This window comes from Poecile atricapillus, chromosome 3 (assembly GCF_030490865.1).
Source record: "Poecile atricapillus isolate bPoeAtr1 chromosome 3, bPoeAtr1.hap1, whole genome shotgun sequence".
NCBI lineage: Eukaryota > Metazoa > Chordata > Aves > Passeriformes > Paridae > Poecile > Poecile atricapillus.
This window is the reverse complement of record NC_081251.1, coordinates 67,934,021-68,066,719: the sequence shown is the minus strand read 5'-3', so window position 1 is coordinate 68,066,719 and position 132,699 is coordinate 67,934,021. Positions and strand designations below refer to the sequence as shown.

Here is a 132,699-nt window from a genome sequence, read left to right as displayed (position 1 = left end):
TTCACAACTACCCTCTCACCTGAAGAAAGAAATTATCTGTGTCTGCTAACCAAGACTTTTGGGTATGTTTAGCTGTCAGGTTTCCTCTCTAGAAATCCTAACCAAAAAGCTATGCTGTCAGTAATAGACAGCACACCTCCCACATGAGAGTTGTATTGTTAAATCAGATAAAGAGATTACACAGATCTCTACTACTTACGGCTTAGTTGACTACAGACAGGGAAAGAGTTAGAAGCTTTTTACATAAAGAGAGGGTAGCAGATGCAGTAGGGCCAGCATAGAGCTGACTGCACACCTCATGGTATAAATACATCACTTAATTGATGTGCAGCTACCATATCACACCAGAATGCGTTGCCTGTAACAACATAAATACTGGAGCTCAGTGAAACAAAATTAAGTGGGGATTAGCGTCTAAAACAGACAACTACGTCACAAAAGCTTAGACTAAGACTTGTCAGGTAATCATTTATGTCGTTTTCCCTACACTAAAATATGAGATGCTAAGAATAGCTTTGTAGTGGAGGAAAAAAAAGCCCTTCTTGCGGCCTCTGCTATGAAGACATGTACCTAAACTGTACCTTGACTTCAGACTCTAATGAGTAAAAGAAAATAGGGAGTTATTTGTGTGACAAGGACAGATGTTCAGTAGTCAAAATGATCAGTTTTCCACTGTAGCAAGGAGGTCTCTGCACCTTCTAAAGGCTCAATGAAAATCTTTCAAGTCACAGAAAACATAGGCAGTAGCACAAACATCAGGTTCTGAGCTGTGCAGTGCAACTCAAGACTACATGGGCTTGTCTCACAATAAGTTATGATAATGCAGAAGTAGACTTTTCTGAGGAACACAAAAACCAGCCATTTATTCCTAGACAGACAATCTGTAGTTCTGCTGCCATCCTCTCAACTTAAAAGTTTCAGACTGTGAACATCTGCTGACAGTGTCTAAGTTCTTAACACGCCTCCAACTGGCTGGCAAAACGGGAACCACTCTTGCAAAGAAAATGCTCAATTCTTCAACACGAAATTATTAGAAGTGTAGAGAGTGCCCTCCTATCTGTGAGGGGGGAAAGAAGTTACCATTAATATGTAATGAAGGCTTCTGAAAATATAGATGCTGCCAGTTTATTTGAAGCATAAATGCCACCTATGTATTTAATCATACTGAAATCCTTAAGAGGAACATAGAAATACCTTGATCCTGGCTGTCAGAACTGTATGAGGAAAAACCTTGTAAGAAAACGTGAAAATTTAAAATAAATCTGCTGAATCATGATTTTCGACATGATTCCTGATTAACTACAGTAATTAGGAAGCATCTGATTTTTAAAATTTGTTGAGGATTAGCTCTAAATTTAAAGTGAAAATCCTGTTTAAAAAAAAACAAACAAAAAAAAAAACCAAAAACAAAAAGCAGATTTAATAATTTGTCCCAAACTTGTTCACTATCAGGAGAACCTCTCATTTATAAGTCAACACATGCAGGGAACAAATTACACCACGTATTGGGTTGTAGGGGCTGTTCTTCCAATTAAAAAATATGTATAAGGATGGAAAGTAAGACTGAACAGCCTTCAGACCTGAAAGGCTGGCACAGAAAGCTCAGGCAGCAATGTCCAAGATCAAACCCAAGAATGAAATCACAAAGCTGTAAAGAGGTTGTGGTCACCTCATCTAAAATGAGCCAGACTGGGTCCAGTCCTAGGACATATCCACACCTCTAAAGTAACTTCATGTGATCTGTAATAGTTTAATAGACTCCACATTCCTGGTATGAGAGCTACCACCACTTTATTCTAAAAACATCTTTATTATGTCATTGTGGCTTACTGAGCAATTGAACGCTGCAAAGCTGTAAGTACTCTCCTTAGTTAATGAGAATTTCACTTTTCAAAGCTGTCAATTTTGTATATCTTCTGATCAATGAAAGTACTTTGTATTCCCAGAAATTCCTGGGGAGAGTGTTATGCTTTCAGAAGCACTTTTAAGTAACACACATGTAAGACTTCCTTTACATTACTTTGCCTACCACCATCACCTCAAGCTAACAGGTGACTTGGGCTGTTATATACAAGAGAAGCATATTTATAAATATAATACCTGGTTGCTCTGAATTAAATCTTTAAGCAGTGTCTTCACCACTACCAGGTGAAAAAAAATAAACAAACAAAAAAACCCCACCCAATTAAAAACTAGGGGAAAAACACACCAAAAAAACCTCAAACAAAAGAGAAAAAAACCCAAAAAAAAACCCCAAAAAAAAAACCCCAGACAAAACCTAACCAAAATACCTAACCCCAAACAACAACAAAACATTACCAAACAGGAACAAACAAAAAACCTTCAAATTACTTTTTTTTTTCTCCATAAACACATTGCAAAAGGAAAATAGAAGGCATGGTAGCAATAATACAGATGACAAACAGAGTGTATGATGCTACCTGTGGGGCATCATTTATATTTTTCTTTTCCTCAGCATCGACATGCCCTTGCTTTCCTATGCAGGTGGAGAACCACTTATCTTCAAAAACAAGAAAGAACAATCCTTCTGTTTCTAGATGAGAATATGGAAACAATACTGTGGAGGTTATAATTAGACATCACTTTATCAGATTAGCATTCAATTATGATTGCCAAGTTAAATATTTTATATTGCTTTACATGGCAGCTGAGAAAAGTAAACTAAGGCATCACTCCTGAACATTAAATTGTGTATTTACTCTCCACTTCCATATGATCAACTACACATAAGCATTCACTTTTCTAGTAACAACAGTAAAAAAATTCTTCCCAATGAAGCACATTATGAAAGAAGAACATAGCATGACCAGCCACAGGAAGATGTAATTTTAATAACCACAGATGCTAACCTGACTACTCTCTAGACAAGGCCCATGAATTTGCTTACATTTCTTTGAAAAGAAAAATTCTTATATAGAGGGATGCAAGAAAGCCTCAACACTAAATATATTTATAGTAACAAATTATATAGCATACCTCAAAATAAACAGAAATTAAAAGTCATATGTGGTCAAGCAATTCCCTTGCCAATTTATATACCTCTTTGTTTCTATTTCTGCTATTTCAGAAGATGGTAAGAGATTATTATAGTCTGGTTTTTTACCCTTAATGTGTATCTTATTTTTTGAACTTATATGGAAGATGCCTCCATCAAAAATAATAAGTGTAATATATATGAGATAATGGTAGGGACAGTACTTTACATCCCCTGTGTAAGACTGACATTCAGTTTTCTGGCAGCATCTGTTTGGCATACAAGTACTTGAGTTCCTCAAGAATTTGAACTGGCTGAGTGATGGAGACAATCTTATGCCAGCGAGGTTCTCTAGTACTTTCCCTGAAACCAACAGCCATACAAACATCAAGAGCAGTGCACTGCAGAAATTGTCTGGTAACAAACACTGCACAAATGATAACTACATCCTGCACCCACCATAACTTTCAAGACATCAAATTTTTGCTGCACTACGCAGCATTAGTCAAATCAAGCATGAGCAACCATGCACCTTCGCACAGCAGCCCACAAAATGCAGACCACAGAGCCATGTGAAACAAAGGTTATGTATACAGGAAAGCTACAAAGCTTTTTGAAGACTTTAATGCGTCACCTTAGAGTCAATTTTCAGTGTATACATGTCCAGTGGGTGCACTATGATCCACCTCTAATTTACACATCTCTGCCAGAAGCAGTATCTAATATGAGCTTTAGATTTTGTTACTGTTAGCCATGTTAGCCAAATATTTACTTTCACAGTTAGAATCACGAATCTCTTCTTTTGCAGCATCCTTTAGTGGTGAAGAAAAAGCAATGTTCCTTTTAAGAGGCTGCATGTACTCAGCTGGACTGCAATCTATTCTTCTGCAGACTTCTGCAATGGCTATGTATTCATTTCAGGAAGGAAAGCAGTGAAGAGCTTACAGGTTTTGAAAATAGAAATGGCATAAGTACTCCTTCTGCAGTGCTAAAATTTCACAGGAATCAATGGTTTCCCAAAGCCCAACTGTGACACCGTTATGACTGAAAGATGATACCCAAATTTCATACATGGATAAGGAAATCCAAGGCACTTCCACACACTGCGTAGCTTTATAAACAGACAAGTCACAACCCTGAGAAGGCTGCTGGGGAGCAGCTTTCCACCTGTTCCACAGAGGAGGAATACTGCTGACCCTACACCCAGAGTCAGACGTGCTTCTTATCCACAGAATTCAGCACTTCCTCCTATAAAATACAGTCGGTTTTGCTCATGAATTCTGCACATCACTTGGTCAACTCAAGACCTCTTCTAACAGCGCTGCCACCCTTTGACCTAAATGTCCCATTACACCTTACACAGGCAAAGGCGGGAGGTCGAAAAACTGATTCTCGAATGATTTCTTTTTTTGATTCGGATCGTTTTCTCCAGCACTGTCGCTCTTTTTTTTTACCAAAGAGCACCGGCTCCATCCCCCCCGCCAGGGCGGCGAGTGAACACCCCGGGCCGGACTGCCCAGCGGGAACGGCAGGGGTGGTTGGGGCGGTCGGGAAGCGGGGAAGGGGCGGTCGGGAAGCGGGGACGGGGCGGTTGGGAAGTGGGGAAGGGGCGGTTGGGGCGGTTGGGAAGCGGGGAAGGGCCGGTTGGGGCGGTTGGGAAGCGGGGACGGGGCGGTCGGGAAGCGGGGACGGGGCGGTTGGGGCGGTTGGGAAGCGGGGAAGGGCCGGTTGGGAAGGGGGGAAGGGGCGGTCGGGAAGCGGGGACGGGGCGGTTGGGGCGGTTGGGAAGCGGGGACGCGGCGCGGGACCGCCGGTACAAGCGGGCGAGGAGAGACCCAGCAGGACAGGGAGTGACAGGCGGCGCCCGCGGCCCCAGCACCCACCGAAGAGGCTGCTGCTGAAGCCGTCCCAGACGCAGCCGGCGGCGTCCCACACCCAGCGGCTCCTCAGGCAGGACATGAAGGTAAGGCTCACACCGAAGACGGACACCAGCAGGTCGCTGAGGCTGATGTTGACGAGGAAGAGGTTGGTGGGCGTGCGGAGCCGCTTGAACTTGTAGTAGAGCACCAGCACCAGCAAGTTGTTGCACAAGCCCAGCATGCCGATGGTGGCGACCAGCAGCGCCAGCAGCTCGTAGGTGCCGGCGCTGAAGAGGGGCCGCTCGCCCGGCACCTCCTGCTCGGACGCCGCGGGCTCCGGGCGGCTGGAGGTGCCCGTGCTGTTCCCCGCGGGCATGGCTCCCGGCCCGAGCGGGGTTAAGCCTCCCGGCCCGCTCCCAGCCCCATGGCACACCGATGCTCTGGGCAGGAGGAGGAGTCCCCGCTGCCTTCCCGCCCACGGAGGGCGCTCCCTCGAGTGGTTTCGCCCTCTCCTGCCCCGGGGCGGGCCCGGGCCCGGGCCCGGGCACGGCTCCTTCAGGACAGGTATTCTCGTCCTCTTACCTCGGTGAGCAGCCCGGTTGTGGCCGGGATGTGGCTGTTGTCTGCTCTTCCTTAAAAATCCTCCGAGCGCTTTGGCTGGGCCGCGGCTGCCGTCAGCAGCGGTTCCCTCACGGGGGCCGTGTTGGGGCAGACCTGCTCTGCAGCCGGCTCCGGGAAGAGGTAGACACGGTATTTAGGCTTCTTCCCTAGATGTCCTGCCAATGAAACCTCCTGTTGTGGCAATAGCGTCTCCTCAGGAGGTTCCCCGCAGTGCTCACAGCTTGGCTCTGGGAGCTGGAACCCCACAAAGCGACCCGGCAACACCATGGCCCGTGCAAACCTGTGTTGTGAGCGAACACTTTCTTTGTCAGCCATGGGGCAAGTAACACACTGCAGTTTGCACCGTGAAGTCGCCTATTTTATAGCTTTGTTTCCAGTGTGTGTTGTGCAGGAATACCGTGGCTGCCTGTGTACAGCTTTAGCTGCTGCTAGTGGCGGTGTTGCCCTGAGCATCAGCTGTGTTAGGGTGGCTGTGCTATCTCCAAACCCAGCCCACCCCGGAGTGTTTCACAGGGAATTTTGCTCACCATGGTTCTACATCCAAAACACCTTACCAGACAAAACATTGGCTTTCCTCACCGGAAGACCTGTAGTTTGTTTAATACGTGTTGATACATGACAGCCTTCTTAAGGGCCCAAAGAAAACTCAGTTTTGGTCTATACTTACTATAGTTTTTTAAAAAATAATAATAATAATAAAAAAAACAGCTGTGAAAGCAACAGCATTTCAATGTTTTAATGGATACATGTTTAAAAATAGTTGTTTTGGTGGGTTTTTTTTCTCTTATACACTGTGATATTAAATGGTCTGTACTAAGAGTGAACTGAGACTGAAAACATGGATAGTTGAGGTAGGCTTGATGTCTTTCAAAACAAACCTATATATAAATTATGGGCTTCTCATGGCAGTAAATTTTATATGACAAATTACTGCTGTAATACAAGGCAGTAGGAATAGTCATAGGTCCAAAAAATTAAACACTGATTAAAGTACCTATTCTTATTGATGTTAACTTTATTTATGATCCATGTTGTTAAATCCCTCATATCTGATGTAATCAGTAATTGAAACTTACTTTAAAAATCTAGTTCAGTTTGTTTCTTCATCACTGGTCGATAGGGTTTTTCTCATTGCAAAGGAAGGAGAAGCTTCTTTTCTCAAAACCAATTATACGTTTTTTACCAAAAAAGTTGTATTTACAGAACACATGACCTTCCAAATTTTCTGGTAATAGACCACAGTACTTGAGCATCTGTTTTAGGGAAGACATAATTTTGACTTCCTCATCCACAAAAAAAAATTTGCCTTACATGACAGACCATGTGCAAAAATACTGTGTCAATGCACAGTTATGGGTTTGTTTAGGACAGTCATTGCATTCTAAAAGTCTAACAATGACATGACTGTACCAAATTAATACTACACCTCATTGAGAGCAAGACATCTCTATCTTCTGCCTGTAAAGGAAAATCTTAAATTGTGTATCCTTTTATCCCTGCTAAATGAGAGAAAAGGTGGTAAGAAGAACAGGAAAAAATTAATGTAGGGAGTAGTACATGCCAGACAACATAGTGTCAATTGGCAGATTCCATTATATACTTAGGGTTTCTAAGAGGTATTTCACTATGGCACCTGTCAGAAATACTCCCTCTAGATGTCTTTGAATTTATAGAAGATAAGAGAACCCATAACTTGCATTTTATAAAGATCATATCTCAGAATTCCTGTTTTGGGCTTTTTCATAGCAAAACTAAATAGATCCATAGATGTGCAATCTCTCCAATGCTTTATTTGCAAAGGTCATATTTTTAATACTGTCAGATTGGTAATGCTATTTAAGTGATCTTGGATACTTCGTGAGCAGAGTTCCATTTGTCTTCCCTGCAATGTCACTTCTCATATGCAGCACAACAAAAAGAAATTCTGTTTTATTGCATTGTATTATATTGTTTTATTATTTATTGTATTGTATTGTATTGTATCATCATGTCAAAGGCAAAGCTGGAAACAGAAGCCTGATCCCAGTTCTAGTCTAGATTCTGTTTTACCTAACCCACTCTAGAACCAGTGCTGCTATGGTTTTAATAATCTAATTAATTCTTTAGTCAATCCTTTTCTGTTGCAAAAAGGGTTTTACCTTTACTTTTACCATTGCATAAAAGGATAGGCCAGAACCCATTTCTAAAAGTGTATGTGTGTGACTTACTGGAAGTGTGTCAAAGTACTAAACATGTATGTAGCTCATGGAATTAAAAACATACAAGCAGGAATAGAAGGTCCCCTGTCCTGTACTACAAAAACACTCTGAAACTCCCAAGGACTTCCTAGATCTCTTCTGCATCAGTCCTTTTAGCATGATGTTTGTTATGCACAATTCACATGGGGTGGAAGAATACATTGCCTGTAAATTTTCAGGTGGCCAACATATGCACAAGACAAACCTTAAAACCCAGCCTTGGAACTAATAATTCACAAGTAGAAAGTTTGCAGATGTCTGGAACTGTCTTTAAAAGTTTATTACATTTAGTAATTTGGAATGCTTCAGCACACCAGAGCATTGAGTGTCATGTGTTAGAGCTGAAGAATCTGAAGCAGAGTAAATAAACTTTCAAAGTCACTTTCTAAGTTACTTTCTAAGCTTTGATAGAAATACAAACCACAAATATGACTCCCAGTTGTAGCTGCACCATTAAAATGCCTGGGCTTCTGCAGTGAGAACATTGTGGGGTGGAAAAAGTGTTTTAAGGCATTCAAGAGACCTATTTCATTTTGTGTTCACTGACTTATCTGTTGCTTTCACTTATTTCCTCTATTTTCTCTCTTCTGCTAGCATGCCTTTGAAGTCACAGGCTCTTTCCCATCTTTCCTAACAAGCAGAGAGTGAGCAGGAAAGTCAAGCTTTTGTCTGTATTAAATGCATTTGTTCTAGGAGTCAGATAATTCTGGGGTTTTGATGCTTGTTTTGAACTTCATAAGCTTATTATTTCAAAGGGCATGGTATAGCCAGAATGCAGGCTGCTCAAAACAAAATTTCCCAAAAACTCTGGCTACCAAGCTTTAGCTTCCTTGGTTTTTTACAGTGTTCCCCTAGCATATTTTTTTTTCTTATGTGTTATTTTTGCTATTCGTTAGCCTTAGAGGCAGATGAAAGCCAGGTGATTATTCACTGTATCTCTGTATATATAGCTGCAGGGTATATCTCCAGAGTGAGACACTTTGTGGACAGAAGAAACCTTTCATCTGTTGCCAACGTCTTGGCACTAAAACAAGGCTTTTAATATAGATCTACACTTGTTGACAGTGCAATTTTTAAGTAAAAAAAAGCCAAAATGCACAACCCTAATGGCAAAGCTTTAAAGCTAGGGCTTTGTCTTGCAGAACTTGTAATCCTACGTGTATAATCTAGTCCATATTGGGATGTGAACTTTAAATCATAAAGCAGGTAAAGTGCAAATGTTGTAAGAATGTGAGAATATCCTGTGCTGAGAGAAGTGTGTGTCTCAGACACGGCTCACTGAAGCAAGCACAGGTGTTTTCAGTGGGGGAGAGGGACCCAAGCAGGCAGTCCTGGGAGGTGATGGCGAGCAGTCAGAGCATCTCTGCTGCAGTTGGAAGCTGGCTGCAGCCTGTTCCGTGATGTGTGACCTCTGGTATACCTGACATGTGTACAAAGAGCTGTACTAGCTGCAGGTGTGATTCATCTCACCAAAATGATGCATTTGAGAGTTAAGCACCTTAGACCAGTAAGATGAATCACCCTCTGGAAGTGTTTATTGTCTGGCACGTAAGATGGCTTGAATAATAGATTTTTGGATGCCTAAGTTATATGAGATGAACTACATATTGGCTAGAGAAACCTGTGTGTGACTGTGCGATGTGCTCAGGCAGCAAATGCATATTGATGCCTCTGTGGCCCTTGTTTCTTGCAGAGTAGATTGAAAGAAGTGGTGATATATGCTTGTGCCTGCTGACATCATACTGTCCTTGGTGCTACAGACACAGCTCATAGGGCAGCCTGAACTCTAAACACTAGAATTGTATCATTGTATAACCATTATAAGACCAGCAACACCAGTTTTTGCAACAATAACACTATTAAATTAGTTTGTGATATGAACTGGTTTCTTTTAAGGAATAACCTCTCATAGTAGTTCATACTTCTGCAGCAGCTTCTGTTAGCATGACAAACAAAGCAAAAGTCTACAAACTCACTGCCTTGTGGTCATTTTCCAGAGTCCAACATACAAATCAATATATAGTCCATAGGAAATACAGTTTGTAAAACTATTATTTGGTCATTTCAGCTGCTATTAGTGACAGAGAGGAGCAGATGCACATTATAGTGAGGAGTGCAATACTACGCATGGGGTGTTAATATCAAAAGAAAAGTGAAAAATTGAGCCAGTAGAAAAAAAAGAGTGAGCTAATGTAAATGTTAACATGATAGTGCCCCTTAAACACTGTTTCATAGAAGAAAACTAACTTTTACAATGCTAAAATTTATTACTTGCCCAGCCCCATAGTGGTCAGAGTTCAGTCAGTCTGAACTCAAGCAGCTCTATCCTGATTCAACTTAAACACAACCAAGTTTAACAGGATGTTTATAAGGAAGAAATAGCAAAAAATGGGTAAGCTTATCAAAAGAAAACATCTTCAGGGACTGATTATTTTTTTAATTTTTAAATGGCTGGACTTTATCTGGACCAAAATCAGTCAGAAACAAAGTCTTTTATGTCCGAGAGCCTCTTTAGGGACAACTAAGGCCAGTTTAGATCCACTGTGTGATCCACTTTGAGCTGTTCTGAACCATCATTTTACTTGGGGAGAGTTTGCTTTTGCATGAGAGCACCAGAAAAAGTGACTGACAGCCTGGTACATGCAGGAAAGATCTATCACCTTTGCTATTTGTCTTCTTCTGTAGTTTTGGGTTATTTGTTATGAGCCAACAAATTACATGGTCTGAATTTTAAAATATGCATGGCATTTTATAGACTTATGGTAGTTAATGAGATAAAGATTAAAAATTATTTATTTCTCAAATGAGGTGCCAATCCTACAATGAACTTGCTGCAGTTATTCTTTGCACCTGTACAGACATATCATTATCTTTGTATCTGAGAATTTCCAATAATTCAGACTAATAAGGTTATGTGGTAAGAAGAGAAGAGTTGAGAAAGTTAACTTCTGAATAAACATCAGTTATATTGTATTCCATATCCAGTGCTTTCCAACTATCAGTAAGGGAGAGAGTGAAGGAAATGCTTTTCATTCAGTTAATGCTACTGCAGGGCTACTAATGCAAGGACTTCCTGACTCATCAATTAAATATTGAATTTGCCTTTTAGACTTTGCTTATCTTCTAATGCAATTCCTATCTTCTCTCCTTCGTTTTCAGTCCACTCAGTCATCACATCTTATTTTTAAATTATATTTAATTTTTTTATTATTTTAAATTTTGAAGACAACAGAATCAGCTGGTACTAAAAGCAATGATTCCTTATTTGGGTTTCTTTGTGTTTTCATTGTGTTATATAACATGAAGTTTCTGCATCGACTTTTGCAGGAGAACAAAACATAGCTTTTTATTCTTAACCTCTCTATTCTGAGGATGGATGTTAATACCCTTTATGAACCTTAAACCACTGATATTAACTGGGAAATGGGAATATAACCTGATGTCATAGAAGCTTAGATAAGAGAGACTGGGAAAATTAATCAACAGGAAGGACTGCATAACAAGAATTCAGCTGGAGGCAGTATGTCAGATTCACCACAGCTCTGACCAAGTTTGTAGGTTTTCAAGCAAGGCAAGCACCCTGAATAGAAGCCAGCTCGGTGGCCCTCCTTGCCACACGGACCATATCCCACAGCATCAATGTGATGGATGGCGAAAATGGTGTTTATTGCAGGGGAATTTAACATTTTATAACCTAGGATCATTGTGTTACTCCCATCTTCTTTCGTCACACCTAGGTGCTATTGGCTAATTGCAGGAGGCTTTATTTACTATCCTAACAGAGAGGGGTGGGTTACTGGCTTTCCGTTACATCCCGAATTCTTCGGCACCGCCAGACCTTAACTACAACACAAGTTACAGTATCTGACCAGCCACTGAGTACCTTGACACACAAAGGAAATATTTTCCTGGAGAATTACTGTTGGAAACAGCAAAAATGTATCCTCCAGCTATCCCTCTCTTTTCCAGGCATCATTGCTGCATTTCTCTGCCAAGCTATTTTCCTTATTCTTATTAAAAGAAATGCTTGTTGCAGTAGAGCAGAAGTACCCAGAAACTTTTGGGGTCTTTCCCTTGAAACAGTAGGATTCCAAGCTGTTGGATTGCTTGTGTTAGGTAGCATATCACGTGACACCATTTTCCCTGATGAACTAGCTATTTCACACAGAGATATTTCCATGTATTATTTTTAGTAACTTTATAATACCAATTACTTTCCTTCTCTGTATGTTTCAAAAATGTCATTTAACTGATATGCTGAGTGTGTGTGAATACCATTGCCTTTATTTCATTTGTTTTCTTTGAAAAAGTGACTGGAACGTTCTTGGAACATGCCTGTTTGATATCAATCCTCTAGATTGCCATGAAAAAATATAATTTCTCCTTTTCAGCTACAGAATCTCCACAGAACTAAGACTCCGTGCTCAGGAATTTGAGAAAGCCTTATCCAGTAAACCTGGCATCAGCCTTGGTGAAGTAATAGCAAAGTGGATCTGGAGATCAATAGCTAAAGAACAATACAAAGAAATTGATCAGTGTGGTCTACAGATAAGTGAGTTTAACAAATAGCCTGAAATTCATCATTTGCCTAGTATGGTATTACTCAATAACATGGCATCAATATCCTTTAAATATATTGAAAAGATGAAAAATGTGGATAAGAATCACAATTATATTGAAACCTAAAGGAAATGAGAAGTAGTCCAGGTGCAAAGGCCCCCAGTACAAGAATGTACTAACTAAATCAGCGAAGATACTACAACTACTGAAAGGAAGCATAAGCCACACAAAGGGGCTTAAATTTCATCAGTTTGTGCAATTACCCTTTGAAACAAACATGTTGGATTCCCCATCTTTTTGTGTCTGAAGATCAACATTTGACACCTTAGCACAACTTATACTTTAGAACAAAGTTTTGGGCTCAATGCAGTGATGAATGGCTGGTATTTATGGGTTTGTAAGATAAAGGAGGTGAAAGTAGAGCTAAAGGTCAAATTTATTAATGCAATTAATACATAACTGCTCTCCATCCCTTCAGTTCTCTTCCCAAAGAAACATTTAGAAAAGAGTTACTAAAAGGCTGGGGGAAAATACTTCTCTGGAGACACTCAAAAACTACCTGGATGCATTTCTGTGTCACCTGCTCTAAGTGACCTCGCATCGGCAGTGAGGTTGGACTGTATGATCTCCAGAAGTCCCTTCCAACCCTAACTATTCCATGAAAAAAAACATGAAGTCTTTCTGTCACCAATTACATGAGATAAAATTAAATAATCTCACATGCTAGATTACTTAGTGATCCTAGTTCATGACCTGGAGGCACTCAGTGAGTAGGATTCTGTGATGTGATGGGATGTTGTGACATCCACAGTTCACTATACTGTTTTCCAGCTCGAGATGCTAAGCCAGGGTCTCCTTTTTCATTATGTAATGTTTGGTATACCTGTCATGCAGCTGCATCTCACGTGAACTCATGTGGGGGTTAAAGGAACAAAGCAAGGCTTGGACATGGCTGAAGGAAGAGCTCTCCCTCTTTTCTTCTCTTAATAAAGGATGTCTGGAAAGAAGGATCATGATGAGGAGAGTTGCTCTGCTCTTGAACTGATTGATTTCAAGAATGCTTTGGAGCAGTTCCAGGATCTAGTTGAAAAACTGGTCATCCAGAAGACCAAGGAGAGTTCAGGCTTGTATACTAAAGATGATGGTAAGAAATACTAATTCAGATGGAAAAGTGTAGTTTTCACATGGAGAGAACATATCATAGAGAGATAATATTAATGTTCTAACTGTAACTGTTTGATTTTTAAAGGAAATAGAGAGATTGCACTGTGAAAGTTCTTTTCTCCTCCTGTTAGGATTTCTGGCCGAATTAAAAGCCCATGGTGATCACTCAGAAAATATAATTGGTGGAGTTGCCACATATAGAAGTTACCATGATGCTAACTTGTTTCCATAAAAGCACAAACATAATGAATTATGTAAATACAGTTACTAATTGTAAATAATGAGAGTAAAATTTTACTTTTCTCAATGCAAGTGGCTATTGCTGCTTGAAAGGATAAATTTTATCCTACACACCATTCAGGTTCAAAAAAAAAAGAAATCATAATTATGGTAAGTAAGGGAAGAAAAGAAGTTAGAGAATTTTGTCTATTCTTTCATCTGTTTCCTGTTAGGCATCACAAATTAAGTAGTTTTAAAAAAAACAAATATTAGGACTGATTTTTTTTCTTTTCTTTTTCTTTGCAAGTGCTTTAGTGAATACAATGTGAACTTGCATGCTATTGGTATTGAAGGAGAAATAAAACCTGAGGTAGGGTGGATAAGAAAGGAATCTGTAGCTTGCCACTTTTAAACTGTGTGGACATTGTTCCTCCCATACAGATGAGATAGACTATAATAAGTTCTATACAACCACACGGACACTTTTTGGTCCAGCAGTCAAGCATCAGAATGTTCAGACCTTTTTCAGGAAGATTATGAGCAACCTTGAAAGGCCAGAATGGCTTGAGGTAAGGATTTCTAAAGTTTTTTTAAATATGAAAAACTAGTTAGAATTTTTAATGGTGATAGTATTTATCTGTTGATTGTGTGTTGTTCAGGAGTCTGTTGTTCATGAGCTCCATGACATAGTGAGGCATTCTCTTGTTGTTATTTATCCTAGCTGCCTGAAACCTGGGTGTGGTTCAGGTCCTCAGAACTACTTGAGTGATGTGCATTGTCCTCAGGCCTCTTGACAAAATGCGATATCTCTTATGGCTACACTATGCTATTTGTGCTCAGAGGCTAAGTCTATCTTTAGCTAAACCTTCAGAAATACTTCCTCTTTTTCTCCTTTACTCTCTTTTCTCTTACCTCTGCTTCCTTGCCTTTCTCTTACCCTGTTCAAAGCATAAATCTGGCCTTTACTTTGAATATGAGGTGTTAAAGGTAGAGCAGCACTTTAGTAGAGTTTTTTTACCAGATAATTCTGCAAATATGATTTAATCCTGTAGAGGAATTCTTGTAATCAATTTTTTCAGTCTCTAATGGTGGTAAATAGCAAATCTTTGTCAAAAGCATGTAAAAATGGGGTAACTGTGAAACAGTAGATCTGATTTACCCTCTTTGCATCTGTTTGCACATATCTTAAGGATTTCCTCTGCCAGAGTTGCAAATGCACTCTGTGTTTAATATCCCTTCCTGGATTTTAAATCTATCCATTTGTAAGTTATTTCTGAATCCACCTAAGAACATTATCTCTATAACACCCAGTTTTTCACATTTTGTGAAAAAGTACTTTGTCAAATTTTTTTAAACATGGTGCTCTTTTTTATTTGCACATGTTATGAGAAATGAACACTTGCTCTAGAAATGTGTCTTTTATTAAGGTATTTCCCATGGGTAGTGTTTTAGGCAATTGTTCTGTAAAAATTACTGATTCTTAGATTGTTAGAGCCAATCCTTATCAAGAGCACCCATCATCATATATTACTACAAGACTTTTTTTTGCTTGTTTCTTACCCAAAGACAGAACTGTGCAGAAGGGACATAACTCCCAGCACACAGTGAATTTCCTATGACAGCATAAGAGGCATTGTATACATGGCAAATCCTTGCTGGACTTATATAGCAGGGTATTAGCAAATGAACTATAACTTTGTCAGCATATTTACATTTTATGTTACTCTGGAACATCATGCTAATACTGGAAACTTGCAGATACCCAGCACCTGTTCCTTACATGTTATCAACAACTGATATCAAGTGATTTCCTAGTATCATGCTAAAAACTGTGTGTTCAGCCATTTCTATTCAGTAAGGCTCTGTATGGGAACATTTCTGGATACTATCTTTCTTAACCACTGTTTTTACTTACAGTGTCACATTATTCACGGATTTTGCTCGTCAGCCATTAAAGATTTCTTTCAAGGAGGACTTGGAGCAAATCTGGAAAATAGCTGACAGTCTGAAGGACTGATTGTCCTTTGTTTAGGTAGCAGAACAGCAGCAAGTTATGTTCAGGCTCGTTAGTTTATAAGAGAAGTAAGGGAATCTCTGTATGTTTGCTGGAGTGTAGATCATTTACTCCAAAACCTTATGAGTTTCTAATGCAGTCAGACTAGTTACCAAATTACATAATTACATAAAAATTCAGCTACATAATTGCACAAGCAAGCACAGGATGGGGTGTAGTAAAAGAGGTGAAGCTCCTTTAGTTTCCTTTCGAAATCTGTGCATGCTTTCCTTGGGATAAAATTCCCCAGAACCCTTCCTATGAGAATTTCTCAAATTTTACCAATGTTAGCAGACTGGTGACAGTCTTTTAATATGGCTTGCATATAAAATCCCTTGAAAAACATGGATGTGTGATAGTTAATAATTGTGTATATGGAAAGGAGGGAGCTGCGAAGCAAAAAATTAAGAGTAATGTTGTGTGAGAGTATATTTTGAAAGGTGTACATCTGAATCTCTCAAAGAATGAAAATGGGAACTTTATTGTATAACATGGAAAATACTGAACTAGAGTAAAATATACCATTTTGTCTCCCATCCAAAGGGGTATTGCTTTTAGAACTCATAAAAGGAAGTATATATAATGTCCATAATATGATAAAATAGTTTAAAAAATTTGTACAGTTAAGTGGGACTAATTTCCCAAAGAAATTACTAAACTGCTTTTGGGTACAGAGCTTGAGATTTGTAGTGCATTTCATCTGAAAATTTCACAACATGGAGCAGAAATAAGCTACTTACCTGACTCTGCAGGCATCTTCATCATATTCAGTACAAATGAAACATTGTCAGATTGGAGATGGACAAAAAAGGATTTTATAGAAATTGTCTTTTTATTACATTTTTTTAAAACAAATGGGAACCTACATATCTTTATGGAAAAGTTTTTCTGTGTAGGCTAAATCGCTGTGCTGCATTGAATGTCTCAGTTTATAAACATGGAGTTGTCTGTTTTGTCTGCCTTTTGCTAATGTTTTTTCCTAGTTGAGGTAGGTAAAACTAGAAAATGAAAATTGAATATGGTTATTTACAAAGCAAAACTGTTCTAACAACTTTAAAAAATAGATGGACTGTATTCCTAGAAGCCCTGTGTAAGCTGACTTCTTTACAAACATTGAAGAAAGATTGTGCCTGAGTATCAGATCTTAGAAGTCTAAAGTCATATTGACAGATAATGGTTAAAGGAAATAATACTAAGGTACTTACTCAAAGAATATTAAATTATTAAAATGCAAGATAACTATTTGATTTTATACATATATCTCCCAGAAGTAGTTTTGCAATAAATTACTTGTTTAGTTCTATTTTGTTTTGTTTAGATTTTTGGCTGTTTCGCAGAAGAAAGTGATGGCTTGTCTTCCCCATCAAAAGAAAGCATGGTTTTCCTTGTATCTGAAAAACAGCAGATTACTCATTCAGGTGACATACTTCATCTTACATCAAAAACTGGATTTTTTCTAATGCAGTGTGCTGCTCAATTTCTTGAAAGTAGAGTGATAAGATCACATGTCTGTCTTTGCTTATTCATGTTTCTTCTTCTGTGTTCCAAAATACATGGATTTTTAGTAAACATTGAACACTCCACTGCGGCATTTACCCATTCTCCATATTCCTTAATTATTTTGAAAATATTAATTTTTCTGAACCAGACTATTTATTTATGCAGTTACTCATTGTTTTTCTGTATTTTTTGAAAATATGGAGGAAGAACTGGCACATCCAGAATTATTATATTAATTATATTTAAAGTGCAACATGATGAATTAAACCAAGAATGGGATAATTTATGACATATTGCATCACTGCCTTGCATATAGTACCAAAATGCATTTCAGGAAGAGAAATTATTCTTACTATTATAGTCATATTTGTTTATGTTTTTCTTACTAATACAGTTCTATTTGTTTATGTTTTCCATGGCTGTAAGATGAAGAGTAATATTTTGTCATTGACAGTTGTCAAGAGAAAAGATGTGATCAAGGGAATAGTGAAGGTGCCCCTTCTGCATCTCACATTAACAGCCTCTCAGAAAGGAGTGCTAACTGTGTTTAGCAAACAGGTAATTCTAAATCAAACTCTTTTATTATTGCATTAGGGGAACTGAGTGGGCTGTGATCTAACATTCAAATTTTCCCATAAAAAACCTACATATCTTTCTTATCAAAGGTAACTTTTTCTATATTTTTAAGTACAGCAGGAAATATACATCTCTGTATTCAATTATAAACCTACTAGGCATTCCACACAAGTTGATAGAAGATAGAGATGGCTAGTGATAGACATTCTTCATAGAAATTAATTTAATAGAAAATAATCTGCATTTCTGTTTAGAAAAATTTCCCTAAATAAAAAAAATATACTATAGGAATTGACTTTTAGATATAGAGTAGAAATCAGAGAATTAACTGTTTTCTACAGCTATGAAAATATCTAGAATGGACAGAGTGGTTTGCAAATAAGATTTATTCAGTACAGCAAGATCTAGAAGTCTGAAAGTTGTGAGTTTTACAACACTCTGCATGACATTAGCTCACAGTTAGTTCCCTCATCAGTAAAATTTAAGAAGATCTGTACCATTATAAGTAGAAATTCAGGCTTAAGATGCTGTTAAACTAAAGTTTGTACATTAATGTACATCATTCCCAGATGATTTATATTACTATTTAGTGGTATGCACCTGTAGATGCTATGAGATAGAATGTGTCATACAGAAACCTAGGCTATCACACATCTGTGCTCATTGGTGCTTTACATTTTTACAATTGTAATGCAACCAGTTTCTTAAAAGTTATTTCAGGCAATGCAGTAAAACTTTAAAGCAGCACTAATGCTGTCTAGGGGTTTTAGCTAATTAGTGCATAATGCTTATGACAGGAGCATTTAAACCAAGAAAGTGCTTCTGCAGATGATTAAGTAACAAAGCAGTACTGCAGTTTTGGTAAATGCTGAAATAATTTATTTGAAAGCCTATCCTCCAGAACATTTACCCTCTTATGTACCTATGAAAAATAATTTCCCAAAGTATAAGATTAAAAATAGCTCGCCTCCCTACCCACTAACTGCCCCTGCTATTTTCACATTGAATTGCTGCCTCCTGATAGGCTGGTGTTATCTGACATCAGTAACTGCAGTGTAAATTATTTTACACCCAGCTGCTTAGCACAGTCAATTAGGGATGTCAACTCCCACTTAGAAAACAATGTTCTGAAAATTACTAAGGCATTATGACAGCACCAAGATGTGCCAGGAGAGGATTAGATTGGATATTAGGAATAATTTCTTTATCCAAAGGGTTGTCAACCATTGGAACTGCCTGGGGAAGTGGTTGAGTCACCAACTCTGGAGGTATTCAAAAGATATGTAGAAGTGACTACTGGGGACATGATCTAGCAGTAGACTTGGCACTCTAAGTTTTACAGTTGGACTTGATCATCTTAAAGATCTTTTCCAGCCTTAATCATTCTGTGATTCCGTGATACTATTTGAGGGCTAAGCATTGCTTTCTGCAACAAAATGTGGGCCTAATAGGACTCAACACTTGTATACAGCTCTACACTATCAACTACTTCCAGGTTACTCCAGAATACGAGACACATGTCTAGGTTACCTAACTTTCTTAGGTTCACATATGGATAGTGCCTTGACAAGCACGTAAGACCTGTGGGAGTAGGCAGCCTTAGGGACACATTATAGTTACTTTAGATAAAGCCAAGTCTGATACAGTGCATGGATATCCATCACTTGGTTAACAATACTCTTAAACTCTGCTCAAAGGCTGTCCATGATGACACCTAGTCACATCCTATCCTGTCCACAGCCTAGCATCTCACTTCTATGGGAAGAAGGACTTTGATCCTACCTTTCTTGTTTATGAGATGTGGAATTGCTGGGATGGGTACAAGATACCATTGGATAATTACTGATGAGGGGCAAGGGCGAGAAGAGGTGGAAAATCATGTGTGGGTGTTTCAGAAGGGAAAAGGTTGAAACTGCTTTTGAAAACTTAGTAATTTTGTTAAAGGACATAGAAGATAACCCTGTCTCTACTGGATGATGGTTACTCTTCAAACACTTCAGGTTTTGAACTACATTACACTGTCCACCAGTAGTTACCTTTGCTGAAAGATGCTGTACTAATGTGGGTGTTCCTGTTTGCAGCCTGAAGTGCTGCCTCTGCCAGGGATTTTGCTGGTACTAGTTGGCATGGCATTGGGACAGCATTAACTTAGGTTTCTGTATGACACATGCTATTTCTCACAGGAGCTGACGCTGTTCTAGCTGTCAATAACCATTAAAAGCACAGTTCCATCAGAAGGCCAGCTGATCTGTACTCTGTACATTGTAAAGCCGAGGGGTTTTTTACTTACTTTACTCACTTCAACATCTCAATGTAGAAACCCCAAACCAAACCAGAAACTATGAAACAATTGTGAGGGAAAGAGAAGTTTTAAGTTCCTCACAATATAAAGGGGAACAGACAGCAGGCAGGTTAAGGATCTTTCCCATATCTTAACTGCCTACTCTTTCAGTTAGCAATTATTGTTCTGATCTGCCTGTGAAGAGATGACTTCGTTTAGACTTTTAATTTAAGGATTACCTTGTTATTGTGACAATGGCTTTCTTGACTTTTCAGATGAAAGTTCTGGCAACCATCGAAGTTGAAGTAAGTTCTTTTGTGTCTCCCTCCTGTTAAAAAATTTTAAGTAAAAATCAGCATGTACTAGATTGAAATAATTAGAAACTTAGCATTATTCTAATGCCACTTCTACCTTTGAGACTTCTGCATTATTTTTCATAGAATGCTGTAGTTGAAATAGTTTTGATTTATTCCTTTAAGTAACTGAAACAATTGAGTAACTTGATTTCTTTTCTCTGATAAATGAAACCTCAGATAAATTATTCTTTTTCTGCCAAATTATCCTTTACCCATTACCTTGCCAAAATTTTTTCTTCTAAAATCCGAAACTTTAATTGTCACTGTGAAATTTTAGTAAGTAAAATTTTAAGTTTGCTAATGAAAAACAGTTCTACATTTTGCAAGGTAGATGATTGGCTACACAGTGCATACATTAAAACCTCATGTTTACCCTGGGAGTATCACTGCAGATTTTAGGTAATGAGCTTCTTTCAGATAACCTGTAGACAAGAGACATCAGTCTTAGCAAACTGACACAACCCCTTGTCCTAGAAGTTGAGTAAGTATCTTGTGCCAGGAGGCAGTACATTTTGTTGGCTCTCTCTTACATATTGTGGGAATTCTAAAATGCAATAGAAGTACTCCACACCAGAGGCCCTACTTCTCCAACTCAGAAAACAGCTCTGGGCCTGAGTTGCATTTAATTTATTGCAACAGCTAATCTGACCTGTGTGATCAGCGCAGAGAGGTAACTGTGAGAAATATTCTTGAGACCAATTGACTTTTGGAAACTTTGACTACAGGAGTGCTACAGGAGTCAATTGTAGCCATTCCTACTTTGCTTGTAGGAACCGCTTTCCCCAGTTCAAATATGCAAAGGTAGGATCTTCCCCAGAGACGCCAAGGGAAAAAAGCTGGAAGAAGCTGGAGTGCTAGCCTGATGCAGCAGTGGGCTACAGGGTCCCTTTCCTTTCTGAGCACTAAGCACTTGTCTTAAAATGATTCCTCAATGAATGTGAAGGAGTTTTTGCAGCAAAAGTAGGACAATATTTGGCAGCTGTAGCAATATTAGGCACCATTGAAGAACATCTTTGCCATAAAACATGTGAAAGAAGGGTATGTTTAACATCATGGTATCTCCCAGTATAATGGTGCAATAGCATAATTGTTAGGATTGTGATTCCAAACAAATTCAATACTAAAGCTGGTAGTTTTATTTTCTGTGAGCATCCACTTGTTTCAGCTCTGCATCAGATCTTTGTGGGCTTTCCTGATCTGCTGTCACTGTTATGACCGGTCACACTCCCATACTTTCCCAGCTGAGATGTTTCCATTTTTTCAGCCTTTCCTAGAGGCAGAAGGAAGTAGGTTAAAAATAGTTTGGATTCCTCTCCATCTTTGGGATGGAGGATCATTGCTCTTGAGGATCATTTGATCTGTTGAGATCATTACTGCTGAACATGACAGTCTCTTTTGTAGAGTGTAAGGTCTTTCGGGGGAAAATCTTTGGCTTCCCAGGGACATTTGATTGACTGGGGAGCTGACAGTTGGTGAAAAAAAAGGAGAAACCCATGCCCACAACCTTATGAAATCCCTTTATGAAAGGTTTTATGGTATTTTTTGATGTCATTTTACTTTTGTTGAAGTTACTATATTTACTTTTTTTGTATCAAAGTTATGAAATGTTCAGATGGCTTAGTTAAAAATTACTCTTTTCTGCTTTGTGCTCTGCCTTGTCTCATGGAATTGGAATTTTTATCTAATATTCTTATTTAAGTATTTGCATTGAATGGTCCTGCCCTTGCTCAATTTAATTTCTTCTCATCTTTTCTCTAACTACTGTGCTGAAAAAAGAATTTAAAGGGCTCTTATTGGACTTGAGGTTCCTGAATTTTTTGATGGTTTATGAAAGATTTTGATGCTTGTAGGACATAATATTTTAAGCTCTGTTGTTCTTTAAATCTAAATTCACAAATTGAAAGCCAATAAAATTCTGGATTTCTTTGAGATAGTGAATACAACTTTCCAGATTGTTGAAATGTATGATGTTATTAAATTTATTAACTTGGTGATTCTTTGAGAGATTTAACTCTAGAATTAGGCCAGTTTTTCTAATGTAAAGCATGCTTATAAAAATGGAAGCTTTGCATCTTAATACCTTTCATCTAAACATTTATTAAAAATCAAAGCACAATATCTTACACGGGTGTAAGTCATCACCCACCATGTACTTATTAAAGATATGGTGAACAATACTAATTGAAAACCTCAGTACCAAATGATCTTAATGTGCAACTATGAATAGTAGCATATGATAATATCTAAATAGATAAACTGAGAAAGATGACTTTAAATTCAGGGCTTACATTTCAGTTCTTCTGATCTGCAGAAATAACAGTACATTCTTTTCTCACTACAATTATTATGCCATTTTCCACTGTTTTAATATCATCATCAATACTGGCATCAATACCTAATTGATGAAGCTATATATTTGTGTGCATCTTCCTGCAAATTAAGTAAGGCACTGAATTCAGGACTTATTCAGAGATAAGTTGTACTCCAAACCTTCTGTCCATTGACAAACACTGATGTGTGTAGAGGGTGGCTTAGAGATTGCAACACCCCTTATACTCCTATGCTTTCTTCCATTCAGTGTTCTCATTCTTGAGGTGTTTCAGAATAGAGGTCCACTCAACCAGAGTGAGAGAGGTTTTGGCCCTGAGGATATTAAGCCAGAAAGACTGAAACACAGTAGTGCTAGAAATAAAATTCAGTGAAGGGCAGCTATCAGAACTTTCCTAGCATTGTGATGGTATAAACGGAACATGAACTATGCGTACATTTGTTAGGGGGATGTTATGGAGAGCAGGTCACATCAAGAAAAGCTGATTTCATCCCTTGATGAGATTATGTGACGAGTGAAGAGTAGAGGCATTAATATAATATACTTAAAATTCTATACAGTTTTTGGCTAAGCACCATACAACCTTCTGTTTCAAAATACGACCACTGGAAAAAAACCCAGTCGCCTGCATTGATTAACAATTGTCCAGCAGACAGGTCCCAAAATTAGTAGTCAGCATAGAATCATTGTTGAGTGATAATGGGAATATTGGTAGCGAACAAATTACTACTTTCAAAAATGGAAATGAAATGTCTTTTAAAATGGCTTAGAAAAGCATAAACAGAGCCAATGTGTAAGCAAGACAAAGTGAAACAGAAGCTGTATTGAAAACAAGGGTGGAAAGGTAAGAGCCCTTGAGTAACAGGATGGAATAAGAAAATGACAAAAAGGTTGATCTGGTGTACCTGTCTAGTTTGTCAAGTATGGCAACACTGAGAAATTCTTATAACCTTTCCTTTGAAGCTGAAACCTGTTACTTTGTCTGCATCATCACAAGCCAGCACTACAAATTAGTGACAACTTCAAATGTAAAACCATCTTTTGTGAGCCATTTAGTCATAGGTATCTGACACTATTATAAGGACCTCAAAAAGCCACAGTTATCAAACTCTTCCATAAGAATTACCAAACAATCCACAAGGCCTCTGCAGGACTGACATTTTCCACATGTTTATTGTAGTAAAGGGTACAAAAAATCCTTGTAAGTGTATTACCACTTGCCTACAAATCATTAGCAAGGAGAGAAGCTTTCTCCTGCAATAGAGTATTGATAGCCTCTGTCAGGATTTTGGACCCTTTACACTAAGAGCAAAATCAATATTGTGAACAACAAAGGCAATAAAAGTAGAAGCATAAGGAGTCTATACTTTGCAAGAGAAATTGTTTTGCATTAATACCTGTATAATAGGAGGTGTACTTGAACAATTGCTTAATATTGGGAGATGTATTTAGTTGTAAATAGTTGATCTACCTATTGGGAGAATTAATATTATTTAATAAAGTTACTTATTTTTATAAACATTTATTTCAGGTTTTTTTTTTATAGCTGAAATTTTGACTGCCCTTAAGTTTCTTTTGTTTTAAACCAAGCTGTATCCAGGTGAAAGCTTAATCTGCTTTACTATGGATGTTTTAGCTTAAGCTTTCTCTGCTCAGAGTGCTTTTCCAGAGTGTCATTACAGTTTGACTAACAGTATATGTGTATCGTGTCCTCTCCTGTGCAACATTTGTGCCTCTCAGGCGAGTCATTGATAACAGAGGTTGAGCCTTGTGCCTCTGTATCTTCATGTATGAGCTATTCCTGGAGTTAGAACTCTCAGTGGAACTAGACCTAGCAGGTGCTAGTGCAGAGTATATGTGATTTATCTGGAAATGTTTTAAAGTATCTACTTGCATGATAGAAAAGTTGATAAATTTACAGTGATAATCCTTCTTTAGCTACTCTTTTTATTTTCATCAGGATACTGCTTGGATCACTGGATGTGATTTCCTGCCTAATCTGAAATATGTTGTTGCTGTAACTGAAAGCACAGTCATTCTCTGGGACTATAAATCAAAAGAGATCAAGGTATTATTTTGGATCAGAAAAATGCCAACATTAAACCTGAAAACTGATCAGTCTTCATTTCCAGTATACATTTACATCCCTTTGGCCTAGCAGGATGAAGGCTTTTAACTTTTGTCTTTGTAGGAACTCAACACAGTTGTGAAGCTGTGGAATTCATACTAAAAGAGGAATACTCTCTACATGCCAAATGGGATCATTAAAATGTATTAAAAGTTTGGAAGAAGAAAGAAAAATTTTACACTATGGTGCAAACAAACCCCCAAAGAATTTATTTTCTCTGTATATCTAGTGTGTATGAGTGCACCTGTACCCTAAAATGTATGCATGGGCATACGTATATCCCAGAATCTATTAAGAATCAAGGAACATGTTTTACAAGGAATATAACACATATTCTTTTCGAGGTAACTTCCCAATTTTTAAAGAAAATATTTCTTCATATCCTGTGTTTTGTGCAGGACTTTCTAAGATAAAAAATATTTTGATGCTAATGATGTATGTCCAAATTGTTAAAGTTTTATTTAATGTCTTATGCATTTTTGCTGACAAATGTCTTAGCTTTTTCTTCCTGTTTCTGGGACTTCTCTTAGAAATTCCAAGTTATCTGAGATGATGAGGAGAATTAATTATTTTTAGGATAAAATTTTCTTAGGACTTGATTTTTTTCCCCCCATTATTAAAAGGTTGCTTCCCAAGCTCAGGCAGGTCAATTTAAGTCTTGTTGTCAATCCAATTGGACTTCTTGGAGGAGGGCTCAAATATTTATTCTCCACCTATTATTCTCCAAGTTCCCTCCACTCATTACATCAGTGAGAGCTGCAGTTGATGAATAGGTGCAGCTCTCTTCAAGATCACAAAAATAATATATGGATATGTCTATCTCTATTATGTCTCTAATGTTTCAACACAGACAGCACTGATGTAGCTAATTCCTATGGCATGTGAACAGCTCCCAGTTTTGGTTGGCAAGGATGCTTTAATCAAATAACAGATGGAGTCAGGCAGTAGAACCAATAAGCAGTCTAATGACCCAAAATCCCATTCCTGGGCCTTCTAGCAAAATTCCTCAGAGTCTTGAACCGTGTTCATTCCCATTATCTCTGTGCTTCAAAAATTGACACACCTGCCCATATTGGTGCACTGGACACTCCTAGGCTGTGTTATTAATTAGGTCTCTGACATAGATTCTGCTGGTGTATTACTGCTATATTTTGTGGTTTGAACTATTCTTTAATTTAGTTATTTCCAATTTTCTTGTAGAAAGCATCTTATTTTTGAGCTAGAAACCAAATACAGTCTTATGCACCATCCCACATAGCATGCAGAGATCCTTCTTAGAATTTATAAATTCTTCCTCATTGAAATGCAAAAAGCTACCTATGAAACAAAGTCTTGCTGAAACTTCTAGGATGTGCTTTTAACTCCACTTCATGACTGTCTTCTGTAAGTTTCTGATACCAGGAAATAGCTAGCACAGGGGCAGCTTGAAAAAGCGAAGTCGAGATTTGAATGCTGATGTAACTGGATAAGTATGATGGATTCAATTTAAGGGCCCTTGTGCATTATCTAATAAACTCTCTACCATATTTCACAGAGTAATGGCTTTGTCATCAAACCAATGAAAAACTGTCTGCTCTGTGTTTGTACGGTGACAATGGCAGATAACCTGGCTAAGGATACCTTCTTAATGGGAGATGATAAGGGTTATGTTTATCTCCTTACTATCACCAGTGATGACTTCATAATGAAACAATCTAAAACCGAAAAAGAATCACAATTTAAACTCATGGACTCTGAATCTTTTGACATGTAAGTTGCTTTTGATAAAATATTTTCAGTCTTACATTATGTTATGTTTTGTTTTTAATTTGGGTTTTGTTTGCCCTAAGTGGAAGATTAGCTTTGTTTATAAATTAACCCCATCTAACTAATGAAAATAATTTTTCAAACTGCAGTAAGTATGATTTGCTTGTTGTTGCATGAAGAAAATGCCATCATTTTCAGAAGATTTTACAAGAGATCTAACAACTGAGAGGATGCAGAATACAATTCAAGGGGAGAATTCACAATTGCTGTTATCCAGTTTGACAAAGGATCAGCTTTATTGTGCCCAATGAGATGAAAGCACGATTGTGACTAGAAAAGTGCATGGTTCAACCCCAAATTTCTCTCTGCTTGCATATGAGCTGGAAGAGTGGTTCTGTATCTGCCATGGATATTAAATGTTAGCATTGGTTGTGTATATAATCTCACTGACAAAATCCCTGTCCACCTACGGACACATCACAGTAGTTGCTACTCTAGCCAAATAACTTCTCCATTTATATTCCTAGTCCTAAACGCAAACTACATGATGACTGGGTTGGGAAGATCAAGTACTTTCCTGCCCTAAAACGTTTTGGATCCTGCTCCACAGACAGAATTAATTCATTTGTTTTGGATGACGTAAAGCGACTAGAGGACCATTTGTAAGTATCTGACACCTTCTGGAAAACAAGAGATCTTCTGCTTTATAGCTCTGCTGGAGATCAGTGCCTCCTAAGATGTCATCTTGTTATATTGAATCTGACTTTTCTATTAGCATTGCTAATAAAAACAAAAATACAGTTGTTTAAATGCTTGAATAATTTGTGTGCTAGCTTTTGATGTAGGAGAGGACTGTCCATATATGCTCAGTACTCACAACCCTTAAAATTCCTCATGTTGACAGTGTTGTCTCCTCCAATTTCTCCTCAGCAAGTAAATTTCAGTTAGAAAATTTACTGGTTTGTTGCACATACATCATGTATCCATTCATTTAAAATTTATACCCAGTCAAAAATAAACTCAACTAAATTTCATTTACAGTTTTATTTTCACAAGTTTTAGTTATACAAGATTAATTCAAGAGCACAATTTATTCTGAGGGCTGTGAAGTGGTTCTACTTTGCGGCAGAAAAGAGGTTATGGCCTCCTTATTTGTCCGTATTCATATGGCTCATCAGTGCTATTAGCTGATTTAACTGATTCGAAGCCTAATTATTCTGTGAATTTAGAAAAGTCTATAGCACAATTAAATAATACAAATTCAATTTGATGTAAGAAGGGCCTATAAATAACATATAAATAGAACTTTTCATTCAAATGTTTCAAAAGATTGTAAATATTACAGCTTCTCAATTCCTCTTTGAGGTACATTCAGAGAGACTAATAGATTTTTAAGGCTAGTAGCTACAATTATTATAATCTGTTTTATTTCTTGTATAACACAGGCCATAAATATTCTTGTAGTTATTCTTGAATCAATACAGTGACTTTGGGTTTTATGAGTATTGTGTGTCTGTTGAGGATGGGGAAAGTGAGCTATGAAACATTTCTAGATTGTCCAAGGTCACATACTATGTCAGCTGAAAAGCTGAGAAATCCTGATTGTTTTTTGGGGGAGCTTTGGAAAAATAGAATTAGTTAGAAGAGAAAGAAGGCTAAGTCTGCAGCACCAAAAGTCTAGTCAAAAGAGTAGATGCTACCATCATGTAATTCAATACAGAACATTAACTGCAACTATCTTGGTAGTTCTTTTTCATTTCACACTGGCTATAGTTGCATCTCCAAATGCAATAAATACATATCTCTAAGCAGTTTACCAGAGTAGATAGATGAAATTATATTTAGACAACTGAAAAATTACACAGCTGTTAAAATGAAATTAATAGTCTTAAAAAAATCTATAGCTCAAATCACTTTGAAATGCCCATTTAATAAGTAATTAGTTTAAAAATATGATTTATGGGTTCTAACAAAATAAATTTCCCCAATGAACTTTGTATCAAGGAATTGTTATTGTGCTCAAAGAGGGATGCAATGGTGCTTCTCTCTTACGGGACTTAAGTTTGTTTGTCAATTATGGCTGGTAAACAGCTACAATAATTTCTTGTAAAATATCTAAAAAAAGAGAGGTATGGATATGATCACAAGGTGCATCTGTTGCAAGGCCATGGCTTGGGCAGAACTTCACAGTGCCAGAATCCCTTATTCCCACTGATCTTGGAATACTATCAAGACTGTTCATTAAAGAGCTAATAGACAGTTATATAGTACAAAAGGTGAAAAAAAAAATAGGAAATCTGTTAATCATATGTTTAAATAAATTATTGTTATTTTATATTGTCAAGAGAATTAAGACTTCTCTGTTAGAGCTCTGGAAAGAAATCTTTTCTGCTTCTAAATAATAGGAAGCAAACAGCATTTTATTTGCACCTGCCTAGAAGTAACAAGCTCTTTCATTAATCCTCAAAGTTTCCAGAGTCTTTTGTCAGATTTAATGCCACCTCCATCTATGGTTTTCAATATTAATGGCTACTCCAGCCCAGAGTAGATGATTAATACTTGTCTGTATTTAAAAGGAAAAAATTAAAGGTATTCTCATTTAGTTCTGTACAGCTTATTTACACTGGCAGTCATTTTTTCCTGGGAATGACAGGAGAAAACTCTGCTTTTGCTACATCCAAAAATCAATAAAATATTCAGTCATTAGTAGCAATGGATGAAACTTGGAGAGACAAGCAGAAGTTGCTCAAAGGATGGGTTTAGAAGGGACACTGAGTCAATTTCAGTCTGTGTTGGCTGTTTGAATTCCCATGCTTTAGCAGTGAATGCAATAGAGTAACTTGAGTTTCAGATACTTATGGTTTCTTCATGTTGTCATACAACACAAAAGAGATCATATAAAGACTATTCATTATACAGCACATTATACAGAAGTGACAGAAAAGTAACTGCACTTAGTTAATGTAACACTGAGATCACAGTAGACCTCCATGTCTGAAACAGGCAAACAGTTTCTTTGGTACTTTTTCTCAGTGATGATCTGCTTTAAGCACACTGTTTGTGTGCTGCTTACTTTGGCAACAGCTACCATTTTAGGAGTCTGGAGTTTGCCTGTTAAAAGATTCAGGTGTGCAGATTGGATTTTTATTTCTTTAATGGTAAGTGCACTCTGTGGGTTGTTCCTGTTTTGTTGATGCCAGTATCACTCTAAGTTTCTGGTATAAATCAATTTGCTTTTAACATGAGATTGCATACATAATGCAAACAGCTGTTCTGTATACTGAATAAAAATAAGGCAGGATGACTGTAGACTGTATTTTCCAAATATTTCTTACATATTGCTTTTTTAATGATTGCAGACCTGTAAAGGAATTTTCTGTCCCTAAAGGAGTAAATGCCTTCACCTACTGTAGAAAGGCAAAAGTCATTGTCACTGGAGGTAAGTATTGGATGTTTTCCAAGAGATTGTTCTTGGAAAAAAATTGTGATTTTTTTTTTTTTTTTTATTCGAGTTAAATAAGATTAAACAATGCTGAGCTAGCATCTTAAGAATTTCAACAATGGCTCCTGCCTACAATTAGAGGAAATAGAGGCCTTGCTTTTAACTGGTCTCAGCCCTTGTCTGAAGAGATATACTTCATGACAGGAATATATCAAGGGTCCCATCATTCAAGTGTCATTTATATAATTAAAAAAAAAAAAGAAACAGTAAGTTCAACTATAAGGTATCTGTCTGAGTCATAGTGGCCTTGACCAGGTTATACACATTATTCCTTGCAGAGCTTCCACCCTATTACTCTTTCACTATCCTCTCATATCTTAAGCAGTCATGTTGGCCCATCTTAATACTTTCCATTGATCTCTTTGATCGTGCTTCCCCAAAATGTACCTGTATGTTCTTTCTCCCAAAGCAGACTGCAGAAATGGCACTCTTACATCCACTTCTTCCCTGTTATCCAATAGTTTTATGGGCCTGTCTACTGCAGTGGTCATGTTTGATGCTGCAGAAATGTTGCTGGAGTATGGCAGCAATCTTGGTTATATATTCTCTCTGATAGGATGATGCCCTCGAGTGACATTGATGCTGCTTTTCCTCAAGTCTTTATTGCTTAAAACCTTGTTAAAAATTGCAATAGCAAACATAAGAATTCTTACATCTACATACAGCAAGAACTAAAGAATGGCCAAGACTCTGCTGTCCAGCCTTGATAATATACATGGCAGTATAATATACATAGCAGTATATGGGAAGTAATGCAATTCATGTTGAATTGTAACAGTTTACCAAGTGGAAAACTGTGAAAGATACCAAAATAAATATCAGGCAGTTCTATTGATTTTCTAGACACAAGATTTAAAGGAAAAGCAATACAGCTGTAGAAGAGTTATTAGTGAAAATTCTGAAGTTTAGCCTTGGAGGAGATCCTATTTACACTGCTTACCTTGTCACAAAAAAGTAGTCTGAAGAAATTTACTGATGACATAAAGTAGGGAGGTTCTATTGAACAAAATGTGGTCAGTATTTCCTACAGGTACAACAAGAAGATTTTGCTGTAGTAAGAAAACCAGGGTGAAGGATAGGAAAGGTCAATTGCACAGGAACTAGAAAAAGTTTCTTTTACACACTGAAAAGTCTTCTTCTGGAAATACCAGAAGAGAAAAATCTGGATAAACTTTCTAAGAAAATTATAATAGCTGTGGTAGGCCAGACCAAAGGTCTGCCTAATGTGCTCACTCCACTTTGTCAGTGACCAGCAGTAAACACTTGTGGCACAGAAAAGGAATAGGACAATCATGCAGCAACACTTGCCCTAGGTACTTGTGCTGGTTCTGTCTTGCTGATATGAACCATCAGCTGAATATAGAAAAAGGGTGGGGGAAGGGACCCATAGCTATCATCAAGTACCCATAACTATCATCACTGTCCAACTCTTAAGTGAATGGTCCATAAAGTGATTGAACTCAAAATCTTGGTGTTAATAGCAGCAGGCTCTAAACCAACTGACCTAAGCTCTAACTCCACCATTGTGCAGAGATTAAAAAGATTTATTTTTTATAACCTAGGAAAGTGACAATTAACAAGGAATGAAATTGATATCTATTAGACCAAAAAATAGAACAGTGATGTTCAGGAAGACAAGTATTCTCAGTTTAAAATGGAGCTTGGATTTTTGACAAGGTTAGATTGCATTCTTGTTTGTGATGGTTGGAGCATAGACTTAGAATGCAGGAGCTCCTATCCCATCTAAACAGACCCCCAGTCAGAATATTTTAGAAGCAAATGAGTTTTCTCAACCTGAATTCTAATTTGTTTTGACTTTCACTGCACGAAAGTACTGAAATTGTAGGCAACATGAGAAACGTTTAATAATATTGTGTTTAAGGACTCTGTAATGATGATTGTGATGATTTTTGAAGAAATGTAAGAAATTGTACTAACTTCTAACAATCTTCCTGTCCATTCATAACATTTACATACCCTTGCGTTGGAATCCTGTCTTGCTTGTTCACCCACCATTCTTCATCTTGTTATGGAAGGGCCTCTCCTGCCTCTTACGATCATTCCCAAAGCTTAGCCCTGCTACTCCCCTTGAATATGAAAGGAAATTATTCCTGAGCCGTATTACTAAGAGTCCCAGAACACAGTGGGAATGCACGTCCAAAGTCAAAGTCAGGGTTGGGTCATCTCTTTCAGTTTCACTGTGAAGTTAGATCAGTCAGGGCCTACTATGAAGCTGCACCCAGAATTTAGAATAATGCTACAGCTCTTGAGAGACCCCTCTACTAAAGCCTTCAAAGCTGAGCTTTAGAATTCTGTGCTCTGTTAATAGAATACACTGCTCACAATGGCACTGCACACCGCCAGACTAGAGCACACAATGTTTTCCTCTTTATCTCAAAAGTCATCTCACTCTTGGCTAATTGAGAGCACACATTGATGATCCAGTTAATGACAGATTTAAACTATTTTAAATGAACATAAGCTAGTTGTGTTAATTAGTGAGCCTGCAGTTTCACCTGTAACATACCCTAAAAATGAGAGGCCATAACAGGTAAATAATTCAGGAATAATAATATATAGATTTCTTGGTGACATGTTCAAGCATTTGTAAAAGCTAGGTTTATTTGTCCCATTCAGCAATTAGCGTAAAAGAAAACTTCAGCCTTTTGCAGGATTGCAGGATAGCTTTTAAAATATTCAGCAAGTGTAAATCTGCCACAGTTTTGTAAGCCCCAACTTAATGTTATTTAGCCAGGTGTTTATAGCACAAATGGAATGTTACATATTATGATGAGTTATTACTGTGACTATTAAAGAAGTCATATTTTAACACACTTGCTCTTCCATAATTTATTTGTATTTGATTATGCTCCTGAGTTTGTCAGTGCTGTGACACAACCTAATTTTGTCTTCTAGATATTTGACATTTATATAAATGAATAAGATGAAAACAGACCTGGTACTGAGTTTGCTTTGCATGCTTAAGGCTACATTTCAACCAGTAAAATGATAAAAGTCTGGTAGTGGCCTAAAATATGGAGTGCAGAGAAGTTTAACTTCTCTATGTAGCATTTTGCATTAATATTACATTGAATGGTAAAGTTATATGCTTTTCTTCCTATTCTTTATTAATTTCAATTCCAGCTATGTCTTAATCATCACTTCAGGGAATGACTGCAATTAAAACCAAATGAAGTATGCATATAAAAGCAGAAGATGATCTTAAATGATACATCAACTTCTAACCCTATCATTCTTCAAATTTGGCTGTTGTTTTCTAAAATGAAGCAATGAAGCAGAAGAAAAACTATTAGTGATTTCTAAATCTAACAGTAACAGATCAAGACCAATAAAATAAACTACTCTGTGCTTGTTCAGTTTTCTTTGTGATTCCTGGAAAAATGAAGCACATTTTCAGCAATTCCCAGGATAGAAATCACCAGAACTCCTATAATATTACCTCTCAGAAGCATAGCACACTCTTTTCTATGATACAGTCTAAATTAAAGAAGAGCATACAAAGACAGACAAGGAAGCACAAAGAAAAAAAAACAGAGACATTTGTCAGTATGATAAACTAGTTCACCAGATGTCTGACTGTTCTGAAGAGGTTTTGCAGACATTATAAGGCAAGATTATTTAAAAGGCAGATTTGAAGGAAAGACAAGTTCTTTTAAAGGATAAGGAGTTTTCTGTATGAGAGTAGCAGCACTGAAAGAAACCAGGAGGTATATTTTTCATTTACAATCTATTGAGGATGCCAGGCTAAGCCTAGTATTTCTCCATTCAGATACGTTATTGTTCTCAAGTGGGTTTCAACATCACTGAAATGCAGACATCTCAGCAGGCGTGTAATACCACACAAATTGCAAAACTGTGTCAGTAAGAGACAGTTTGACAAAGCTTCACGTGTTCAAAGAAGGTATTTGAGTCCATAACATCTAGCTAGAATAGAGCTGTGGTTGTAGAATCTGACTTCTAAAAATCCTAAACATCTGTTTTTATACTTATTTATCATGGAAAGGAATAAACACAACTGAATCTGTTTTGATTCAAGCCACTGATTCCACAGAATCTTAAAAAATTGCTGTTGGACAGATCATCTTCTTCAAGCTTTTCTTGAATGTGCTTGGTACCCACACTTTCTGTGTCAGGATTCTGAATCCTGGCGGCACATTTGGAGCATGGAGAGAACAAATGTTCCAGGAAATGTTCCAGTGTAGCAGTGAATGTTAGGGCCAATCTGACATTAGTCCAGAAAGAGAGAAGAGAACACATCTACTGTAATAAAATCTGCCATTATCTCTACATCAGTAAAAGGAACTAAAATTAATCCACTATTTCACATGAAAAGTAAACAGTATTTTTTAATGCAAGGAAAGGTTTTCTTCCCAAATGTCACTTGTTCTTCCTGTTAAAATCTGAAGTAAATGACACGTGTCAGTGGTTCTACTCATAAAAGAAACTCTGTACCAGAATTAAAGGACAGTATCCTCCCCTTCAATCATCTGCCATCACTTCAGGAATATAAAGAACAGAGCAGTTAGGAAGACCAAGAAATATTCTGTTCCTCAAAAGCGCAGCCAGCAGGCAGTCAAGTTGATCAGACATTGTCAAGAGTTTCTGCCCATTTCTCCATTATCTTAAGACATGACAGTTTCCATCTGGGGCTGGTAAGGGGTATGCTGTTGAAGCAATGTCTGTTCCCTCTGATATTATAACCAATCTCACCAGTCTCACTGGAGGCTTCTGTTAACTCTATTACATGTCCTTTCATGGGATGTCTGCAAGCTGAGTTTTACTCCCTTGGACTTGTTTCACCCTAAACCCTGACCTGGTCTCAAGGGTTCTGCTAACTTGCAGGACATTTCTGGGACAGCCTAACACAAACTCTGAAGAAGTGAGCAGGGACATCCACCACATTCTGGAGTTTCCCCATCCTAAAGGGCTTCATAAACCATTTGTGCAGTTATAACCCATTTAAACTACTTCCTGCCATGCTTACAGCACATACAGATTGTCTAGAGTAGTTTTGCCTAAAAAATAATCTCTTCACCTTGAAGTTTCAAGCCAGCCAGCTACTTACACATGGCCTTCCTTTCCTGTACAGAAGTTCTCCCTCCATTGTGCTGGTACAGCTGTTTCCATAGCTGAATTCATAGTTACACTTGTGAAATGAGCTGACATAAATCAATATGGCTATTTTAAGAGTAAATCATTCCTTCAGTGAGCCTCTCTCATTTAGAGAGAAGCCACATAAACAGTGGAATCAATTTAACTGAGAGAACAATATTGCTTAATAGAGGAAAAGGGAGATGGGCTGCTCCTAAACAAATCACATCTTGCTGCATTAAGAAGGAAAGGAATAGATTTCTGGAGAGAGAGATGGAGGGACTGACTAATGACAGTAGGTTGAACAAGCTTAAGGAAGATTATTAACATAATTGAGCTGAGCACTTAACATAATTGGGCTGGTTCTCTTGGGGCTTATACTTCCTAGTCTATGGGTTTTTTGCTTTTTGCTCTTCAGTTTAAGCTGAAAGAAAAGCAAAACTCAAACAGAAGTCTAGACAAAATGTGGCTGTTTCATTTATTGTGTGTCAAAACAGACTGTTCAGCTAGATGCATAGAATTCATACAACTGCAATATTTGCCAGGAGTTTAAAGTTAGAATACATTTTTAACATCCTTGTGTTATGAAATATTTATGGAAAGTATTAGCAAAATAGTACCAGTCAGCTATAACACAATCAAAGGTTATTCCTTAAATTGTAGGCAAATTCAAAGTTTGAACATACAAATAAGTATGAAATACCTAATTCTAATTTACTTTACTACAAACTTAATCATCAGCGGTTACTGTTTTCTGTCTGCCCTCAACTTTCATGTTTACTCCTTTCTGCATGTTTACCTTCTTCCATAAAAGAGGTTATCCCTTTGTGTCCTGGCTAACTGGACACAAAATTTTTTGGACATTTTTCTAAATTACATCTTTGAAGGAAGCAACATAAGAGCCCCAATTGTGTATCTGTTAAAGTACTCTGCTCCTCTGGTCCTCTACTAGTCCATGTAGTCCCATTCAGTGTCCCTGCCATTCCTTTAGCAAAATGAAAATGCTTTGAAAATGCATAACTAATCAGTTATGCATTTTTAATATGTGTTTGTGGATAAGCTGCAAACCAGCCCTTAGAATTAAAAATTCACATCCTTATGTGGCAGTAGTCTACCCAAATGAAAGGACAGACTTATGAACACTGAGCTCTCAATTACAAAGTTTATTTGTAATACAAGTGACTATTCAGTCTTTCTCACTAAATATGTTAACTTTTTTTCTTTCAGGTAATGACAGAATCCTTCGTTTATGGAATCCTGTTGTTAATTTTAGTCCTACAGGGAAGTTATTAGGACACAAACATAGTGTTGTAGAAATTGTGACAAATGAGAAAGATCAACAAGTCATCAGCCTTTCCTGTGCAAAGGTAAAACACTTTTCTGAACCTCAAGGAAACGGGGCTGGAAGAAGGATTCAGAGAAGTCCAGGCCTGTCAGCCTAACGTCAGTGCCTCGCAAAGTTATGGAACAGAGGATCTGGAGTGCAGTTACACAGCATATACATGACAACCAAGGGATCAGGCTCAGCCAGCACAGGTTTAGGAAAGTCATGTCTCATTTTATGGACAGGTGACCCACCTGGTGGGTGAGGGTAAGGCTGTGGAGGTTGTCTACCTGTCAGCAAAGCCTTTGACACTGTCTCCGATGGCATTCTGGAAAAGCTGTCAGCCCACAGCTTGCACAGGTGCACTTTTGCTGCCTTAAGACCTGGTTGGATGGCCAGGCCCAGAGAGAGGGGGTGAATAGTGCCACATCCAGTTGATGACCAGTCTCTAGAGGTGACCCCCAGGGATTAGTGTTGGATGTAGACTTGTTCAATACCCCTATTGATGATGAGGATGAGAGGACCAAGTGCACCTTCAGTAAATTCACAGACAACAGCAAGTTGGGGGAGCGTCGATCCGCTGGAGGGGAGGAGGGCTCTGCAGAGCCATCTGGAGAGACTGGGTTGATGGACCAAGCCCAACAGTATGAGGTTCAATAAGACCAAGTGTCAGGTCCTGCACTTTGGCCACAACAACCCCAGGCAGCATTACATGCTTGGGAAAGAGTGGCTGAAATCTGCCCAGCAGAAAAGGACCTGGGGTTACTGGTAAACAGCAGCTGAACTTGAGCTGGGAATGTGCCTACATGGCAAAGAAAGCCCACAGCATCCTGGTCTGGATCAGCAATAGTGTAACCAGCAGGATCAGGGCAGCAATTGTCCCCTTGTACTCACCACTGTTGAGGCCACACCTCAAATCCTGTGTTCAGTGTTGGGCTCCTCATTTTAGGAAGGGCATTGAGACGTTGCAGCATGTCCAGAGAAGGGCAGTGAAGCTGGTGAATGGTCTGGAACACAAGTCCTATGAGGAGCGGCTGAGGGAGCTGGGAGTATTTAGCCTGGAAAAAAAAGGAGGCTGACGGGAAACCTTATCACTCTCTACAACTGCCTGAAAGGAGGCTGGCAGCCTCTTCTCCCAGGCAACTAGAAAGAGGAAATGACCTTACACTGTGCCAGGGAAGGTTTAGGTTTAATATCAGGAAGAATTATTCAGAGAAAGGGCTGGTAAACATTGGAATGGGCTGCCCAGGGAGGTGATGGAATCATCATCACTGGAAGTGTTAAGAAACAACTGGACATGGAACTTAGTGCCATGATCTAGTTGACAAGACAGCGCTTGGTCAGAGATTGGACTTTGTAATCTTGGAGGTCATTGCAACCTAAAGGAGTCTGTGATTCTGTGAAATCAATACTGTAAGTTCAAGTAGGAATCTCTTTTTTGAGTAAGTATTTCTGACAGTAATTGGTTACCTGTTAATTTATTTTAATAAAAAGGCAGGGTTTAGCTTAAAATATTGTCTTCATGAATATGATAGAAGAATGCTTATAATAGTACATATTAACATTCTGATAACTTTTGTATTACTTTAACAACTTAAAGCAGAACTTGTACTCAAAAGTTTCATTAAGTAGTGATCACCTGCAAGAATTTCCTACAGTTCTTTTGCACTTCTCTCTCCCTACCAGCCTACTAAATCCATTGGTGAGGTTTTTCTGGTGTCTCTATATACCGTGTTCAACTATTGATCTCTTTCTAACCAGTGTCTTTTACAAAGCTTACTGATCCAAAGCATTGCCCATAAACAGCAATGCTAATAGAATCAGTAATAACACTTATTCCACCAAATATTGCAAGATTCTGCTGGAAAGGGCTTGGTATATGAGAAGCAATTGGTGGAATCATGATGTTGGTTATTTATATGATTTTTTAGAATGAGACTTCTCAGGAAAGTATAAAAACTTCTATAAATATGTGCAAAAAATAAAAGAGAAGCCCCTGAAGGAATAGTTGTGAATGGCTGTAGAACTTTTTAAAGGTGGTCCAATGCAAAATTTTTGATATTTAACACTATTCAGTATCCTTTTTAGCATCTACAAGGATGGAGTAGAGAGGATAGATACTAAATTAACCAGTTACGCCAAACTGGTTAAAGCTGCAGATCTTGTGCAGAAGTATCAAGAGTTCAGAATGGTCATTAAAATTGAAGATATGATTATGAAAAATAGCTCCTATAAATCAATAGGATCTAATGTAATTAGTCTGCTGAGATATCATTCTGTCTCAAAGGTTTTCAGATTTTTATTTGGTTATGTAGGAAATATTACTGAACTATTTGTCCTGCCCATGCCACTCCTCTGCTATAATTGCTTGCCACTGCTCATTGTGGTGGCAGTAAACACCACATTTTCACTTCTTTAATCTTATTCTTAAAAACCTCCACACATTTCTTAAATTCATACTAGCTGAAAATAAATTATCTAAATTTCCCACCTTCACATCATCCTGGAGCAATAACCCTTCCCCCTTCCTCACTCCTATAAATCTATACCTGTCTGTTCTGTAGATAACTCTGAGACTTTGCTACAGGCATACATTACTGTGAATTAAGGAGGGTTTTGACAGATAGCCTTAAGCTATACATATAGGAAAAATGGAGTAAGATGTAAGACATGACTTAAGGGGAATGAATGAACATGAAGATATTTATTAAAAAGTAATGAGAATGAAGCCCCTGGGGTAGTAAATGTAGATCTTTTGAGGGCCCTTCTAGGCTTTTCTATGATTCAATATGATGATTTATAAGAAAGCAAAATCTATTTTAAAAGTCTCTAAGTATGTGGACATGAGATCTTAACTAAATATAGCTGAGTAGTGCCAATGACATCAGTAAGACTACTTGTACCTACAAATGAATATAAGAAAGTATGTTTTTATTAAAAGCCATGTGTGTTTAAATAGTGCAGTGAGTTATAAGGCTGAAATTACGCCTCAAAAAAAATATTCTGCATTTTAATTTTTTTAATTAAAATTTTTTTAAATATTATAATTAAAATTTAAGATTACATAATTGTTACATTTGAAGATTACCACAACAATTAAGAAACTATTTTAGAATTTGAATTCAAACAATCACTCTATTCAAGAAAATTAAGATTTCTTTAAGTATTCCAGCACATAAACATATTGTTTGCTCCAATATTATAAGGATTTCATGATAGAACTAATTATTAGTAAAAAGTTGTCAGGCAGCTATTAAAAATTTTCAAACTCTCCGATCAAAAAAATTAAACTCAGATTTTTTGTTTTAAGACATAAGAATACCTACAAATTAGGCAGAGACATTGATTTGTATACAATTTCTGTATGACCTTTGGTCATATGAATTAGTATTTCCATAGTAGGGACTTTGAGGTAGAAGGGAGGGCCAAGGCAGGAATTTTCATAATTCTGTGTTGCTGAACTTGCTCCAGAGTATAATATTCATGGAAATAAGTTCCTGATCTTCCAGACTGTGAAGACCTTGGAGATAATAGTTTGCTTAGATGCAGTTAGTAGTCCACAGCCACCTCTTTTTCTTCAGCAGTTCAGTTAAGTGAATTTACAAGAAGATCTGAAATATGGGTGTGATCTATGTGTTCCTAATCATAGGAACATGCTCTGAAACTTGTGTTGAGATTTCCCACAAACAAAATAGTATGTTAAATTAAATACCACAGGCCAACATGAGCTACATTCATCACAATTACACTTAGAGTGTGTCTGTCTTGACTTACATTTTGGTTGAAAATATTTCCAAAAAACTAATTACTGTTAAATTTTTCTGAAAATATTAACTCATCCCTTGTGTCACTGTATCAAAATACGGACTCAGGTTTCCATATAATACATGAACTCTTTGCTTAAGTGTCAGCATGTTATAGTCATAGATTAGATTATTGACATAAAAGTGAAAGCATATGTATGCAAATGTATATAACCCTTTGATTGGAATTATTCCACAGAAGTCACTAAACCAGTTTTTCATCATTTTTTCCAAGATGACTCCCAAAGCCTATCTTTAGATTTATGATTGTAGTACCATTGATATTTATAATTTTGGAGCTCTAAAAAGATGAATGAGTGACTGTTTCCTACCATTAGAACTATTTGACACCTTTTCTCTACAAAGTAAAATAGTATGGCTTATTCAAGCACTGAAGCAACATCTTTTTTATTGACAAAAAATGCTGGTAGAATATTTTAAGTTCTTTTAAAAAAGCCAGCTTTGGACTTGGAATTGGACAGCTAAGCAGCATCCTCAGATGCTTCAAGATACATTAGATAGACAATGAATTATGACAGAGGTTTGATGTTTCCAGCCAGGCAAGGCAAGATTGTCCTGTGTAAAGGTACTTGATCTGTCTGGTTATTACATTACTACTAATGCATTTTCCTACAAATGCCAGTACTCTAAGTTAATAGAAATTGCTAAAGTTGTTTGGTTCTTTTTTTCCTGTTGGGCCCAATAAACAGAAGAATTACTTTTAGAGAGTGGTAATATGAGAACAGTCTGTGGGGTAAAGAAATAATGGAAAACTGACTTGATGCTTCAGTACAGATAGAAGAATATTGCATAGGAAATCTCTGCTGTTTATTTTTTTATTTTTGCTGTTTATTTTTTTCCTCTCCTTCATGTCACTCAGTCCTTCATTGCCTCTGTCTCTCTATAGTTTTCCCATTCTTATTTTCATCCTGCATCATGAAGCATTTATTACTTAATTTTTTTCATATTACAGAACTGATTGAATGCATTCAGGAAGCACCAAGGGAAAAAAACCCAATTGTAGGTACAGGGGCTATTAAGCCTAGAGATGTAGCAGGAAGCAAGCCATTATCTGAAAGATGATCTTACACTCTGTGGAAACAAGGAGGTTAAGGCTAATGGCAGAGACCAGACCTGACTGAATAGCTCTTGCACTGAAAGGCTGTGAAGCAGTGACAACCACGCTCACTTAGTGCAGAGTGGATATTCACAACTTGAACGGTGGAAGCTACAACTTCATGTCTCGAGTTGTCAATGAAAGTCAGAAAGCCAAAATTTACTTCACCAGTTGTCTCATAGATGTTACTAGAACATCTCCAGTGATGGGTTTGGTTGAATTAAACCATCTGAGTGAGTCAGGAGAACAAGATTTGAGCCTACAGGCTTCAATTCATAAAGAGGAACAGTTTTGTTTGATGAACAGTACGGCTAATATAAAGAGTATATTCCCAGTCTTTAAACCACTTTACAGTATAATTTGTAAACACAAGCCCCTTGTTTTAAACAAGTGAAGGCAGTGTTCTTTGGGCTTTTTCTTTTTAAAAGTAATTTCATTTTTAGTAACTAAAGAGCAATGCACACATTTACACATGGCAGGAGAGTAGTGCAATAAGTGGGGATTTCTCATGTCTCCATTCTGGGAGAGTTCATGGGAGAGTTTCATTCCATTCATAATTTCTTCAAAATCGAATGCAGCCAATGTGATGTAACCACATAAACATTTCCCTGATAAAATGTGCCTATCCTAAAGTAACTCTGTTGTACATATGTTAGCTTTACTCCTACATGGCCTAAGGGTAGATTTTTACCATTTCAGAGAAGAAAAGAGGGAGGTAAGATATGTTATTAGTTTTTTCATTTTCTGACTTTTGCAAATTTACTCAAACCTTGATGTTATCAGTCTCCTGTCCTCTCTCTCCTTATCTGCTTAATATCAGCTGGGTGACATCCCTGTGGGGATAAGTGTCTTTGTCACTCTGGAACTGAGCAGGTGATTGTATCAATGCCTGTTAGTGTGGATGTCTGTCTAACCAGTCTTGAAAGCACATGAGACTGTTATAAGGATATATTTATAGTACAGTCATTTGTCTTCCTGAAAAATGAGAGCAGCTCAGCTGGAAACACACAGCTTAATTTATGTCAAACCATTGCTAATCACAGCTGTTACTGGAATGTACTGCACAACAATATTAAATTTAATCTAGATAATTTGAAAAAGAGGCATTTGGGAAATCTGCTCCAGTCATCTTTCACAAAAATTATGTGGCCACATCTATATCAGACACATTTTTTGTTTACAGCTTTGAAACCAAAGTTCTCTTACTGCTGTGCCATTATTCTCTTTGGTTTGTTTGTTTCTCCCAGATATTAAGAATTTTATTCTCCTCTTATATTGTGTGATCATTCAATAGCATTGAATATTCTTCAGACTTTTCATGTAAGGTACTCAATTTTCTGTAATGTATCCCATTTTCTAATACTCAAATCACTCTGCACCTTAGGTAGTCTGCAAAAAACTCAAAAACCAACAATAGCAACAAACCAACAAAAAAAAAAAGAAACAACAACAAACCACCACAAAAGCCTGCAGAGGTCTCACGGGAGATCTCATCCATGTAGATAAATACTGGGAGGGAAAGTGTAAAGAAGATGGTACCAGGATCTTTTCAGTGGCTCCCAGTGACCAGAACAAAGACAATGAAAACTGAAACACAGGAGATTGTATGAACATCAGGAAACATTTCTTTACTGGGAGGGAGACAAAGCACAGATGCAGGGTGCCCAGAGAAGTTGTGGAATCTCCATCCTTGGAGATACTTCAAATCCATCTGGACATGGCCCTGCTCTATGTGGCCTAACTTGAATCATGGTATTAGACAAAGTGATTGCCAAAGGTCCCTTCTGTTACCCAACCATAAATGTTGTTATTCCATGAAAAAGTAAAGTTACTTCAAAAACTTTGTCTAAGGTGAGAGAATCTTTCTAAGATTGGTTGAAGATTAGCAGGCGGAACCGGTCTGGTTTTTAACTCTTCTGATTCAGGTATCCGTGGGCAGCCACCTCTGTCCTACACCTTCCTGTCTCTGACCTCCACAGCATCTACACTGAAGGTGTTCTCCAGAAGTGTTGAGTGTTATTTTGTCTTTGCAGCAGGGATCAGGTATGTCTATTGTCAGCACATCCTCCACACAGTAGACAGACAAGACATGCGGAGCATTTACACCCTCTCAATAGCAGCAGTAAATATCCTTCATGCTCATTTCTATGCAATTAGACTCACTATTGCATACAACAGTTTGATTTCTTTCCAGCATCCCTTCATGCTTGAGAAAAGTAAGTAATTTAACTACTACCAGGTTAATGGTATTATCTGAGGAAGTGATTTGAAATGCTCATAATTTTGAACTTTTTCAAGTTGCTATCTCAATAAGGCAGTAGTGATAGTACTGGCTGCTACATCACATTACATTAATATGATTAGAACTAAATCCTCCTTGCCTTAACCTCACAAGTAATCCTATTGATACCAATTTGTTTCAAAGTCTTCTTACTGTGACAGGGAGTTGTAGCGCTTTTCAGAATCACCTTCAGGGATCACAAGACACATACAGGCACTCTCTGCAAATAATTTAAATAACACAGCAAGCACAACTGCAGTTTGACATTCATGCCTGGTGATTTTTGTCTTTGAGGCCTCAGACATTCTGTATGAATTTGTGAATTTTTTCAATTAGCCCATGGAGCCTTAAATGACCCTCTCAAACAGGTGAACAGGGTAGCAAATAGGAGCAGATTAACTAAATGCTTCAACAAAAAAATCAACTTCACTTGTTCCTTACTCTTCCTGTCTATGCCTGCAGTGAATACTGTGGCTAGCACAACTTCTTTCTGTCCCACAAGTGGTTGGATTTTGGATTTTCCTGCATGAGTGTTTTTTTCATTAGTCCTCTTAAAGGCTTGCAGCATCACCATTCTGTAAAACTGAGGAAAGTTGTCTTTTTCAAAAAACAGATATTCTTTAACTTTCAGAAAGTATTGGCAGAATGCAACAGTTTGGAAGAACTAAAAGAAAGTTACTACTCTCTCTAGAGAGTTATTGAGATATTTCCCATAGAACAGTGTTTTAAAGTCACTCTTAACTAGAAGAAATTTGAAGGGATTATATTTTGGTGGGGAAAGGGGGAGGGGCAAAACCTAAACTTCTTTTGCCCTTATTTATCTCAGTTAATTACAGGCAGAAAGGGGAACAAGATTTGCTTCTTCCAAAGTCAAAACATGTTTCCACAGTAGCATCTTCACAGAAACCTGGCAAGAGATGTGTTCCCAAGCCTGAACTTTATTGTACTGAGAGCATGTAAAAAATTTATTTACCAATTTTTCTGGCCCTGTTTCCCATCTTTTTTCTATTTCCCCTCTGCTCTTCACATTTTAGTTGTTAAGATGAATCTTTTGCCTTCTGTCTGTCTTTGAGTGTATTGAGAAAAATAGAAGACAGGTGTGTTGCTAGTTTTACATGCTCACAAACCAAAGGCTTCAGAGCCAATGGAAAAGATTGTTCAGAAAAAAAGATGTTTTTTCTGAGTTTTAGGGCTTGAAGGAAGGTGGCACTCAAGAGGAAAATGTTTATGAATGCAAATATAGATATTTAATTTTTTCAGGGGATGTCAGAAGGTTCAGACAGTCTCGCTGGCAAGAGCTCCCTCTGAATTCTGGGGGGATTTGGTTCCCAATTTTTATCAGTGTCTGTGGAAATTCCATCTGTAACTATGTGATTTTGCCATTGGGTTGAAAAATGAATGACACAAGAAGAGCACCCCAGAACAGAGGGAACTGCTCCAGATTACAGTCCTGGAGGAATAACAGAGTAATTTGCTGGGGCTGTTGCAGCCAAGATAGAGGAAAGAGATGCAGTACATATTCCTTGAATGCCCCAGTGTGCCAGATACCAACTGTGTGAAGCAGACTGGTCACAATGTGGGAACACAGGTGAGTATCCCTAGTCTGCTAACCCTTAAAAAAGTCTGTCTGTGAGTCAAAGCCAATTCTGCCAACAAAGAAACCAAATTAAGTTTCTCATTAATGTAAGCTACTATTGAAGATATAATGTTGCTGGAAGTACAGCTCAACTTTCCCTATAAAGTTGAAACAGTGGATTGTTTCCCATAGCACGTGAAGCACCTTCTTTCCAAATTCCTTCTCCTCCCTAGTACTTTTTGTTTGCTTGTATATAGTCTGTATTTTGCATTTCGGAAGACACAGTCCAAAAGCACTTTGCCTTAAAGAATATGCTCTCAGAGGTTTTCGGGGATTCCCGGTATTTTTCAGGCTGCTGTGGGAAATTCTTCAATAAATAAGTAGGACAGTAAAGTTAGTATTAAGAAAACACTCCTAAGGCAACTCCCCCTAGCCACTTCTTAATTTCTAAATAAGCATGCCTTTTTATGCCTCTCTTCATGCATTGATTCATGCATGGTCTGTGCTGATGCAGATGAGCAGCACTGACATTGTGTCTTGCGGCCACACTGGTGATGCCATGTGTGGGAGTTACTCATGTGGAACTGTGGCTTATGCAATCTCCACATCCCTGCCCACAGGCTGGGAAAAGAAGGCAGCCATAAGGCAGGGAAGAGATTTATGAATGCTGCAATGTATCTAGGGTTTGCTGTCACTTTGCATTTTCTTAATGTGCTGCTGGCCTTAACAGCTGAACAAGTAAAAAGAAATAGTGCAGAAAGCTCTTACTTATATTCTCTTGTGCCATAAAAACATCTCTTTTTATTGCTTTGATATTATGTCAAATCTATGTCTCACTTTTTGACCACTTGAATAGTCCATTAGACTATCAGAATTGTCTTCATTTTTGTTTTGTGTAATTTCACTAACACTGTAACAGATCTGGGTGATGTTTATGGGAAGATTTTATCTCTGTTCAGTGATTTATTATTTTCATCTGACTGTAGTATCTCCATAGATACCTACTTTTACTTATTTTTCAGCCCTGTTTTTACATGCTCTAATTGTGAGTGTACAAGAACTGAGCTTGGAGATCCACCTGCAATATTGCTCTAACTTTCTCAATTCTCATCATCAATTCTTCTTTCAGTTTTTGCTGGTCTATTGTTTATGTGGATGAAGGCCTTCATGATTTTTTTTCCTATTCAAATGGATTTCCTGTTCCAGTGCTTCTGAGTGACTGTTTTGCTCTTTTTCCGGCTTTGGAAATTGCATGTCTGAGTGAACTCTGAAATGTAATCAGAAGTCAGTGAGAGGAATGTGATGGGCACGGTTCTTTTGACTCAGTACTGTCTCAGGAAAATTTATTCTCAGTAAAAAGTTCTTTAGAGTCTTTTGAGTTTTCCTGAAAACAAACAAAATACTAAGGAGAAATTTTTTTTCCTCCTTAACATTCTGAAACACTCACGTATGAATTTCTCTCCGGCACCAAAGGTGATTTGTTTAAACACTGACTGATGTATCTGTTCCTTTCCTTCCCTTCCTTTTCAGAATTCTGATGTATCCGCTGCCACATCCTTTAAAATCAGGTTGTGACTTTTGTCAAGGCCCACAAGAGTATTGATGAGAGTGTTGATGTTGTACCGACATGTGTCTTTGTGTTAAAATCTCACTTCAAGGTGAAGCCATAATAATAGCACACACAGTTGAATGAATAAAAATAACTTGCACAAATGCCTATATACAACTCATCAGTTATGGCAGCTGAATAAGAATTGCAGGCAGATGCGATGACAGAATAACTCCTGAGAGAATAGGGAAATTATCTTACAGAGAAATACACTACACTAAAGGCCATGAGATCTGAGAAGTTAAATCATGATTTCTTGAAGTTTCAAAAATAGTTTGCATGGGATAGCCATAAGTTCAACACGATTTTTAATCAGGCAGGGTGAAAAGTGCTGCTAACATACAATTATTCTAGAGTTCAAAGCAGATGCTGTGTTTTCCATTGAACCTGAAGGTGAGAGCAAATACATCTAAATACATCTAATGCTCCTTACAGGATGGCACCCTAACTGTGGTTGATAGCATTTCCTTATGGGGAGCACAAGAACTTTATATGCATAAAAATAATACTTCTGTAATGTGTTCTGATCCTGATTTGGTCCAACATCTGCTGTCAGTCAAAGGTTTTAGACATTTCTTTATCCAGTACCCCCTGAAATTTATCTTTGTACTGTTGCACACCATTTCATACTCCAGTTGAAAAGTTTTTAAACAAGTGGTATTTATCTGTATGTGACAGAAAAGTATGTCACACAATGGAGACATCTTGTCATTAAGGGGTGGAACCAGTTTTCATGAGATCTGGTTCTGCTTTGGACCTCTCAGGTCAAGACTACAAAAGTCAGCCTTTCTGTGCATTTTATCCGTAGTAAAATGGGGATAAAGATACCTTTTGATATTTTTCTTGCTTATTTTGGGATGTACCATTTTTAACAATGTGATTTTCATTGGAGGCTATAATATTAATGTCATAGAAACAATATAGTTGAAAATTGAGTCAGGATACAGTACTAGATTTTCTCCTCTCTCTCCCCATCTAGGTTTTTAGAGTGTGGGATATACAGACTCTTTCACCGCTGCAGGTCTTCTATGAAAATCATGGGACTCCAGAAGAGATTAATGCCTTTCCCATGGTATTTGACAATGATCATGGCATGCTTTTCACAGGTATGTTATTGCAGGTGTGTGAGAGCATGCACCTTCTCCTAGAATCCAATTTTCTTTATGATTAAATACAACTGAAGTTGAGCACAGGAGTAAGGTATATGAGAATATACAGAATACTGAGAGATGAGGGTATTGCACATTAGAACTGTTTTAAAGTGGGTTATATATGGTGCTAATTTCAATACTGAAAATGGCATGAAAATATGCAGCATAGGAATTAACAGCAGGAACCAAAGGAAATGAGAAAGGCTTCTCTGAAGGCAAGGTGAGCCTCCCACAGCAAAATTAAACTACAGATATTGTTATATAGACTTATCATTTCTTGAAAGCTATTAAGTTATTGATTTCCCCATAACTATTCCTCTAGGACCCACCTCTTGTCTGGAGATGAAAACAGCAGCATACAATCTCTGTGGAGCCCTCACAAGTATATTCCAGCTCCTTATTTAACTCAGTAGCTAAAGACAGCCCTACAACCTGAGGTGTCAACAGACACACTGCCCAGCTGATCAGGAGTAAAATATTGTGGGAATTCAACTTGGGGTTTCTGGGTTCGGGTTCCTGACTTTGTAGTAGAACGCCTGGCACTTCTGAGGGACCAGAGCTTTGCAGTTATCACTAAGGAGGTTACCCTTTTATATCTAAAGCAGAGACTCTTGAATTCGGCAAGGTTTGTCTGCCCCAGAGATGTAGTGACAAAAAAGACAGCTTTGAGCTTGTTCTAGTGTACAGAGGCCTGACATGTACCAGGCACATAAAATAATTTGTCCTTGGAGACAGCATTTTCTGTCCTTGCATTAGGAACAAGGCACAAAGTTTGCAAAGCTTGTCAGATGTGAGAAGATGAATGTGAAACATTTTGTTTTCAGTGACCTGATGGTTTCTACTAAATTTTTTAATCACTAAAGGATACAGATACTGTCTTCATTTCAAATTTATGCTTGTGAGATTTTCAAGGCTTAGCAATGTCAGGGATTTATACAGGTCACTCCTTGACAAAAGGAGGTAATTTGCCCTTATAAACAATGGTTCTCTAAGTGCCTAAATATTTATAAAAGTCTGGTCCTAGACTCTGTTAATGAGTCCATTAAAAGCCTAAGTGAATTTCTCCTTGGCCCTGAAGAGGGCAAGAGACTGCGGTTATATGTGAGTGGATTCAATTTCATTGCTATGTACCTGGCTTCACAGAGGAGATTTTCACTTAGGAATTTGCTAACAATCATAAATCACAGCTCACCTTCATGCTTCATTTGAATATTGCCATAGCTTTCCTTCTGTCCCCGTTTCCAAGCTGCTGGCCTCTGCACCTGGATTTATGCCAAGGATTAGGCAGTTTCTTCCTTTGCTCTGTACTCACTGCTGCTCCTCTGCTGGTAGATCAGCAGGGATACCAGGGCAGGGACACTGGAGCTGCAATGGGAGACTGCATATGCACTCTGGCTTGAGAGCACTGTACAGACCTTGTCTTTTCTTTTGTCATTGTCTCTGTCTGCCTCTGTGTTTGCAATCCCTGATCTGAGAGCACTGGGAGGTGTTTGGAAAACACCATTCAGAACTACAGTGCTGTAAAAAGGAAGGTACTGGAAAGACATTATCATTGCCTGCAGATAGAATTGCTTTATCTCTAAGAAGGCAGAAACCAGAATTTATATGAGTGATATATCTCCCAGTTAGAGTTTTATGTATTTGGGTTCATTCCATTTCATGCCAACCAACTCTGTGACTGGGGGATTTATGGCTTCTACTAATTTGCAGTCAGGATGTCAGTCTCATCAAAGGTGGGAAGAAGACTGTGTAAGACAGGTAAATACTTAGCCATTGTTTGACTGTGCTTTTTGGGAACTGTGTGTGAATGTTTTATGCTTCAGAGGACAGGTATTCTCAAAAAACAGACAATAGTCTATATCCTCTTCAGAAGAACTCATATGAACCCAATGGTTTACATGAAATCTTTTAATTTCCAGGAAAAGTAATTATGCACAAAATGTACATATTCTCACTTCTCTCACCTTGTGCAGGTTCAGAGGTCATTGATATTTATCCCCTAGCTAATGTGATACAAGATTCAAAAGAGTTGCCTCAGACACATGAGAAGAGCCTCAATGTTCTCCTTTACAACAGAGCTTTTCACCAGATTCTCAGCATTTGCACTGAGTCAATACTGAAGGTGAGTGCAAGTTGTCACCCTTTATACTGAAAAATAAGTCTCAGCTTTTTTATTCAGAATAACTTATCGGGAAATTTGGTAAGTTACTAGTAATTTTTATTCAAGGTGTAGTTTCTGTGGCTATTTTTGGGGCCCAAAGAAGTGGTAGCCATGAACCCTATTTGGGGGAAAAGATCCTACTTTTCTTTTTAGCAGCACTACAAAAATCTTAAGAGGTACTGAGGACCTGTAGTTTTAGGGAGAGGTAGCATCTTTTATTGGGTCAGTTGGTGATGCATGGCATTACTGTGGTATTGAGAGACCGCCAGCTTATTCACCACTCTTCACAGAAGTAATCGTGAGCGCCGTTTATTTCTATCTTTATCACACCTTTTGTAGGGTTTTACAGGGTCTGTGGGCAAGGCAAGCTACTATTGGCTAACACACACAGTTTACATTTTTTCTCCTACACACAAGGATATTGTTTTGCTTTACTCTCTCTTCTGCATGCAAGTTTCAAGGATTTTAGCCCTTAATATCATGACTTATTTCAAAGGCTGGTTTGTGCATACAGGCCTTTACTAATATATAAAATATATCAACACTGTGGAGAAAGGCTTGTTTGTGTAATGGTTTGTTCAGCTTATACTCTCTCAAAAGATTATTTGTCACTCCAAACCCTGCCTTCCTTAGACCACAATGGCTGCAACACTATTAAAACCACAAGATAATTTGGAGCACTTGGCTCTATAGAAAATCAGATTCCAGTGCATATGAAATCAGTAGCTACTTTATAAATCCAATTGAATCTGAGCTATCCCACCACAGTGACCAAATTTTGTACTGGTATTTCATTATAAGGTGTTGCTTAAATTTCTAAAAGGATTCAATAATGATCAGAGATAGTTGTTTCTGCTTTTTTTGGACCAAATGTTTATGAAAAGCTTCATTTGCACATTCTGCACAGAAACTACAACTCAAACAATTCTTTCTAGTTAAATTTCTTTGCTTGAAAACTGTAAATGCACTTTATATTTAATGTCAGTCTCTCTGGCTTAACAAGGGTCTTTATCATAGCATTCATGAAAAATAGAGCCTTCTCTCGCCTGGGTGTCTTCCCTAGAGAGAGGGACATTTTCAGGGATAATACAGTGATGTTTCACTAAAAAAATTTGCTATTGGCCATAATTTCTCCTATTACATTAGAACACATTGTGTGACTAGTTTTAGAGGATGTATTAAAAATAACTATAATATTATTTTTTTCAGGTCTGGGATCTAGAAACAGGATCTCAAATATATCAATTAGAAGATGCACATGGGCTGAAAACTGAGGTGACCTGTGCAGCCATTGAAATAAATGGGGTTTATCTTGCTACTGGGGCATGTGATGGTAAAGCAATTAAATGATTACTACCTTTTTTTTACCTTTACTACTTATAATTACCCTTTTTTTTTTTTTTTCTTTAATGGTATATTATATTAGCAGACAGAACTCTGCCTTGACTGTCTCAGTGACAGAATTAATTTTGATTGCACAGCTGTCAGTCTGTAGAAAGGCAGGGTGGTTCTTGGTTGGGTTCTCTTTGATAGGTGGTTCACAGAAGTGTGGTTTTGTGTGCTTGGGCTCTGGTTCTTTTTCAGCCTATTACTCTTTGAAAGACTGTCTTCAAAGCTCTTGATCTGAAAAGTTGTTTCCTCATAATACTTAGGACCTAGATTTATAACTAAATGGCTGCAGGTGAAGAATGGTAGTTTTAAATTTTCTAGTCTCTAAGCTCAATTTTACAGTGTTGGAAGTCATTGAACACTCAAAGATTAGATAGATAGATAGATAGATAGATAGATAGATAGATAGATAGATAGATAGATAGATGGATAGATTGATAGATAGAGAGAGATATAGATGTTTCCTGTATTTTTCATGTCTGTTATTAAGGTTGCGTGAGTTTTAGGTAATGTGACAAAACCTCTCCAATACACAAGTGCACATGAAATCATGTAGGAAGCTTTAATGATTTTATAATCTGTTAACATGAAATAATAATTCTTCTTACATTGAAATGTTCAAGAGTACACACCTGAATTTCTAAAATATGTGAAATTTATGAAAGCTGCCTCACATGAAGAGGAAATGATGGCCTTTTCTACACAACATACTGGCTAATATTTTTTGTTTCTACTTGGGAGCAGAGACTGCACCCTTTATGGATCTTAAGAGCACAACAGAGGGTGAATGCTCTCAAGTCTTACAAAAGAAAAGTCACATGTGATTAATTTCTTTACTTAAGAAAATTCCATAGCTCCTTCTCCCCACTAGCTCTCTGGGATAAGTCCAACAATCTCTGCTCATTGCTGTCACTCAGAACCCAAAGTCTTCTGCCAGATACCCACACTCTGATTTCTCTCTGATAGTGTTATTTAAAAACTGTAAGAAGTAAGATAAGCAGAGATCTTTTATCCTGGGCTGCACAAAAAATAGACAGGGAAAAAAAGATGGAAAAATTGAGAGGGTAGTGATGTTTCCTGGTAAGTTTTTTGTCAATAGAGCTGCTTTGCTAAGAAACACACGGTTACAATTTTTCAAAGACCAGTGACCTAGCTCTTGACCTCAAATAGGATTTTCTCTTTCTTTCTCTTTTCCCCGTTTGATCCTATTTAATCTTCTGGATTTTCAGCACAGGTTATTGCTAAAAGTTCATTCCCTTTTCTACATTTTTGTCATCCCTGTGTAGGAACAGTGAAAATCTGGGAGTTTGAAAGCGGGCAAGAAGTTAAAGCCTTGCCTTTAGCACAACACAACAATGATGAGCATCGTATGCAGAAGATAGTTTATCTGAAGGCTGATGAGGGTCAACATGCAGTTATTGTTTTGCAGCAGAGAGGGAAGATAAAAATCATTCAGGTTTTTCAAATATGCTTCTTTTTCTTCCCTAATTTCATTTGGTAGCCCCTCATTTCTGAGGTAAAATAGGACTTTTTTAATAATTAGTAAATAAACTTTTAGAAACTGTCAAGGAACAATCTACTTTTTCAATGTTATCAACCTTTTGCCCTTCTGTCTAATGTTAAAAAGTTTATTAGTCCATCCCTGGTTTTCAGCATTCTCATAATTGTTTCATTGAGTTTGCTTTTTCATTTGTGATTGAGGTTTCAGTAGTTACAGATCCTTTGAGATAACAGCTTTAAAATATTGGTGTTGTTACTACAGATGATGTTTAGTCTATTTAAAGAGCTTCTTAAGATAATAGTTTAATTAAAATATTATTTTATTATACTTTAAAATTAATAGATTAAGACAGTGGATTCTTAGGAACTGATACAAAGAAATAAGGCAGTAATAAATCAGATTGGCTTTCTTGGCCTGATTTTGAGCATCTACTCAAAATCTGTGTGTTCTTTTGGTCTAAAGCTAACAGGTTGCATTCACAGCTTACAATAATCGTGGTTTAACTTCTCAGACTTCTTCTTCCTGTGGAATTACACTCCACAAATTGGAATGTTTTACTTGGGACAAAATTCTTCTGAAACTTTAAAGCTGCTGTGTGCAAGGTAGAAAATGTGGGTTTAGACAGATTACATATTAGAGAAAAAGAACAAATATACAGGCTCTCATCTCAGTAAATAATTTATTCTTTTGAGCCTGCTAATGAAAAGCTGCATTAAACAAGGTTTGCTTCTATTATTCAGACTTCTTTGAAATACTGCATCACACCACTTGCTCCTCAGTGTTATTACTAAAAATGTTTAATAATCTATTAAATGCAAATGATGTAAATGTATCCCTTGAGAAACAAGTTGGTGAGGAGTTGAATCTCCTCCATGTCTCTTTGAAGCTGTTGAAGATTAATATTTTCAGAACTACATTTTTCCACAAACATTTCTGTGATAATGAGAAATACAAGTTTTTTTATTCTTAGCTTTTTTAAGGCTTTCAATACAGTAGTTAGCAAGGTAAACTGGAGTAGCAGCATAACAGTTCATCCTTTGCAGGACTCTACTATAGATCTCTCAATTTTTAGTCCTTCCCTTAAGGTATTTCTTATTTGATTAACTCAATAGCATAAGATTACTAAAATCTTAATTATTGCTTTATTCTGCTGCTCAAGACATCTATGAGAACAGTAGCAAACCTAAGGAGATTATTTCAGTAACACTTCCCAAAATGGACGGAAATACCAATGTTAGAGCAGGAACTAGATACTGGAGTGAATTTGTTATAGTTGGAAAATCATCAAAGTAACTCCCAGTTGCCTCTAGGTGTGATGAGGAGGAATCAGAGACTCAGGGCTTTAGCTGAGCTCTAGCTTCTCTTCTCACATAACTAGAACAACCATCACTTTTACTGGATGTTTTGGTAGATACGAAATGGAGAGTAACAATGTCTGTGAAATAAGCAGCTAAAACTAAGGAGACAACTTATTCAAGGAGGTAGTTAAAATGAGTAAATTCAATAGCTCTGAAGTCCACAGCTGCACAGCTTCTGATACAACAGCTGGTAATTTAAGGGGAGCTGGAATATGTCTAGGTGAAACTTCAGTTTGCGGTTTAGGCATATGCTAGTTAATACCTTTAACAGTTTTTGTAATTTGTCACAGAAAACAAGCTTTTGATACACACTTGCTATAATTCTTTATGAATAGAGAAATCCTTTCCTTCCTCTTTCATTAAGTCAGTTATTTTAATAGGGTGACTCAGCTCAACCAGATCTATATGTCACATGGGTGCTTCCTGAGATAGTGCCATTTCCACGAAGGAATCCAGTTGTGTATCTGTCACTGAAGCCTAGCTCCTTAAAGACACAAGATTTTTTTCCAGAGATTCGGCTTCTGTGTAACACCAGTTCCATGAGAAATGATACAGAGGTGAGAAACACTTCAAAGTTTCACATTGTTTACAGAAAATCGGAAAATAAAATGTTTACTGTGCTCACAAGGATTTAATGTTTTAGAAAAAGGACAAGAACTAAATAATTATTCCCCACTATGGTCCCTTACAACCCTGCACATTCTATGATTCTGTGATTCCAAACTTTTCAGTACACTGAAATAAATATGCAGAATAAATCATGTAAGAAAGTTACTGTTTGTAAGGGCTGTATCTTCCTAGAAGTCCATTGCATGGTTATCACCATAATTAAGGAGTTGCTGTGAACATACACTTCACATTCCTGTACAATATAGTAAGTTGAGGTTCTCACATAAACACCTCCAGAAATGAAATTTCTTTCTTCCTATAGCTAGGCTGACCTTTAGTAATAGTGGCACATAAAGATCATGCTGAGTATCAGAGTGATTTCCTCCTCTTACTGCTTCAGTAAAATAATATGTCAAATTTATGTTTCATTTTATGTTTCAATTTAACTTGAATAGTCCAAAATACTTAATTCCTGTCTTGTAAAATTTCACTGACTTTGTAACAGATGTGGATGGTGTTTATGGAAAGGTCACTATATCTCTATTCAGTGACTTCTTCCTTTAACTTGATTAGAATATCTCCACAGATACCTACTTTTGATTTATCTTCAGCCCTTACACCTGTTTCTGTATACTGAAATTGCAACTGTGCTGTAAAAACTAGGTCAGGTTTGAGGTCCCTGTCCTCTGCAGTAGGGAGTCTCTCAATATTTTCAATCCCTGCTTCCTCTGGTGCTTCTGTATAGCTCAAATACAATAGTATTTAAATAGAATCCCATATGCAGTTGTAGACACTGTCAATTTAGGCATTTTGTTAGATTAAAATACGTCATTGTCTATAGTGTCCTACTCTTACTCCTACTCTTTTTTTTCTTTTAATCTTCTTCTTAGACTTTTTTATCTTCTGTAGATATTAAGTGTTTTGATGTTGTAGAAGAAGAAGAATGCAGATTGATAGCTACAGGAAGTGCAAATGGTGAAATAAATTTGTGGGATTTTGAATCTGCCTCTGTGAAGTGCCTGTAAGTATTACTTTCATGCCTTCTTATCTCCAGTATATCATACAAACTTTTCAAATAACTTACTGGAAATTCCAATACACCCGAATATAAAGGGTGATTTACAACCAGGAATTAAAGTAGCAATTTATGTGGGTCCTCCTCCTTCCCATTTCAAATTACTTTGCTAGCTAGTCCTGACATTGCAGGTAGGAAAAGTGATCAGGAGAGTAATTTGGGGAGGGGATGATGTAATTAAAAATAATGTTTTAACATAACTCAGCACTGCCATTGAAGGAAACTTACTATATAAATCACTCTAATCATTGACTAGAGGCTGCTACTGAGCTGTAGAAACATCCTTCTTTTGGAAGTTTTGTGTTTGGGAGGTCATTTGGAAGTAATGCTACTTTAGATGATAATGGCAGATGTTCTACATAATCAGTATCTCGATCACTGTCCATACCTAGAAGTCACATTCAATGACAAGAAACCTGACATGATTTTGGAGGTTTGAGAGTAAAGATCCTTCAGAGAAAGTGACAAAGAGCAAGCATAGGATGGTTCCAGATATTCTTATGCCCATTAAGCTGTTACATCAGTAAACTGAACAATGGCAATATGTCTGGTTAGACTGAGTGGAGCAGCATGTCAGTATTTCTGTGTTAGTGAAGGAATACATGTCTTTTAGGACCATACAAAGTTAATATTTAACTATTCCACCCAAGAGTCTCACTTTATTCTTCATGTGTAAAATTGGTAAGTTTGTGAGAAAGTGAGATGAGTTTTCTGTACCATGGAAAATAATCAAAATTTTACTGCAGTTCAGACAGTGACCCTTTCTTTATATTTGCTTCACCACACATGAGGAAGCCAATTCATATTGATGCATGGAAGACAGGAAAGTCAATGCTTTGCAAGTAGGGTACTTTACCCATGGTTTACATCACTGTTTGAGTGCCAGGAAAAAGGTACATTGCTAACATTAGCTTAGCTAGTTAAGTTACTGCACTTTCCTCTTAAATACTAATGCTCAAGAAAACACTTGGCTGAATTAAATTTTCATCATTCCATCAGGTACCCATTTTTCCTGGCACATTCTGTATGTCCTCTCCACTGACATTAAACCATCATAACTGAATAACTGATTCTGAAAAACTGTCAAAAACGTTAGGTGGTATGCATTCTGGGAAATTAAAAGTTTATTTTTTTTAATTACAAGTTAAATGTGAAACAATTTCTGTAACAACACACAACCTACCTGACATATCCTGTATAAATATCTTTGTTTTCAGGCGTAAAACTACTGAAGAAAACCGGGGCTCTGGAGTCAATGCCATAGTATTCCTTGTACATAGTGTTTCCTCTCGCAGGTAACTGTGCATTTTATCTTCCTTGGGGACAGGCACAGTCACTTGGAATTTTGTTGCAGTAAAATTACGTCATGTTCCTCCAAGATATCTTATTCGAATTAAGATTTTATTTGGATTTAATCAATTCAAGTGCATACAGTTAATTAGCTTACCCATTCTTAAACTTTCATAATGCTTGTCAAACAATATATGTTATTTTTTCCACTCAGCTCTCCTTTTTTCCTCTAAATGATCTCATAGGTCTCAGTTATGTGGAGGAATTCAACAGAAGGTAGCTTTTTCCCTGTATCAGTTTTCCAGTGTACCGTAATTTCTTTTATCTCTGTGAGATAATTGTGTGGCAGCAGGCTTTTGCTTTATTTTAAACCTGACACAATCCTCCTGCTTTTAGATACTCTCAGCAAAGAGGCAAGCGCATTGAAGTGTGTAACCACAAGATTCCTCTCAAAACAAGCTAGAAGCTTCCATAGGTTGGTAGTGTTGAATGAAAAAGAGAATTTTAGGCAAATATGCTCATTTTGAAAGAAAGGCATTGCACCTGTTCATCACTTCAGAAATACTTGTCTTCCAATGGATATGCAAAGGCAATGGTAGCCAAAAGGACTCAGTATGGCTTACATACTTATCCAGCTTTAAATTTTTAGAAAATAGACAGCTTTTTGCTCTTGTGAACCATTAAGCTGGTTTATGGTCTTGTGTTGCTTTAAAATCTTCAAGTAGCTTATGCTACTTGATATTAGTGCTACTTAATTGAACATAAATTCTCCTTTTTGACATTATAACTTAATGATTAGTTTAAGAAATCCTAGATAAATTTAAAAAAAAAAAAAGGAGTGATTAAAATTTATAAATAGATTTTTTTAAAATAAATTAAAATAAGCTTTTACTATTCTTAAACATGAGGATTAACAATCACTTGGAACGTCATAATAGTCTTAGGATATTTTGGCTTTACTAGGAATATACCTGGATAAATTTGACTGTGATCATACACACACACACACACAAAAATGTTCAAGCACGATAGCAAATCTGTAAAATCAAACACTGAAAATTACAAAGTTATGGCCACCTGACCAAATGTAAGTGGACTACCCCAGCTGCATACTTTCTATCCCAGGTATTCTGATACTCTTGCCAAAAACAGAGCAGCTGTGACATTAGTGGGTTATGTGGCAAGAACCACTTATTACTACAGTCAGAACTTTTCTTGACTTGGGAACAAAACCATTGAAGATCACATCCATTTTTTTCCTTATTTTCTTCCACAAAAACTAAATATTGAAAGTTTTCATAACAAATTGAAAATAAGTTTCTATAATTAATTGAAAACTATTTGCAGAGGAAGTACTATAAAATGAAAGGGAACAAACCAATGGCATTCAGTTAATTTTTTTCTTTCATGCCTTAAGGATGAATACCAATGGTACTTTTCATTTACTATGGGTTTCATTAGCTCAAAACTCCTGCCAGGGGAGGTTGTCTGTGTAATATCCAAATATTGCCTAGTTACTAAAAAAAATACATAAAACCAATAACCTTTAGTCTAATCAGTCTAATCAGTTCAAGTACTATTTTATTATACTTTTTAAAGCCAGGTGACGTTGATTTCCAGATATCAAATCATATCTTCAAGAATGTCAGTGGTCTTCAATAATTTCTTCCACATAGGAAAGGAAGTTCCCTGTCCCCTACTCCTTCTGTGACGGGTGATACCAGTGCCATTCCAGAGCACAAGGAAAGTTCTCTGGACCAACATGAGGTAGGTATGATGGTTTGATGGATTTGGTAGCAATCAAAACAGATTTCTGTTGCTGTGTTGGTTTTAAAATACCGTAAGATACTAAAATCCCTCCATAACACTATCCGCAAAATTAAATAGCAAGAATTATGAAGAAATTAACTTTGTTTAGCTTTGTTTAACTGACTGTGGTGGTGCATCAAGAATCCTTTGTTAGTCAGCTGGTTCTGTGACACATGGAATAGCTGACTATCAAAGTGTTTGGCAGATACTTACCACTAGCAATTCTGTCTTTCACATGGGGGTATCCAGGGATTCAAGGGGGGAAGCTAAAATAGACAAATCACGAAGTACTTGAATAAAAGCAGAACCACTTCTACATTGCAGCCACAGTTGCTTGGATACATTCTTTCAAATTAAAGGGTTTCTTTGGGGTTTTTTTTTTTGTTTTTTGGTTGGTTGTTTTTTTGTTTGTTTGTTTGTTTTTTTCCATTACTGTACCAGTGTACTAATCTGTATATTTTTGCTAACGATAGCATTATGGTTTTTGTGACATTTTTTGCCTTTCTGTGCCAGAAGGACATGCCATACTTGCCGAGCAATAAAAAGTAAGCAGGCAGAAAGAGGAAAATCCTGCTACCTCTCAGATTCTTACCAGCATGTTGTTTCAGCAGACATGGCACTTAGACTCCCAAGCAAACACTGGCTTAATTGCCATGTGCAAACTAAAGTATCCAATACAATGTACTGTGGTGTCCTTATTAGAATAATAAATGGAAAGTGATTTGTAGCCTTTAAAAAGATCCCTGAAAGACCCATACATCAAGCCTTACATATAAACATGCAGGATGAAGTGACTTGTCCTCTTCTGAGATACCTCAAACACTCATGGTGGCCACAGAGTTTTCCCTGCCTTATTTAACTTGGCAAATTCTGAAGTCAGTATGCTGATTACTGTCAGCTTTGAGGATCCTCAGAAGCCTGTGGGTCAAGGCACAAATGAGGATTTGTGAAAAATCCTCTTACTGAAAATGCGGACATGAGTAAATGTTTATATATGTATAAATGTATTTATACACTTTGTTAATTTTTGCTCAAGGCAGTAACAAGAGTATATGCGTGTTCTGAACGACACTCTCAAAGAGATCTAGGTTATATTCTCATAATTGTGATTGACTTTCCTTGTCTTAAGAAATTAAGGCTATTTAGCCAAATTTACATTTATGTGCTCCTTAATTCCTTTTAATTTCATTTGTGACTTGTTCATCTGTTGATTCTCTTCAATAAAAGTGTTTCTTGTTTATACTCAGTGGAAACTGGAGGAATATTTGAATAATCCAACTAAAAATAAAATAATTATTTAAGAACTATCTTAAAGTGATTATTTGAATAATCCAACTAAAAAAATAAGTTCCTAAAAAAAATAAGTTCCACATTCCTAATTCTCTTACATTTTATTCCTTTCTTTTAGGAAAATGTGGAAAGTGATGAAATCAATACTGAAATAAAAACAGGTATGGAAAGATGTTTTTCATTCTTTTTGGTGTTGATCCATGAGTTCTACCCAGATTATTGTAGAAACTGAGTTTGTCAGTTTGTCTGGCAAACTGTGTTTAGAATAATAGGGTTACCTTTGATGTGTAGATGACAGATCTCATCATGCTCCCTCCTGATTTGCTGTTATTTCCCAAAAGCCTGGCCAGGATGCAGGATATGCAAGACCTTAATTGCTTTTTTTTCCAAGTAGACATGATAACACCTTCAGAGTTTGGGAGTGCCAACTATACACACTTTCCTTCTACATAAATATTCTAGCAATGAATTATTGAAATAGTAAGCAAGAGCCAACTTGAGTCAAGCATCAATAAATGGCCTCATAGACAAAAGCTTCAAAAACAGGTGAAATTTTAGAAGGAAAATTCTTCTTATGGTATCTGTCCTTGAAAAGTCATGATAGTGTCAAGAGAGAGTGTCTAATGCTTAAGAGTTAAATTTGTGCAAATGAGTTTGTGAATTTGCAAGAAGTAATTCCTCTAGATTCTTCTGAATCCCTTAGAAATCCTCTGCTGGAAAGCAGAATTTCCCAATAATAAGAAATTTGATTATCTGCAGTATGGATTTAAGATCATTTATTTGGGAAAGAAAGCACACCCTAAAACGAGCATATTCCTGAGCCTTGTAGTTGCCCAATGAAATAGACCCTCATGTTAGGTCTTGCATCCGCTGAATGTCTATGAAGGTCCTACCAGCACCTCCAGCTTTGGAAAAGTTGCAGCAGAAACTCAAAAAGGGTCCCTGTGACCATACCCTTGCATTTAGCAAAAGTTTGAAATATAGAAATCTACTATTCCAGAATTGTTAAGTGTCATGTAGCTATTAAATTTCATTGCTGAATTCACTGTTATCTCTAGAAACCTCATGCAGAGGCTGCACATCTGCCTGGTAGCTGTTCTGATGACCACTATCCTGCACTCCTCCTCCCCTACATCACTGAGCAGTAGTTCTGGCTGTTTTAGATAAGATAATGATTATTGTTCTAATTTCTTTCCAGTTGTCTTTATTCATACCTCTAATGTTTTTAGAGTAATGCCATCTTGATGATGGACTTTATTTTCAAATGTAATTGTTTTTCTAGTGTTATGTAATTTCCATGCATTGAAAAGCAATACTAAAACCTTTTAAGAAAATATATGATTATTTGTGTTCCAAAGCAGAAGAAACAGCTGGCTGTGAAAACACCCAAAATCCAAATATGAATGTACAGTTGTTGAAGGCTAAAGCAGGACAAGCACCTTTACTGGCTTCTGCTCATGAAAGTAGCTGTATCCGCCTATGGAGTATTCAGGTAGCCAACTGAATGTCTTTGGGAAGGGACTGGAACATTGAACATTTAATTCCACTAATCTTTGGAAAATTACTCTTTAACTAGCAATTGCAGCAGCAAATATTTATCACATCTTTTGGTTATGAATTTCTTCCATGGACACAAATTAGTTCTGCTTTAGTAACTGTAGCAGGCATAATGACAAGTGGAAAACAAGGAAACATGATTTGAAATAATTACAACAAACTGACTCTATGTGAAAGTCTAGAATTTGATTTTTCACCCAGAACATCTTCTAAGAAAGGATGATAGGCAAGGCAGAGTATCCTACTCTCAGAAGAGTATAAATATGTCTGGAAAATTGTACAAGCCAGCCTGCACTAGTAGGGTAAAAAACCAGGAGAGAATAGTGTCCTAACACATGACATCAATAACTGTTACAGGCTTTAAAAATCAGTCATGCATCCAACTGCAAAGGCTTATTTGTCATAACACCTCAGATCTATAAGACTTTTCCAGACATCATGTTACTGTAAATAAGATACACAAAGTGAATACAGCAAGAAGGAAAATTACCATGATGTGATTGGTTGATTGGTAATACTGGTCATTGTGGCAGACAGTGATCACATGAAGTCAGCCATGTAAGGCTTTAACAGCAGTCCCAGCTAAAGCAAGCCATGGGAAGAATTTTTCAGAAAGAGGGTGAGGTAACATTGCAGATGTTTTATGCAAAAATAGAAAATTATGTAAAATATATCCAAGTGTAGTAGGTGTGAGCTTTGTTGGGTTTTATTTTCTTCACAGTTGATATATTAGTGTGCTTAGATTCCTATAGGAATCTCTTAAGTTCATATGCCAGTGATGTCATCACTGGAATGATTGTCATCATCATTACATGGACGACAAAATAAGAATCTCCTTTTCAGCAAGACATTCTCCCTCACATCCTCCCAGTCCTGAATAATGGAGGAAGTCTACTGGTCCTAATGTGAAAAACAGAACAAGTTGGTGGAGGAGACATTATGGGCCCATTTGCAGCAAAAAATAACATTTCAATAGCAAATGAGGGGCATACTGATGTTATTCCATAGCAAATGAAGGGTAAGTGGTGAAGTAGGGGTAGGTACAATTAGGCTGACTTGCCTGAAGAATTAAATAGCTTGTCCTTTTGACATACGAGAGACAGCAATCCAGAAGAATACACCACCGCTATCTTCATCATTCAGTAGATTTAGGAATTTACCTTCTTAGCAGCTTTCTGAACAAATATGAGCTTGGTAATGTTGAATAGATAAAATCAACAGCATTCAAATTCTGATGAATATTTTTAATGTAGGTATTATAAGATAAATATATGGGGTTTATTTGACTCTTTGTTTGTTTGTTTTAGGGAAACTTGATGAACGAACTTCTGCCATTTTCAGAACATCCCGCAGGTCCTCTGACTGCACTGTGTACAGACATCTTCACTAAAATTCTTTTGGCGGGTAGTAAAGGTGAGTAAACACGTTAGTCATTCTGTTCAGGACAGTCAGTTGCACAAGAAAATATCACGCTGTAAATGTGCCAGAAATGTGGAAATGATGATCCATGTGCTGCCAGGGCTTTTTCCAAAGAAGCTATAATTAACTGTAAAAGGTGTTTTGTTTTCTAAAAGGATGGTAGATTAAATCTTAGTGTTATAGTGTTATCAGTAGAATTGTTTTCATAAAAGACATTAAATTTTTCTTCATTCACATGCCCTGAATATACTTTCCATCTAAATTACTATATTGATCCCAAGGGCAAAGATTACTGCTAAGAACAAGCAAAAATTTCAGTTCCATGGTAATAATGCTAAATAAAAAGTTGCAGCTTGGGCTGTATCAAGAGCCGTGATCCAAACACTGATACGGACTGCGCAGTAATGGCTCCAGCAGTACACAGCTATATAGGAAAAGCACGTGTCTATGATAGCAGCTCATTGTTACACTTTTAATTTCACATGATGTCTGGCTCTCCTTTGGCAGAATGTTCAGAAGTTTATCTGCTGATTCTTCAAACCTTTGGAATTAGCCTGGCGATCTTCTGTTTCTGTGTCTGTAATAATGTGTCACTTTTCTTTTAAAATACATATTAGAACTGTTTTCTGCCAGCTTCCTGCTCTTATGTGGTCAGATGGAGCAAGGGACTTTTTCCCCCTTCTTCAAAATAGAGCAAAAATTTGACTTTTATACTGAAAATGATGAGGAGTTTCCGCTCCTCTCTGATTCAAATGAATAAATTATCAGAAAGGCAACATGCACTGAACAAGATTTCAATTAATTGTGGAAAAGCATCACCTTATTATCTATTAATTTGATACTCTCCCTTTGCCTTTTTGTGTTTGTGTCACTGTGTATTTGCTTTTCATGCTTTCCACACTCTTTTATCTGCAGTGCTGCTACCAATTTCCTTTCCCCACTACAGATTTTTCCTTGTTATGAAAAGGTCAGCTTCTCTGCTTGCCTCCTCCCTTGCTTGCAAATGTAAAGTCCTATAAATCAGATGTGACTGGTATAAAAGTTGGAATTACACAAAATATTTCTCTGTCTTGTAGTAGAAATGAGAAGAGGCAGCTTCATCAGGAAAGAGGGAGGCTAGGCAGGGAACATGGCAGTTGTGGGTGATAAGGAAAGTGGTTCTTTGATTCTAGTTTCACATGAGTTCACTAAAAGGTTGTAAAACATTAAGCATTCATTATGTATACAATTAATTAAACTTTGTCCATTTTACCAGGATTGAAAACAGGTGTAATTTCCAGGAAGCTCTCATAGCTCAGCTGCACTGTAGACAACTGTCTTGACAAGATGACTCTTGTTTTTCACTCGTACAATTTAAAGAAAAAGCTTTGCCTTACTTCCCTTTCAAGCCTATCCAGTTAATGACATTTTTCACAAGTAGCATATGTGTTTCTTTGCATATTAATGAACACTCCATTATTTCTAATCTGAGCTTGACAATAAGACAGTTATATTCACTGTAAACTAACTGACCTGGGTTCGCTGCTTCATTCTGCCCAGTGTCTACTGAGCGTAAATGGCAGCAACAAGTGGAAGTGTAGCACTAAAGAAACTTACTGATGTTTTGTTTTCTCCTTCCTTAAACAGAGGGCTATATTAATTGCTGGAATATTGCCTCATTCTTAGAAGATTCACGAAATAGAAAAAATGTAAGGAATTATCTTTCAGATCTTCTTAACTTGAACAGTATACTTAAACAAAGAGAAAAAAAAAACAAAAATAAGGCAGAGCTCTACAGGGAAAAAAATGATTTCTGTATATAAAGATCATTTTTTGTGCTTGAAAGAATAACTTGATGCTGTGAAGAAAAAAAAATAGAAAAACATAAGTAAAATAGTGTTTGCATTATTTCATTGTGTTCAAAGAAGGTATATTAAGAATAAATCTATCCGTATCCCCAGGTTGGTTTTTCTACCATATGCCATTTCAGGCTGTTTCATGGAGGGGTTATTTTTTCACCTCTTATTTCCAGAAAGACATGTTGATAAATCCACTAAGCTAGCAATCATCATGGGGAACTGCCTCAAATGTGGTTCTGTTGCTTTTTTCCCCTCAGTACATAAAGGAGGAGCTCTGCTGGAGGGCACATGCTAGTGAAGTGGTTGACTTCTTTATTGAAGAGGAGAAAAATGTAGTAGTGACAGCATCCATTGATGGTTCAGTCAGGTATAAAATGATTAAAACTGTTATGGCAAATCAGTTGAGTTATCTTCAAAGTTCCTTTTCTTGCTGTAGTTAGTCTAGAATTTAAATAAGTAAAACACTGGGTGCATTTTCTCTTTTGCAATCAAAAGAGCTGGTTTTAATGTAACACTTCTCTGGAAGTCAGATCTTTTGCAGACTGTCATTTTCTTTCAGCCCTTGCTTTACTTTAAATGCATAAGTAATGGCTACGTAATTTTAAAAATTACCTCCTGTTCTAATCCTATTTTAGCTTTCAATACTTGTTAAATTGACATGGATCCTAAGCATGGCATCTAATCAATGTGCATGCAATTAGGCCATGGAAGCTTGAAGATACTTCATAGACAACTATAATTCCTTCTCAGCTAACAAGTACATTTGAAGGGGTTTCTCTTGGTTTTCTGGAAGTATAAATGAAGAAATTTTGTGTAGATCCTGCTGTGGTGGCAGCACTTTACTGCAGGAACAATTCAGGATTTTTGTACATTTAATCTTCATTTTCATAAATACAAACATGCACTGGGTTTTTTTGCCTGCTTTTTCCAACAACCTTCTGAATTTTTTTTCACTCTCAAATTATTTAAATTATAAAAACAATCTCATTGATGTTTTTTATGAATAGCACACTGAACTCTAGAGCAGTGCTGTAGAATTTGATAATGTATACAGATATTATCTCACTCCTATTCCACTTCTAAAAATATCCATTTTTCTTTTCTGTCCTTTGGCACTGCTTCTATTATGTCTGTAGGCTTTGGCATGCCATGACTGGATACTATTTTGGTTACTTTGGACAAGCCAGGAAGTTTGATTTATCAGATACCAGTCGGTTGATTTTGCCACTTGATGTTAATGAATTTTCTGCTATAATTAAAGAGAGCAAACGTATGGAAAAGAAGAAGGTTATATATCCTCTCATGCTGGACAGAGACAAGTAAGATCTCATACATTTACATACATGTGTGATTTGAGGAACAGTTTTGAAAGTATCTTTTAAAACACCTTTCATCTGAAGGTCAGAAAAAAATTAGTACTATGTGTTATCCAGAAAAATATTTTTAAAGATGGTTTTTGACCCAGTATGGATAAATCTTTTCATTTTTATGATTTGGTGACTGTCAGGATTAGGTGACGTTCAAGGTTTGAACTCAGTAATAGTGATGGCTAGATACTTGTCTCAGCTTTTAGCCAAATTAGATGTGGTATATTATATATGCTGTTCAGGTTAGCAGCCTATTACCTTTGAAATTCCTAAAGTTGCTATATTTCTGGATCTCCAAAAATTTATTGAAAAAGCTTAATGTGAATAGTTTAGAGAAAAACACAAATCCTTCTAGAAGAATAACCCAAATTTAATCTTTCAGTGTAAGAAATGGTCGTCTTAAATTTGCTGGGATGTTATGGATACATTCACATACATGGGTAGCAGATCCACAGATCATGGCATTCTGAAACTGAAATGTATGTTCAATAGCAGTGTTGAACTTTTCTTCTAGGTAGAGTTCTTAAGGAATATGGGTTAGTTACAAGTCAAGTCAGAGCGCCTTGGCCTGTCAGTTTAAGTACATATTTCTAGTTCTGGAACTCTCTGATTCATTAATTAGTGGATTAACCAAGTGAACAGAAATATTGAAGAGGGCATCTTCAGAGTCAATGCACGCAGTGTCTTAAGTAACAAAGCAATCAAATATGGAAAAAATTATTCAGGACTTAAAAAGTCATGCATTGTTTCATAGTAAGGTTTCATACACCATGTTCATTCTTAGGCTGCCTTTCAACCAAAGCACATTGGAACAATGGAAAACCTCTAAGGACTTTACTATTACCCCATTTAATTTGGTATCCTGCTAATAATTATTATTCCATGGAGTTCTTACTAATATGAGTAGTGTCACTGCAGTCAGAACAGTAACTCATCAGTATAGAGAAGTGCTTGGCTGTGTTTGAAGGACTCCTGTAGTTCCTCTGAATAGTCAGCAGCCAGTTTGAAACCTCTGGAACCAAAGATACTATCATTGAGTCAGCTAACCTGAAAGAAGCTTTCCATAAATTACATACCTGTCTCAAACTGTGACTACTTTTTGAGGATTCTTCAAATAGTTCAGTAAAGGAGAATGGCTATCATACATTTAAACACATGAACTAAACAGACAAAGAGCAAGAAAATGAGAAATGCTTAACTCTGTAGAGAACTGGGGAAAAAAAGTAGCCACACTGTTGCTGCTGAAGATGAATAGATCACACGGACACAGGTCGAGGTGTGGTGAAGAGAAGAGAGAGTTTAATTTTTCCCTCCAGGATTTATAGGTTTCTGACCACGGCCAGAGATTGGATGGTCAGGATAACACTTTCTCACAGCACTGGCCATGAGAGATGTCCATCACAAGACGTGTAACAGAAAGAATGTACACATATCTATGTTTACAGTTACTGTCCTGGGAAAGTCTTTAGAAAACTATGTTAGCAAGCTCAGAAGCTGAGTTTTCAGGGCGACACCACACTCTGTGCAGTGTAAGGTTTCAGTCTTACCATTCTACATTGTGTGCTGTCACCTCAAGGATGACTTGGTTCCTCTGTCATCAAACTGTACCAAATATTGTAACGGAGAGCTAGCCAACCACCATCCAAAAGGCTGTGTTACTTATGGATGCTAGGCTTTGTTCTCTGCAGGATGCAGACAATTGTCTTGGGACAAGTCACTTCTCTTCATGATGCTAGTATTATTCACTTACTGGATGACTCATATGACATTCATCACCAAGATAACATTTTAGGTTCTCAATTAACAAATAATGTTATAAGTGTTATTAACAGATATATATTCATGGAATCATAGAATAATTAAGGTTGGAAAATATTTCTAAGCTCAAGTCCAACCATTAACCAAGGACCACCATATTCACTTCTAAACCATATCCCTCAAGTGCTACATCCAGATGCCTTTTGAACACTTTCAGGAACAGTGACTCCACCACCTCCCTGGGCAGACTGTTCCCATGCCTGACTATGCTTTCAGCAAACAATTTGTTCCTAATATCTAATCTAAACCTCCCCTGGTGGAACTTAAGGCCATTTGCTCTTGTCCTGTTGTCATCTGGGAGATGAGGCTGACCGCCACCTGGCTTCAGCCTTCTTTCAGGTAGTTGTAGAGATCAATAAGGTATCTCCAAAGCCTTCTTTTCTCCAGGCTGAAGAACTCCAGCTCTCCCATCTGCTCCTCATAGGACTTACCCTCTCAATCCTTTACAAGTTCTATTGCCCTTCTCTGGACACACTCCAGGACCTCAACATCCTTCCTGAATTGAGGGGCCCAGAACTGGACACAGCACTTGAAGTGTGCCCTTACCAGTGCCAAGTATAGGGGGACAATCACCCACAATCCTGCTGGCCACACTACTTGTATATCACAGGCTGAATATTGCAGAATATACGGAGTTGGAAGGGACCCACAAGGATCATTGAGTCCAATTCTTAAGCGAATGACTTGTACAGGGATCAAGCCCATAATTTTAGCATTATGAGCACCATGCTCTACCCAGCTGAGTTTGTGACTATGTGCTATTGGCCTTCTTGGCCACCTGGGCACACACTGGCTCATGTTCAGCCACTGTCAACCAGCACCCCCGGGCCCTTTTCCATGAGGCAGCTTTCCAGCCTCTCTGCCCACAGCCTGTAGCGCTGTCAGGAGTTGTTGTGACCCAAGGGCAGGACCTGGCACCTGGCCTTGTTGAACTTCATTCCACTGGCCTTGGCCCATTGGTCCAGCCTGTCCAGGTCCCTCTGCGGAGGTTCCCCACAGTCCAGCAGATCAACATTCCCATCCAACTGGCTGTGATCTGCGAACTTACCAAGGGTGGACTTGATCTCCTCGACCAGATGATCAGTAAAGATAATAAACAGAACTGGGCCCATCAGTAAGCCTTGGAGAACACCACTTGTTGGTGTGCCAGCTGGATTTAACTGCATTCATCACCACTCTCTTGGCCTGGCCATCCAGTCATTTTTTACCCAGCACCCAGTGCACCCAGCCAAGCCATGACCAGCCAGCTTCTCCAGGAGAACACTGTGGGAAAATATTCCCCAAATGTGCCCATGCTGGAAAAGGCACAAACCCATCTGAGCAGCATAGGTGCTTACAGTTTAAACAAGCATCTCAGGAGATCTATTGAAAAATGCCAGCAGGTACATATAGAATTGTCTCCATTTCTCCCTGTAGTTCCTTAGCTTGTGTGACCTGACTTATTTTTTTTATTATAAAGGCAACTGTTAATCTGCACTAACAGACACTCTGGATAATTTCTTCTATATTTGGAACTAAATATTTGGATATATAATATATTATTTTATATTTCAAAATAATTTCATTTTGGAGACATATAACAATATTGTGTTCATAACTGTCATTTTGATAGGAACTTCAGATTTTTTCTGTCTTGTACATACAGGTGGAAGTCACTGACCAGATCACCTTCAGATTTAGAAAAGGCTGGACACGAGGAAGAAGCTCAGAGCTTTAAGTTTTTCAAAGCTCTGGCTCCTGAAAAGGTAGCTAATGTATATGACAAATTTATGTTCTGTGCAACATATAGGAAATAAATTTGTATTTCTCATTTTAAAATTATCCATAAATAACCCTATATATCTTTCTTGCCCATTCAATGGACAGGCTAGAACAAAAATGCAAAAACAGAGGGATCTCAGAAATGTCTATGGTTTTCATTCTCATTTTTCACATTTTCAAATTTCAGTTTAGAAGGCAGCACAAACTGATTCACTGGTTTGAACATGTAAAAAAAAAAAAAAACTAGCATTTTCCTCTGCTTCAATAGAAAACCTAAATAGCTTAAATTTACTTAAAGGATGTATGAATATACTAGAATAACAGTGAATCCCTCTTTGCTTACGCTAGTTCTTTCAGGGCTCCTATGAAATCAGAAGCAAGGAGAGAGATTTCATTTCACATACTTTCTACAACTCTAATTGAACATCAGTGGAGCTCTTCCATCTTTACCTGGCTTTAACCTTAAAAGTCATGGGAATATAAAACTTCTCTTGCAGTTATAGTAAGAATGTCTTCATTACCTTTTGTCTTCAACTACTGATGCACTGACTTTGTCTTCCCTTGGTCAGCGCCAACCTATGGAAACTTTTGAGTTTGTATGCAAAGAGGCTGGTGCAGTATTTGGGTTTCTTCCTATATATGAGGTAAGCACAAGTGTTTTTTACCTTTTGTGGTGGCATTCTACATCAGAAGCCATTAGCACTTGTATGTTATTACAGTGACATACTCTGACATTCCGCTGTTAATTGTCTGCTTCTCAATTTAACTTTCTAACATGATTTGCATTCCTACCTATCCAACTCCAACTCCAACTTTGGTGGAAGCTTGAGAATCCAGTTGAAGTGAGCATGCCAAAGAGTGAGTATTGCAGATGTTCAGTCCTCCTGTTCAACCTCATGTCATTAATGTTTTGCTGAGACTTGATTCTTTTAACCAGCCCCAAACCTTTTGATTCCCATCTGCCCAAAGCTTTGAGTATTGTAAGGTGGTACTATTTTATGGGTATTAATAATCTGATCTGTTGCAAGACGTCTAGCAAAGCTTCCTAGGTTTTTCTTCAAGCTCCACAGGCTTGTCTATCCCACAGGTAATAGGATAAGAAGAATCACCCCTAGCAAAGGTGCTGATCCCTTTATAGAGGGTACCTAGAGAACTAACTTGGATAAGAGTTAGATCCTAGATGGCTGGTTAGGTGGGATTAATAGGGCACTTTGCATTCCAATTCTGCATTCCAATGTATATGACCTAATTCTTGTACATACAGCATTGTTGTGTGTCAGAAAAAAACTCAGGAGTACGGTGTTCAATAGTTGGCACATAGGCTATCTTACTGACCACTAATGTACTTTGGAAATCTGTGTTTTGTTTTCTTCCTGAAAAAGAAAATAAAATACGGGGGTCCTTGTGGCTTGGGAAATTAGGAGCAACTATTCTGAATGGAGTGGATTTACAACAAAATGAAATCAGACATTTTCTGTAAGCTATGTGCACAAAACCACATTTTTTTGTCTGTTTGTCCTGTTACAAAATGCTATCAATCTGGTCTGTTGTCTCAATATGTTAATTAGGTCTTGAAATTTTTTAAAGGTCTTCAAAGGATCAAAGCTGAGAAGTCCAGTCACAAGGGACGGGAAAAGGATCCAGGTTCCATTGAAGATTTGAGTCATAACAAATAAATGTAGTTTCCATCTTCATTAAAGTGGATTAGCAGATTTCTTTTGTTATTTTTTCTCTGTTTTTTCTTTTCAGTTACATTTAAATCTGTTTCATTACTAAGTAGAACATATAAAAAACAAATCTTTACTTCTATTCCAATCCTTCATGCAATGAATAAATTCTAATAAAGCCAGTGTGTGATTATAACTAGATTTTGAAAAGACCATTTGACTTAATGTATATTTGCTGACAGTTACACTTTATGTCAAAACCACTGATTTCCTCTCTGCTTCAATTTGTCCAGTTTGAACTCCTGAATATTGAATATTACACTGCATTTTTTCCTGACAGATTAATCATGAAGTCAACAAAGAGTTAATCTGCCCTGCTGTTTCTGCATGTTCATTCCTTGCTTATGTTTTCAAAGACTGTGTTCATCTTCTAAGCCAGGAAAGTGTCTTCTGAGCTCATAGTCAATTAATTATCCATCATGATTATCATGATTTTGCAAATCTTTTCTTGCATTTCAGCATTCCAGGACAATGTCATAACATGACACAGAGCACAGAACACATTTTCACCCTTTGGCTAAACACACAAATAGTGCCAAGTGTCTCACCTTCGTGAGTAGTTAGGATAATGCATGTAACTAGTGATATTATTACCTGCTATTTTGGGGAAAATAGCAGGTCTTCTATATCACTGGTATTGAATGGTGTTTGATCTGCAGGGCTTCTTGAAAAGACATTCTTCTCATGAAGTGTATATAGAATGACTTGCAACTATTTACCTGCCTTTGACTTGTTACAAGGCTATGATGGATTTAAGGGTAGCTGCAAAATACCTTATGGGAGTATATTTAAAATTCTTATTTATCAGCTGTACCGCATCTGGCAGGGATTCACTTAATTTTCTCCATAGCAGCCTGTATGGTGCTGTGTCGTGGATTAGTAAATAAAACAGTGCTGATAACACACCAGTGTTTTGGCTATTGCTGAGCAATGCCAGCACAAGAAGAAGGTGCTTTTTTCCCCACACCAAGTGAGTAAGCTGGGAAGGGACACAGCTGGGACAGCTGACCTGAACTGACCAGAAATTTTCCATACCATATAACATCCTCACGGAATGGGGGAGGGAACCAAGATGTTTATGGTTATTGTGTTTGTCTTCCCAATAGTGACCATTCACTTCCCAAGTAACCATTCATTATGTGCGCTGAGGCCGCTTCCCAGGAAGTGGCTAAACAAAGATCTGCCTGCTTGTGGTAAGCAGTGCTTGAATTCCTTGTTTTGCTTTGCTTGCATATGCAGCTTTGCTTCACCTATTAAACTGTCTTCACTGTGGCCCAAGAATTTTCTCGCTTTTCCTCTTCCACGTCTCTTCCCCATCCCACTGGGAGAAGTAAGGAAGGAAGCAAGAAACTGGGCAGGCATTTGGTGTTTGCCAGGGTCAGCCTACCACATTAGCAAACCTTGTGATCAAAATTAAAATCAGACTTGTCTGACAAACCAGGTGACACCAGATAAAGTGTGATCTGTCATTTACATCTTGTGTTCACTTCATCTGACCTATGATTTAGCAGGTTAGCATATGAAAAGTAACATTCTTGCAATTCTGAACCCTGTATAATTTTGAAATCTACATAAAGTCTCTTTCAGTTACCTGAAAATTGCCTAGTCTTCAAAGATGATTAAAAAATGCACAGTTCAGGTTCAGAGATATACTTACCCACTTATTTTGATGCTCCTATGTGTTATCTTTTATCATTTGTAATGTAATGTAATGTAATGTTTTCTCTTTGGCATTGTCCCTCCTAATAGTCAGGCCTAAATTATTTTACTGTGGTTGCATGATGCAGATATGCCACTTCTCTTCAGTTTATTAACTGACTATTTACTTCCTCAAAACTGACTTTTTACTCGATATTTTCTTTTTACCAAACCTTTATCAGTCCTAGGATTTCATAGGTTCTTAATTTTCAAATAGTACACTTTTCAGTCTTGCTTTCTTCTCCCTTTGGTTTTCCTTATTATTTGCCTGTGTTTTCTAGGAGCTGACTTGTAGTCATGGCTATTCATGCCACTATATTCTCCACTGTGCAGACACTATCCATAATGTAGTACTATTCCCAGTAACAATCAAGTGTTTAATCCTATGGTGAATTAAATCAATGGACAAGCTCTCAGGAGGGAATCATGCTGTAAGGAAAACTGTCAAAAATGCATGGTATGTATTTGCTATCTTTGTCAACCTTCCATCCAGTCACTTATAACACCTTATTGTTATGCTATTTAAAGTGTGACAAAATTATAGTGCTGTAAGTGCTATCAGAACTTTTTTTCCTGGTTCATTATATTAAAAAAACCTGAAGTAGATCAGACTGTATGTCATTGTTCAGCAGTACTTTTTAATTCCAAACCTTAGGGCTTTATAAGCACCATATGGAAACTGATCCTGGCCCCAAACATTTTATACAATGATATTATCCAACTGTCTTTCTTAAGTGTCAAAAGAAAAGCAGAGACATTTAATTTCTTGGAATAGATAATCCATTAAGGTATTGCACAGACTTTATTAGAAGATTGTTTATTATGTGCTTCAAAACAGAGGATGAGACTGGAAAGAAATTAAGCACAGGCAAGTGATAGTTGCACCCACTCATCTTACAGCAGTCTTTTCAATGCTGGGCCTGGTAGAAAGCTATGTGTTAATGGATTTGTTGGTGTTAACTGTGGATTTCTTCTATGTTGATGCATTCCTTTGCAGGATGGTTTCTTTCTATCAGCATCCACAATTATTTTGTGGGCTTAAATGTTCCAGGTGAATGAGTTGTTTGATTGTTCCAGATCACTATTAAGAAAAGATATCTTAACAAGAGTGCTTCTTTCAGCATGGCAGAAGTTTGTGCTTGTACTGGCTGCAGTAGTTAGCTTGCCAGAATTTCATTACAGCCCTTGCCAGTGCTTTACAAAATCTGTGACGCTCTTCAGCTGCCCTCACCCACTGGGGCAATTCAAGCTGAATGGCATCAATGGTGCCAGAACTACGGGAACCAAAAGTCTTTGTTATGTACCCACCGCTATAATAGTTTCCATTATTTGGGCTAGGATTGGATGGAGAAGGCACACAAACGTAACTCTTATTTTGTTCTTCAATATATCTACCCAAACTTCTGTTCCCTGCAACCAAAGTCTCAGAAGACACATTTACTAGCTGACTGGCCAGATGGCTAATTGAGGAATTCAAGGCAGAAAAGACACCTGAGTTAAGGGAAGTTTTTGAAAGTGTGTAACCTAGTTCTATCCACCTTTCAGGATGTGCTTGTCCGTGGATATCCAGAATAAGGCCCTCTGACATCTGTGATTTTGCAGTGGTCAAAAATCCCATATAGTCCTCCCAGGCCTGTTCTGCTTGGGGAATGCCAAAGGAGGCTTCTTCCTTTTCCCTGTTAGCATCCATCTTGAACCTCTGTAGGTGGTTTATGATGATATGTGGGAAGAAGCCATGAGTAATGTTGTTGATTTCTTCAGCAAGAGCCTGAGCCACCTCTATAGTATACCTGTCTTGGTTGGTAGATACTTTGCATTTCTCAGAATTTTGAATACTTCCAGGAGGACAGTTATGAGAGAAAATACAAGAGGATGTCTTCGCATCCCAACAGGCGGCCTCTCGATCAGGGATGTCTTCAGGTTCCATGGACCCACCATGTGGGACAGAGAGAATGAGGTTCATGTTTCCCACTTGATACTCTGTGAAATTATTATGACCAAATATAACATCTTTGGTGCCAGTGACTTTCAAAAGAAAAGGTAAGATGGAAAGGAGAAATAAATAAATGTTTTTCATTTCCTGCTGGAAGGCTGAGCAATAGATCAGTACCTACAAAAAAATCAAAAAACAGATTATGGATTATTTACAGCTGGGAACACATGAGATTGTTCAGCTGCTACTGGCAAAGTTAGTTAATGATTAACCTGTTTTAGTTTTATTCCATGTAGCACAAAGAACACTTACATGAGAAACAGAAATTAACAGGTATGGCTAGATGTAACAAATGCAAGGGAAATGGTAGGTTACTGGGGCTCCCCCATTTCCCCAGAAAGCACAAATAATATTTGATCACCCTATCTGATTCCAGAGAATCATCCCAGCAAAACATCTGAAATCTGATTTTTTTTTTTTTTTTGCATCAAAGCCTCTCTTTTTTCATCTCAGAAATATAGGAAAATTCTAGCAAAATGTGATGAAGCATCTGTATGTCTTTGACCTGTGTGAAATATATTTGAATTATCAGTGTGGTTGTATAAACTAGAGGCTATGTCAGTCCACTTTTGTGACCAGGCTTGAGTAAAACTGAATGCTACCAAGCTCTGTCTCTAACTGTGCTCCAGACTGGAGGAAAAAGACTTTAAGACCTTTACAGATAGGTACTAGTGAGTGCATTAAGTAGTGACTCTGTTCTCTTTAGTTTGCAAGTCTCTATTATCTTCAAGTGACCTAATATATATTAAAGCCCTCACTAATGATGCCATTTTTTGGAAAGCTGGAATTTAACAAGATGCTAACTGGTCTTTCTGGTTTGAAGATATCTTTAGCAAGATCAGTGCCTTGAGTGTAACTATCTAGTGGCTGTAACATGAACCAGTAAAGTCAGTGAAAAGCAGAATAAAAAAGGATACTTTTCACTTCCAGGAGTAAAAAATCCTCCTCATTAAAGGCCAGATTAGGAGTATATAGACACATGCATTTGCAGATGAATCAGGGTACCCTGTTGTCTAGTCCCACCCCTATCATTACAGCACCTGCAGAAATACAGAAGATAAGAGGATGGACAAAGGAGAGAGTAAGAAAGAAGATCAGCATGAATCTATCCCCAGCTTCTGGCCTGAGACTATGTATGAGAGCAGCCAGTAATACTAAGAGGGCAGTGGGCACTGCGGAAGCACCCGCCATCAGCTGCCTGCTCTAAGAAAGGGAGAGGGCACCTTCACCCAAATAAAGCAGCAAAATATTATTTTCCTGCTAGTGCTGCTGGATTTTTAGAGATAATTTCTCCTGCCCACTGCACTGCACTCCGAGGAGCCTGTACCTGAAAAATAAACATCTATCTTCTGCTCTTCTTTCTCAGCTGAAAGTCCCATAAAAGTCTGTAAGCTGGAATCGGATCTCTGAGAATCTCACAGAATTCACAAAATGACCAGGGTGGAAGAGACCGTAAAGATCATCAAGTCCCACCCAAGCCCTAATATCTCAACTAAACCATGGCACTGAGTGCCACATCCAGTCTGTTTTTAAACATATCCAGGGATGGTGACTCCCGCACCTCCCCAGGTAGACCATTCCAGTACTTTATCACTCTTTACATGAAAAACTTTAATATCCAACCTGTAATTCCCTTGATGCAGCTTGAGGCTGTATCCTCTCGTTCTGTCTGCTGCTGCCTGGAGAAAGAGACCAACCCTCACCTGACCACAACCACCTTTCAGGGAGTTGTAGAGAGTGATAAGGTCACCTCTGAGTCTCCTTTTCTCCAGGCTAAACACCCCCAGCTCCCTCAGTCATTGCTCACAGGACTTGTGTTCCATGTCCCTCACCAGCCTCGTTGCCTCCTCTGGACCTGCTCAAGTGTCTCAACATCCTTCCCAAACTGAGGGGCCCAGAACTGGACACAGAACTCCAGGTGTGGCCTCACCAGTGCAGAGTGCAGGGGGAGAATGACCTCTCTGCTCCTGCTGGCCACACCATTCCTGATCCAGGCCAGGGGCCATTGGCCTTCTTGGCCACCAGGGCACACTGCTGGCTCATGTTCAGCTGCTGTCACCAGCACCCCCAGGTCCCTTTCTGCCTGGGCACTGTCCTGCCACACCATCCCCAGCCTGTAACACTGGCTGGGTCTGATACCCTGGCCATCCTGTAAGTGCTGTATGAGGGCACTCACTATAAACTGTTCCATTACCTTACCTGGTACTGAGGTCATGCTAATTGGTCTATAATTACTAGGTCTATAATAACTTACTATAATTACTAGGATTCTCCTTCCCATCCTTTCTGTGCATGGGTGTCACATTGGCCAGCTTGTGAGCCAAGACTGTTGGTAAATGATGGAGAGCACCTTCACAAGGTCATCTGCCAGCTCTCCCCTGGGGTGGATCCCATCTGGTTCCATAGACTTACTCTGATTGCCTCCTCCTGGATAATGGGGGGACCCTTCTGCTCCCTGCCACCATCTACCAACCCAGGAGGACAGTTGTCCTGAAGGCAACTTGTTTTCCCACTGAGGCAAAGAAGGCATTGAGCACTCCTCATTATGGATGCCAACTGTGAAACAGAGCACGGTGCCTGTGGAAATTGCAGGCTGCATAGCTTTCTCAGTCTTGCCTGAGAAAGTAGCCTGGGAAATCATGGGAAGGAATTAAAACAATCCTCAGAGACAGGAAACAGCCTTGCAGGTGCTGTTTGTCTGTTCCTTGTTTTCTTGCAAGAGAAGGTCGAGGGGTGGTGTACCCCACAGACCAATGATAGTGATGTGTTAGTTTACTAACCAATAAGAGTTTATTTTCTGTACTTTTCACGTATCGGTCTATAAAAAAGATCTGAAGCAATAAACTGAGAGAAATTCTCCTGATCGACTCCCAAGAGAGTCTGTGTCATTCTTCTAGCAGTTCCCAATAGAGCGACACCTCATCTGCAGTTACTAAGTTCCCTCCTGCATCTAATAAAGAACAAAGGTTGCTCTTACCCTTCCCTTTACCATTAATATATTCATAAAAACATTTTTATTATCCTTTACAGAAGTCACCATTTTAAGTTCAAACTGAGCTTTGGCCTCTCTAATTTTTTTCATACATGCTCTAGCAGCCCCTTAAATACTTCCTGAGAGACCTGACCCTCTTTCCAAAGATGATATATATCTTCTTTTTATTCCTAAGTTCTTCCAAAACCTCCTTGATCATCCAGGCCAGACATTTACCCTGTTGACTTGTCTTGTGGCACACAGGGACAGTCTATTCTCCTATGCCCTCAAAGTCTCTGTTTTGAAGCATGCCCACCTTTCCTGAACTCCTTTGTTTTTAAGGGCTGCTTCCCAAGGAACTCTCTGAATAAGTCTCCTAAATAGGCCAAAGTCTGCCCTCTGGAAGTCCAGTGTAAAAGTTTTATTGGTGCTCCTCCCGATTTCACCAAATATCAAGAACTCTATAATTTCATGATCACTGTGCCCCAAGCTGCCTCCAACCACCACATCTCCCACCAGCCCATCTCTGTTTGTAAACAACAGATCCAACATAGTCCCTCTCTCCTGGTGGGCTCACCCACCAGCTGCGACAAAAAGTTGACCTCCACACACTACAAATTTCCTGGACTGCCTCTTTTCTGCTGTATTAAGTTCCCAGCAGATGTCTGGCAGGTTGAAGTCACCTACAAGAACAAGGACTGATGATCCTGAAACATTATCTAGCTTCTTATAGAATAAGTTGTCCACCACTTCTTCCTGGTTGGATGGACAATAACAGACAATAACAAGACGTCAGTCTTGTTGGCCTTCCCCTTAATTCTTACCCATAGGCATTCAACTTCATCGTCATTAGCTTCAGTACCCATGGCATCAAAAGCCTCCCTAATACAAAGGGTCACCCCTCCACCTCTTCTTCCTTTCCTGTCTCTTCTGAAGAGCTTGTAGCCATTCAGTGCAGTGCTCCATCCATGTGAGTTGTCCCACCACATTTCCATGAGAGCAACTACATCACAGCTTTGGTGTAGCACCATGGCCTCCAGCTCTTCTTGTTTGTTGCCCATGCTGCGTGCATTGGTGTACGTGCACCTCAGCTGGGCTACCAATTTCACCTCTAACTCAGGCTTACCACCCTTAGGCCTGCTCCCAGACAGCCCAGCTGTATCCCCTTCTTCCTTCAAACCTAGTTTAAAGTCCTCTCAACGAGGTCTGCCAGTTCATGAGCTAAAAACCTTCTGCCCTTAACGGAGAGATGTATCCCATCTGGTTCCAGCAGGGCAGATGCTGTAAAAGTTTCCCTATGATCAAAGAATCTGAACTTTTGATGATGACACCAACCTTTGAGCCACTTGTTAATGATGTAAGTTCTCCTATTCCCTGCACCATTTTTCTCAGTCACCAAAAGGACTGAGCAGAACACTACCTGCGCCCCTGCCCTTTCAACCACTTAAGCCAGTGCCCTAAAGTCCCTTTTAATTGCCTTGACACTCCTCCCTTCAATGTCATCACTGCCAGCCTGGAGTATCAGCAGTGGGTAATAATCAGAGGGCTGAATCAGCCTAGGAAGTCCCTCAGTGATAGAGATAGAGATAGAGGTCTGCTGGCCCCAGAGGCCCCAGGCAGGCAGCAGACCTCCCTGTGGGTCCAGTTGACATATGGGGCCTTCTGTTCCCCTCAGAAGGGAGTCACCCACTACGATCACCCTTCTTTTCTTTTTGCTGTTAGAGGTGGTAATTCGTCTTACATATGAATCATAATTGGGAGGCACACTGGGCAGATAATTTTCTTCTAAATCATCTGGCTGATTCTCTAAATCCAGGGCCTCATACCTATTCTGAAGTTGTGCCTGGCTAGGGGATGGGGGTCTGGAGGAATTTTTATTACCTCCCTGAACAGGGACCCATTTCCACTCTCATTCATCTACCAGGTGCCCTTCTATTTATTGCCTGCCAGTGGGAAGCATATGAGTCCTCTGACTTTTAGTGGGCCTCCCCAAAAGATGGAAGGGCTGAACTCCACCAATCTATTTCCCTTTCACTTTCCCAGACACTCCTTAGTCTTTCAAACTCCTCCCTAAGCTCGGCCACCAGTAAAAGGAGGTGGTTCACCTGTCCACACCACAGGCAGGTTTCCTCCAGAACACCCCATGAAACCACTGATAAGCTCAAACACTCCGGGCAGGAATGGGTCTGTATAAACCATCATCTTTGGAGGATTCAATTTGGTTGCATACCCTTGTACTAACCACAGTTTTTGACCATGTTAAAACCACTACTCACAGAAACCCCAAAACCAACCAACCAGCAGAAACACCGCAAACAACACACAGCAAACCTTTTTGAGTAAGAAAACCTGAGACCCTGCCTGTGCAACCTGCCTCAGCCGCACTCCCAGAGACGTGCTACACCCGTTTGCCCACTCCTGTTTGCCACACTTCCCAGAGGCCTCTTATAATCAATTAAATTATAATCAATTATAATCAATTATAATCTTATAATCAATTAAACTCAACAACAAAAGCCCTACCTTTGTTCCTGTATAACTCATAAGTGCATCTCATCTACAGTTTTCCTGCTCATGACAAAAGATTTGTTTCATTTTAAGCTTTCATTTAAAGAGTTCTTTTAGTTGTGCTATTTGCTTAAAACAAGATTTTATCCACAGCCCTGTATGGTTCATGTTTCTGTAGACTTCCCTGAAACAGGCATTCATCTGCTAGCTCACTCTGTGCTACTAGAAACATTAAGGAAAGGAATACTGTCAAAAATCCTTTTTCTCAGAAAAACAGACTACACATGCAGAGTGTGTAAGTCTAGGAATAGCTTACCTGAGGTGCAGGGGATGTCCAGCACCAAGTTAAATAAATCGACAGTAACAACAACCTCCCCAGAGGCTGCTCACCTGTCCTAGAAGGACTCGGGTTTCTTCGTCTCAGGCTCTCTTTTAAATACGATGACACAGCTGTTCCTTTCCCACAGCATGCCGAGTTGTTTGTGGTTATCAGCAGCAGTTTCCTTATCTTTTTGCAATTTCTTGTTAATTATTGAATCAAGCTGTTAATGTTATTAGATCATGCCTTAATGATATATGGAGAGCTCTGTATAGTTCCAAAACTGAAGAAAGTCATCTTGGCACAGCTCAAGTTCTGGACAGACTTGGAGAGTCTGGAGGCACCTGTGTTATTGGGAGGTCCAAAAAAGCAATACAAAACAAAACAAAACCAAAACCAACCAACCAAAAAAAAAACCCCAAGAGTAATTTAAAGTGGTAGTAATGACTGCAGAACTAGTTTGAAGACTTACCTACAAATTAAGAGAATTTCTCCCACCTCTGCGCCTTTGAAAGCGAAACTGAACTGCCCCTTGCACTCGGCTTCAGCTGAAGCTCTGTCCCAAAAAGCCTCTAGGGGCCGGGCTGGGCCACGCAGCTACAAGGAGCGGAGGCTTTAGCAGCACCCGGATGTATGATTTCACAACGACAGATCACAAGGGGAAAAATCTGCACTGAGATACTAGAGTTTAGCATGCTTTTGTTCCCTATACTGACATCATGTTTCCAGAGACAAAAAACTTGCCACGGGTAGCACAGCCACACTTAAATTCAGAATAGCTACTAAGCTAACATAATCAGCAGAAAACCATATCAAAACTATGTTAACTAGATCATCTAGGTTCTTAATAACTATACTAACATATAATATTTTCATGATAAAAGAGGATCTTTTATAAATATTTCCTGTGCTACTAAATACAGTTTAAGGATGTCATCCTCTAAACTTCTCTAAAGTGTATACAACTATTCATTGTACTGCTTGTGGTATTAAAGTCTGGCTTCCTAACTAAGCTTTAAAAAGCTGTGAAAATATATATTCCATAAATAGAAATTTCAATAAAAGACAGATAAAGGATGAAGTGAATGTAATACTGCCAGCTATCAGAGAGAAATCAAATTTCTCTTCAAAGAAATTGATTAAATAGTCAAACTAACTTCCAAACCAACTTTTTGAGGTAAAAGTGATCAACTTCTTAAGCAGTGCAAACAATATAGTAGTGGTAATAAGAAATTCACTGAAATTTTGGAGAAAAAATGTAAACCAGACACCCAACCTACTAATATCACCAAAACTGATAGTCTGATTGTGAGCTTCAGGAAAGTGCTGTTTTTCATCCTGAGTATTTTAATCTACTGCATAAAGACACTTCCAGCTGTGCCAGATGCTGCACGGAAGGAAGTTTAGTAAAGATCTGCAAGATGTCCTTGCCCATTGTAGTGCACAGCGGGGACAAATTTAATTTTGCTTTACGTGTCTGTGTAAAGGTTAGATATTTACATCAGACAGTGATCCCATTTCCTCTCTTTAGGAGAGCTGTGTCGAGAAAGAAGCAGTTCTGGAGGTATTTCAGTGTTTTTTTCTTGGGCACCTATCTCAAATTTCTATTAGGGTTCAACAGGGCTATATTCAGAATGGCTCTTCTTTTTTTATTACATGTCAGAAAACAATTGCAAAGAAAACAAAATGTTTCTGCTACACTTTCTACTTTGAGATCTCTTTAAAATATATTTTGCAAATCACTATTACAAAACTGCTCGAAGAAAGAAAAAACACACAGCAGAGATTTGGCATAGTAATTTCTAATTTTATCAGCTCTCCTGATACAGGAGCTACTTGTGAAAGAAAAGAATTCTCTATATTACTACAAGTCTTGTAACTAACCATAACGCAGTGCTGCTTCCCTGTTTCATCTGGTACCTATGGGAAATAAAACTGCAATACTACGGTATTCTTCAAAGGAATAACTCATCAGAATGTTACCATCTAACTGCTTTCTCCAAAGAGACACTGTTGAACTTAAAGATTAGTGTCTTTAGCCAGTTTTGAGATAGCTCTACTGAAATCAGCAAAGCCTTTGACACATGCTATCAAGCTTCTGTTATTTTATAGCAGTTATGAGATGTCATGAGGGTGGGTCATACTGGCTCATACATGGCTGAAAATATTTTTAATAAACTGAATGTTAAGGCATGCTGTGCTAGCTCTTCAATTCCAAAGTATCCATCCTTTCAGCTGAAGGAATTGAGAAGGAAAATCTGAGCTGGGCAAGAGTTCTGTAGCTCTGGCTTTCTTCAATGCAAGTTCATTGGCTCTGGTGCTTCTGACTCTCAGGTTCACCTTAGGACTATTTTTAACACAATTTCCAGAAAATAGTCAAACATATATTTAATTGAATTGCATATAAAATTTAGAATTATATTGGTACATTACATTGTCTACTCTGATTTCTGTTCTTCCCATGAGCACAGCAGTTTGATAGAAAAAGAAATGTCAGAAGTGACAGGATAACATATTCTTAAGAGAAGTGAACCTAATCTAAATGGAATCCTAACTGCAATTGGATTTAAAACTTGTAAAGTGTGTCATATATAATCAGAATCACAGAGTGAAAAAAGAATTGTCAAAGCAGAATTCAATCAATATTTTCAACATTAAAACATCTTATGCTATTGTTATAGATACATATATTGTTGGCTTTTTGCAAATATTAAAATGAATATTATGTGTATAAGAATGGAAATTTTTGTTGTATTAATATAGTTTTCTTTATTTCTGTTATTGATGAAACTTAGAAATAGTGGTATAATACATATATGTTAAGCTATGACATAGCATTAAAACAAAAACTACTTTTGTCTGTATAATCCAAAGACTGAAAAAGATAGCTGGAGACTCTTTCCTATCTTATCCAGATGAAGACAGCAGTGACCAGAACTCTGGGGGGAGGAATTTATTGCATTTCTGGTATCAGGGAATGTAGATCTCGATGGCGCCAAGAAGATTGATCTATTGGGAATGGGGCAAGAGAAAACTAAACAGAAAAACACCAAAGATTCTAAGAAAAATGTATGAATATGTATGAGAGTGTATGAATATGTATGAGAATTTATGGATATGTAGTAGGGTTCTGTTTTTAAGGGACAATCCTTTGTTAGTAAGGTGTGCTCTCTTGGCTGAATGCAGAGACACCCGGCTGTATTTGTATACTTTATTTTTTTCTCCTAATTGTTTTTTTTTATTAAACTTTTAAATTCTATAAAAATTATGTGAACCGCGTTTTTCACAGCTATCGCTGTGGCCAAGTTATTTCTATGCATTTCTTAGCTGAGAAGTTGCAATTTCGATATGCTCTTGCCAGAATGCATTGAATTTAAACTTTGCTATCCCCTGTCTGGACACACTGCTTTCTACACTGCTGACTGAGTCATCCATGCCACCGAGTCAAAGTGTCTAAGAACTGTACAGGCTTCAAAATTGCGTGTAGAAAAATAAACTGTTATCTGGTAGATACTGGCCTACATTTACTTCTTACTGCAATTTTTATTTATGCAAACAAACTCTTAAGTTAAGAGACAAGAAAAAGAATCTGTATCACTTAATTGCAACTTTGACCACTTTGGGGTTCTTACATGAACCCCAGGGTCTCAGCGCTGCAACCACAACATCTGTGCTTCACTGATCCTTGGCAGTCAGTGACCCGTGCCAGCCCCTCCCCTTCCCTCTCACGGCGTTGGCTACAGTCCCTTGTCCTGTTAAAACTCTGCGGGGCCTTTTGATTTCTGCCTGTTTAATGTTTATAAACAGCACGTTTTTGCCGCTGCCCACGAGCCGTGCCCGCCGCACGCGGCCCGTGAGGGACGGACTCTGTCAGCAATGCGCTGTCCCACGGCGGCAGCGCAGACCCCGCCCCCTCCCGCGCGGGGCACCATGGGAATCGTAGTCCCGGTGCGCGGGGCGGGGCCGCCGCTCTCGGCGCGCGCAGTTCGAAAGCCCCGGGGCTGAGCTGGGCCGGGCCGGAGGAGCTGCGGCTGCTCCAGCGAAGCGCGGGCGGGCGGGGACCGAGTCTTTGCTTCCTTCCTCGGCTCCTCTCCCGGCCCTTCTCCCGGCTCCTCTCCCCGGGCAGCACCGGCCCGTAACGAGGTACAGCCGCCGCCGCGTGGGGAGGCGGCCCCGAGCCGGGGGGCGTGGGGGCACCCGCAGGGGCTTCTGGTGGCGCTGGTCTGTGAGCTGACCTGACGGGCCTCGAGCGAAGATCGCGAGTGACGGTCGAGAGCACAAAGTACTCGGCTTTGTGTTCGCTCTTTTCTTTTTTCCCCGTTCTGCGGCATCATGGGGATCCAGGGCCTGCTGCAGTTTATCAAGGAGGCCGCCGAGCCTTCCCATGTGAAGAAATACAAAGGGCTGACGGTAGCTGTGGACACCTACTGCTGGCTGCACAAAGGCGCCTACGCTTGTGCTGAGAAGCTGGCCCGAGGAGAGCCCACGGATTTGTAAGTCTTTCTTATGTTTGAGTCTTGACCCATTTACAAACTTAAGTTTTTGTTAACTTGGTGTTTCTTGAACTAAAATCTTAAGTTACAGTAGTTTCCCTTCTTACTATTGCTTCTGAATTCTGAGTTGAGCTCTTTAGAAATGAAAATAAATAAATAGCTTTCCAGCTGTGCGAAATAAAAATATTAAAGGATATATTGGGGAAAACCTCTCAAAATATTTTTTGGTTAGAATACCCGAGGCTGTATCAGTTTGGTTTTTTTTTTTCCCCTAGCATGTCTCACTCTCAACTATAATCTAATTTCTCTGATGAAATTCTGTAGGTGCAAATCTTCAATTCCAAACTTAATATTAGTTTAAGACACCGTTTTTATAAGCAAAAGAGTTTGTAAATACAGCTGTGACAAAGGTTGTATTGATGCCAAGGAATTTTGAGAGATGTGTTGTGCTTTGAATAAGATGTAAGATTTTTTTGCTTAAAATACTGTTTTTAGTGAAAGTAGCTTTCCTAAAACACATTTAGACACTTATATTTCTAGGGAAGGGAACGGACAAAAATTGTGGTCATATTTCAGATTCAGCTTCACACTTTAGATCAGGTTTGCATTTCTCACCAGTTTCTGGAAATGTGGGTGAGCTCTTGTTTTAGATTGGATATAGGTAAGGCTGGAAGGGACCACTGGTTGTCATCTCATGCAGGTTCCCTTAGAGCACATTACTCAGGGTTGTGTCCACGTGGCATTCAGATATCTCCAGAGAAGGAAGAGGCTCGAAAACCTCTCTGGCCAAGCTGTTTCAGTGCTTGGTCACTTACACAGTAAGGAGGTTCTACTTCTATTCTAGTGGAATTCCTTGTTTTGGTTTCTGCCTGCTACCTCTTGTCCTATTGTTTGGCACCACCCAGAGGACCTTGGATCCATCAAATGTTTGATTGGAGTCAAGAGATAGTTGGTGCTTTGCAAATGGATTCAAATATTTACTGCTGCTTACGTTAATGTGAAGAACCGTGGAGTTTCAACCCTGCCTTGAAGGTAGTGGGGGTTCCTCAGAGTCCTGAGAATAGGACTTGCTTCAGTTGAAGAGAAAATGTCAGGAGAAATATTCATAGTCATTTGGAGTGGTTGAATAAATGAGTACTTTACGGACAAATCTTGTTTCCATGCACATGTGATCCTAGACTGGCACCTTAACTATAGTGTAGAGTCCTTTCATACTTTAAAATTCATCTGTTCGAAGGTATTTTATAGCTACAGTGCTATTTGCTCCTGTCTTTCAAGAATCATTGTTATTTTTCAGTAGCTGTAAATCCAGTTTCTTCACATTCTAAATGCTTCTACATCCCACTCTCCCTTCCCTTCCTGTGTTGATGAGGTTGCTCTTGCTGTTTTAAACACTATCCTTAAAATAAATATTTATTTTTTTCTTTGAGCATCTCTGCAATGTGCTTGCTTAGTGTTTACAACAGTTACTACATTTTAGTTCTGTGCTGCTGATGAAATGACCTCGTACAGATCTGTAGAAATAACAGGTAAGAAGGTGAGAGGTCTGAGTGAATAAATAACATCTGGAACACCCAACAAATATTTTTTCAAGGGATGGGCTTTGAAGGCAGTGGAGGGTTGCCTCCTGGGCCCTATACCCTCTTCACAGTTTGTACAGAAGGGGAACTTTTCTGTCTTTTGGAATATTTTCAGTGCTGTGCCTGTATTTTTAGTATGGGAAGATAGGTTTGTATGTCTTGTCAATAGAATACATCCATTATCTAGGGAGAAGAGTGGATAGTTGTACAAGGAGAGATTAAATAACCCCCATCACTTCCAACTCTACAAAAGTGCATTTAGTCTGCCTTTCTGGGGAAAGATCGTGTACTGTGCTTGTCTGCTTCCTGTTTCCCTAGCCATTATGAATTGAGTTGCTGAAAGTAAAAAGACAGTCTGTGTTTTAACTGGTCAAGTTTTTGTCAGTATTGAATCCTAATGTAGCAAAATCATCTGAATTCTTATTTCATTTTTTCTAGGAGAGAGGAGCAGTCAGCCCATTTCTGAATTGGGAGGTTGATTGTTTCTCTTGTTAAAAAAACCCAACCAAACTGCATTCAAGTGCTGTTAGATTTTTGTGATACAGGGGGACTATGCAGCCTGTTATGATTTTTGAACTATAGTTAGTCCTAAACTTAAGAGTTCTCCTTTCCTGCAACTGGAAAATATGTAATAGACTTGTGGTTAACAATAAAGTTTATCTTTCTTTTCTTACTTTTGTTATTGTTGATACAGTTACGTAGCTTTCTGTATGAAACTTGTTCATATGCTCCTCTCGTTTGGAATCAAACCAATTTTGGTATTTGATGGATGTACCCTACCTTCTAAGAAGGAAGTGGAAAAGGCACGACGAGAGTAAGTACCGAACTGTATTGATTTGCAAACAAAGCAGTTTTATCACTACAGTAAAAATCAAAAACCCTCAAACTTCATCTAGGAAGTAAGCTCTGGTAAACCCCCCTGCAATATAGTGTGATATTTTTAAATTTATGTCTAAAATCATAAAACTTCTTAGAGGTTTTATTCCAAAAATAGAAATGCACTTCATAAATGAAAGCCATTTTATAGAGGAAGGAAGCAAACCTTTGAGCAGTAGTTCCTGTAATGTATTAGAGGCTTTAATTTACCCACACTTGCAATCTCTGGACAAAAATATTTTTTTCCCCTGTATAATTTTATTTAAAAATAACATCCCTTTCCCCATCTTTCTCTACAACTAAGAAGATAAACTTATTTCAAATTTGGATTCAGATCCCTATAAATGGAACTTTCTACTGAAGCTATGAGGATTTTTCAGTAGTTGTTATTTATGAATTCTCATGAGACATATGCTTTCTTCAGCATGAAGTGAACAATTTCCAATTTATGAAATTAAGTAAATTAGGTTTTCTGTCCTCTAAATCAATAAGTATCAGATACTCCCAACTCCCATTAAATTTATTTTACTGCAATCTGAGTGGATGCATTTCTTCTTTTACACTGCTAATTTCAGTTCCTATTTGTCACTGTTTTCTGAGAAAATATTATCAATTTCTACATTCAAATCTATTTGTCCTTGTCAATGCAATGACCTAGTAATTCTTTAGTTTTAAAAAATTATGCAGTAGCTCAGATTTGGAAGGTGTTGATATTTTTCCCCGTTTATTACCTGTCTCTCTTAGTCCCTTCTGCTGTTTGTTCTTTCAAGTGAAAAATAATCTGAGATTAGTGAATGTTTTTTGTCTGTCTTTTAGGAGACGTCAAGCCAGTCTTCTGAGAGGGAAACAATTGTTGCAGGAAGGGAGACTGTCAGAAGCTAGAGAATGTTTTGGGCGCAGTGTAAATATTACCCATGCTATGGCTCATGAAGTTATTAAAGTAAGTTGTCACCATTATTGATAATGCCAGTTTAAAAAAAATCTCTGCAATAGGTAGCATATCCTACCCTGCATTTTTGTGGCTACATCACTGCCTCTTCTATATAGGAAAGAAAAGTAGTCCCACCTGCTTAATCTCTAATTATCCTGCATATTATTGGATTCTTAGGCACAATTAACAAACTTGAAGATTAAGTTTATTATGCCCGTTTGTATAAATAATAATGATGTGTCAAACGAAATACAATGCTTCCTACCACTATGAACTGAATTTGATAACATCTGTTTTACTTTTGCAACACAAAAAATAATCTTTTTTTTTTTTGCGTTTTTACCCTTGTCTAGTTTCTGAGCATAGACTACAGGAAAAAAATTGGCTGATTAAAAATTGTTCTAGTAGTTTTTTGCTATACTTTCAATGCAATCATACAGTCTTTATCAAAAAGTATTAATCTTTCTCTAGTACTGTTCTCCTTTGTCCAGAATGTAACTTGCATGAGTTTGAAGCTGTCACCTGTGGTCAGATGCAGTGGCAACAGTGTTACAGGAAAGGTTGTTTTTGTAAAACAGTGTACATAGATCTAAAGTGCTTAAAAGTTGAGTTTTTAACTATGAAATATTGGACTCTTACTGGGGGCAGGATGGGTGTGTGGTTAAAAAGGTCATGGTTTTGGCTTTTTAACGTAGAGGGTTTTATGCTTTCAGATCTCTTGAGGTAATTTTTGAAAATTAATGCAAAGTACTTGTATGCTTCTTGTATGTTTATGTACAGGCTGCACGAGCCCAGGGAGTTGACTGTATTGTTGCTCCTTATGAAGCTGATGCTCAGCTGGCTTATCTTAATAAGGTTGGCATAGTTCAAGCTATAATTACGGAAGACTCTGATCTTTTGGCTTTCGGATGTAAAAAGGTATGGAAGAAAATAGTAATAGCCTTTACCTCTTGCTGATATTTGAAAAGCAGAGCTTGAAGTTGCCAAATATGTTTGATGTATGGGTTAACTCTTCTACAGCAAATGTGGGAAACAGAAGAGATGAGAATAGCACTTTGCCTCTCTTGTTTCCACCAAGTGCAGTGAACCATCTTACATGGGTGAAAATTATTGTTTTCACTTCCTCTTAATTTTCAGGTGTTTCTGAAAATTGACAAGTTTGGAAATGGACTAGAGATAGATCAAAGTCGGCTAGGAAACTGCAAGCAGCTTGGAAATGTATTTACAGAAGAGAAATTCCGTTATATGTGTATTCTTTCTGGTTGTGACTACCTCCCTTCAATTCATGGAATTGGGTTAGCTAAAGCATGCAAGTTACTAAAATTAGCCAACAATCCAGATATTATAAAGGTAAACTCAGTTTTGCTTTGTGTTTTGTTTTTTGGGAGCCTATATCAGTATGTATGAAATTTAACACCAAATTGAAAATATGTTCTTGACTTCCTCCATTTTAAGGAGAATACTAAAAAGTATTTTTTACCTGTGCTTAAAAAAGATGCTGAACTTAACCTAAGTATTGAAGCTGTTCTATATTAATAGGAAATATACTAAAGTAAACTTAGGTAAAGAATTGTTTTAAACCTTTGGGGGGTGTATTCTGTTTGAGGAAGGGAAGGGAAAACTTAATTTTTTGTAAGACTTGGATGGGGGTTTTTTTCCGCTAATTATTGCTTTCTTCTACTTCTGCAGATTAGTTATTAGAACTGCTCAATGAACTGTTACTTTTGTATAAGTACAGATTTATCTGTGTGGGGGAGGCATAGAGATTGGAAATTTATTTAATTTTTATTTATTATTTAATGACATACATATGGATATGAACATTTCTATATTTCTTTAAAAACAGTAATGAAGAAAAATGTGATATGATACAAAACAAATTAATATAGGGTTGTTTTTTTTTTTCCTGTTCATTGTATGAAATTAAAACAAATCTCATATTAGGAGATACAGAGGGTGGGAATAACTTCTTATGTGTGGGTTGTAAGGGAGTAGGGAGGTTAAGAGCTAATAAAAAGAATACCTCATGGGGCTGTCCTGGAGGCAGGTAAATCTAATGCAGAAAAGTATTTTAGTATGCAGTTTAATTAACTTAATTTGTTATCTTCTTTCTTATATTACTTGTGTGTTTCAGTGTATTTTATTTTTTTCTCTCACAGAGAACTGTGATATTTAATTTTAAAATGTTTTGTATCATACAGAGCAGACATCAAAGCAACTGGTTTGGCTTTTGAGGAAGTAAAAAGGGAACTTTGAATTTTCCCATGTAAATCATTATTTGCTTTAATGTATCTCTGAGCAAAATTCCAGGGTTTGTTCTGGTTAGTTTTGCTTTTGGTTTTCCATTATAAAAACACCCATATATTGTTTATAGGTCCTGGTAATATGAATGATAAAAATTTGATGTGCAGTAGTTTAAGTAAATGCACCTTAAGGAGATGATCTGTTTTTCTGATCATATTTTGTACTGATTTTTATATTAAAGAAGGAGATAAAATTGACTTGTGTTATTTATATAATTGTAGATGATTTGAGTAGGAAAATAAGATACAATTTTCGTTCCTTCCCCTATTTAAATTGAATCTGCTTGTTGCAGTCAGATGCTCATTCTACATTTAATTACAATGAAAAATAATTAATAATTGAAATGTATTTACCTTTCATGTGACCTGTTAAAATGAAACAGTTGAGTAATTTCTTTTTTGACAGGTTATTAAGAAAATGGGGCAGTACTTGAAGATGAATATAACAGTATCAGAAGAATACATACAGGGTTTTACCAGAGCTAATAATACATTCCTGTATCAGTTAGTTTTTGATCCTGTCAACAGAAAATTAGTTCCTCTGAATGCATATGGAGATGATGTTGATCCAGAAACACTAACTTACGCAGGACGGTATCCTTTGTGTTGAAACAGCAAAATGGGGAAATAAGGGTGAGCTGATATGGTATCTTACAACTTTCATTGCATCTGTGATGTACTTAGATTTTTTTTGTCGTTGCATCCCTGCTTTTGACTAAAGCCTGGCTTTTCTACAGTCATAAACTTTCATGGGGTTTCTTCTTCTCTCCTTTGCTCTGGTTTTAATCATTTTTTTAAAAGTGCAGGGAGTAACTAACTGACCTATTATTGATACATAGTTCTAGGTAGAAATTATTGATATGGTTGTTTTCTTTAGAAAACAAATTTTTAAATACAGTTTAAATATAAACTGACTGCTTTATGACTGTCTTGAATTTCTGCCTGTGTTTTGTTATAATCTCTTCTAGTTTAATTCTTGCAATTTGTGCTCAACTCAGTCTCTAATCTTAGCATTTCCTGTTTTACCAGATACCCCTTCATATAGAAAAGGTAGCATTTTGCCACATCTGTGCAATATAAATTTCAGCATGGAAGATTAGGAAAATGAAGGAAGAGAGTGGAGTGTTAAAGTAGTTGTTAGCTTTGTATGTTCAAGCCATCTGATCTCTGGCATTTGCAGAAATTAGGAAGGAGAAAGGTACTACCTCTCCTGCTGATAACTGAAGGATTTAATTTTGACTTTCATGATTTGCCAAAGACTGTAGATCTCTTACAATTACTGTTAGATCAGAATAAGCCAGGAGTAGTAGTATTAATCCTTTGGGTTAATAGTCTAGCCATGCTTTTTAGCTGGAAAAGGGGAAAGCAGCTGTTCTAACTTTCATGGTACAGTTGTTGAAATATAATGTAATATTCAGATATTTTCCCTTACTATGATGGGAACAGACATGTTGGTGATGGTACTGCTTTTCAAATTGCTATTGGCAATATTGATATCAATACAATGGAACAAGTTGATGATTATAACCCTGACGTGGCACAGGTAATGTCTTTGTTATGAAGTTAGATATTAAGAATATGATGTGGGTCTGAATGTTAACAGGAAAATGTGATTGAATGTTATCCTCAAATTAATTGTCTGTGAAAGCTTTTCTGGTATTACAGAATATGTCTGCTCCTACACACATAATTCTCACTCTTTTTAAAGGTGAAGTTTTATTTTTCATGGTATTTGACTTTAATATCTGTTTTACTTTCAGACTTTTTTGGTAAGTTGTTAAATCTATTTACAGAGGTAACTGGTTTAAAGAGAAAGTTCTCAAAGGGCTTGGGAAAACTTCCAAGAATAATCCAGAATTGTTTCCTGAATAGAAATAAATTTTTAAACTTTAAATTTGGTCTGAGATGAGCAGTTAGTTACTTATGCCATACTGAAATGAAGACATCATGGGAGCACAACATAAAGTATGAAAAGCATGAGAATTGTGGGAACAAAAGAAGGGTTTATGGAGAGTATGTCACTAGATTTACAAATGTCAACATTTCCTTCCACGTATGATAAGTCAGGAAATCAGATATAGAAGGCAGGATTATAAAGCTATGTCTTGGTTTTTTTATTTTAATTGTTTTTTTGTAGCCTGTGCAGCAGAGAAGTTGTGGCTGGAATGACCGACGTGATAATCATGTCAGTAGCATTTGGAGCAGAGAATACAAGTTTGACCCCACTGAAGATCCTGCTCCTCCTAAAATGTATTTCCCAGAGAAACCAATAACTAAAGGCATGGAGAAAATAATCAGTCTTAAAGGACTAAAGCTTGCAGGCAAAGAGCTCTTGGCAAAAAGGCCAAGGAGTGGTATGTTTATATGAAATAAGTATATGAATGAGGCTGGGGGTAAAAAAAAAGATTTTATGTTTTACTTTATTGTATGAGGCTTTAGAGGTTTAACTCTTGAATGTTATTGTCTGTATTCTCTTTTCAACAAGCTACAAGACTAACAAGCCATAATATTAAAACCTAGATAATGATTGAGGGTGACAGCAAACTTTCAACAGGACTTGATTTTAACTTTCTTTGGTTTGCTATAAAACTCTGGTGGTTTCAATTTCAAGTTATGTTTAATACAATCTGTATTTGGAAATAGTTTTGGTTTTAATTTCTATCTTAAAATGGCTCGTGAAGAAATTAAAACTGTCTGCTTTTCCTAGCATTGATATTAGGCCAGACAGAAAACATAAAGAATGTTTGCTATACTCAGACTGTGCTGCCTCTATCCCCTGTATAGATGCTCTATATGCCAACTTTTTCACTTTCTCTAGTGCATCTGTGATATCTTGTCTTCTCTACCACCTGAGTTACATGTGCTCAGATAAACTGTGGGCTTGTAATAGAAGAGGCACTTTTTTGTTCCTATTGTCCTTTATATGTTAAGTGTTTTCCTTTGCTTTCTGATTATACTGCTGGGGCTTTACTTTTTTCCTTTGTTACTGCTGGTATCTTCCTTTTCCCTCGCTTATTAAAGTCTGTAGGTAGTTTAGCAACCTGCCTTTAAATCAAATGTAATTTCATTGTAGTTGTTCTGCTTTCACTCCATCTACCTTTTCACCGAGTTATTTTTAAGGCTATGTACTAGAAAGCAATGGTGTTAAAGACATCTAAACTCTAGTGTCAATAATTTTACCAGACCTTACTAATATTTTTAAGCCTGTGAGAGTAAATATGTAATGTCTAGTTAACTCAAACCTGGTTAACTGTAGAATGTGCTTCTACAGTGATGCTTAAATTGTCCTTAGATTCAGAAGAAATCTCAGATGGAGATCTGTTGAAGCAATATTCATTTTCAAAAACAAAAAGAATCAAGAAGGAGAATGATAATGATGGTCAAGCACAAAAGAATGTGTCAGCAATGAAAAGTCTTGATTCTCCAGGAATTTCCATCACTCAAGAAAGCTCTAACTCTGTACCCAGAGTTAGAAATAAATTTGCTTCATTTTTACAAAAGAAAAGCAAAGAGAAGGATGCTGTAATTGTTCCAGGAACAAGAAGCAGGTATGTCACGTGTTTTCTTAAGTAGCAGAATATTATTTGCTGTCCTGGTTGTTAAAATAGTCTGAATACTGAAAATAGGAAAAATGCTACCTCAAACATTTTATGCAACTGTATTGCATCTCAGCCAAGATGGTGGATCCTTTGTGCTAGGCATGCTATCTATTTGTGAGACAGATAATGTTCATTTTTTACTGCAGAAGTGAAGGCTGAGACTATTCATAGAATCATAGACTGGCTTGGTTTGGAGGGGACCTTAAAATCATCTTGTTCCAACTCCCCTGATATTGTCAGGACATCTTTCACTAGACCAGATTGCTCAGAGATCCATCCAGCTTGATCTTGAGCACTTCCAGGCATGGGGCATCTGCAGCTTCTCTGGGCAACCTGTTCCACCACACTCACATTCACCACACAGTGAAGAATTTCTTCCCAATATCTAATTTCAACCTCCTTCAGCTTAAGATCACACCCTCTTGTCTTGTCACTACATACCCGTATGAAAGCTGGTCCCTTTCCAGCTCTCCTGCAGCCTTCCCTGTAGGTACTGCAAGTGCTATAAGGTCTCACTGGAGCCTTTTATTCTCTAGGCTGAGCAGCCCTGACTTTCTCAACCTGTCTTTGTAGGAGAGGTGGTCCAGCTATGTGATCAATTTAGTGGCTCTCAAAAACATATTTGAAATCTCTGGGTATCAAAATTAATTAGGAATTGGCTTGGGGTTTTTTTTCAGGTAAAGGACATGTGACATAGCTCAAAAAAACCCAAAAGTAACTACTTTGTGGCAAATACATGAGCAGTTAATGAATACATGAACTTAAGTTGACAGGGTTTTTTGTTTGTTTCAGTAAAGCTAAACCTGGTCATACTCTATGGCAAATACCTCTTCTTATCCCATCTCATTCAGCTGACACTGCTGATCTCTGCAGCAACACTTTGAGAACAGGGACTTTGTTTGTTTTTTGGGGTATTTTTATTTAGTCACATTTGGCCACAACTACTTGGATTTGTTTTACAAATCATTATCACAGTTAAGTCTACTATTAAATAGTCCGAGTATTTTTGAGCAGTGCGATTTTATAGAGCAGTAATACCTTAGTTTTAAAGCACACCTTTCTGAGCTGAAAATTTTTGAAAGGTTTTTTATTGCATCAAAAACTAAGTTGTCTCTGATGATGGGTTCTTCCCTAAATATGTGCTCAGTATGCTCAGGAGCTGCTGCTATAGCATAGAAAAAAAAGTAGTAAGGTTCTGTTTTCCTTGGTAAGTGGTGCTGAACTATTTCACTGCTAGCTTTGTCATCATTAATTAATATATTCTAAAGTTTTGTAGGATTTCTAGATCCTTCTCTTTCAGGTGAAGAATCACCTCAGTATTTTAGTCAAAGAATGCCATTGCCAAAATAATTTGTCTGCAAGCGTACCTTGAAAATTGATGTATTGAGACAATGATTGGCAATGACATACTCATTTACATAACTAGCATCATTTTCTTCCTCCTTGCCTTCACCTTTTTTTTTTCTTTTTTAGGTTTTTCTGCAATGATGCAGTTGTGTTTGACAGTACAGCAAAGAAGGAAGATGGTGATTTAACTCAAGATGCTGAGCAGGATTGCCAGAAACAGGAAGTAAAACAGGTAGCTGAAGATGTTTCTAGGTTTTCAGAAATTGAAAAATCATCACGGACTGTGTCTGCACCTTCTGGAGAAATGCAGAAAAGTTATTTCCAGTGGTTTAGCAGCCTCAAAAGTAACTCAGGAAATCTTGGTCCATCTCATGTTGTATTTTCACAGCAGTTTTACCAGCAGAGAAACAACTGCACTGTATCCCAGGAAGATCAGATTAATGGGGCAATGTGTGATGAATCAGAGGAAGAGTCCACTCCCTTAATAGAACTGGAACAGTCATCACAGTCTGATGGGTCTTGTGAGCCATCAGAATGCAGTTTGGAGTCTTCAGAAATCCTACAAGTGTCCAAAAACAGCTCAGGTGCAAAGGTAAGAAAATTAGACATTGTTTCAGCATTTCTTTTCACTTTAAATTATGAAGGAAATTAGGCAGTGAGGTCTCCTTTCCATAATGGTGCCCTACAGATGATGTAGCTTGTGTTAACAAAACTTGTCTCTAAATAGAATCACAGAATGATCATATTCTTATCAGTGCTTAACATAATTATACAGAATGGATTGACATACTCGCTTAAATAAAATCTGTTCTCTGGTTTTAGTTTGTCAAGAGTCTTTCTGTTGCTATCACTGCAGTGTCTCATAAAAACACCTGGTTCTTCACCTTTTGTTCTCTGTTTTTAGTCCCTGAAGTGGTTTTGGAAGTGTATGCATGCCTTTGTAGTGTAGCTTGCTAAAAGCCCAGGTCTTTGTATGAGTTCTTAGAACTGCTGAAAACATAGTACCTTAAAGTATGTTCATGTAGATACGAAAACATATATTGTTTTTACAAAAAATCTGTTTAAAACCAGATCAATTTTCTCTTGAAGGAATCTGATTCCACTTCAAAACTAAATGATGGTCGGTGTTCTCTGTCTCTGCTGTTTTCTGCTGCTCAAACTAACAAAAAAAGTACAATCATAAAGACCAAGGTAAGAATTCTTTTAACTTTATGAGCTTTACTAAACTCTGAAAATCAGTTTCTACTGTAATGGAAGACTTAAGCAATGCAAATGTTGGCAAGACAAAGATATATTCTTGTTCATCTGCCCTGGAAGCTGGGGTTTGAAATATAACCACCTATGTTTAAAAACACAGTTGCAGCTTGTTTGAAGATTCTAAACACTTCAGTGTAAAGTAAGCCAAGGTCAGGCAAAAACCCACTTAAGGTTTTATAATATAAATTGAAGTATTAGTCATAAATGCAACTGTATAGTTGTATATATACTATATACAGTCACAAATACAGTATATGTTTGTATATACTATAGTAACAAATTACAACTGTAATTTGACTTCTCTGTGTTTGCTTGGATGTCTAGGAATAAACTTATGTTCCTTGTCTTTGGAACATATCTAAGAGCTTAATATATTTGACTAGTAGATAAAATCTTCCAAGACTTTAACAGCTCTGACTCTTTAGGTGTTGCCATTAGAACTGGCCAGAAGATAAATAAGTAAGAGGCAGATGTTTTCATCCTTCTAGGTACGCCCCCTAGTAAGTTTTCTTGTAGACAGACAAAATCACAAGCTTCTCTCTGCCACGCAAGAGTATTGTGTGTTTTGTAAAGTAGTGACATCTTGTGGTTATTGTTAGGAACTTATTTGTTAAGGAGAAATTGACATTTGTATTTTGGAACATTAACATTTTTCCTGTTTTTCCTCAGCAAGACTGAGCAAGGAAATTGTCCTGGCATTCAGAATTTTTATTACTTTGGTTTTAAGGCTGTGTTTAATATGTTTTACATTATTTTGCTCATCATAGAAGGTATACTGGGAGAATGAATGTATTAAATATTGATGGATCACATTATGGAAGTACTGATGTAATATAAGCATCCCATAAAAACAAAATTTCAGCATGCTTGGAGCCCTTCAGAAAACAAAAACTGCTGAAAATCTGTGAGGACAATAGTGTTAGTTTAAAGCAAGTGACTAGTAGGAGGATTTCTACCACTTATTTCCATGGCCATGAATTCTCTCTTCTTCCTCTATGTGCTGGTAATAATAATTATAAAGAATTACATCAGAAGACTGGCTTGGTCAAAAAGTAACAACAACCAAAAGGTCAGTCATATTGTAACTTGGGCCCACTCAGAGTCTTGGACTCCTGTGAGTTGTAGCACCAGTAAGACCATAGGAGAGGGAAGGCAGAGATAAGGAACATCACTTTTGGCTCATTTTTCCTTTAGAATTTATTAAAATCTTGTTAGGAAGTTAATTAGGATCCTGCAAGTGTAAAACAAGGAAAGTGTTTGCTGGTCTTAAATACAATAGAAGATACCAAAGGGGAAAATGAATTCCAGATTTAGGGAAGAAGCAATTAATCACATAATGCATAATTTATTCTGATTTTGCTAAGATGAATATCAGCTATGTAGATTTACTTAGAGGAATTTAATAGTTGGGGGAGGCAATCTGAAAAATTTGTCAGCTCTTATTGTGGTTCCAATCCAAAATGTGAAGTGCTACCTACTCAATTCTAATATCAAAACTAGTAGAAGCTTTTTACTAGCAAATGCCTGTGTGATACCGAGCTCCCTAAGACCTCAAGTTTTTTTTCTGTGATACTATTCCAGCTGCGTTTTTTACTGCTAATTATTTTTCACAATTGCTGTGAGCTCAGCAAAGAGCTCAATACTGATAATAGAAAAGAGAATTCTGCTCTGGCTTTAAATTTCTTGGTATGTGTTCACCATGCAGCTTTGCCTACTTTTGAGTTAGATAACTTAACTTATAAGTTAAATTATAACTCTGACCTAATTCGGTACTACAGGGATACATAGGATTTGTGTGCCTTCACATGCTGCAAAAAGACTGAGGTGCTAGATAAGTGAAATACTCAGAAGCAGGCAGTTTAAAGATTTTATTTTGTTCTTCTAGTATTCTTGTTCCAATTTTTAGCTTACATTCTAAACATTTTTTCCCTCTTGGAATACCAAGACCTGCTTAATAATTTAGGTAGAAACAATGTCATTTCAATAATAGAATCTGAGAATCATTAACGTTGGAAAAGACCTTTGCAGTCAGGTCTAGCTGTCAGCCCAGCACTAGCACGTACATCATTGAACTGTATCCTGAAGTGCTGTACCTACACAATTTTTGAACACTTTTAGGAATTGTGGTCCTGCCACTTCTCTGGGCAGCCTATTCCAATGCTTTACAAACTTTTGCAGGAAGAAATTTTTTCCTAATATCCAATCTAAATCTCCCCTGGTGTAGCTTGAGGCCATTTCCTCATGTCCTATTACTAGTTGCCTGGAAGAAGAGGCCAGCCCCCCACCTGGCTACACTTTCCCTTCAGGCAAGAAAGAGAGTGGTAAGGTCACCCCTGAGCCTCCTTTTCTCCAAGCTAAACACCCTCATCGCCCTCAGCTGCTCCTCCTAGCACTTGTGCTCCAGACCCTTCACCAGCTCTATTGTCTGTCTCTGGACTCATTCCAGTGCCTATTCTTGTAGATAGGGACCAAAACAGAACACAGTATTTGAGGGGCAAAAAAATTTGTAACAAATGTGTGTGGTGGGGGGATGGCAAAATGCCATGATGTTTCAGAAAGAACTAAGCTATGAATTCTCCTGGAAGAAAAGGATGCTGAGATGTTCCAACTTAAGTATGGTTGCATTTAAGAGAGAGAGATTTGGGCCAAGCACAGCTTTTCTGAACTCCTGGTATAGAAACTCGATAAGAAGGTCCAGCTAGAGGTCTGATGGTCCTTGGAGTCATCGTACTGTTACTTGTGCTCTAGCTTATGGTTTCATCTTCATGAAATCCGAGTGTCACAGGGAGTGATACCAAATAATTGCTTCTCTTAAAATTCTAAAAGATGGCATTACATGACAGCACAACAAATAGTCTTCAAACAGAGAAAAAAAAAATATTCAGTAGATTTTAAAAACTGCATTCAAAAGAAATGAGTATTTACATCCTTAATATGAAGACTTATGGAAGCTGGTTTGCCAGTTCTTACAGCTGTAGTCTGTCTTGTGCTTTAGATGCTATTTTTCAGATTATAGACTATCTAAATATATTTCGTTGTGGCATTTCAGATTGCATTATCTCAACACAATGTAAAGTGCTTTTTTTTACTAAAAGCTTTGCAGCATAATATCTGTTGCCTGCAGGTTGTCATTTTAACCATGTGTACTGCAATATTAAAATCCCACAGGTTCCTGGATTACATAAATCCAGTAATATAAGGTCACATATGGTAACAAAGCTCAAGCCATTGATACCAGCTAAAGTAAGTGGACTAAGCAGGAAACTGTCACCTGTGCAGAAGAGAAAGGACTGTGATACTGAAAATAAGCTGGGGCTGCAATCAATGCAATCAGTTGGTGACCTCTGGAAAAACTTCCAATTTAAAAGGTGAGTTGCTTTAACCCTTTACTTAGTACACTGTGTGCTTTTTTCACAAAGACACAATTTTCAAAGCAGCTCTACACATGTTCTCCATACAATTCAATAAGGATAACAAGAGTACAAGATTAGGTACTTTCTACATACAATTTATAATATTTATAATATTGATAATTACATTTAGTTTACCATAATTGATATGAAAATCATTGCCATTGTTTGCCATCAAACGCCAAAAATCATTTCTTGACCTGAATGCAAAAGCTGCATTAAAGTTGCTAAATTTAATTGACTACAGGACTGCTTCTGTTTAACTGTGTCCCTCACATTTGGAGATGGCTGATTGTCAGAAGTGTTCTGCTTTCAAGATGTCAGTGAATTGATTGACTGTTTCTGTTAGCTGGAGTATCTGGTTACAAGAGACATTTTTGCACACTATAAAATGCTGTTGCTTTTCTTTGTGGAGATGCCTAACTTGACGTTTCTGCAAATAGCTTCAAGGTTTGAATTTGAAGGGCAATGATTATTTTAAAAAAGTAACAAAACATGAAGTGTAGGTATGCTAATTTACACTATCTCCATGGGCTCAGATAAAAACTCCTGGTGGCAAAGTTTTCCCAGCTTTAAGTAGCAATCTCAACTTTGAGTAAATAAGTCTTATTTAAATAAAATTATTTTCACTAACTTGAAACCAAATGTGAGTAGGACTCTTTGCACTGAGCAGTAAATGCTGATATTGCTGAGCGTGTGTTAATTCAGATGAATGTATTTTACTAAGTTTAGGCCTTAGGGTAGGTTATTATAAACATACAACTGATTTCTCTTTAAAAAATATGACTTATGGTATTTACATTTTTAGAAATCTTACTTTTTATTATCCTCCTTATGGAGTGTAAGAATGGCTGACAGTTTCAAGGAGGACATGAAAATGTTTGTGTATTTATTGCTTGACCTCTATTCGGGAATGTCTGACCAGGGTTGCTCACGGAAAAAAATTCATATATATTTGGATTTATCAGAATACAGGCATTCAGAGCACTGGGAGCCTAGGTGGCACTCTCTGCTGATGGTTGCAAGATTTGGCTCCCACCATGCACATTTTATCCATCCAGTTTTGGTTGGTTTGTAACCTCTGGGTGTTTATACTGGGGATATATATTTTTCTATTACTTCTATGTAAGCAGTAGTTTATTAGCTTTTAGGGGATTTTTTTCTCAACACATTTCACAAATTGGGTTTTTTACTGCCAAAACTCACGTAACTCTTTTTTTCTTCCAGATTTTAAGATGTTTCTAAATTAGCCTTATGTTTTAACAATTACATTACCTCATGGCAAATAAATCATGTGGGACACTAATCTGTTCTGCCTTAATGTCAAGGCTCACAGGAGATAGATATACAACTACACTTATTCAGAAAACTTAAATGTTAAGGAGCCATGTACAACCCAAAGTAGGATGAGGTACATACAGTCTTTCATAAATAAAGCTAACAGCTGTCATTCTGTCACTTTCAGTGAAGTTGTTCAGTTGTACTGAAATTAAAATTAAAACTGCATCAGAAATTTTTAGTTTGTACTTATTCATAGGTGGAGTGGGTAGGTGAGGGGTCTTGCTTTGTTTTAACCTGTATATTCTTACTGGCCTGTGGTTAGAAACACAAAATATCATAACATTCTTTGGTTTTGTTTTGTCTTTGTTGGTTTTTTTTTGTGCAGGGAGTATGAAAAACTTCCTTCTTGTAGAAAGTCAGATCCTTTGTCTCCAATCAAAGATAATATACAGCTCACTCCAGAAACAGAAGAAGAAATTTTTAATCGTCTGGAATGTAGTCATGTTCAGAGAGCTATATTCCAATGAACTGCATGCTGTTCATAATCGGACGGATTTTTAATCATTGTCAAAATATACCTTTTGAATATTACATCAGAAAGAGGCTTTGAAAACCAGCAATGTACTTTAGTCTGACTAGTGATTTATCATCTCTTTTATAAAAGCGTGAATTCAAAGGTACAGATCTATACCAACTGGAATAAAATATTTCAGACTCCTCTGTTCTCTTATTCAAAGTCCCCATGCTAAATTTTTCTCCAAACACTTAGAGTTGCCCCCTGGGCATTTTATGTAGGTCTCACATACAAGAGCAAGAGCAGCAGAACAAGTTTTTGTCTTAATTTGTAATAATTAATAATTTTTTGCCTCTTTCTTTTTTCCTTTTGAGGCTAATCTGGCTTCAGTACAAGTTTAAAACTGCTGTTAAGTGTGCACAACAGTCTGCAGCATACTTCCAGCACTCTGATAACTATTTCTTTTCCCTATAAGGTAAGAGTTGCTCTCTCAACAGTTAGCTTTCTGTTTGATTCAGTTGTGGTGGTGGTGGTAACAACTTGGGGTCTGCAGAAAGGAGTATCACAAATATCTGTTCCCCAAACTCTCACATTATTTTTTTTTTATAACATTCTATTAATGTACTCTTCTGTCTAACTTGTCTGTTTCATATTTATATTCTTCTCCAACAACAGACACCCAAAATGCCAGTCCTCAGAGGTAGGGTTACAAAATAGCATTGTCATCACAACAGGCCAAGCTTCAGTGTTCAGCTAAAAGAATGCAGGAGACTAGAGTCCTTGCTGTGTTTGACTCAATTACCATGAAATAGTATGATGGGATTTCAGATTTCTGCCTTGCCAATCAGGATTTGAGTCAGTGTAAAGGTATGTTTGAAACTTTTCTATTTTTTGGAATGGACAGTATTTCTGTGGCAAATGAAGGTGCAAAAAAAGATCTTAATATATATTTTCCATTCCTGAGATTAAGACTTTCACTCAGCCTTCGAGCTTTTTGGAAGAGTTTCAAATTTGAAATTACCTGTGAGAGGCAGAGGCTTTTAGGTTGCAATGTACTTCTTTTTTCTAAGAGAATTTCCATCTATTAAACTAGATGAAACTAAAGTGACCAGCTGAATTAAATTACAAAGAAGCTGCTTAAAAGAATGTTATACATACATTTGTGGGATCAGCCCTCTTATTTCTACTTGTGTGTTGAAGGTGTGCATACAAGGAATTGAAGCAATGATGCTCTAGGACAGGCTTTCTCTCATTCACTAGAAAATCCCTACAGCTGAGAAGCAGGATTTTTAGTGTTGATCTTCAGTGAGAATTATTTCAGGTATGATGTTACAAATGTAGGCCAGGGATAAATGTGTTTCTAGTCATAGAACAATTGCCTAGGATGAATTTTTATGTGTTCCTACAAATATAATAAAAATGACAGATTGAGTCTTTGAAGGGAAAACATAAAAACACTTTATTTTCATCCATTGCTTATTTATCGGCGTGGGAGTTGCAAGATTATTTTGTACAGTGCATTCTTGTCTTTTTCCTGCCTTTTCAATCAAAGGGCCAGTTGTTCCTGCTTTAGTGGATCATCGTAAGAGACAAACTACTTGGTTTTGTACTATGAAGGACTGGTGATTTTAAGGGATCTTATGTGTAAGCTACATTGTTCTTAAAGCAGATTTCTTAAAAATATTTCTGTTTAGTTCCCGATTTGTGTTTTGGAGGTCTTGGGTACTGACTTCACACTACAGAGGATTCTTCTCAGAAATAGAGGCATCTAATACATTGCATGTAAATAATTACATGTGTAAGCATAAATAGCATTTTATACTTTTAATATGGAGTTACTGTGTTGGTGTTTGCTCTGTGGGAAGGTACAATAACATAAATGCAAATGAATTGGTGTAAGACATTATTCCTGAGTTTAATAGGGTAGGGTAATATTCCATAGTAAAAATTATTAAGTATCAGAATAGGAGAAATTATTACAGGTTATGATGGCCTGGGGAGGACAAAATATAACACAAGGGGAAAACAACGTGGAGGAAGGAGAGTTTGGTGATCTTAAAAAAGCAGGCATTTAAAAGTTTGGCAGTTAGAAAACAAGAAGTGAGTAGGAGGAATTGAAAGCAAATGGCAAGCAAAGGCATGATTTGTGTGTTGCTTGCTTTACAATCTCATATAAATTACTAAATACACCTTTTTAATGTTTAATATTTCTAATTTTATCAACAGGACTTCAGAGTATTCTTACAAAATGGATGGCATTGCTCTACCATATTAAAAGAGTAAATCTTGCCCAGAAAAACTAAATTTACTAATGGTGGTCTGATCAGGCTTCACTTTTGAAAGTGCTGGCTGGCCATTCCTTCATCAGAATTCTCATATGACCTATAAATATTAAGTATCACAGACAATTATTGTGAGAGTGTGATCATCCAAATCCAGTCATGGTTTTGAAACTATAGGTGACTTGACCAAATTCAACTGAATATTTCTGCTTAAATCTTTTTGTTCCTTCTCACACAAAACAATACAGTAGTTAGTCATTTTTATGAATGCATGTTTTGAGGTCAATTAGCAGCTATTAGCATCCTTTTTTAACAATTAGCTAATTCTGTCAAATTAAATGCAATTTTACATATTTCATCTCACCATTTTTTTCTCCAATGAAAGCCATCTTAAATTAGATAATGCTAACTTTAGTGTATTGAAACCATTTGCATTAGCAAACACAATGTCCTTCAATCTTCACCTGAATTACAATGGACATTTTTTTTAAAGTTTTAGGTAGAACTAAATAACATAAGTATTGATTTATAAATAATAGTTTAAATACAGAGAACACTGACTTCTGAGATGATGGTTGCTAAATACAAAAAAAAAATTGAACATTTTTGGTGGGTTTTTGTTTTAGGGGGTTTTGTTGTTTGGTTTTTTAATAAGGTAAATTGCTAAGCAGAGTTCAGTTAATGGTCTAAAATCTGATCAAAAGTAAGCTGGATTGTCCTGTGTCCAATATTATATGAATGTTCAGAGGCTTAAATAAGCTAATATTTGTATTGGCTTAAAAGTCTACTTCTTAGAGGTCAGTCACAGTGAGAACATCCATCTTTTCACTAAACTATAAAAATTATACAGATTTGAAGACTTCTGTGGTTTGTCTTGTTTTTCTTGGTTTCCTGTGTCTGGCATGCAAATTTTGCCAATGCCAGAATCCTGAAGTGATATCTGTTGGACAAATTTCTGTCTGACAATAAACACCAAGAGACTTTGTCAGTTTCCTCCATGTTAATGTGGATTTTACCCACTTTGATTTCACAACAATGCTGGCTTCAGGCATGCAAGAACATTATGCTCCTATGTTCTGGTCAGTATTTTTAAGTCGAATTTCAGCTGGCTTTGAAGAAGAAAAAATAAAAGCATACCTACTGGCAGTGAATAAATACCAACTACATATAAATATCACTGTATTTGTACTAATGCATCTTTTGCATATCCTCAGGTTTCTTTCTTAAACAGTTCTTCAAAACACATAAAAGCTTTGCATAACCGATAAGTTATAGTAGTCAAAGTGTAGTTTTGAGGTAGGTTGGTTTCTGGGTTTTTTTTGGCTGCCATTATGCTTGTTCCTCAGCAAAAAACAACACAAAAGGCTTCCCTTCTTTGGCCTAGCCTGTATTTTGATTTCTTTATATATTAAACCCTCAAAATGCCTTCTGCTTTATCTGCTTTTTAAGCCAGCAGTGGCAAGTGGAGAGAAGGAGTTTTTGAATTTTCTGGAAAAGTTGCAATAGGCTGCAGTAGCAATTTCCCCAAAATTAATGATTGTTTGGTCTGTTTTCAAAACAGTCCACTGAAGATTTCTGTAATTTCCCAGGTTATTATTCTAATCTTATTTACTCAACCTTGAAGCTAGTTCACTGACGTCATTATTTGTCTTCAAGGGAACACTGATTACTGAACTTTACAGCTGTGAATTTCTGTTTTCATTCCCTCTTTTAAGTTTTGTAGTGAATGGCATGAAAGTGGAACAGTAATTTAAAATATATTTATTTTACCTCTTCTTCTCCATAGCAAAGGACAATATTTGATGTGCAGCCCCACTTCTATTTTCCCATGCAAAGTTATACAGCTGTAATACAGAGCTGTACTAAGAGACTGAGACTAGATGCCTGGGAAAGTTGTGTTTTACCTGAGACTCACTGACTTCTGTGGATCAACACAGGTGTTTAAAAACACCTGCCCAACTTGCTGAATTTGTTTCATGTTTGGCCAGTGTAATAGACCACTGGCCTCTGGCAAGTATTTGAAATAAAAATCCTTCAAATTCTGGTAAAAAAAATCTCATTAAGATCTGTTCCAAATCTTCAAAAAAAACAGCACAATTTAAGGCAACACAGAAAAATGAGAGTTGGGGAAGTGTTACCAATTAGTTGAATGGATATTTAGACTACACTAGTCTAGAGCATTAACTAAGTCTATTTTCATAACCAAATATAAACAGTAAATAATACATTGTGACCTGGAAAGTTTTAGAGCTAATTAACTATGTTAATTAATTAAATTAATTAAAACTGTGTTTCATGAAACAGTGTTTCCAGACTAAAGGTACCAAAGTAACAAGGCTTTATGCTGTGTAACAGTGCACAGCTCAGAAGGCTGGGGGGCTCAGTGTTCTCCTTTTGGGCAAGGCTCTTAGAAATTCAACTCACTACCTGTGTCCAGAAAGCTGGGTAATTTAAACACAAAACAGGATCATTGCTGTCCATATCTGAAAACCTTATGAGCCTGCTTGAGGGCCTGAAAATAGGGACCATTTTGCACAATAAATCAGAGCTTATTCTTGATTTGCTGGCATGCCTTGTAATAAAGGAAGAGACGTATTTACAAATTTCTGGCCTTAGGCCCCCAATCCCAAAACCCTGAACCCAGCTTTCACAAGGAAAGACTCTCTGAACATACATCTTCAGTTGCACGGTTCTGAAAGCTCCCAGCACTTATTAAGTATCAAAAAATTTCAGCTAAATTAAGCAGTTCTGGAGTACAAACATTTTATGTAGGGTGTTTAAAGTGCTTCTTCCACTCTCCTTGACACTCCAGTAGCAAGGAGTACTGGTTTGGGCACAATACTTGAAGAAAAATGTAGACACCCTGGAGACAGTCCAGAGAGAAGTAAAAAGAATGAGCAACAGTCTAGAAGGCAGTATGAGGGAGGGTGGAAGGAATTGGCATTGTTTAGTCTAGAGAAGGGAGAACTAAGGAAAGATGGGATGTCAGCCCATAAACCATGAAAACTTTCTGCAAAACAGAAAATATCAACTGTAGATGGGGGGAGAAGTAATGAAAAGTATGCAGCAGGGGAGCTTCAATCTTGTGGCTAGAGTAACTTTCTTTAAATAGATTGGTTAAAGGCTTCATAAAGTTTTCTGGCTCCATTTCATTTTCAGTTTAAAAATTAAGTACTAATATCTGCAAAGATGTGAAGCATAAGTAAACTCTGTGTATAAGCTGTAATGTCTAGGCCTTTTCAGAAGCCCTAATAAATTTTCTAGGATGTCTGGAAGATTTTTATATTAAACAAGTGCCTGCAGTAAGTCATGCCCACTTAGGATAACAGGGTGCTAGTTGTTGAATGCAACAAAATTGAACATAGTTAGTGCTAAGTTTATAAATAGCAGTACTCTGTTTTTATTTGGGTTTTTATTTTCTTTTTCAGACCAGCAAGAAAATCTGGGGTGGTAGTGGTTTCATCCCAATTTTTATTTGAATTATTTTCTTCTTGTGGGGCACTTAATAGAGGTATTAATTTTGCTCACAGTCATAGTAGTTAATTTTGTGTAAGATCTGGCCCTCTTTCTATTCTGAATCTATGTTTCCAAAATTGAAAAGTGGCTTTAGAAAATTTTAAAACAGTTGTTCCGAATCTTTTTGTGCTTAATGAGGAAACTGGTTTTCCCTTTTTGTATCAATCTTCTTTAATTCTGAATGTTTTGGACTTGAGTTTTCAGCCCTGTCTTCTTGCTTCGTTCACACTCCTTTCTAGGGATCTAAATAATAAATTCACTAAAGAGTGCCCACTGTAGCTATAAACAAAGTATAAGTAAACCAGGACATTACATCTATATATGCACATTGAAAAAGCATAGAAATTAAAGGGGCTCATATCCTTCTGAACCGAAATTTGGAACTTTATAATTCCTGTGTGGAGAGGAGTATTTATATCACTCATATTTACTTTATTTGTGCTTCTAGAGACCTGATAACTTGGAAACAAACATTTACCAGTGATTTGCAAATGCATCTAGTCAGAAAAGAGGATCAACCTGGGCTCCCCTTCCCAGAGAGCTACTAGAAATCATCAGATATGGCAGGTAGAAGTTACTCCATCACAATTGCATTTCACTTAATGTGTTATATTGTGCCTTCTTAATACCTTCTTAACTCCTTAAGGATGCAAGTTTTCTGGAGTACTTACCTTCTTGATAGAATACATAAACATACAGCTGTCACATACAACTGTAGTGAGAGTAAATTCTGAGTTGCAGTCATTTAGCTTTTATAAGTCTCAGTAACAGATCTCAAAGCAACAAAGGTCAACAGTACTGTCCTCATTTTTTTAAAAAATAGAAACTCTATTTGGACTGGCTTGGAGGATTAGCCTCTGTTCTCCTCTAAACCAGTGAGAGAGCAAAAAATAGCACTTAGGTAGTTTGAATCACAGTTCTGCACTGTAACAAGGAGAAAACATTCCTGAAACATGAAAGCTTGAAAGTTGTATCAGCAATGAAACCTGATTATAGGACTATTAATGTGACCTGCAGTGGGTCACAGATGGTCACAAGAGAATAGTATAATCATATAAGCCCAGAAACTTCAATTTGTAAGATTGACTGTAAACTTAAAATCAGCTTTTAGGAGATCTAGGAACACCACTGCCTCTTGATTTATTTTAGATTCTGCACCAGAAAAGCTAAACAAGGGGAATTGAATAATAGAGATGTGTAAAAAGAAGAGGAGCAATGTCCAGCCTAGAAGTCAGCCCTAATTCCAAGAAAAAACATTCATCTCATTACCTTTCCCAACTGGCCTTGCTTGCATATAACTGGGTGATAAAACAATATTCTTAGAGGACAGTTATATTTCAGCTGGAGACCAAAGATGCACATTTGTTCTGTACAATGCTAAATGAATAGATGACACAAGAATGCATCAGTGCAGTGAGTTATATGTCTGAGCCTCCGTTGTCTGGAGTATAACTTATAAAGCTGCTTCTGCGCTTGAGACATGTGCCTAATATAGCTGTGGGTGAGAGCATGTGAACATTCCTCAGATGTGCCTGCAGGAGAAGTGCAAAAATGTTGAATCTCCCACATTTATAGCTGTTGTGAAATGCTGACGCACCAGCTATCAGAATTAATACTTGAGTTTGTTTAGTGGATTTCTTATTTAAGTGACACAAATTTAAGTTTGAAGAACTTAAATCTCCTATATGTGATGTTGATTTAGATGTGAGTGTGCTTGTGTCTGCATGCGTGTTGGAGATGAAGAGGTTGAACTAGGAGTCTTCTGCAACTCCTAAATACCTGTGGGCCAACCTTTAAATATTGCACATGTGTAATTAACTTCTCCAGTGCTGCCTTCCTGGACATCTGTAGGCATATGTAGGTACAAAAACAGTTGATATACAATGGTTTCTGTGATGCCACTGAATTCACACATCCTGGAGTTTAATCATCAAGATAAATACTATAACTTAATTAAAATGAAAATAAAGATGACTTTTGAAGTGAGGCAATGCAGTGTATTTTTATGTATGTGATAAACTGTTTCAAGGAAATCACCAGCCAGTGAAATCACTCAATTGGCTCCATTTGTCCTTTTACAAAAATAGATTTGGTGTCGTGCACTGAGAAGTCTATTCCAGTTGTGCTGCAGGAGAATCCATTATTTATCATGGGCTTTTAGGGGGAGGTTATTTCCAGGACAGATTAAATATTTGGACTTCAGGACTGTGGGAAACCACACATCAATTAGAATGAATGTCTGTTATTTAATTCAGGTATTGGCCTGTATCCTGGGGAGTTGCAGCACTTGAGGACTTTGAATGTCATTCAAACCTACCTTAGCTCTACCCATCAGTCTTGCCTAGAACCTGAATTGTCTGGACCAGAGATTCTGGCTCAAAAAGTGCCTATGCAGCTTGTGGGAGGCAAAATAATCCCTGAAAAGCATGGTAGAAAAGATAATTGGTGGGGTCTTATTTGTATCTATACGTGTGGCCCACTGAAGGTGAACTCAGTTTGCTGAAAAATGGTAACATCTGAGAGATTTATTTTCAGTCATAATCTTATTTTTCTTTATTTCCTTTGTGACTATATTTTTTTCAAACAGAATCTTACTGTTTTCAGTTAAGTGTTTGAAATTTGCAAGAAATTTTGCTTTGAACTAGTCACAATAAAGCTGGACATTTCAAAAATATTTGAAATATATACCCTATATATATTGAGTAACAAGGAAGGTAAATGCTCAAACTAATGCATTCTATCAGTGTTACTTAGCACTCCTATGGAGGAGAACTCTAGAAAAGGACCTTTTGCTTCAGCTTGACCAGATTGTAAATGTCTGGCCTCATTAATCCAGAATGCTAGGTTAGCCTTTGTTCTCAACTCCCTGTCCTGCATAAGAAGGCAGCCTAGGCCATTGTTATGTGGTTACTTTAATCTCCCAGATATCTGCACTGCTGCCAGAAAAGATTAACCTTTGGTTTTCTCCTCTCCAGTAACCTATCACCTTTTGCCTGCTGGTTTCTGTGTCCTACCTCTAGTGTGCACCTAGCAGCCTTTTGAATCAGGCCAAAGAACATTATCTGTTTGAAAACTGGTATCAAGGAAACAAAAAAATCAGTGTGCTGACACACACAGGTCATGTGTTCATCTGCTGGACTTAAGAGCCCATTATCAGTTCCTACTGCCTAAACTATTAAGGATTTGAAAAGAGTAGTTTAGCCATCTCTTATCCATTGGTAAAGTAGATGGCTTTTTCCCAACACCTGAATCATTCTCTTGACAATTCTTGGAACTTTCTCCAAGTTGCAACATTAATCCTGAATTGTACTTACTAGACTGAGTGTAGCAGCAGTCATTCCATTGCCAGGCGCAGAAGTAAAGTTAAAATTCTTCTCCCTCTACACATATCCAAGGATTGTATTAGCCTTTTTTTGTGACTGGTAACACATTGTGGCTACCATATGATTATTCTCATATTCTTTTACAAGACAAGGCCCAGCAGCATCTCCTGTGCCTACAGCTGTAGTTGGATTTTATACATGGCTGTTCTGTTCCAACTGTGTGTGCTCACCTTCACAGCACCCACTAGCAGTGTTGCCCTGTAAAATATTTACAGTGAAATACTTCTCAATCATTGTTACTCTAATTGCAATTGTGCCATTGTGTTTCTTTCTGAATACTTCTAGAATCCAGATAGAGAGCTTCCATGTTTCAAGTGAAGAGCAATGTGGGAAGATGGGCAGGGTCTATAAAGCTCCATAAATAATCTATGGCACATGGGCATTGACATTCTTCTGCTTCCTTTTCAAAAAGCCTTTCATTTGTTAGGAATGTCATGTCCCTTTCTGAGCATTTTCTTCTTGAAGCTAAACCACCTCAGTTTGTGCAAATTTTATCATACTAAATTTCTCCTCATCATCAATAATCTTTGAGTTCTCAGTTGGTTCATATTCTTGGTGTGCAGTGCCTTAAACTGTACACATTATTTCAGATGAAGCCCTACTGTTGTTGAGTACAGCACCAAACAGGCTTATTTCACACACCTTGCAGGCTCTACTTTAGGTTAGAAATCTCAGTATTGTGTTTGCTTTTTTCACAACACCATGATAGTGTTGATTTCTGCTTAGCTTATGATTCATTACATTCCATGGGCTCTTTTAAGAAGAAATGCCACCAGCCACTTGTTTTCAACCCTGTATTTATGTGGCTGATTATTCTTGTCCTAATGTAGGGTTTTACATTTATCCCTCTTGAATATTACCCAGACAGTGAGGAGGTCCTTCTTCATTCTTCCTGTAAGATCTTTGCCAACTTTTTTGTGTTTCTTATTGCAAAACCCACAAGATACTCAAAACTAGCTACTCTGTGGAGTATTTTTTGCCTTTGGATTCATATCTTTATTTGTTTAGAAGGCACAGTGAGTAAGGTATTAGATAAGCATCAGCTCTGTTAACAAGTACTTTGTATGTGGACAAGGAGACAAGAGAAGAACCTTCTCCATTTGTGGGGTAAACTCCATAAATTCTGATTTGTTTTACCAGAGATTAAATGCAGATGTGGAGCAAACAGCATCAAGAAGAAAAAGGCAGGAGTTGACATTGGTTAAACCTTTGTAAAATTCCATGACGTCAAGCAGATGATTAGAGTTTCAGTCAGGAGAAAGACCTCCAGCATGTATAGATTTCCTTTGTGTTCCCTTGCAGTGCAATCATGACTTCTTGTTCAAAGTAATCAATGAATTAGATATAAAGAAAACATCTCTGTATTTTATAGAATTAGGTCTTTATTCAGTGTTTATCTCACACTTAATAAGCAAAAATAACTAAATAACTCTTTAGCAATTTATGCTGGAGCCAAAACTGGCTCTGAGCACTCCTGAAAACATGACAGAAATAAGAAAATGTGTGTAAATAAAAGTATCATTAAATGTGAGTCTAAGCACTGTTTTTATATCACAAATACTTTTACTGGTAAATATAAGTATTTGGGTTTAGTAGCTGATTAAATTAAGCATATTTGCTTCAAAAGACAAGAAACACCAGGATTTGTTTTGACCTCACATCTACAGCTTTGGAATCACTGCTCAATTGCTCTTTATTTAAATTTACTAAAACAAAAACCGGGACAAAATGGGAAAGACACTTGTGTTTTGAGCACTGAAATCGGTCTGAAACTTGAATTTAGGCCTGCTCTAGATGCTGGGGTTTTTTTAATCTCCGATTCATTTCCTCTAGTAACCCAGAAGCAGACCAAGAATGACTTTGAATCACCTATTTTTTTATTGTTTGTGTAATATACCACTGCTCAAAAAATAGCAGTTAATGATTAAGGTTGTGTAGCAGACTTCAGTGTGGCATTGACTTTGATAATCACAGAAATAAAAGAAACAGTACCCATGGGTCTAGTCACAGGGTGAGAAAATACAAGTGTAGAGAAAAATTCTGTCCTCTCCAAAGGATTATGTTTTCAACTTTCCTGATACTTTCCCTGCAATCTGAACTCCTCATAGTATTAATCTCACAAAAACTGAGGGTTTGTTAACAGATTTCCAGAAGCATAGGCCCTACATCAAAGTGAGAAGATATACACACACGGTCCTGAAGGATTCAGTTTGTAGTATGACTGTCTTAAAGTGTGTGGATCTCATTTATATGTAACCAAAACACATCCAAAAACACCACAAAACACAAAAATTCCTATGCTGAGAATTAGCAGAAAGTTCTGCCTGATTTTCAAGTTTTCTAAAATGGAGTAACCCCTCTTTTGGCTTTTCAGTATTACCTGAGTGCTTCTTGGCATACATATTGTAAATTTTTATGATAGTTACACAGCTGTGACCTAATAGTCAACAAGCTTTTTTTAAAATTCATCTTTTCCCCCATATAAATATAAGTTGAGATTTGGATTTTCCCTCTTGACAAACCATCTTAAGTAAAATTAATTTGATGTAGAGAAAATAAATTTGTTTGAATCAGGAAACAAGATACTTGGCAAAACCTTATTTTGAAGAAAAACTTTCCAGAAAACTAAACAGAAAATCTTTCAGGTCAGATGGAATGCTTGACCTTTCCTTCTCTCAACCTCCTGTAGACAAGTGCTTCCTCCCATGAACTGTAACATGGTAGCTTTAGCTCTGCAGCCTTTATGGCTCCAGACACTAATTTCAAGGCCTGCCTTGGCTTCTACTTGAATTGCTTCGTTTATTTTATAGAGTTTTGCCTGAATTTTCCACTAGTAAAATTGTAGCCTCTCACAGATCCTGCAGTTGCATAGTTTATTTTCAGAAAGAGAAGGTAGGCTGGGGGTTTAGTTTGGGAGCTGGGTTCAAGCCCCTTAGCCACACACCTCTGCTGTCACTCTGGGCTTTACCTACAAAGGCCCTAGCTTCTGGCAGCAGCAGTTGATTTCCTGTGCTGGGTCCAGGGAGACGGGAGCTACTGGGAGTGCACAATGTGGAGTTTGTGGCTCAGCCTCTTCAGGGAGAAAAAGGAATCATAGCAGGGTCTTCCCAGTTCTTTATCCACTGAGTTATAAGGATGCTCCTCTGTGAAGAGCATGACAATAATCTTCACTTGCCTAGTGGACTAGCTGCCTTGGATGTCAGAAGCAGAGGAAACCTTCCTTTAGGGAAGAGTATTTATGTGAGAAGTCCTGATATGGACTAGCCTGCAGACCCATAAAATCTTCAAGGTCTACCTATACCAGCAGAAGTTCCACCCCTCAGTTTCTTGTGACAGCCCTCCTCCGCACCAAACCCCTCCTGAAAGCTGTCACCTCTCACCAGCCTGCGCTGCCATGGCATCCTGCTTCTGTGCCAAAATCATCTAGATGAGCTGGGACATGAAATTAAGCTGCTACATTAACCTGTCTGGTTTTACCTCTAGCAAAAATGGTTCCCACTGGTGAGCAAGGCTAACCCACACAGCTGTTCTTCAACTGATTCAACAAATTTTGTCACCAACAAAATTCACTGGAAGGTGGGGTTACCCAAATAGCAGTAATGATTGCAGCCATCTAACTTAAACTGCTGCTCCAGACCTGACAGAGGCTTAGAAAGCTGAGTGACTGAGGCACAGCCAAATTTTATGGGCTCAACGTAGGCTGAATTACAATAGCGGAACAGCTATGAATTATCATGCAAGTTTGTTACATGGCAACTAAGTTCATATTATTTATTATTTTCAGCAGTCTTGGAACCTGTACCCAGGTTCTGCAAACACAGAAGACCTGGTCCCTTTCAAAAAATAAAAAAAAGAGAACAAAACCATTGTGCAAGAGGATGGCTGAAAGAACTGAGATGTAGATCAACTCCAGCTGCCTCCTAGGAAAATGCAGTTTCTCCTGAGGCCTGTCTTGACAGTTTTGACAGGTTTATAGCAGAGCCAGTATAATTTCAAGTAGCAAAATTATCTTCATAACCCCTGCAATGCTTGGGTTACCCTGACAGTCTAGACAGCACAGATGTGTCTGCACTAAACTGGTGATTCTGCCCTCACCTGCAGCACAGCAGCTGTTTTTTCTATTGATGGCTCTTTTATTTTATAGTGACTAATGCATCCAGCTGCTGGAAAATGTTAATCTTCCTCAGCCAGTCAGTATTCAAATATGCAGTTCACATCTCTATCTGATTTTTAATTTTTGAGCACAGATGCAGCATTTTTGGGGAGAAGAGTCAGACAGAGACTATACTCCTATCCATCACTTGACATGAAGTTTTTAAGTTCTCAGGGTAAGGGCCAAGTTGCCTTGTGAAGTAGTGCCAGCACCAAGAATAGAATGTCTTTATTTGCCATGTCTGCCTTTCAGCACCACTCTGTGTGGTTTTTTCCATTGACAGAGTTCACATTTGGTTCAGAAAAAGGCTATATCCACCCTCCATCTGTGAGTATGTGTTTCCTTCTCATAAGCTCTCTCTAACAGTTGCCTTAGTGAGATCACACTTAGGCTCAGGCTTTCCAGGCAGCCACAGGCAGGCTTGTGTGGTTGCAGCTGCTTTGGGTGGGAACACTGATACACATGCTTAACCCCCTGGCTCACTCACTGATCTAAAGATTTCCCTGGGAATCCATTTTTCAGGCTGTAAAGTCTTGGTTTGGTTTTTGAGAGCAAAAAATAAATTTTAGGTCTACTAGGGATGTCTTGGTCATTAGCATCAAGAGCCATGCAATCAGTAGAATTTCTGACGTAGAACAGGCTTGAGCTGAAGGTCTGATTAAGATCCAGGCCATGCTATTATAAATGGAAAGTAAAGCCAGGGTCTTGAAATATTTTCAAAAATAAACACCCTTAGCCAAGCCCACCCTGCAACAAATCATAAGCAGCCTCATAAAGGCCTTCAGAGTCCCTGACAGACATGATGTAAGTGCTGAGTGGCCAGAGCAGCCCCACCTCAGTCCCTGCCTGCCTGCTCTGGAAGCTCCATGTGTAGCCAGGCAGGCACACTCCCTCCCTCCTGAGGGTCTGCCACTGCAGGGGAAAGGACAGTGCTGCTTTTTGAACTCTGCCATTGAGACTAGCCCTGTGTTCTTCGAAACCCACCTGGACTGACTGCATTGCTACAGTTGTGTGCCATAGGAACATTACAGGCACAAGAGAGGCACCACATGAAATACAGGAGGCAGGGAGTGATAGGACTTTCTGGGGAGGGCATTTAAGGGCATTACTAATTTCATTAAAGTTATATTCATGTCCCTCTAAACTAGGGTCAGATTGTTATTTATTATAGGACCTAGCTACCCTTGCACGTTGTGGACTGTATAGGAATAAGTAGTAGCTAACTTAAACTTCTGAGAAATAATCTACCCTAAGTGGGTAGAGCTAACATTACAAAGCAGCAGAGCAGCTTAGGAAAGCTAAAGAAACTAAGCACATATTTATAGGTGGAAGTCTGGGTGGATTTATACTTTTTTTTATTATTATTTTTTGGGGTTTTTTTATTCTTCTCTTTCTCCTCTTGATTGATTCAAAACTATGAAAAAAGGGGCTATTTTGAGATTCAGATTGGTCTCAAAATATTTCTGGAACAGGGGTCCTTGAGGGAAGTATGTATGCCATTAAACATTTTGTACACAGGCACTGTAACATGAAATCATATTTCTCAATCACCCTCAGGGATCCCTTGGAGGTTTTCCACAGAAACCCTTCCACTCTTCTCTCCACTTCATAATCCATAAGCTAGAACATTGGTTTTCAAAAAAAAAAAAAAATCTGTTCTGCTTAGGTATTTTTGGTTTTTTCCTTCTGATTTCTCTACAGGCTTTCTTTAAAGGAGAAGGAGAGTATAGCAGGGCAGTTTGATGCTGAAGGTTATATTTTGTCCTGTTATCTCATTTTACCTTCTTAATTTACTAAAATTATTTAAAACTTAATTTACTAAACAAAGCAACTTATTTGCAGCAGAGGATACCATCTGTCACTTAGTGTGTGTAAAATATTAAAATGTTTTTATCCTGGAACTACCACCATCTGGAAATAGTTAGCATGGGAAAACAATAAAAAGCCCATCTAAGTTCACAAGTGTTATTGCCTTGAACAAGAAGATTAGTGTTCCCGTTCATTTATTTATTCTACCAAAACATAACATTAAGTAATTTTAAAATCCAAACAGTTTGGAAAGCTCCTGATGTTGCTTATATGTGCTAAAGCCCGGACTGAGGTTATCATGTTTGCCTTGCAGCAACAAATGTCAGTTTGCACTCCATAAAGCATTGTGCACAGGTTGTAGCTTTGATTTTAGAAGACTGTAGGACATGCTTCCCTCAAGGACCACTCTTCCAGAAAAGCTCTCATACCACTCTAATATTCCATATCCCTCAGGTTGATTTGGTTTGTATTTGAAGCCAGAGCTCTGAGCATCTTCTGGGATTGAGCTGGTAGACTATGGAAATAGAAGTATCCTCAGAAGGTTTTCTCTTCTCTGCTGGATATCTTTGATATTAATGAACACAAGTCCATATAATGAAGATAAAACTTTTAAAAAACAAATGGCATCTCTGCCATCTCTTTTTATATTAGTGGCACATTGGAAAGAAGTATAAAATCTGCTTAACACAGCATTGTGTCCTTCATTAAAAAAAAAAAACAAACAAACTGTTTCTAATCAATAACTATTTGCTTGAGCAAATATTAGCTCTTCAAACAGCAACTACATTGGAAGTAGCTGCAGTTATCTCAGTTGCATTTGTAAGTCAAAGGAAAGTTTTTCTGTTTGCTTCTTTCCTAATCCTTGTTCTTTGCACTTCAAGAGAATATGCTAAATTCAAACCTTCTAATCATACCAAGGCAATTCCACAAGCAGGACAACAGAACTATTTGGGCATGTAACTCCTAGTTTATTATTTTAAGGCTTTGTAAAAACTCTCTTTGATAGTTAGTAACCTATCTTCTTCAACATCTGATAGAAGGGCAAGTCTATTATTATTACCCAATGATGCTTTCCCAGTTCACAGGACTTCTTTCTAGGTTTATCAGGCCAGTTTAAACAAGTTTATAACGATGCTCTTTACCTGCAACTAACCTCCTTGTGCAACTTTTTTGGCTGGATCTGTGATTCAGCCTGTAGACACCATAGACTAATGTTAATAAATGCTGGAGGGATCAACACTTACACCTCAGTCACTACATTACAAACCAAAGAAATCAGCCAAGAAACTGTAGTGCTTCTCTCTTCATGTACCAAGTGTCACACAAGACAGGAATACAGAGGACCCATTGAAGCAAAATATTAGCCCAACCCTAGACAGGCAAGAGAGCTTGAACACACTCTCCCCTTGCTCCTCCCACCCCAAGGCTCCCACAGCTGCTCAGCATTTCTGCGTGCTGCTCCTGCCAAGCAGGTGTCTCTGCTTCCCTGAAGGGCTGGTGACAAATGACCATTCGAGTTTAGTTTGTGCAATGGAAACTGTTTCCGTTACAAGCGTAAGTGAAATGTATCCAAGTAACCAATTCTGGGATCCCAAAGCCCACATGTTTTTATAACTTATACTGACATAGCCTTATCCTTTCCACAGGTCAGTTCAATGATTTCTTTGTTCCTCAGCTCATGAAACATGAGTTGGAAAACATCACCTCCACTACAGCAGGTACTCCTCTAAATCCCCTGGTTTAGAGGCTCAAACCCAGGTCTGCTCAGAACTTCATGTTCAAGAGATTATTAATGCAAGAGAACCACTGCAAAAAGCTTACACATACATTCCTTCCTTATGCATAACTTAAATACTTAAATACTGTCAACACTTCTTTCTTTGCAGTCTAGTAATTCCTACATTAATCATTCTGCAGTTTAGTCCTGAAGAATTGCATCATATTGTAACAATTTGACCAATTCTGAACTGAGGCTGCCAGAGGTTGATTAATAAACTGCAAACTGTGACAGATTTTTAAATTACCTGGTGTTTTTATTTGATCATGCATGATCAGAGCATTTCCAGCTTTCCAATACATTCCTCACATACGGGGAAGACAGCTTGAGCAATACTTCAGACTAAAGCTTGTGTCAAGTGTTCCTTTCATACACATTTACAGGAACCAAGCCTGCATATTAAGGTGAATCAACATTTTACTACATGGTATTTTTGATATTTTCAACATTTTCCAGAAACACTGGAATATCTCTTAATCACAAGGGACATGACTTGGCTCTGTCATAGAGAGAAGGCTCACTGAAGTCTTTCAGGGTACCTGACAAGCAGGTGCCTGTGGGGGATGGATATGACAGTATCTGGAGTAACCCCGCTAGCAAATTTCAGCAGCAAGAAAAAAACTCTTGAAACTTAATTAATCAAGTCCTGCTATCTGCATTTCAGTTATGCTAACTAGCAATCAATTTGCTTATTTAAACAAATAGTTATCTATGCACAAACAGCATTTTCCGTAACAGCTGACAGTTTATTCAGGTGTTAAACTTAACAGTGCTCTGGCACATCTATTTAATCTCACAGCCCAATATGAACCATTCATAGTTATGGTTTTGGTCATGGGTGACACAACTTAAACTTTGATATTCCATTCAAAAAATCAGAGTAGCTGTGCAAGCAGTGTTTCATTTAAAAGGCATTGAGCTCAAATTCCCAGAATTATTATAGGATCTTCTCCTAGACAAATTTTTACAGTCTTTCCCAGATTAAAAATAACATTCAACTGAATACATAAAAGGTTCTTTATTTTACTCTTAGACATAGGCTTTCAGGAAACCTTAAAAATCAGTTACACAACAAAGACTGATATTGTAAAACAGTGGAGGTGCAGTTCAAAAGAAAAAAAAACCCAACCCACAGTGTCTTCAAATATAAAAATATATATCCAAATTATTACCTAGGGAAAGTGTACCACCATTTCTGTCTTAAGCTGGTCCTGCCAGCTTTTGGGTCATAACTCCCACTACAGAGCTCAAGAGCTCACACTGGAAGGAGCATCTCCGAGGCTCATGTCACAGGCATGATTCAGAGCAAACTGCTTTGCTGCAGCATATTAACCCAATCTTAAGTTTTCTGAAAGCATTCCATAGTTTTCCCTTGGGCAGTGGGTAATAAGCATCCAAACATCTCCTGGGAAGCATAGGTCATATACACAAAGCCATCTTCATCTTTGTAGTCCCTGTACACTTCTGCCATTGTCAAGGACATACTGGCTAGGCTTTTGTTGTTCACCAGCAGGTAGAAAGCTTGTGTAGCTGTTAGAGCCATCCTGCTTCTAATTGAAAAAGAGAGAAGAAAGAGAGAATTATGCATTAGCAAGTTGAATATGGGTTCAGCTTCAGTCTATAACATCCATTAAACAAAGCAGTTGCATGAAGTAGGTACAAGACATGCTATGTAAAGTGATTATGTGGTTTAACATCTCCATCAGCAGGAAGTTAACTGGAAGCTCAAAGGCCCATACTCTGAGGAAAGGCTTACATGTCTACACCAAACGTGCTACTGAGCATGGGCTTGGAGTTCCCAGTTACCAGGGAAAAGTGTGAATAGAAGCCAAAAGCTTCTGTAGTGCAGATCTTGTAAAGGATTCCAGCTCCAGTCTGTTACACTACCTCCAGAAAACATGTCTTTTTCAGAGACATTACATATGAGGATTAAGATCTAAGTTGTCCAAGAGCCAAAAGCATTTTTTACAGAAGTTATAATATAGAAAGATATTTTTCTATACTTTAATAAGTGTACTGAAAAACACAGCTTTCATACTTTGTCAGAAAATACCACTAAATATTTTGGGGGACTTCTTTGCTGTAATGTTTCATAAAGAACAAGTTTGCAGCATGTTTCATTTCACTCACATTCAAGCGCTGCTTTGAACTTCAACAAATTCAGCTAGGTGCAGTAAGAGAGCAAGGCACTGACAGTCATAAGTAGAAAAAGATCACAGAGCCCCAATACCCAGTCCATGAGGCAGGAAGAGAGCAGAACAAGAGTCTTTTTTCGCTACAGTTAGGAAGAAGGGAGAGGTCTATGAACCCAAAAAAGACGATGTTTTTCCCCCAAGTGAAAACATCTGTTGATCGATCGAACACTTGCAAGAGAGGGAAGCCATTACATTACTAACACCTTTATCCTCCTACCCACCAAAAGAAGCAAGACGTCCCCAGCAGCACACTAGGAAATATCTTCTTAGGGAACAGCAGCCCAAGGTGCAGCTCCAATCCACCAGTCGCCACTACCCACCTGATGATGGTTATGAACTGTGCCATGGTCAGCTCCTCAGGAACCAGAAACTTGGTTTTGTCCAAGAGAGGAAGGTATTTCTCTTTATGGTATCTCTCAACAATTACCTGTTTTAATTAGAGCCACACTTAGCCAAATATAAAATACCCAGGTCCTTTTCCCTCCCCTCACACGCTTCTTTCCTTAAACAGCGGCGACAACCTCCGATAACAAACCAGAGATTTACCGGGATTTTCGTCGGGAACTTGGCTCGGATCCCTGCTACTTCTTCCCGCCGGGTGGCTGCGGGGCAGAGCAGAGAAGAGAAGAGAAGAGAAGAGAAGCGTTACGTGTGCGCGCAGCCCCTCCGCCCCCGCGCAGCCCCTCCGCGGCCCGGGCGCCCCTACCGAGGCTCTTCCTGAGCTTGAAGGGCCGGTCCGGCTGCGTCCCGGGCGCCGCCCGCATCCTCCCGCCTCGGGGCCGCCGCTGCGCCCGCCGCGCCCGCACCTCGCACGGAGCGGGGCCGTCCCGCCCCGCCCGGCAGCGCGGCCGCAGCCAACGGGCCCGCCTCGGCCGGCTGTGGGCCCGCCTCGGCCGGCTGTGGGCCCGCCTCGGCCGGCTGTGGGCCCGCCTCGGCCGGCTGTGGGCCCGCCTCGGCCGGCTGTGGGCCCGCCTCGGCCGGCTGTGGGCCCGCCTCGGCCGGCTGTGGGCCCGCCTCGGCCGGCTGTGGGCCCGCCTCGGCCGGCTGTGGGCCCGCCTCGGCCGGCTGTGGGCCCGCCTCGGCCGGCTGTGGGCCCGCCTCGGCCGGCTGTGGGCCCGCCTCGGCCGGCTGTGGGCCCGCCTCGGCCGGCTGTGGGCCCGCCTCGGCCGGCTGTGGGCCCGCCTCGGCCGGCTGTGGGCCCGCCTCGGCCGGCTGTGGGCCCGCCTCGGCCGGCTGTGGGCCCGCCTCGGCCGGCTGTGGGCCCGCCTCGGCCGGCTGTGGGCCCGCCTCGGCCGGCTGTGGGCCCGCCTCGGCCGGCTGTGGGCCCGCCTCGGCCGGCTGTGGGCCCGCCTCGGCCGGCTGTGGGCCCGCCTCGGCCGGCTGTGGGCCCGCCTCGGCCGGCTGTGGGCCCGCCTCGGCCGGCTGTGGGCCCGCCTCGGCCGGCTGTGGGCCCGCCTCGGCCGGCTGTGGGCCCGCCTCGGCCGGCTGTGGGCCCGCCTCGGCCGGCTGTGGGCCCGCCTCGGCCGGCTGTGGGCCCGCCTCGGCCGGCTGTGGGCCCGCCTCGGCCGGCTGTGGGCCCGCCTCGGCCGGCTGTGGGCCCGCCTCGGCCGGCTGTGGGCCCGCCGTGCCTTTTGCCGTGGCCGGGGGTACCCGCGCTGCCAGCTGCTCTGCCCACAGGCACTGCGCTGCTGCTGTGTGACAGGGCTTTGGTTACCCTGACCAGTGGTTCAGGGGTGCAGCTCAAGGCTGGACTGCTCCCAGCTGTCGCCCCTTTCCACATGGCCGGCTTTCTTCATGCCGACAAACCGCTTTCAAACTATTTCTTTGGTTTTAAAAGAAAACGAGACAATCCACCCCACCTATGCAAAAAACCCGCAAAAACCAAAACCAAAAAAAAACACCCCCACACAAAACCAACCACCCGCCCCTGTCATTTTTTTTATCTCCTCAGGCTACCAGCTTGCTTATTTTCTGAATGACCTGAGAGTTTTAACTGGTTTTGTCTCTGGGGCAGAATTGTGATTTTAGGGGGTTTCAAGCAGACCCCAAGTCCATCTATTTGGTACAGATGATCAAGCAGGTTCCTTGCCTTTTGGATTCCTGGTTCACCTGCTTTTACTTCAGCTGTCAAGGTGGCTTTGTGGACAAACATGGCTCAGCAAGCAGTAAAGACTCCAGTAAAGTCTGGTGGTTGGGTTTATAAATCACTCAGTGGGGGTCTGGAACTGATCTTCATTACTTGTTTGCTTTACTTATCCCTTTAAAATATAGGAATTTTCATTGTGTTTGATCCATCATTCTGATCATGATCTAGTTGATGTGGCACTTAGTGACATGGCTTAGTGGTGGATTTGACAGTGCTAATTAATGGATGGACTCAAGGATCTTACAGGTCTTTTCCAATTTAAATTCTATTATTTTACCAGGCTAAGGGCAACTGGAAGTTGCAAATTTTTATAAGGTACAGTTGATAAGCTATATGGATTTTTTGCTTTATCAAGGCAAAGTGACTGTCACCCAAGATCATTTTGAAAAGGAACATCTTTAATAAAGAGTGTGTGCGTTATCTACGTATGTGCCAGGTTTTTCAACCAGCCCCTCCAGAACAGTTTCCAGTGGCTGGCAATCCTTAGTGCTGCTGAGCTGTCCTTTTCTCTTGAAGTGATGAGCATTAGCCACAGCACAAGCTCCCCCACATGGCAGCACAAATTTTATTATACAGAGAAGACGCTTGGCTTTGAGTGGCTCATAAAACAAGAGCTCTGAACTTTGAGAAAGGCCTTGAGCCTATGCTGGAATGGTTTGGGAACAGCTCACCCCTATGCTTTGATCTTTGCATCAGGGCAGATAAGCACAAGGGTTGGCTTAAGTAGCTGGGTCTAGCTTAAGGTCTTTTGAATAGCGGTGAGTTGACAGACTGAGAAAGCCTGAGTGAAAGAGGACGTGTGCCAGAGAATTGACAGTGCCATAACTCATTGTGGTGCATTGTATTTAAGAAGATGAAGGAAAAGAGGAATAATTTGAAGAGTAAAGAAACAGCATGGACAGCACAGGAACAAAGCCTGTAGGAGACAGCAGGATGTGTGGAAACCACAGAGGGTTTCTTTGTAACTGTGGTCAAGCATGGGGCTGTCCAAAGCTGTTCAGGAAGTGTATCAGTTCTTCCACACCCTCCTTCTGACTTCTGCCCAGTAGATTCAGTAGAAAGATCTGTGATCAACTTTGCGTAGAGCAGAGGGAACCTGCTACACCAGTGCTCTGCTTCCGGTGTCACCTCTCACTGCAGCTGAAGTACAAAAGTGTGGCTCCAACCAGGTATCAGCAGCCCTGCTCACAGGGAGAGGTTCATAAATTCCTATGGCAGCATCTAGAGAGGCAAGTGAACTCTTGATAAGAAGGAGAGCCAAAGAAGATGAATTCCCAGCAAGCCTGGTGATCAGTTACGGCTCTAATGTCTGTGAGAGCTAAGAGTGAGCAAAAACCCAGGCTTTGGTTAGCATGTACTAACTAATAATGTAAATGTGTTGCATTTTCTGGAAGTAGAGAGAATGGGTTGTCTAATGTGTCTGCATTGCACCTAGGCTGCTTCTGCAGTGAAATACCTGGTTTCAGACGTAAATGTGGAATGTATTCCTTCTTACTTTCTTTCCCTGGAAAACTCTCTTACATGCACGTAATTCATGAACTGATAGAGCAATTTGGCGTAGAGAATGGAGTACTCAGAGGATCCTATTGGTACAGGACCAAATGGAATTATTATTCTCTTTCTACCTGCTTGAATGTCTAAAGCCAACACTTATAGGCATCCTGTAAGCTCCTGAACATATAAGCACAAACTCAGAGTTCCATATCTTTATCTAGTCCAGTTTCATTGCGACATTCACAGCCTCTTCCAAAGCCCAGGGTCTGCAGCCATTTGGCTGAATTCTCATGTATCCATTGTCTCCATACTGAAGTGATCTACTCTGCAAGTGCTCTCAAACACTCCAATGTGTCCCAGGGATGCACAGCACAGCCTAAAGCAGGCATCTACTTTTTGCAAGTGCTGCAAGACTTGCACTGCTTTCAGCTGGATCTGTGAGCTACTGTGGAGGTGAGGGTCAAGTTATCTGTAGACTAACAATTAAAAATTAATGATACAGTGCTAGAGGGACTGAGATTAATTTATTTAAGCAGCCTAACTGAATAGGAAAAGAAACTGCAGCATGATGTTCTTAGGGAAAAAATATGACTTGGCAAAATGAGGGCTTATTTGTCGCACTGCAAAAGCCTGTGAAGTTCTACAGTATTATGCATAGTTATCTTAAATACATGTTTCCATGAGGGTTGTCTGTACATGAAAATAATCAGAAGGCTCTGAAGAGTCCCAAGCAGTCAGGCTCACCCAGCCAATTTAATGGGTTTTAAAAGAGCCGTCCTAAATATTTGCATGCTTCCTGAACATGGGTAGTTACAGATAGGAAAGCTTTTGCTTCCTTCTTCTCTTCTGCAACTCTGAATTTGTCTGTCACTCCTCCTGTGACATAGAAGCAAGCCTACACTTGTGGATAAGCCTGAAGTAATTGTGTGCCAGTAGCTAAATTCCTGAATTCATAAATCTTTATACCAAAAAATTAGCTGGAGTATTATTATGTTTAAGGGGATGGTTAGTAATGTATCTCTGATTTTGGTCCAAACTTACCCACTAATAAGACTCAGACTATAAATTTATCTCAAAATACTGAGATTGGTTCAAAGGCCAGCAGTGGCATTTCTTAGTTGATTAGCTAGGGTTTATATGTACTTTTGGCTCTTTTTCTTTGTCTCTTGATGTTTTAACCCTTGTATTGAACATAGATCATAACTCTGATGATTTTTTGGTGTAGCCATAAGGATTAGAAACAGTTATGTTACTTTTAAACCAGAGATTACATGACTGTTTTGTACCACAGCTTGAGATTTTGATCTTAAAATGTCTCTTCTGCAAAAGAAACTTCAGCTAGACTCAATAAATCTCTCCTCTCTTTCTTACCTTTACCTGTATGCCTGGTGTTCAGCTCATTGTGAAGGAATAGTTTCTTTATGCTATTTTTTGAGTTCAAGTGCACCAGTTGTACTTTTCTCGAGTGCTCTGTCTTTCACTTCAAGATTTTTAAACTCACTCTCAATATTAATTAGTTAAATTTTCATCCTTATTGAAAGAGCTGAGCTATAGTGGGGTATCCTCAGTAATGTTTAAGATCTTAGATATGCTAAATGCTCCAATGCTCCTCGTTTAGCATTTTAAATTCTACAAGAATTTGAGACCTAAATTCTCAGTATTTTTCAGCAAGGGTTGCTCAAATTGGTGATTCTGACTAGATGTAAAGCAAAAAAAAAAAAAAAAAACCAACCAAAAAAAAACACACCAAAAAACCAAAACCAAACAGCGACTCTTTTTGAGAAAAACCTGGTGTGAGCTGGCAACCTGTTGGTCAAAGTCACTGCAAGTACATCTTTTACTTTCTGTTTCCTGCCATACCAGTGGTTCACTGCCTTTTTGTCCTACAGGGGCTGTACTCAAGGTCTGGGCAAATGTTAGAAAGGGAAAAACATTATTGGATCTTCCTTTCCTATCACTGCTCTCTTGTTATCATTTGCATTAATCAATGTACTATGTTTTCTGTCTACAGAAAAAACAGAATTGATGTTTTTGTTACCAGGCAATTTCCTTGATCATCTATGAGAAACTAAAGCAGTGTTCTTCTTGTGGACTGGAATCATGAGACACAATTTCTTTCTTATCTTATTGTGCTTGCTGTTTGACTTGGTAGAACATTTGCACTCTGGTTTGCTTGTTTTAGTAATGCCCCTACGATGAGTACTGAACTTGGTGCTGGTGCCTTGGTGAGAAGTAACTGCATCACTTGCTCTGCAAATATGGATATAAAAGGTACTTTTTGTCCAAATATGATCATAATATTATTTGAAGCCATTTTCCTTCCACATAAGGCTTTTAAGTACTTTGTCCAGTGTAGTTCAGTTCTTTTCAGATAGGATGTCTTTGGCCTTATGTCCAGATTTTTCCTGGCCTCCCTGTTGAGGCTCCCAAGAATGTGTCAGACAATGCCAAAAGTATCCGTTGGGTTTTGGTTTGTAGATACTGGAAACGGGTTTCTATTTTAACCTTCTAAAAGAGTGCTACAACTGACAGTAGAGAATTTTAAAAATAGCTTCAACATGTCCCTGTGAAGCTGGCAGCTTTGTTGTTTGACCCTTTTGACAGAAGGGTCAAGAAAGTCAAGCTCTCTTTCAGGATTGAAAGCCTCATCAGGGGAGCAGTGCCAGAGTTTCCAAGAGTGACTGTGACTCCTTGGAGACCTCTTTTCTCAGGCAGATGTTTAAGAGGCCTGATCCCTACTGGGAAATTGTTCTGTCCTTAATGAAAATCTGGACTCTAAGGTATCCCCATTTAGGCACCCAGAAACTATGTCTCTCAGGACCTCAAGTCCCTTTTAAATTATTTCAGCAGAAATGTCTAAGGCTTAGACATGTCCAAATCCAAACACTATAGACAAAAAAAAATCTAAGTATAAATGAAAGATTAGATTCCTTCTCTATAGTGTCAAGACTGTTACTTTGTTACAGAAATCTTTTTAGGGAATTTTCTAAGATGTTAGGAAAAATGCCAATATTAATGTATGTAAAAGAGGAGGATGTTGCTCAGCTATTTTTGAAGAGGGACCCCCAAATAGCTCTTCTTCGTGGCTCTACTGAGTTCTGTGATCTTAAACAAGTCCTGGGAAGCTGGCCAAGCCCCTGAGCCATATCACGTACTTGGCTGCATAACAAATGTATTGCAGAGCTCATACTCATGTGCTATGAACAAGGCTCTGGAGAAATGCAAACTATTTATTGGATATAAAAATGCTGACAAGTGCAATGGACTGATATGGGATTACTGCAAATCATAGCCCAAACGTGTATGTTAGCAGATACACAAAATGGTCTGCTTCAGGAATCTAACTGCAGATGATGAGGTCCAGAGCCCTGTATTCTTAGGTGCTGTGTATGGCCAGTGGAGAGAGGGAGAGAGGGAAACTCTTGTAGTTGGAAAGCAGGTGACTTTCACTACCTGTATGCTTTCAGGTTCCCTATCCTCTTGAACAGTACCTGGAGAAGCAATGCAATGCCAGTTTCACAGTGCAGCCAACAAGAACCGAGGTCAGGAATAGATCTGCAGTTGTTACTGTTGGTGACTGGCCATACAGTGACTGCCAGCACCAGAGAATGGACTTTGCCCTGACACCTCAGTGTTTATAAGGGAGACTCTCAGAGGAAGAAGAATCCTGCATGGGAAATACTGCTGAAGAGGACTTTTTCCATGTTTTAAATTAAAGATTAGGTAAAGCAGATCCGAGATCTGATGAAAGTCTCATCCTATAAAAAGACATAGCTACACAGGGTAGATGTGGTAGCTGGCAACTGTGGAATATTGAATGGCTCCTGTTGGTAACCTCAGGAAGCCCATACTTATGGATCAAGTGACTCAGAGTATTGGTATCTGGGTCGTTCAATGCTAGGTTTCTGATATAGATCCTTCATATTGTCAATATCTCATATCAGTTTGTCTGTGATGAAGACTTTTGGAGCAAATGCGTAGGATAGTGTCACTTTAGTTTCTACTGTGCCCAAGTATAGCATCATTTTTAACAGAGGACAAACAAAGTGTAAATTTTCCTCTAGTTTTAAAGAGGATCTCTCAAACACAAGGTTGAACCACACTTAGAAAATAATGGTCCAGAGGGCCAGAGGGAGCCACTGGCATTGCCCACAAGTGGTTGTGGACAAGTGTTAGGTCCATGGACCTTCTGACAAATGTAAATCCTCTCCCCTCACATGCACACTTGGCTGTTTGCACCAGCATGATGGATGTTTTAGGTGGCTACCAAGGTCTCTTGGGCTCAGCAGTCAGAAGTATTAGTGTCTGAAACGATTTATGCTTGCAGGTCAGGGGTTTTTGTTCAAACCAAACAACTCCAAGAAGGCTGTGGTCAGACTGCAGAAGGACACATTAAACTTTTAGACAGAAAAAGCAAGAGTTGCCCTCGTTATTCTGTTTTAATATATCCTTAAATATTTCATCGGGTGCTTTTCTGAGTTTATAGTATTCTCTCCTTCAAACAGCTTTTCCTTTTCCCATTAGTTCTTCATATACTGGCTTTCTTACATCTATCTGTGAATAGTGTCTTGCTACACTGAATTATGTGGAATATGATCTTGAAATCTAAATACTGAAGTGTATTTCAATGTATCACTAAGAGCTTATTGAGAAATCAAGTTAACTTTGCAACAGCTGAGGCATTCATTTCCATCACTTTTTATTGTGGAAAATCAAACCAAGTTACTCAGACTCACTCTTGTCCCCATCTCTTATGTAGCATTGACTCCATGCAACTGTTAAGTGCAAAATCTGAAAATAAATGTTTTATTAACATAGGAACTCTTCTTGAAATTTCAGTATCCCCTGGGACCTGAGTTAATTCTGTTCTTGTATTTTCTTTATTTTAAGATGAGAAGCTCTAATTACATCAGACACTGCAGATTTTTTTGTGTTCATAGTTGTATACAAAAAAATATATATTATTATATATCATTCTAAGAACATACTTATACACACACATACACATACATATATATACACAAATATATATGTATATATGTATGTATGTATGTACGTATGTTTTTTCTTCTTGTCCACTGAAGATATGAAGTCAGATATGCACAGTGGATTAAATAAATTGCTATGGAAGAAAATTATACTAAATGATTAAACAGCCCAGTTGTCTGTGGTCAAATGGAGCATCTCACCAAACACTTCTCCAAAATAAAAATTCTTCCAAGGAATGATTTATAATTTAGAGCTGTAAAAAGGTTTCCTGGATAGCATTTGCTTCCCATGTGTAATGTGGTTTTAAATCTGCTTTCTGATCCAGCTTTCTGCAGTTGTCTTTGAAATGGACTTGGTGACAGATGGTGGCAAACCGCCTAAAGATGAGTAGATATTTTGCCTCTCTGTCATACATCTGCAGAGTGGTGAGTTAGTGTCCATCATGGTAATGTCACAAAAAAGAGGAAATGGGGTGAAGGAGTTACTAATCAAGAATTGCTTTAGCTGGACTCACAGAAGAAAAGATAGGCAGCCAACTGCCCAGACTGATTCCCCTTATTCCATGAAGATTTAAATCTCTTTTTAGGAGCGATTTTGTTCAAGCAGAACATCTTTTGAAGTTTGTTTTTACCTGAACAGGAGCAGGATCCATGTCCTACGCACATCAAGTCTCACTCATGAGGATACCAATACATGAAACTGCCTTCCCTCTCTCAGGTCAACACAACCTCCAATGCAATGCCGTGTGATATCTGGTAAAAACATTCTTACCATTAAACTCCATTGACCTAGCCACCTTGCCACTTTTGTATGACTCTATTTTTGATTAGTTTCCCATAAGCGCAAGTACAGGAAAATAACCTGGGTTCGTTCCAGCCCACTGTGAGCTGGCTCTAACATTCTGGCACCAGGCAGTGATCGTTATAAAATTATACTTTTGTCTGCCAGTGAAGAATTAGCACAAGAAGGGTTTGCCTTATGTGAAGATTGAGACTCTGGATTAACTTCTTAGCTGTGTGTCATGAGGTGACTTTACCTTTAAGGTGGTTGTGAGAGCTAAGGAAGTTAAAGTTGCTGGGGACTGAAAGGAGTCTCTTCTCCTGACCAATTATTGGTCATTACTGGGAATTGACAGCAATTTTAACCATTAAAAAGGGAGATCAATTTGTGAACCCTACCTTAAGATGTAAAGTCAGGGCACTTGAGTTCTCTTTGTTTCCTGGCTGTGAAGGGTGGCGGAGCTCCAGGCCTCCCGTTCCCTGCCCAGGCCATGCAGCCGGGCGGGAGCTGGGCTGGGTCTGTCGCGTCTCCTGGCTGGGAGATGCGGGCCTGCGGAAAGTTTTCCCCGGGCTCTGGCTGGGCCAGACCAGGTCAATCTCTGGCTCGGCTGCAGGTTTTGCTGTAACTAAATTTACTAGAGACTGCCAAGTGAAGAAGGAGAGAGGCTCTGGACCTGCAGCGGGCTGGAGCGGCGACTACACTCTCCAGAGCAGCCATGAAGAATTTTCTATTGCAGACGGCTCCAGCTCCTGTACCGGCAGAAGTCACAGAGCCATCTACAAAGCCTGGGCAAGATTTTAAACTTTCCATTTCCCAGATGAGACTTGCAGATTAATTTTTTTTTTATCCAGAAAAGGAAAAAGAGAGTGATCAACATGTAAAGAGACTTTATAAACTACCAGTGACAAGAAAGAAAAGAAGCTTCAGGAAAGGTAGAGAATTAAGAAGATGCTTTAATTAAGATGAAATATTTTTCTGTTAAAGCTATGGAGATGGACAATAAAGTACTGAAAGAACTCCTTTAATT

At 38.3% G+C, this 132,699-nt stretch overlaps 5 protein-coding genes across 5 annotated transcripts in view; 2 read left to right on the top strand and 3 right to left on the bottom strand.

Moving 5' to 3' along the window:
• Positions 1 to 5,230, bottom strand: part of OPN3 (opsin 3) — a 15,630-nt gene extending 10,400 nt beyond the window's left edge. The window contains exon 1 of the mRNA XM_058836761.1: positions 4,879 to 5,230. Within this exon, the coding sequence (XP_058692744.1) occupies positions 4,879 to 5,230 (352 nt within the window). The remainder of the gene's footprint in view (positions 1 to 4,878) is intronic.
• An 8,035-nt stretch (positions 5,231 to 13,265) lies between these two features.
• On the top strand, positions 13,266 to 72,017 carry WDR64 (WD repeat domain 64). The gene is made up of 27 exons (XM_058835714.1): positions 13,266 to 13,416; positions 14,097 to 14,224; positions 17,027 to 17,126; positions 17,663 to 17,766; positions 20,341 to 20,370; positions 24,711 to 24,818; positions 26,413 to 26,627; positions 27,152 to 27,286; positions 29,984 to 30,063; positions 36,466 to 36,605; positions 47,928 to 48,054; positions 50,073 to 50,221; positions 51,470 to 51,593; positions 52,936 to 53,105; positions 54,889 to 55,065; positions 56,008 to 56,138; positions 57,410 to 57,487; positions 59,159 to 59,249; positions 60,700 to 60,742; positions 61,940 to 62,073; positions 63,446 to 63,551; positions 65,184 to 65,245; positions 65,653 to 65,762; positions 66,532 to 66,714; positions 70,226 to 70,334; positions 70,911 to 70,985; positions 71,910 to 72,017. The coding sequence occupies exons 1-27, from the start codon at positions 13,266 to 13,268 to the stop codon at positions 72,015 to 72,017; spliced, it is 3,168 nt and encodes a 1,055-aa protein (XP_058691697.1).
• A 2,435-nt stretch (positions 72,018 to 74,452) lies between these two features.
• On the bottom strand, positions 74,453 to 81,766 carry LOC131578223 (uncharacterized). Its single transcript, XM_058836762.1, has 2 exons — positions 81,555 to 81,766; positions 74,453 to 75,876 (listed from the first exon to the last, which is right to left on the bottom strand). Exon 2 carries the CDS (start codon positions 75,841 to 75,843, stop codon positions 74,884 to 74,886), a length of 960 nt encoding a protein of 319 aa, XP_058692745.1. The 5' UTR covers positions 75,844 to 75,876; positions 81,555 to 81,766; the 3' UTR covers positions 74,453 to 74,883.
• Positions 81,767 to 85,889: 4,123 nt separating this feature from the next.
• Positions 85,890 to 103,161, top strand: EXO1 (exonuclease 1). Its single transcript, XM_058835928.1, has 13 exons — positions 85,890 to 86,050; positions 88,325 to 88,444; positions 89,323 to 89,446; positions 90,218 to 90,355; positions 90,575 to 90,787; positions 92,147 to 92,334; positions 93,187 to 93,283; positions 93,878 to 94,094; positions 95,033 to 95,288; positions 96,813 to 97,251; positions 97,776 to 97,877; positions 101,112 to 101,311; positions 103,020 to 103,161. Exons 1-13 carry the CDS (start codon positions 85,890 to 85,892, stop codon positions 103,159 to 103,161), a joined length of 2,397 nt encoding a protein of 798 aa, XP_058691911.1.
• A 17,160-nt stretch (positions 103,162 to 120,321) lies between these two features.
• On the bottom strand, positions 120,322 to 123,129 carry MAP1LC3C (microtubule associated protein 1 light chain 3 gamma). The gene is made up of 4 exons (XM_058835215.1): positions 122,970 to 123,129; positions 122,810 to 122,865; positions 122,584 to 122,690; positions 120,322 to 121,618 (listed from the first exon to the last, which is right to left on the bottom strand). Exons 1-4 carry the CDS (start codon positions 123,025 to 123,027, stop codon positions 121,408 to 121,410), a joined length of 432 nt encoding a protein of 143 aa, XP_058691198.1. The 5' UTR covers positions 123,028 to 123,129; the 3' UTR covers positions 120,322 to 121,407.
• Positions 123,130 to 132,699: the final 9,570 nt, after the last annotated feature.

Bases quoted from the DNA above. Each gene is read 5' to 3' on its own strand.
- WDR64 (XM_058835714.1), top strand. From the start codon at position 13,266: ATGTCTGGAAAGAAGGATCATGATGAGGAGAGTTGCTCTGCTCTTGAA. The intron at 24,819-26,412 runs GTATTATTTTGG...CATATTTCACAG, and splicing joins ATAAATCAAAAGAGATCAAG to AGTAATGGCTTTGTCATCAA. The intron at 66,715-70,225 runs GTAAGATCTCAT...TTGTACATACAG, and splicing joins CTCATGCTGGACAGAGACAA to GTGGAAGTCACTGACCAGAT.
- LOC131578223 (XM_058836762.1), bottom strand. From the start codon at position 75,843: ATGAAAAACATTTATTTATTTCTCCTTTCCATCTTACCTTTTCTTTTG.
- EXO1 (XM_058835928.1), top strand. From the start codon at position 85,890: ATGGGGATCCAGGGCCTGCTGCAGTTTATCAAGGAGGCCGCCGAGCCT. The intron at 93,284-93,877 runs GTAATGTCTTTG...GTTTTTTTGTAG, and splicing joins ATAACCCTGACGTGGCACAG to CCTGTGCAGCAGAGAAGTTG. The intron at 97,878-101,111 runs GTAAGAATTCTT...AAAATCCCACAG, and splicing joins GTACAATCATAAAGACCAAG to GTTCCTGGATTACATAAATC.
- MAP1LC3C (XM_058835215.1), bottom strand. From the start codon at position 123,027: ATGCGGGCGGCGCCCGGGACGCAGCCGGACCGGCCCTTCAAGCTCAGG. The intron at 122,866-122,969 runs GTAGGGGCGCCC...TCTGCCCCGCAG, and splicing joins CAAGCTCAGGAAGAGCCTCG to CCACCCGGCGGGAAGAAGTA. The intron at 122,691-122,809 runs GTAAATCTCTGG...TAATTAAAACAG, and splicing joins AGTTCCCGACGAAAATCCCG to GTAATTGTTGAGAGATACCA.